This window comes from Gigantopelta aegis, chromosome 2 (assembly GCF_016097555.1).
Source record: "Gigantopelta aegis isolate Gae_Host chromosome 2, Gae_host_genome, whole genome shotgun sequence".
Classification (NCBI taxonomy): domain Eukaryota; kingdom Metazoa; phylum Mollusca; class Gastropoda; order Neomphalida; family Peltospiridae; genus Gigantopelta; species Gigantopelta aegis.
Window position 1 is genome coordinate 43,531,860 of NC_054700.1, and position 109,102 is coordinate 43,640,961.

The 109,102-nt window shown below is 36.5% G+C and overlaps 3 protein-coding genes and 1 long non-coding RNA gene across 6 annotated transcripts; 2 read left to right on the plus strand and 2 right to left on the minus strand.

Moving 5' to 3' along the window:
* The first annotated feature begins 5,379 nt into the window (after positions 1–5,379).
* LOC121378488 (U3 small nucleolar ribonucleoprotein protein MPP10-like) lies at positions 5,380–22,150 on the plus strand. The gene is made up of 11 exons (XM_041506683.1): positions 5,380–5,462; positions 9,399–10,161; positions 11,844–11,980; positions 12,451–12,583; positions 14,272–14,413; positions 16,256–16,323; positions 17,380–17,517; positions 17,990–18,100; positions 20,551–20,658; positions 21,304–21,534; positions 21,924–22,150. Exons 1-11 carry the CDS (start codon positions 5,380–5,382, stop codon positions 22,068–22,070), a joined length of 2,061 nt encoding a protein of 686 aa, XP_041362617.1. The 3' UTR covers positions 22,071–22,150.
* Positions 22,151–29,199: 7,049 nt separating this feature from the next.
* On the minus strand, positions 29,200–83,916 carry LOC121386026. Of its 3 annotated transcripts, XM_041516826.1 has the most exons (17): positions 83,836–83,916; positions 82,692–82,883; positions 75,274–75,297; positions 74,113–74,328; positions 70,745–70,800; positions 69,832–69,925; positions 69,353–69,424; positions 68,084–68,163; positions 65,014–65,080; positions 62,603–62,748; positions 60,818–60,923; positions 56,766–57,000; positions 50,318–50,401; positions 48,775–48,892; positions 35,824–35,936; positions 31,747–31,775; positions 29,200–31,232 (listed from the first exon to the last, which is right to left on the minus strand). In XM_041516826.1, exons 2-17 carry the CDS (start codon positions 82,783–82,785, stop codon positions 31,213–31,215), a joined length of 1,554 nt encoding a protein of 517 aa, XP_041372760.1. In that variant the 5' UTR covers positions 82,786–82,883; positions 83,836–83,916; the 3' UTR covers positions 29,200–31,212. The 3 variants fall into 3 exon arrangements, with proteins under 3 accessions (XP_041372760.1, XP_041372772.1, XP_041372766.1); XM_041516838.1 differs by lacking the exons at positions 29,200–31,232; positions 31,747–31,775 and having other exon boundaries at positions 35,825–35,953; XM_041516832.1 differs by lacking the exons at positions 29,200–31,232; positions 31,747–31,775; positions 35,824–35,936 and adding an exon at positions 46,965–47,054.
* Positions 83,917–83,969: 53 nt separating this feature from the next.
* Positions 83,970–96,878, plus strand: LOC121386047. Its single transcript, XM_041516849.1, has 6 exons — positions 83,970–84,098; positions 86,498–86,602; positions 88,431–88,532; positions 91,023–91,148; positions 91,993–92,457; positions 93,916–96,878. Exons 2-6 carry the CDS (start codon positions 86,515–86,517, stop codon positions 94,017–94,019), a joined length of 885 nt encoding a protein of 294 aa, XP_041372783.1. The 5' UTR covers positions 83,970–84,098; positions 86,498–86,514; the 3' UTR covers positions 94,020–96,878.
* A 2,727-nt stretch (positions 96,879–99,605) lies between these two features.
* Positions 99,606–105,867, minus strand: LOC121378497. The gene is made up of 3 exons (XR_005958737.1): positions 105,711–105,867; positions 103,081–103,226; positions 99,606–99,758 (listed from the first exon to the last, which is right to left on the minus strand). It is a non-coding gene; the product is annotated as an uncharacterized LOC121378497 (long non-coding RNA).
* Positions 105,868–109,102: the final 3,235 nt, after the last annotated feature.

Below are 109,102 nucleotides of genomic sequence, written 5' to 3' on the forward strand. Positions count from 1 at the left end.
ATATATTTTAACCTTTTTACTTTTCGACAGCCAGAGTTTACTTGATTATTGCTGAATATTTTGACATTTTTCAGTATGCACATTTTATTTGTTTTTTATTCTGGGTTGCTTTGAAAAAATTACCCATAATCCCCCAGATGTTATTTTGAGATTGGTTGTGGCTGTATAGTGTTCATGCTGCATGCTTATATAATCTAAGTCATCCCAAATAGTAGGTTTCAAATGCTAATAATATCATGAGCCACTTTTGAGGTTTTCGCTTTCTTTTTAATATATTTTTTTTCTTCTCAGGAGCTTGTGACTGTGCCAAGACAACAGATTTGTCTTGCAGTAAAGTTCTTTTGGTGTAGCATAAATCATCATCATTCCAGGGGGTGGGGGAGGTGGGTGTTCAAACCTGTGTATGGATAATAGATCGCAGTTACTGGCACAAACGGGCTGTTCAACAGTTATGTAACACTAGGGAAGGGCAGTGTCGTGGGATGTTTTACAAAATATTATGAAGGAGGGTAGAGAGTGTTTGTAAACAGTTACCGTACATAACTAGTGATGGGTACTGCCAAACATTTTCATATTGCAATATATTGCGAAACAGGAACCTGAATTGCTGTATGTATCACAATATATCATGAAGACCAATTCTCAATTATTAGAATTTATAAAGTACTATAATTCCATGTACATTTTGTATAATTTAATAAAATGATACACCAGTGAAGTCAAGATTTGTTCCGAACAAATGATTCTTTTCTTAAACTGGTAATTTTTGTTTGAAAATATAATGCATGTGTTTAACACACGTACAATATATATATATATACGGTACATGTAAGCACAATAAACTGATACGCCAGAAAAATATTGCGATACATTTTGTTCAAAATTTATATTGCAGTATACCGCACATCTCCATACATAACATTTTCAAAATAATCTTTCTTTTTTTAAATTCATTAAGTACATAAAGCCAGTCATGACCAATTTGTCTTATAACAGATAATACCAAAGAAACAAGAAAACAACAACAACTACAAACAGATAACTAATAATCTCGATCAAGATATAATAATATCTGTGAGAAAATGGGTATGACATAATGACAGTTGCATCACTTGAGAGGGGGATGGGAATGGTCTTACTGTTACTAAACATCATAAGATGAGATATTTGGTTCAAAATTATTGGACCAGATGTATGTGTTACATAATTCTGGAACAACATTATACCTACATTGAAGATGTATATACTTCACTAGTACAATACAAGTATTCAATTTACATCATACCTAGGTGGAATAATATTACATACATCAGACAAAATATGACCTGCTTATACACTAGGCCGCTGATTTTGTACTTTATATTTAGGGTCAAACTAAGTGGTCAGCTTATCCAAGGAGTCGGCTAATACACAGCAATATATGGTACTTATATTGAAGATACATATGCAACGATAGCAGTATTCGATATACATCATACCAAGGTGGGTCGTCTTGGTAAATCTGACAAATTCTGATTTAATTGGTGTTTGACAAATGTTGAGAAGGAATGAAAGTCACTAGCCCTTACAGAAGCCTTGGCTATAGTAACCTATGTATTATAGTAATTCGCTTGATAATATTTACTAACCCACACCAAAAATATAGTAGCCAGTTCCAAGGGCTAATTGCATTTGTTGAAAGCTGATTTAATGTATGCACTCTTCATGAAATTCAGGTTAGAGATATTCATAAAACCATAATACAGTGAAACCTCTCAAGACCAGATCCTCTGTAAACTGGAATTCCCTCAAAACCGGATGTTTTACAGAGTCCCGTTTTAAAAACCAGTACAGAACTTAACCTCTCTAAACCGGATCCCTCTTAATACCAGACATTTGTATGGGTCAAAGGGTGTCCGGTTTAGAGGGGTTTCACTGTACCATAGAAACCACACATGCAGTGCAGTTTGATTGGCTGTAATAACCAGGCTTATGAGCTAAAGTTTGGAATGGAAAATATTTTTGGTATAATCCCTGGCCATTTCTTTACGTTGTTTATAAATTGTACATTTATTTCCATCCATTTGGTGGTGACCAGGATTTTTTTACACTTTATCTGTGCTTGTGATAAATAATGCTGAAGAAATACAATAATGTTTTTAAAAGCTACTTTAATTTTGCTTTTTCGTTCTTTTTTCTATTTTGTGCTTGGTGAATATATTAAAAAAATTCAGTGCTATCTTATTAATTAATATGAAGCCATTATTGAATGTGTGGATTAAAAAATGTCTGTCTTATCATGTAATGATATGAAGAATATATTTCAGATGAAAAATTACATGAATGTTTGTTTTCTTTTGTTTATCATTTCCGTGGAGAAAAGATACAAACAGGTTTTATTGTACAAACATTAAGTGTTTTGTTTTGGGGCAGGGCCTAGCCTAGTGGTAAAGCATCCACCTGATGTGCTATCACTCTGGGATCAATCCCTGTCGGTGGGCCCATTAGGCTGTATCTCATTCCAAACAGTGCACCATAACTGGTATATCAAAGACAAAAGTATGTGCTATCATGTCTCTGGGATTGTGCATATAAAGTATCCCTTGCTGCTTATGGAAAAATGTAGCATGTTGCCTTTCAAAGACTATATTTTAAAATTAACATGTTTGACATACAATAACCGTTTATTAATAATTCAATGTGCTCCAGTGGTGTCGTTAAACAAAACGAACTTTTAACCTTGTTTTGTTTGTTTTTAGCTTCTGTTTGGTAACAGATTCAAAAGTAAAAAAATTTAAGAAATATTACACCAGCACACGATGTACAGTGTGCGATTTTGGTTTAAAACGTTTAAATGTCATCAGGTCTCCCTGTTTGGAAATCTTTAGAGCCCGCCACAAACCTAGCGAGCTCTGCCGTGCGTCTCCAGTAGAGCCATGGAAAAGATCGCTATTCAAGACTAGTTTCCCAGGATTTTTAGATATATGCTGACTGTGTCATTTTGAAGATGCAACGTAATTTGTACAAATAATTTTTATGATCCATGCGGGCTCGTATGCTAGCCAATCTAGTCATCTATGATTTTTGCGAGCCTCGGGGGCTTCCGGACTCTCCTCAAAGTCGCACACCATATAAGTGGCATATAATATAATGTTGATTTTTAAAATCCTACTCTACCTCCGTCTATCCCGGGATGTAGGCCTACATCTAATAGGAAAGGGGCAACATCTTTATTTGTTTGTTCATGGATATCCTTCATACTCAATCCGGCTTTAAATGTGTGTGTGGGGGGGGGGGGGGGGGGGGGGGGGGGGGGGGGGGGGGGTTGGGGTGGACGTGTTAGTGTGTGTATGTGTGTGTGTGTTATAAAGGAATGTGAATGGAAATCATAAAGCTACACATTAGTGGTTAAAACCGACCAAAAACTACGTCATGTGTAGCTTTTTTCTTCTTGTTTGTTGCTATTGTTGGTAGTATTGCTTTTGCTAAACGAAAAAAGTGTGTGTGTTGGGGGGGGGGGGGGGGGGGCATTTATATAGATTGTCCCCCGGTGTTGAAAAGTGAGGGGGACACGTCCCCCGTCTCCCACCGATCGACGCCCATGATAATCGTACGAGAAGGGGGGGGGGGGGGGGGGGGTGCAACTGATGTGTTGGGCAAAAATGACAAATGTGCTAACCTGAGACCTTTTTACCATGTATTTCCATCATCCAGATTCAGGCATTTTTCTTTAATTCGGGCAGAAACCAGCCTGCCCCCTCCCCCCCCCCTCTCAAAAAAATGGGAGCCCGTACGCCTATGTTGATACTGATTAATGGATGTCAAGTTTTTTTTAGTTTTTTATTTAATGACACCACTAGAACACATTAATTTACCAATCATCAGCTACTGGATGTCAAATACACTGTTTGATCATTCTGATAGTCTTCTGAGGAAATCTGCACTTGCCACGGACTGTCATGGACACTGGTTGGGACTGGCGGAGGGGGGGGGGGGGGGTAAAATTGGGGCTATACAACAAGCATTCTAAGAGTACTGGTAAAACAATACATGCACCATACCAGGCCCAACACATGTCCGTGTCTCTCAACTTCAAGGGCCATAACTCTGTGAAAAATGGGTAAATCGCCACTAGTATGTTCAAGTATTATAATTACTCTGTACGAAATGGGTAAATTGCTACAAAAGTCAAACTTGATGTGTAATAGAACATGATAAAGCTATATACACATTTTAGTTCAGTAGGCCCTATCTCAGGCATTGCAATTATTTTTTTCATCTCTTAAGTTTAAGGGCAACAACTCTGTAAAAAATGGGTAAATCGACATGAAAGTCAAACTTGATCTGTAACTACATGGTAAAGCTATACACAAAATTCCATCTCTATATCTCAAGGCATTGTGAAAAAACCCCACCCCAAAACATCCGGATAACTATGTGGGACAGACACAAGGACAGACCGACAGAAGGACTAAGACGAAAAACTATGAGACTACATATATACTAGTCACAACAAGTAATGGGCCACATAAACACTGCATGTCCGACCACGGTCCAGTATGCTATGTAGCTTACATCTTGTTGGCATTATATTTATTATATTATTTTATAGAAATGTATTAACCCCCACCCCCCACCCCAACAAAAAAAAGCAAAGCAAAGAAAAAGAAGCAAGAAACAAAGCAGTATTACTTGAGTGACGTCTGATTCGGTGTAGAAGAACATGCTTTATTGTTCTTATTATTTCAAAACCTAAGATGTAGATGACTAATTTTGGAAAAGGAAACAAAAAAAACGTGTCCACACGAATATAGTGTACAAAGCATGGCATTTGTTAATACGTTTACTTGAAATAATTAATATACAAAGCCACGTGCAGTCCATCAAAAGAAAAGCACACGACAGTAGCTGGTTTATCATACAATTTAATAGAACATATATATATATATATATATATATATATATATATATATATATATATATATATATATATATATATATATATCCATTATTTAATCCTGCATTCTTTCAGTGTTGCTCCACAAGGCTCAATGGGTAGGTGTAAACCACTTGCACCGACCAGTGATCCATAACTGGTTCAACAAAGGCCATGGTTTGTGCTATCCTGCCTGTGGGAAGCGCAAATAAAAGATCCTTTGCTGCTAATCGGAAAGAGTAGCCCATGTAGTGGCGACAGCGGGTTTCCTCTCAAAATCTGTGTGGTCCTTAACCATATGTCTGACGCCATATAACCGTAAATAAAATGTGTTGAGTGCGTCGTTAAATAAAACATTTCTTTCTGTCTTTCGGTGTTGTTATTTGTTTTGATCTTTACGATTTTCGCTGATTTTGTTAGTGTGTCAGATAGAGAGTAGGAAATAAAAAAAAGAAAGAAAGAAGATGGCAGCCTCCATGGAAAAACTCGTGACCAAAGCAATTGACCAATATTTAAAGTTATACCAAAACCCAGAGGATTTTTTCAGGTACAAACGGTTTAGTGCTAATGTTGATGGTTTCTATATTTCACAGTTACGTCAATGTGGCTAGTCTTGTTTATGGGTTGAACAAATACAGCGTAGTAGTTACAAAGATTGGCCCTCGTATCGGCTCGAGTGCAAGCGCTTACGCTTCGACTCGTTTTTAATATCGATTAAGAAAGCAGCGTGGTAGGACGTAGCCGGCATAGGCCCGGGGCCAGGGCAGTGGTAGGAACGGCAGCTTAACTTGTTGAAAATCAGACTCGCTTCAGTGTCTGGTCAACTCATCCCATCTTTGTTGTCAATTTCAATTTGTCCCGACCTCGCGTATCTGGCTTGCGGTGAACTCGTATGGAAAACTTACTCGTATGGGGGAAAATGCAGTGAACTCGTATGGAAATCCACAAGTGAACTCGTATGGAAGACCAACTCGTATGGGGGAAAATGCAGTGAACTCGTATGGAAATTACAAACTCATATATCCAATACTCATTATACTGTATAGCAACTTGTGTGTTGTTTTTATGCAGAGTTCGACAAATCCGCTACCCCAACGTCCGTGGCCAGTGGTTTTTAAGTTCGGGCTAGTGAGAAACGCAAAACATGCATGCATTGTTTACGGTTTCTGTTGCAGGAAATAAGTCTAATGACATGCATGTTTTAATTATAGGTGACTGCTGTTGACGCACAAACTGCGGTTAACACGCAAATAGTTGACTGATGGGGACATGAAGCATGTATACAAAACAAGTGTCAAAATACACATTTAAGAGAAATATCAAAGCATATCTGCATATCCATACATCCCCATACGAGTTCACCATTATTTTTTCCATACGAGTTCACGCATCCCGCGTATCTCTCCTGAGTTACCATGATACCCCCAAGTGGAATTCTCCCAAGTCCACCCTTTAGACCTGGAAAATATTTTGTTGACTTGCTTGCTTAAAGGGACATTCCTGAGTGTCACGTACTAGCAACTATGAAGAACAACATAATTCAGGATATAAACAATAATTGTAATTTACAATAATCTCATAAATATTCACAAATATAACACACCATACCCTTTCATACCACCCATCGATTTCATATTTAACACAATCATTCATTCCCGCATACCATTCACACCAAATTCACAACAATAGTTTACAATATTATGTCGTCACATAATATTGCATAATAGTCCACCAACAAACTATCAATGAATCACACAAGTTGCAAAGTCATGTTATTACACAAGTAACCAGTTCTCAGTCCACGGAGCACCTAGTATCTACTTAGATACACCAAACACCGAATTCACCACCTCTCTCAGCTCTCCATCCAGTTTTCCATTGCATCATCTCTTACGAACTAAGAGACCCCTCAACATCACGAAAGACAGCCCTGACCCCGTGACGCAACTCTTGTTATAACTTCCACCGCACCTGGGGCACATCTCACGTAGCATAAAAACTACAACAAAAGATTATTGAAATTACCACATTGTACCACATCCATATTTAACCACATACCCGGTACTAGTTCACATACATACATACATGTATTACACGCTCATAAACTAGTTCAGTTATTAATACATTCAATTAATAATCCATTCCTTTCTTCGTTTACACAAACTCATAATATGCATACAATGTTTAAATACATAAAGATCCACAAACCAACATTTATCTCATACCACATATTTTACAAGCTTTAACATTTAAGCTTAATGTAAAACATATACACATGATTCTACTCACGCTCTTATACCAGCTTTTAATGTACACCCACATATCTCGTTCCAATATATTTTTTCCAAACGTCTCTACCAAAGAATGTGTTACCAGTGACCAGTACACTACACCACACTGCTTTTATTCACCAAAACTACTCACACCCAAGCTCCCAAAGCATGCACCACACAGTATTTCATACCCACACTCTACAGTCATTCTCAACAACTACAAGCCAAGCTACAGCTCTATTGATCTATTGCATTAATAGTAACGCACAAGGCTGTCAATAATTATACACCAAGCTATTTCTGACTTCTAATGCTACATTGCCTCAGCTACATAAAACATACTGACAAAGTGAACAGTGACAATGTAGCTCAATACAAAAAATAATAATAATAATTTACAAAATACATTTGACTTGTGACACTGAGTTTGTAAGATGTTTCCGACTAATAAAATATTTATACAATTAAACTTATATATTAAATATATCTTCTTCTTTAGAATAGAATATCAGTGTCTGTATATTCAATGTGTTTCTGGTCGTATTAATATTTGTAAGAAGCCGAAACTGGATTCTGTCTTCAAATAATTTCGTACGTACGAAAAAACACCATATTTTAGGAAATAAAATGAAATTTAACCTAGCACACATATTAGAACGATCAGAAACACGTTTAGTATATAGCCACTAATATTTTATGCAGAAAAATATTTTTGATATGTAATTACAATCGTTAAAACGTCAATAACATCTTAAAATTTACAGCAAACTCAGGATTGTCCCTTTAATACCTTTCAGTTTTGTGAAGGAACAGCCACTCCCCCCCCCCCCCCCCCCCCCCCCCCCCACCCACCCCCCCACACCCCCCCCCCCCCCCCCCCCCCCCCCCCCCCCCCCCCCCCCCCCCCACCCCCCCCCAACCCCCAACCCACCCCCCCCCCCTCCCCCCCCCCCCCCCCCCCCCCCCCCCCCCCCCCCCCCCCCCCCCCAAAAAAAAACCCCTCAATAACAAAACTGCATTAGTACCATTACTGTTATGCCCACCTTGGTTAAATGGCTAAAATCAAATTCTACTGTGATCAAATATGGCAAACAAAATATATATATATAAAAAAGATTATATAAATAAGAAACAGTCAACCCAAGCCTCAGGATTTTAAATTTTATATTGGAAATATTTCTTTGGTTATGTGTCCTTTGATTGTTGAAACCCATCACAGGCATTGAAATAAGCATTGTGTCTAGTAACCCATTTACAGGTTACCACAAAATATAGTCTGGTAACCTATAGGTTACCACAACTATATGAAAGTTAGAATTTAATTCCTGTTAGTAGTGTTACTACTACTTTTAACGCGGACGTTCTGAAATTGTATCGGTGCACGCGAACATTGGTACGAGTAACGAAATCCGGAAGTAAATGAAAACGCGGATTGCCGGAATTGCTTTGCACGAACACCGGTGTAATTTTGTACGAGAAAACGAAATGCAGAAGTAAATTCGTCTAGTGAACACTGCTTAAATGCCGAATGACTATAATTGCTTGCAATTGCACAAGTACGCGAGAACATCGATGCAATTCCTTACGAGAAAATGAAACGCCGAAGTCTGGAATGAATTGCCTGGTTTACGTTTGGAAACGAAACTACAGTTCGTTGAACTTTTTGTCGAGAACGAAAGACCGTTCTCGACTTTTCTTACATGTGGTAACCTCTCGGTAACCTGAATGACCGTTCTCGACTTATTTCGATGCCTGCATCAGAAACTGTTTTTCCGTAAACTTGCGTGATCGTTGCACTATTTTGTAACTGGTTAGGTGAGCAGTGTTGTACATGCCTACAGTTAGTTTGCCTTGCGATTTTTGTGGGATAGTATATTCTCTGAAGGAATGGTGTTTCTGAAAATTCACTATTCTGTTGGAATACTGGTAAAAAAAACCCCTAAATTTTGACCCCTGAAATCCTGAATCTTGTAACTGCTGTATTTTTTAAAATACTGGTATTATTCATTTGTCAAAACATTTATTTCAAGAACCGTCACAGTGGACATGAATATATTTACTTCTAAAGTAGCTAATTCAATTGTTTGTACACCTTTTTGTATTTGTGCTGTTTTAGCTTACATTTTGGCACAATACCATGTTTGCCCAATGCCTTTATCAAGTTTATGACTGTCTTGATAATTTTATTTGTTATAATTTTTTTTTAACAGCATAAACAAGAAATTGGTAACTAACTTGAAAAGCACAACCAAATCCATATATGAAATTACCAGACATCAAATTTCAATACAAAATGCTGGTTTACCAGAACTGATAATTAAAGACTTTGATGATGAACAAATATGGCAGCAGTTAGAACTAAGAAACGACTCAAGCGTTCAAAATTTGCTGAGTGATGTTGCCAGATTGGTGGCATCCAAGGACTCGTTAGCATTTCAGCCACGTGGTCCTGATAGACATGACAAAACAACAAAGACATCAGGAGCCAGTGATGATGCGGAGAGTTCTGCTGATGCTCCAAGTTCAGAAGAAAATGATTCAGATTCAGACACAGACACGGAGCTGTCCAGAATCAAAGCACGTCTGTCTGCCATTGAAAACAACCCAGCTCTTGCCACGGGGTCAGACAGTGATTTAGATTTCGACTTCGATGTTGGTAATGATGATGATGCAGATGATGATGTTGAAGGTGATAAAATGGACGATGGTGAAGGACTTGGAGGTGGTGAATCAGACTCTGAAGAACAGAACAGCAGGAGGAAGAAGCCGTCTTACAAGAGTGAGGTAGATGATCGCTTTTTCAAAATGGCTGATTTGGAGGAATTTCTCAGTGTTGAGGATGCAAAGGAAGAAAGAAGACGGAGGAGGGAGATGCAAGGAACAAAGCCGGACGATGAAAATGATGACGATTCAGAGGAAGATGATGACGTGGACATGTTTCAGAATATATCATCATCGGACGAAGATGAAGAGGTACATCTGCATTTAATCTATTTGATGGTTGTTAAAGAGAATTCGCTGTAACCATAACACTACTAACAGCCAATTTAGCCCTTGGTCATGTGTTAGGCATACATGTACATATATAATTTTGTCATTTTGTAATGTAAGAGGGTGTAGAATAAATGTTTTTGGCATATATACAGATAGATGGTAAGAGAAATTTAGTTTTTGCCAATCCAACCAGTGCTTCATTAACAATGATATCTTTCTAGACAATACTTCACAATACTAGAATTGCACTAAAACTGACCATTCTTATTGACAAATATTTGTTGCTTCTTTAAACACTAAAATTGTTGATTTAATTGTTTTACTTACAACTGAATAAAAAAGATGGTTCCTATCTTAATATTATTGAGAACATGTATTATATTATATTATAATATATTATATATTATAATATTAGTCCCCTGTCGGGCCAACAGTTTTGGCTCTGTCAGTTAGGTACAGGATGTAGCCCAGTGGTAAAGCGCTCACTTGATGCATGGTTGGTCTGAGATCAAACCCCTTCAGTAGACCCATTGGGCTATTTCTCGCTTCCAGCCAGTGCACCATAACTGGTACATCAAAAGCCATGGTATGTGCTATCCTGCCTGTGGGTTGGTGCATAAAAAAGATCTCTTGCTATTAATGGAAAATTGTAGCAGGTTTCCTCGCTAAGACTATCAGTATGTCAGAATTAACAAACGTTTGACATCCAATAGCCGATGATTAATAAATCAGTTGGGCTCTAGTGGTGTCGTTAAACAAAACAAAACTATCTGTCATTTGGTCCATCCATCTGTGTGTGCTACATATACTTTTCAGGATTTTAGTTTTCACAATGCCTAAAGATATTTCAGACAAAGTTTGACTTCGATGGAAATTGACCCATTTTTAACAGAGTTATGGCCCTTGTACTTAGAAGATACCAAAATTTTATTGACCCATTTTTGACAAGAGTTATGGTCTTGAACTTAGAAGATACGAAAATTTGTTGGGCCATATATACTCCTCAAAAAAAGTAGGAGAACCTGAAATATTAATGTTAATATCAACTATTAGACCGAACATATGTTTTTGACCACAGACATCCTAGTAAAGAATGTTCAGGTCTGTTTATCAACACACCAAAACACATTCCATAGTTTGCACATGCATCACGCAGTTGCCCCGTACACGTGCGTGGGGTGTCATTCTCGATTTTGACAATTTCCAGGAAGGTCCATTAATCACTGTGGAACATTATTTCTTTCAATCTTTTTCATTCTGTTGATCATACAGTTGTTATTGTTTTGTTTTTAGTCATTTTTATTGTTTGAATTTGCGATTTACTGATAAAAAAACGTCAACTTTCAAATTTCACTTCTGACCCCAATCGTCCTTCAAGATCTTTGGTGGTTATACAACCTACTGTAATACAGAACTATCGATTGTGATGTTTGCCCAATTAATTCACTATTATCATATAACTATTCTCCACAGCTAATATACCTTACAATTTTGGCAATTGTAAATTCTTATTAGAGTTCCCCTACTTTTTTTAAAGAGTATATATTGCTTTAGCTGTTCTCTCAGAATGCTTGTTAAGTCACTGTTGTCTGTTTTTGCTTTTGTTCTATTAATTATTCTTTGACATTATTGGGTTGTACATGTATGTATATTATTTCCAGGCTAGAAACTTGAAGTACACTGATTTCTTTGAACCTCCTGATGAGGAGACGGAAAACACAAGGGAGTTGAAGGAGAAGACATCTGGAAAAGAAGCAGGTCGATTATCCAAGAAGAAAGTCTCATTCAGCGAGGAAAAGTATCTATTTTTTTCTTATTTTTTTTTCTTCATCTCTTTGTTGTTTTTCCTTTTTTTTTTTCTTCTTCATCTCTTTTTTTTCTTTTTCTTCTTCATCTCTTTGTTGTTGTTTTTTGATTCATCTCTTTGTTGTTGTTGTTTTTTGATGCGTAGTCAGTTTATGATCAATTTCTAACGGTATGTGCTGTCCTGTCTGTTGGAAAGTTCCTATAAAAGATCCTTTGTTGATTCTTCAGTAGCAGTAACCTAATTATGTAGTAGGAACAGATTTCGTTTTCTACATTCTGTGTGGTACTTAACCATATGTCTGATGCCATATAACCATAATTAAAATGTGTTGAATGCGTCCTTAAATAAAACACTTCTTTCTTTTTATTATGTAGTAGGAACAGATTTCGTTTACTACATATATGATGAAATCTCTATTGTCTGTTTGTTTATTGCACACATAAATGTTTCTACGTTTCAAGGAAATCTGGTGTGAAGAGGAAGAAAGATGGCAGCCTGCTGCCAGACTCTGACAGTGAGGGTGAGGAGATCGTGGATGTTATCGGAGGCAAGACCGAGGAGAACCTGTCAACGTACGAGAAACGACAGAAAAAGGTCATTTCAATTTGCTATTTTCATCATAGACTTGAAAGAAGATTAATGTTTCATCCTACACAGAGATGTACAGGTTTCCTTTTTCGGGAGGGTAGGGTAGGCCGATTTTTGTCTGAATTAAATAAAAATGGCAAAACTGGATAACAACATTTATTCATATTACAGGGCTAGCTCTGGGTGAGCAAAATGTTTCGCCAAATTGTCTATTAAACTTCAAAAATTGCAGAAATCACCAGTTACATTCTAAAAAATTAAATTATTTTGCCAAATTAAAATAAAATTCACCGACTACTTTCAAAATTCGCAATTGGCGAATTTGACAAGTTCCAGAGCCCTGATGTTATCATTACTACCAAACAGCTATATAGGGTTGTAAATGAATCACTTTGCATTTAATATTGTCTTTCCGACCAGCTCATTTTGCCTGAATGTCTCCATCATTTTTGCCTGCATACAAAGACACTTTTGTGTTTGGCTCTTGAGCGAATTTAATTTTTCTTTGCATACATTTAGCAGTGGAATTTGGGCCATGGATGTTTGTTAAAAACAACAATTTAGAAGCAAATAAAATTGATTTAATATTATAGTAATTACAAAACCTATACTTATTATATATGTTTAATAAAACTAGATTATGTAAAACATTTAATTGTGTAATTCTTGTTTAAAGTTGTCAGACATATTTTATGGTCTTGCTCAAGCCAGTGCATCATGACTGATATATCAATGGTCGTAGTATGTGCTATCCTGTCTGGGATGGTGCATATATATAAAAAAAAAAGTTTGTTTTGTTTAACGAAACCACTGGAGCACATTAATGTTAATTAATCATCGGCTATTGGATGTCAAACATTTGGTAATTCTGACTCGTAGTCATTAGAGGAAACCCGCTACATTTTTCCTAATGCAGCAAGGTATCTTTTATATGCACTTTCCCACAGACAGGATAGCACATACAACGACCTTTGACCAGTTGTGGTACACTGGTTGGAATGAAAAAAAACCCCAATCATCTGAATGGATCCACTGAGATGGTTCGATCCCATGATGCAAGCACCTCAAGTGAGCACTCAACCGACCCTGGTGCATATAAAAGATCCCTTGCTACTAATGGAAAAAATGTAATGGGTTACCTCTCTTAGACTATATGTCAGAATGACCAGATGTTTGACATCCAATAGCCGATGATTAATAAATCAATGTGCTCCAGTGGTGTTGTTAAACAAAACAAACTTTAACTTTTATTTTATTTTATAAGTGTTCTAACTAAACCACAAGGACATCCTATTATCAGTATAAGAATACGCTAACCAGGCTCAAACCTGCCTTGATCATGAACAGTGGTACAGCGCTCACTCGATGCGTGGTTGGTGTGGGATCGATCCCCCATCGGTGGGCCTATTGGGCTATTTCTCATTCTAGCCAGTGCATCATGACTGGTATATCAAAGGCTGTGGTATGTACTACCCTGTCTGTGGGATGGTGCATATAAAAGATCCCTTGCTGCTAATCGAAAAGAGTAGCCCATGAAGTGGTGACAGCGGGTTTCCTCCCTCAATATCTGTGTGGTCCGTAACCGTATGTCTGACGCCATATAACCGTAAATATAATGTATTGAGTGTGTCGTTAAATAAACCATTTCTTTCCTTCTTTCTTTGATCATGCACACCGAGTTGTTTGTGTTACAGCTGAAGACGAAGATAGCGGAAATGGAGGATGCCAGTCTAGTGGAAAAGCCGTGGCAGCTGTCTGGAGAGATCACGGCACAGGCTAGACCGGAAAACAGTCTACTGGAGGAGTACGTGCAGTTTGAACACACAACAAGACAAGGTGCATTTAGTAGCCCAGTGGTAAAGCAACAATCTAATTAAATAAAATTAGCTCCACTAGTTAATTACTACTACTACCTGTGGATCTAACAGCATCCCATTGGAGCTCATGTCCAGTTGACCTTTCGTTCGACCAATCATGCCAGTGATTTGAAAAGAATTTGAAAACATTCTCCCAAATAATGTTATAAAAGGTGAAGTGTGATTGGTCGATATTTAAATTATTATTTATAGATGAAATGTCACCTGGACATGGGAGTCCACGCAATGCTGTTATATCTACTGGTAGACCAGTATAGCTAATTTTAATTGGATTGGTCAAGCAAGGGCTCGCTGGATGTGCAGTTGGTATAGGATCAATCCCTGTCGTTGGGCCCATTGGGCTATTTCACGGTCTAGCCAGTGCATCACGACTAGTATATCAAAGGCCGTGGTATGTGCTATCCTGCCTGTGGGATGGTGCATATAAAAATCCCTTGCTATTAATGGAAAAATGTAGCGGGTTTCCTCTCTAAGATTGTATGTCAAAATTACCAAATGTTTGACATCCAGTAGCCTATGATTAATAAATCAATGTGCGTTTATGACACAATGATACGTTTTAATATTTTATACTCCGTTAACTGGTCTGTTCTCTTTGTTAGATGTTGACGTCCAATAGCCGATGATAAGATAAAAAATCAATGTGCTCTAGTGGCGTCGTTAAATAAAACAAACTTTACTTTGTTAGATGCACTGGCGTCCCACATAGGCTACTACCATCAAACAGCAGCAAAGGATTTTTTTATATGACAGAGGAGTATGCATAGTCACTGATTGGACAGTATACTGAAATGTTACATCAAAAAAATATCCTCATTATTCTCATAATTATCACTATTTTAGCCATTTAGCAGAATATTGATGATCTTAAGTATCAGGTTTGAGAATTGAAAATTCTTTAACTCATTTATGGGCTTCACAAAAGATTTTCAGTTTTCAGTTTTCAGACCCTAGTTTCAATCAGTGTAAAATGGACACTAAATGTGGTTAATCTGGCAAACTTGTAACACATTTGGATACGTTTGCAACAGAGTGAAACAAGAGTCTGTGACCTTAACACCAGGATATCTCCTTAAAAATAAGACTAGAGCTCGTTTCCTTAACCATTACTTCTCAGATGCACATGTGTCTTAAAGAATATGACAAATGCATTTTGAGGTATTAGGAACACAGGGATGACCAGAAACACTTCGAACATACGGAAATGGATAATTTAAACAATAAAAATTTATGTAATATTTGATTTTACAGGGCTTCTTGAATTTTTATAAAATCCACTAGCCATGGGATCAATGATTAAAAATTCACTAGCCCTACTTTAGTTTTAAGTTAATACAATTTTACTAAATAATAGTAATAATCAGATATGTCACCTAAAGAGGGAGATCCAGCTTAAAAACACTATCACTGAGGGAGCAGGATATTCATATTTACAAAATAGACTTAACTGCAATAGTTGACCAAATTTGTTTCTAGTCGTCGGACATGGCAATAATAGTTAGTTACTAGCTCAACATTGAATATCACTAGCCATGGGAGTGGGGCAACCATAATCACTGGATTTTAGTCATCAAAAACTGCTCTTTGTCTACTAGTCAATAATACGCCATCGTGTTTAAAAATGTGGGTCTGTCATTTTAATTTTGTGTAACCTGTTATGATCATGGCAATCCTGTTCTAAATTTAATGCACAAATGAAAATAGGTTACGTGAAACAAGACTTGCGTGAGCTACATGTGGAAGAACTCTTTTTCACACAATTTTCAGAGGACTGAGAATGATAAATTGTTGTTTTTAACAGCACCAGTGATAACAGAGGAAACCACCAAGACACTTGAAGATATCATTAGACAAAGAATCAAAGACCAGGTACATTTTTTGTTTGTAAAATTTTAATGCAAGTCTAGATTTGTGTAGTAGAACTAGAAGCATATATTTGTTTAGACGTCTAACCAGAGCATAATTCCATAGGTTCATCACTTGAGATTATTACACAGTATATATTTGTATAATAGAAGCTTACATTTGTATACATGTCTAACCAGAGAGAAATTCCATAGGTTCATCACTTGAGATTATTACACAGTATATATTTGTATAATAGAAGCTTACATTTGTATACATGTCTAACCAGAGAGAAATTCCATAGGTTCATCACTTGAGATTATTACACAGTATATATTTGTATAATAGAAGCTTACATTTGTATACATGTCTAACCAGAGAGAAATTCCATAGGTTCATCACTTGAGATTATTACACAGTATATATTTGTATAATAGAAGCTTACATTTGTATACATGTCTAACCAGAGAGAAATTCCATAGGTCCATCTCTTGGGATTACTATGAAGTCTAGATTTGTATAATAGAAGCTTAGATTTGTATAAATGTGTAACCAGAGAATAATTCCATACGTCAGTCTCTTGGGATTATTATGAAGTCTAGAATTGTTAGGTAAAAGCTTAGATTTGTATAAATGTCTAACCAGAAAATAATTCCATACGTCAGTCTCTTGGGATTATTATGAAGTTTAGAATTGTATGGTAGAAGCTTAGATTTGTGTAAACCAGAGAGAAATTCCATAGGTCTTTATTTAGGGATTGTTATAAAGTCTAGATTTGTATAGTAGTAGCTTAGATTTGTATAAAGAGGAATTCCATAGGATTATTATAAAATTTGGTTAATAATTGCTAACGTTTTTGTTGATTAATTATATTGGCTTTCAACAACAATATGTAGTTTTATATAACCTTCACTGATATGGTATGACAAACCAGTTTAGTTAGTAAAAAAAAAAGCTCTTATAATTATTGTTTAACAGTTCACCAACTGTTTATGCTTCTTTCAGTCGTGTGATGATGTAGAACGAAAAGCTCTTACGATTATTGTTGAATAATTCACCAACTGTTTATGCTTCTTTCAGTCATGGGATGATGTAGAAAGGAAAGAAAAACGAAAAGAGGAGCCGTTTGAGTACAAGAAACGGATAGCTCTAGATATGGAGCAGAGCAAACTGTCGCTCGGGGAGGTGTATGAGCAGGAGTTTCTCAAACAACAGCAGGTTAAAGTTTATATTGGACCTGTATCTGTTGGGGTGGGGTGCACACATGCACCTTACCAGCACACATGTACGTTACCAGGGTGGGTTTTAGGGCTTGAACTTAACATTAGCAGCAATCTCTGAATGCTTGTTATGTTAAGCAAGAAATTAGGTTTTAGACAAAAAGCCCATACAGTATTGTAAGATGATTAAAGACCTTTAATAGATAAATGGCTCGAACTTAACAATTGCCGCAATAGTAGGAATCACAAAATGCTTGTTAAGTTAACAAGAAATTTGGTTTGAAACAAAAAGTCCATACAGTATTGTAAGATGATTAAGGACCGTTAATAGATAAATGGCCAAATTTTGAATAAAAAGATTAAAATGTCTTTTGACTTAGGGATATGTTTAGCGTGTGCATATTTGGTATACAAATTCAGGTATGCTTGGTACTATTATATTAATACTTTTGTTGTGGGTTTTTTTTCAGAAAGAGGAGGAGGAAAAAGAAGATCCACAGCATGAAGACATCAGGAAAATGATGACGTCTTTATTCTTGAAGCTCGACGCCCTGTGTAACTTCCACTACACACCCAAACAGGTGCAGTACACATCAAATTAACGGCCATTTTCCATTCATTGGTTTAAAAATGTTATCAGCCAGTAATAGAAGTGGCAACTATTTTGCCAGTATTTACAGATATTCAAGGGTTCGTACGGAGTCTGGAAAGTATGGAATTTTGAAAATCCATTTTCCAGACCTGGAAAAAGTATGGAAAAATACCTTTTCTGCGAGTTGGTTTGGAAAAAGTATGGAAATTCGTCTGGAATCTGACGATGTTTTCCGATCTCGGCACTAACGTACATTTGGGAAATCAAGACTAACAATTGCCAATATTTACCGAAGATTTGAAGTATCCGCTTGTGCAATGCATATGACAAAAAGATAGTCCATTTTGTCAAATTTTCAAAAAATATGGGGAGATGTATTTACTCTCAGTCTTGGACTGGGTTACTTTTGATCCAAGTTCCAACAAAAGGGCACGATGTATTTTATTTCAGGTAATTTTATATGCTGATTATTGAGTAATGTGAGATAGTCTGGATTTTTTTTGTTTCCAAGGTGTATGAACCCTGATATTCAGTTAGAAACTACCATAATAAATGCATTACCACTTTGAGGCAAACAAAATATCAATTTGAAAGGACACATAGTCTGCTACCAATCCAACAGATGGGGATTATAGGTCTGTCCCACATATTTTCTGGGTGTTTTTTTCACAATGCCATGAGATATTGAGCTGAAATTTTGTATACTATTACAGATTTTATGGTGATTTAACATTTTTGACAAAGTTGAACTTGGGAGATACGTAAATTTGTTTTTCAGACCTTTTTGGTAATGCCTTGAGATATTGAGCTGAAATTTTGTGTATAACTTTATCATGTACCGTTACAGATAATGTGTAACTTTCATGGCGATTTACCCAGAGTTAGGAGATACTAAAATTGGTTGGGCCCAGTAGGGGACATGTATTGCTTTAGCGGTACTCTATTTTCTTTTATATTTGTTTTTCACCCCAACCAATTCTCTGTGAAGTTCACAAGATTATAGTTTTAAGTAGTGATGTTCCAATGCAGGGCCTGTGTTAAATACTGACAGATGATGTTCACACACATTTATACATTTTGCCATCGGTGAGAAGCTTTACCGACGGCAGTAATTTTTATCTGGTGGCACAAAAGTGCCATTGGTGATGCCCTCAACCGATGGCAGTCTATCTCAACGACGGCAATTGCCGCTGTTAAGTTCGAGCCCTGCAATGATCAGTTACAATGGTTAATTTATAGATTGGACTCTACAGATCTGATTATTGATTATAAATATCAATGATTGATTGTCGAGGAAAATGATAACTGTGATTGTTTCTACAGTTTAGATGATGAATTGATGTAAATGAGGGGCGGGATGTAACCCAGTGGTATAGCATCCGCCTGATGCGCAGTTGGTCTAGGATCGACCTCTGTCGGTGGGCATATTTCTCATTCCAGCCAGTGCACCATGACTGGTATATTAAATACCATGGTATGTGCTATCCTGTCTGTGGGATGGTGCATATAAAAGATCCCTTCCTACCAATAGAAAAATGTAGTGCGATTCCTCTGTAAGACTTATATTTGTCCAAAGTACCAAATGTTTGACATCCAATAGCTGATGATTAATAAATCAGTGTGCTCTAGTTGTGTCATTAAACAAAACAAGTTTTAACTTTGATGTAGATATTTAATAGGTTTTGAAGGTAAAAATAGCAATCCATAGGGTGAACATGACAATAGGTGCAAACCTTTTTTAATCCATATACAATTCTTTACCGATTGAGTAATCAAAAGTTGATTAGTTGGTGCAAACCGATTATGACCTGAAATCGATGGTGAAATTCCAGCCGATTCCCTACACCCGCTTTAAAGGTGTAGACCCCTAGTTTCAGCCCGTGAAAATGGACACTAAGTTTAGTTAAATCTTCAAACCTGCAACACACATTTGGATAATGTTATAACAGAGAGAAGCTAACGTCTGTTATATTTAAACAGGGAAATACAGTCTTTAAATAAGTAGAGCTTGTCTTGATGACGTACTTTTAATTTAAATGATCAAAAACGGCTTTAATAGTGAAAAATATGTCGTAGTGTTTAAAAACTAGGGTCTGTCACTTTGAGTTCCTCATTGTCATCAGAAACTTTTTTTAAACCTGCTCTAGTGGTGTCGTTAAACAAAAGTAACTTTAATTAGTACCTAGTCACCATTCACAGGTGCACTGGCGGATCCAGAAAATCCATTTTGACATGAGGTGGAATGCCAAGGGAACTTTGGGGGAGATTTAGAGGGGGATCGTAAAAAAAAAATTAATATATAATAAAATTATAACTATCGCAAAATTGGGGGGGGGGGCTGGGGTCCCCCCTAGATCTGCCTCTGAGGTGCCTCCATCTTCTGACAGCTATGTTGTTTAAGATTCTATTTTCGTGAAATGTTTTTGTTTTGTGTTTCAGATCCTGCCGGAAGTGAAGATCGTCTCTAACGTTCCATCCATTGTGATGGAGGAAGTGGCTCCCGTCAGTGTCAGCGACGCCAAACTCCTCGCACCACACGAAATTCAGGTGACCTCTTCGTTAATGGCAAAATTTGTTTTCTTACACATCTGTTTGCGAGAATTTCAATTGTTATTTTTGTTTACTCATAGTCATGTAATAACAATTTAAAGACAAATGACTGGATGCTCCTAGTATAGAATTTCACACCTTCAGTGGACCTATTCTCCGATTGTTCCCCCTCCCCCCTAATTCCAACCAGTTCCCCATGACTGGTATATCAAAGACCATGGTATGTGCTGTTCTGTCTGTGGGAAGGTGGACAAATGATCTCTTGCTCCTAATGGGGGGGGAAAAAGTGATTGTACTGGTGTTTATAGTAAACCAAAATGCTAAATTTTATGCAATACGAAAAAGGTCAGTGTTCGAAATTAGCACTTGTCTGTTTATTCAGACAAACAAAATGTACCTTGGTGGTTGTCCAGTGGACAAGTAAAAATGTTCAGTATAGTTTCATTTTGAGCAGTCAAAAACATCATCATGGTACTTGAATGAAACAAATCATTGATTTGGATAAGTGAAACTCTTGGTGGACGAGTAGATTTCTAGATGTATTTGTCCGGTGGACTAATAAAAAGTTATGTTTATTTCTATCACTGAAGGTACGTCTATAATCTCTAGAACCAGCCAATGATTTTAAGTTTTTAATTTTAGGAAAAGGAGAAGGGAGAACTGAAAGGCAAGCAGGAAAAGTCGGTTGCCGATCGGAAGAGAGAGAGAAGAAATAAGAAGGCCATGAAGAGACAGCGCAGACTTGATAAGGAAAAGCGTGAGAAAGTCGTCAGCAGAATGAATCCTGGACTCGGTAACAAATACAGCAAGGAGAAGGCCATGAAGGATTTGGAGAAACAGTCGAAACTCGCCAAGAATGTCACAGTCATTAAGGTAATTGTTAGATTTTTAAACTTCAGACTACGGGGCAGGTCGTTGCCCAGTAGTAAAGCATTCGCTTGATGCATCATCAATCTGGGATTGATCCCTGTCGGTGGGCCCATTTGGCTATTTCTCGTTCCAGCCAGTGCACCACGACTGGTATATCAAAGGCCGTGGTATGTGTTATCCTGTCTGTGGGATGGTGCATATAAAAGATCCCTTGCTGCTAATCAAAAAGAGTAGCCCATGAAGTGGCGACAGCGGGTTTCCTCCCTCAATATCTGTGTGGTCCTTAACCATATGTCCGACGGCATATAACCGTAAATAAAATGTGTTGAGTGCATCGTTAAATAAAACATTTCCTTCCTTAACCAGTTATTCTCTATTTATTTTTGTAACAGGACAGTGCAAGTAGGAAAGCAGTTGGTTCATCAACTGCGTTTTTCACACAGTTGCAGGAGGAAGTGACATCACACATTCAGAAGTCGAAGGAGAAGAAGGTGGCTAAAAAGACAGACAGATCTTCAGCATTAAAACTAAAGTTGTAAAATGTTGCAATATCCAGTCTGTGGCTGCGTATTCATCATCAATAAAATAATGAAATTGTGTAATACAATATTTCATTTTATTTGAGTGTTGGTTATCTGTTTAGGTTTTTTTTCATCTTGGGGACTATAGTAAAAACACTAAGATAACACTAAGTTTTTATTATTATTTTAATTATTACATTAAAAAACCCTTAATTTGTTTAGGGTTTTTTCTGTAAGAAAATAATGTTCATGAAAACGGAGAAATGTTGAAAAATGACCTTTGTTTAAGTATGTTATATACAGGGATGTGAGAGCTACGCAGAAATGCGTAAATACACTTTTCCATTCCATGTAAAAGAACAAAAACATGATGTTCAATACTGTTGACTACACACGGTTCACTTGTATGTTTACACAGTTTCAAGTTTATGATGTGTGCCTTATGTTATAAGTTTAGAACCAGTTTAGATTTGTTAGCATTGAATGCAATTTTTGGCAGTTTCAGGGGTTGCAAACAACAATTTTCCTTCATGGTCGCAGAAATTGGAAATTAAATTACATGACGAATTAAAAAAATGAACTAATTTTATAATTATTGCATGTTTTTATAAAGGAAGTCCTTAGTCTGGGGGGCCCCTCTGACAGGGGGACCCGGGGCAATTGCCTCCTTATAAATCCGGCACTGGCTAGGATTTATCGGTCGGTGGACCCATTGGGCTATTTCTCGTTCCAGCCAGTGCACCACAACTGGTATATCAAAGGCTGTGGGTTGGCCCATCCTGTCTGATATGGTGCATATAAAAGATCCCTCTCCAAAACTATATGACTAAATGTCTGACATCCAATAGCCAATGATTTATTGAACCAATGTGCTCTAGTGGTGGTAAACAATACAAACTTTAAATTTAATTTTCAATGAACTCTAGGGCTTTCTCCCCACCCTCCCATTCTTGACTGGTGCCTCACCAGGCCATCTTGTCTGTGGGAAAGCACATATTAGCGATGCCTTGCTGCTTTATTGTTAGGAGTAGCCTATATGGCAGCAGCGGGTTTCTTCTCTTTCCATCAACTTTTTGTCAAAATGTCTGTGTTAGACACCAAATGGCCATATTTTAAAACTGCCAAGATGTCAAACAAACGGGGCCCGAATTTACAAAGCCGGTTTTTCTTAAACGCGGGTGTTAAGCATTGTAAATGTACGCAGTTACACACGTGTAAGACAAACATGCTCTGTAAATTTAATCCATATTCTTTGCTTTTGGTAATGAGGGGGCGGGATGTGGCCCAGTGGTAAAGTGCTCGCTCGCTTCATGCGTGATTGGTTTGCAATCGATCCCTGTCAGTGGCCCCATTGGGCTATTTCTCATTCCAGCCAGTGCTCCACAACTGGTGTAACAAAGGCTGTGGTATGTACTATCCTGTCTGTGGGATGGTGCATGTAAAAGATCCCTTGCTGCCAGTTGAAAAGAGTAGTCCATCAAATGGCGACAGCAGATTTCCTCTCAATACCTGTGTGGTCCTTAACCACACTAAAATGTGTTGAGTGTGTCATTAAAATAAAACATTTCCTTCCTTCGGTAATAAATGAAAAAGCTGTACAGTATTTATCCTAAAGTGACTACAATTTCGTTGGGGTCTATTACAATAGTATCTTAAGCTATGTGAGGTCCACATATTCTTATAAATGTGTATGCATCATTGCATGGAGGTGTAGGAAGTGACATACATAATGTGTACATGTGTTTCGTGCTAGTCATAAAAATCCTGGGAGTATGGAATCGGCAAATGTCACATTGAAGGGCAGGGGCGGAACGTAGCCAAGTGGTAAAGCGTTTGCCTGATGCATGGTTACCGGCCTTGGTGGCATCGTGATTAGGCCATCAGTCTACAGGCTGGTAGGTACTGGGTTCGGATCCCAGTCGAGGCATGGGATTTTTAATCCAGATACCGACTCCAAACCCTGAGTGAGTGCTCCGCAAGGCTCAATGGGTAGGTGTAAACCACTTGCACCGACCAGTGATCCATAACTGGTTCAACAAAGGCCATGGTTTGTGCTATCCTGCCTGTGGGAAGTGCAAATAAAAGATCCCTTGCTGCCTGTCATAAAAGAGTAGCCTTTGTGGCAACAGCGGGTTTCCTCTGAAAAACTGTCAGAATGACCATATGTTTGACGTCCAATAGCCGATGATAAGATAAAAAATCAATGTGCTCTTGTGGCGTCGTTAAATAAAACAAACTTTACTGATGCATGGTTGGTCTAGGGTCTATCCCTGTCAGTGGGCCCATTGGGCTATTTCTCATTCCAGCCAGTGCACCACGACGGGTATATCAACGGCTGTGGTATGTGCTATCCTGTCTGTGGGATGGTGCATATAGATCTCTTGCTACTAATGGAAAAATGTAGTGGGTTTTGTCAAAGACTATGTCAAAATTACCAAATGTGCTCTAAAGGTGTCATTAAACAAAACACAGAAGGAAAGAAAGAAACAGAAATATTCAAGTGCAGAAAAGTCATGGAATTTTAGTTTGGGTCAGGGATATCTAAAAAAAATAGTTGATATTTATGGACAAATCTTGTCCAAATTTAATTTTATTAGACTATTGATCATTGCTCAGTGGATTGGTACACAATGACCTGTTCATGCAGCCACATTTCTGTCTTACACCAAAACATCTTAACAACAAAAACAACAACAGTAGTCTTATTTAATGAAGGTGACACATTCAGTACAAACAGTCTCCCATATGGCCATCTCTAAGCTATATCAAAAAACATAATATACATTCACAGGCATTGAATTTGAGGAACTTATTTTTTTTAACAATTCCCCTGGAATCATAAACATGTAATATCAGGGGTGGAAATTGGTGAACTGTGAAAAAGAGGAAATCTAGAGGGTCCCGGAAATTCTTGAAATCTAGGTTAAAATCTGTGCCATCTGACACATTTTGGAGAAAAAGACGATTAAATTGTGAGGAAACTCAGTGTTCCATGAGAAGAAAACAGCTGATCCGAGGAGAATTCCCATAATTTTATGCTTCTGGCTCAAAATTGATGCATGGAACACTGCTAGATTCATAGCCTGATTTGTAAACAAAATCCACCCAAACCCAAATAACATACTAGTCACAAGAAGTTAAGGGCCACATGCACACTGCGTCTGAGAAGGGTAGCCCATTCGCTGTGCCAGTGGCAGACTTTCTTTTTTGACGGGCGCGAGCGCTATCATGCCTGTGAACCCCCGTCAACTCAATCTAACAGGTGCAAAATAACGCGCCCCTAAACTGAACAAATCACGGTTTAATTTTTTTTTAATCTGCCATTTTAATTGTTTATTGAATCCAATCCACAACGCCACAAACCATTCCATTCTGTTCATAATGAAAGTCCTAGGATACTTTTTATAAATTGAAACATGATTGGCTGGTTATCTTTACACTGAGCCAATCAGCTAGGAGTTCACTTATTATTAAGATCTTGTTGGTTTTGGTTTGTTTAATTTCGTACAATGCAAGTAATGTTCACAAAATTTATTTTACACTGTCGTCGTTTTGATCACGTAAAAAAATAATAATAGGTGCGTTGTCCAATAATTCTATGTGTATAATGTTTATACATGTTGATATCACAGTAAACTCGTACAACAACAAAAAACTAATTTAGTAAAGCAGGTTTTGTTTTTGTTAATAGCAATGCGACGTATTCGCACATTTCTACTTTCTGTTTCACGATACTGCCAAGTGATTTAAAGCCAAGGACATTCATTGACCTTGGTAGAGTCAGATTTCTAGTACATGTGATCAGTTGATGGGCACCTGAAACAAACATACACCGATTTAATTTCAACTCAGTAATTTGAATTTACCTAGTGTAAAGCATGTATATTTTAAAATTAATTTTACATTAGAGTTGTTTTGTTGTTTTTGGGGGGGGGGGGGGTTTGATGGGTTGCTGTGATTCGAGTTAGTAGTATAATAAATGACGTTAACTAGTACACCAATAATGAAAGTTAATACTGCTTGTAAAAAATATATATTTATAAATATTGCAGTAAGATATATTTGGGTAGAAAACAATAGATGTTGACATTTTCTGTTATGACATTATTCTTTTTTTAAAACAGAGAATTTGCAGGTACATAAAATGTATATTATGATATCATGATAAATGTGATAACCCTATGCTATGTGGTTGATACACTTTTAATTTCTTTTTAGTTTAAATGATTTACAAATAGGCCTACTGACATTACTTTTTGTAAGAGTTTTATTAGACATTTTACAGTTAGAATTCTTAATAACAATACCAAAGTTGTTATAATGTCAATTCACATTCAATTCACAGGTTGGTGTCCATAGAGAAATCATATCATTCTGCGATGAAGACTAAAATTATTGTACTTAAAAACAGAATAAGCACAAACAAATCAATTTCAATGCTTTATTCATAAATAGTCAACAGGTTATCATGATTCAGAATTTTAATGCAACATGATATGCACATAATAAATAAGAAATCAATAAATGTTGTGTTCATGGTGTTTCTTTTTCTTGTGTAAGACTGAAATGGCCCATTCCTTCATCTTTGAAAACAACCATCATATTAGTTATTAAAATTAGGATATTTATTTTGAAAACACAAAACATTAACTCTTAAGATATTTAATTTAGAAATCATTACTCCTCAAATTTAATCATGTTCATGGATGCAATTCCTCTCGGTCTCTTGCCTCTAATTCTGATTATTTTGAGGAGTGTGATTTCCACCACCCTCGTAAGCATTTTGAGGAGTGCGATTTTTAGCACTCCTGGGTTTTTTAAAAATGAAAGTCTGAGTGGTATGGAAACACTCTTACAGTTAATGGATGATGGAATGGCTCACTTACAGGCATCTAGCTACTTGTCTCATGGATATGCTATCATTCAGACATGGCAGGGCTCGACCAGAGTCCAGAATGGTAATTTTACGTTTTGGTGGCATGGTTATCCGAAGCCAGATTGCAAAGAAATTTATACTCTCCCAAACCTAATCAAACATGAAAAATGTTATCACAGAAAAGGAGTTTCACATGCACCATACAGTTTTCAGAAAAATAAGTTTTAAAAAGTAAAAATCTAGATTTTTATGCATTTGCCATATGCTTTCTACTGAAACCAAACAAGCTGCGAGTAAAAGGCTCATGAACATGCAATCTGAAATGCTTTATTCAAGTCTGTAACCTACTTTTCATTACCTATCACCACCCTTTATTTATTTTTTATTTTTGAAAAAGTAAGGTAAAATTTGATACTGGCCTGTAACTTGTAACTAATATAGTTACATACATTGCAAACTGGGGTGGTCTCTCATGTTACATTTTGTAAGTTAAACAATAATCAATACCAAAATGTTACATTTCGGTTATAAACTTAACTTTAGAATTTTTGGTACATGCTCTTTAACAATCTCAATTTCATAATACAGCCCTGATTGTTGGTTAAAGATATAACAAGAATGGAATAAATATATACCATTTTATTTTTTTAAATTTAACATTTTGAAAAATAAATAATGATATTTCTTTACATACATGTTTCACATGTGTACAGAGAATAAATATATAATTACATGTACATTATATAGGCCTACACAAAAACTTTTGTTCTCCATTCCATAACATTTATTAATACTGAAGTGTTACACACCTTGCCAACAGAAGAATGGTGTCACCGAATAAAGCTTAAACTGGATCAACTATCCAAAATTCTTAAATATTAAAAATATACTTAAGATTCCATCTTTAACCATTATATTTATTAATGATCATAATAAATTAACAAATGTACTGTACTCCAAACATAGTATCCAATTCATATTTGTTTCAACACACTTAAAAAAAAAAAAACCAGAACCCAAATAACCAATCAATACTGGTTTATGGTATATGTATTATTTATTTGTCGCTTAAAAATTTCACTTCCAAGTTAGCCTTCTCTATTTTATACCTTACTGGCTTGTATGGCTACCAGTTTGTTTGTTTATTCTCCTGTGGATGTTTGTTTTGACACTGATGAAACGTCAAGTATTTTAAATATTTTTTATATGTATTTAATTTTAAGGTGGTTTCAGTGGAAACAGTTTTTTAATAGCTTTATCACTTAAAAATTAAAGTCACTTCATGACAAAAATAAACTTCTTTTTTTTTAAAGTGTAATTTAAAGCACCCCAAAATATTAATGCTAAGGTTAAAGATACAACACAAGAAACAAAAATCGGCACCATACTATTTAAAAATTGGAAATTTTAACTTAAAAAAACACAACATATTTCTTTGGGGCTGTTCACAATTTTCAACATAAGTGTACAAATCATTGACCCATTTTTTAAATATCTATTCCCACCCCTAACCCCCTAAAGTGTACATTAAAAAAAAAAAAAGTTTTTAATTTATTAACCTTTTTGGTTGGTTAAAAAGTGTACTTTGGTGTTATCTTCCCGCAGCCAATAATTAACCTAGTGTTGCTAATTGTGTACAGCCCCTTATTAAATCTACAAATCTCACCTCTTGCTGTGGTCCCTAACGATATGTCTGACATCACACAACCGCAAGTAAAGTGTACCAAGCGCATGATTAAATCAAACATTCCTTTCTTTTTCACTTCTTCACCTTGTAACATCTTTCAAAAACGTGCATTCTCAAAGCTGCAAGTGTCATATTTAACTATTTTTAGACACATTTGTGATAAATATATCATGCTTGCATAATTAAATAAATAATATTAACATTGTAATGAGTTGCCACTACAAATAAACAGTGGTTTCCTCAAGAATCGTTGGCAAAAATATTAGTTAGACAGAAAATACTGTGTTCATAATATGATCGTCAATATGGATGTGCAAATCAAATTCACACTGTTAGGTCACATGTAACTTGTTGGTCATTCTTATCCTATTTTGCAATTATAATATATTAAATTCATAAAACATGTACTGTAGTAAATGAACTTATGTGGATGTAATTCAAGGTATAACTTTTATATTTGACAAGAAAAAATGAATAAATATTTTTAGTTAATATGTTTTTCGTCTGTTTTGGCATGAGGTACATATGTCCTTTCACTATTTCTGTTGACATTAATAAAACTTGTTAAATCGAAAATTGGGGGGGGGGGGGGGGGGGGGGGGGGGAATAACCAGATAAATGCTTGTGTCATGTTACATGCACAATGATTATTCTAAAATGGATTATATCCCGTACGTATGAAGTTACAATTGTTTCAAACATAAATTAATTTTTTTTTGTCCCTTTGATATCTTGTGGGCAACTTGATGAGTTTTGTTGTAAAAACACTTTTCAGTTGTTTGTATTGTTTATTACCACAGCTTGGGTGAATGATACACACCAAATTTTCATTTTGTTTAGCAATTTAAAGGGAACTGTAAATTTAAATCCCCAATTAACATCATTTGCAAACAATATATGCAATGAAAAAAAAAAAAAAAAAAAAAATTCATTGTAAAAGCCAGCTACTCTAAAATGCCAAATTCCAGATTGATCCTACATTGAAATATCAGAACCTAATGTGAAATATCAGATCCTAATGTGAAATATCAGATTCTAATGTGAAATATCAGATCCTAATGTGAAATATCAGATTCTACTTTGAAATCCTAATCTTTAGTACCATGGAACCAGCTCTGTAAGTCTTATACATACAAGCTATGAAATTATAGTTACAGAGTTATACAAATTCTGGAGTCGTGGAATTTTGATTTGAGTTGTGATAAATTATTCACAATGAAACCTGGTTGGTAATTTGTTTTTCTCATTTACAACAACATGAAGAGATGTGCATTCATGTTAAAATAATGTAATTTATTAACTTACATTGGTGATCCATGAAAAATCCTTGAAAATTCTAGAAAAAAAGGGCATCAGAAATGTCTTTAAAAATTCACTGCATATGCCTGATAAGAAAGTGCATGAATCTTGTAGTTATAATTAGTTTTAAATATATTAATTCTGTGAGAAATAAAAACTGATCCAAATTATGATTAGTTGAAAAAAACTGGCATAATTATCTCATTGTGGCTTACATGTACATGTACGTACACATATTTCTGTCGATATATCACATCATGAAAATATCTGTTTCATAATTATAATTAAACCACCCAAATATAACACTACTTGCAGTCATTATAGGAGTGAAGTATTGCAGAAATTTGCTTGAATGAACATGTTATCCATCTGAAAATATATAAAACTAAAATGATGTGATTCTTTAAAAAAAATACCCGTAATAATAATAAAAGGGAGGTAGGGTATGTTGCATGCCACTGTAAAGAGGTTGGGGAGGTAAAGTTGGTGGGATGCAATTGGCAATGCTGTGGAGATTGCTGCGGAGTGTTTTCTCAGCAGCAAATTGTTTGCCAGGAACTAGCTATATTAAAAAAATTTTATAAGCCATGTTTTTTGGTTGTTTGCTGATTTGTTTTCAGATTAGTAGGATAGAGGTTAAAGTTACTAATTACTAAAAAATACTTTAAATCTATACTTGTATACTTTAAATGCAAAAAAAATATATCATACATTTGATTTTATATGAAACATGATTGCTCATTACAAATGGAATTCAGATTACACATCTGGCAGTGACCTTTTTTTTAAGAAGGGGTTCAGTTGAAGTCATTTATAATAAACAGAATACTTTAGTTAAATAGCTATTAATTATACTTGTCTACTTGAATATTAAATTTTAAAAAGTATCATAGATTTGATTTTATATGAAACATCATGATTGCTTATTATAAATGGAATTCAGATTACTCATTTTGCAGTGACATTTTTATTTATTATTATTATTTTATTATTTTTTCAGTCGAAATTAAAAATATGCCTTGTGTTTAAAAACTAGGGTCTGTCACTTTAGGCACAAAATGAATGAATTCTTGCAGCAATGAATTGAGAAAAGATGACCTGTCTACACAACAATGGTCAGTCTCCATTATAAATGCACCAGCTGCGCTCATCCCTGGTTCACACCTGCTAACCAGTGTTAGACACCACATACCCACAGTTTACACTGTTCTGAGGTGCCGTTAAACAAACATTCCTTTCTTTTCCTCATCTGCTGTTACATTCACACTTGAAGAACCACAACTATCTGCTTGGAACCGCTATCTGTTGGTGTCTCGAGCTGAAAATTAAGATTTCTTTTTTTTTTTTACCTTCAGTAAACATTATTGAAATCATACAAAAACTGTCTCATCCAAAATCTATCCCCCCCAACCCCCCAAAAATCATAACTGTTTGGGAACTGGAAATGATTTAACATGTACGTTCAGAGCAAGCTATTGTAGTAGTGTATGCCTGTCTTGGGTGCAGGAAGTTAAAAAAAAGGACATGCACACATGCGTACAAGATGGGGGGATGGGGGGGGGGGGAGAAAGAGTCCTGGAGAAAATCCTCAAATTCGGGGGGAAACAATAGAGAAATTTGGACAAAATTAGCTGGCCTGAACACTTTTCACCATGTATTTCCATCATTTTACTCACATGTAAAAATGTGTGGCAATTCATTTACAGCCACACTATTTCACCCATACCACCAACTGGCTGCAATAGCGGTGTGATCCACAAATGGTCCGTGCTTTATATATTTCATACAATATGAGTAAACGTAATAATATTTTTATCAAAAACATATCGAACCTGCTTGGTCCATAGCAGCAACGTCAATACTGAAAAGAAAAGATGACACTTAAAAATAAATCCGATTCTTACGGTAATAAAGGCCTAAAAAAAAAAAAATCTGAATAAGTTTATTTGAAAATCATTATAGAACAACCCTGACAACTGACTATGGCATTCAGCAATACTGTGAACTTTTCAATTATATGTCACTTTTCTTAATTAATTATTGGGGCAGGATTTAGCTCAGTCGATTGAGTGCTTGATTGAGATGCTTGCGTCACAGGATCAAACCACCTCGGTAGATCCATTCAGCTGACTGGTTTTTTTCTCATTCCAACCAGTGCACCACAACTGGACAAAGACCGTGGTATGTGCTTTCCTGTCTGTGCTTTCCAACCAGTGCACCGCTGTAGGGTCCGCTAGTGTTCACCTGTCCACTAGTGTAACAACGAACACTAGCGGTTGCAATGTTGACCGCTAGTGTAACAATATGAACACTAACGGTCGACAATGCAACCGTTAGTGTTCACAACGTTAACACTAACGGTTGCAATGTTGACCACTAGTGTAACAACGTGAACATTAACGGTTAACTATGTACAATGTCGACCGTTAGTGTTCACATAACTGGTTTTGATGTTGGACATTATTTTGATTTAGTCAATTTATATCAATGAAATGAGAAAGAAACATCACATCGTATTCAATATCGTACTGCAACAAATAATAAAAAAAAAAAATTCATTATCAAAACCTAATGTTGTACAAGAGAGAATTTAAGGGTGTTTTAGTCAATAGCCGATGATAAGATAAAAATCAATGTGCTCTAGTGGCGTCATTAAATAAAACAAACTTTACTTTTTCAAGGGTGTTTAATAGTAGTCCTCTACCAGCCTAACCGGAGGGGACTATAGGTTTTGTCTCCAACATCTGTCAGTCTGTCCGTCAGCCTTTTCCTAGACTTTTCTTTGCAATGCGTCAAGATATTGAGCTGGAAGTTTGTATATATCATGTGGAGTTACAGACACAGTTTGAGTTTCATGACAGAATTATGGTCCTTGAAGATACAAGATATTAGAATATTAGAATATTTGTGAAAAGGACACCCCAGCGTACTGTTTTTCCAGAGGCTGTTATGTGTCAAACATATAAGGCAAATCCCCAAAAATTCTGTACGAAAGTAATAATATAGACACAGTGCACCGGACTATAACAGCCTTGACATTTAAAGATGGCATGGTAACACTGTTTTAATTTATTCACATACTATATGAATTTTAGTTCTAACAAATGCGCATATTCTTTTGTATATCTGCAACTGGCAAGTGGTATGCGCTGTCCTATCTATGGGAAAACACATGTAACAGACCCTTGGTACTATTAAAAAACGAATAGACTATATTATGGTGGCAATGGTTTCTTCTAATGTCGCAAAAATATGCTATATTTGACACCTATTAGCTGCTGAATAAACAGCAACAAAACTCTTTGGATTCAGATAATATTAAAATATACCTGAGTAAATAAGTACATTTCAGAAATTTACAGGTATTATTTAAGAATTGAATGGTATATTGTTGATGTTATGTGGGTAAAACGGTTTTGATGTTCATCAGCGTATGAACTTCAAAAACATAACATTCAATTTTAATAATTCAACATACATTAATATTTCAGCAATACAACAATATTTTGAACACTATTCCACAATTATTTGCAATAATACTCTAATATTGGGGATACCCTTATGTATTTCATTGTTTATGATCATGGAGGTATGGATGTCATTTGTTTTTTACATCACGTAATGGCAATGTGTTCAAACCAAACATTTGTAACAAATAGTAATTTCAAAATGAAGCTCCGTTTTGTTTAATAATGTATTATTTTTTTTTGCAAAATAATTTACTTGTAGTTGTTTGTTTTTTAATTTATGTACCATGAACATTATTCTTTCTTTTGGAAAAAAAAACAACAACAAAAAAACAATTTGCTGGAGTGTCGTTTAAAGCATTCCTTTCCTTTTAATTCCAAGTAGGATAGGCTACATCTGAAACAATCGACATCAAAGTGTTCCAGTACCACACATCAAAGACATCAGAAGAAATCAATGCCGCCAATATAGCTTGGATTTTTTTAGGGATGGGGAATAGCGGCAATAAAAAAACATAGGGGTTGGGGAGTGGGTACTACCCCAAATGGCTACACCTGGGGCATGTGAACTAATTAATTAATATTTGCATTAAAGACGATCCCAGTACAAGATATACATTACAACGTGTCAACAAATTCTTCAGTGCTATAGTAAATGAAACTGAAACCCCAAGAATATATATATCCAGTTCAACATTACCTAGTGTTCCAACACCTATTAGCTTGCAGAGGAAGCGGTGTAGTTTTATGTTTACGGGAAATTATTAGAAACACACGATGGAACAGAGCATGGCTGTTTCTTAGAGAAGAACAAAACAGATGGTTCAGTATTGAAAATATTTGTTGGTCTCGTCGACAGTATTAACTTGAAACCTGTCGCTGTAATGATTATGCTAATAAAGGTGTAAAATTTTTTTTAGTTAATTCATTTTATAAATTAATATAAATATATCAAACCTGATGATGATTATGAAACCGTCTCTGGGATGGTTTGAAATCTGTACTAGTTACCATCTTTGAACACGGTCATCTAACCACTAAGCTATCAAGATGGCTCTTGCAATATGGTTGGGTTCGAACCAAGTACCTATCAGCTATGAACATGATGATCTACCCACTAAGCTACTTAGATAGAGCTGGTGATTAAGACACCAACATAGCCTCTGGTTGGGTTCGAACTCAGTACCTATCAGCTATGAACATGATGATCTACCCACTAAGCTACTTAGATAGAGCTGGTGATTAAGACACCAACATAGCCTCTGGTTTGGTTCGAACACAGTACCTATCAGTTATGAACATGATGATCAACCCACTAAGTTATTTAAATGGCGCTGGTAATTAAAACACCCTCTTCCGCCCTGGATACACCCTCCGACTTTGGGACTCGTCCTTTGAAGATAGAGTCTGTACCCATGGGGGGCATGCTTGAACCTTTGGTGGACATAAGCATGGTAAAATATTGTCCTGTCCTGTCCTAAAACACCCAGACAGCCTATCGCTGGGTACGAACCAAGTATCTACTGGTTTTGAATCCAGTTATCTATCCAATACACGGACAAGAATATTCAATAATTAAATTAATTAATTGCTGTTCTAATCGTTGGCGTTGTTACACTAACGGTCGATGTAGTAAAATTAGTTGACTGTGTTGACTGTTACTGTAACATTTTAAATTATTACACTAGCGGTCAACATTGCAACCGCTAGTGTTCATTGTTACACTAGTGGACAGGTGAACACTAGCGGACCCTACACACCACTTATGTTTTACAATAACTAGTAGCTGCATTTCATGCATGCGTTTTAGTCTATTTTAAAAGGTATTTCAACGTCGCATCCCGGTACCGGCTCCCACCCAGAGCGAGTTTTAACAACTCAGTGGGTAAGACCACTACACCCACTTCTCTTTCACTAACAACTAACAACTGACCCACTGTCCTGGACAGACAGCCCAGATAGCTGAGGTGTGTGCCCAGGAAAGCGTGCTTGAACCTAAATTGGATATAAGCACGGAAATAAGTTGAAATGAAATGACAGGAGCTGACATCATTGACCTTCCAAGCTAATGCACCAGATGCAAAAAAAAAGAAACAAAATGTCTGCTCCCAGTTAGCAGGCATAACCATGGGTTTTTTTCTCTCAATTAATTCTAAAATTACTTGTTTTTCATTTCTTAAACTATCAGTATGTGTCTGTAGTCTGGGTGTGCATCTTTCCAACACTGCCCCTTTAAAAAAATGCATAAAATCAGTTTATCTTTGTTCACATCACATGGGTTCCCTTTTTAAAAATTGCACTCCTCTTACACTTATCCACATAAAGTTATAGCAATCAGTATTTGCCAGTTATTCTTTGAATTCATAGTAATCTAAATTCTGAAAATTAACAGTGAAAGAAAACTGGGTTAAAACCCAAACAGGTTGTGAGGACTCTACTTACACTTTGTGGAGTGGTTTGATGACGACGTCACTGATCTGTTGGCTTAATGCTGGCCAATCTTCATGTACTTTTTCGTAATACTGGACAGTAGCCGGTGGGCCAGATGACAGGTCCTTCAAGTAAAAGAGAACTGAGACCAGTTGAATATTAGTATACATTTGCTTGACATATTAAATGTACTTCATTCCATGTAGAGGCAGGATTTTGCTCGGTCAGTAAAGATGTAGACTGAGGTGCTTGGGATCAAACCCCCTTGGTGGAGTGCTCACCTGAGCTCCTTGAGTCACAGGATTAAACCATCTCGGTGAACCTATTCTCGGATTGGGTGCCCCCCCCCCTCCAACCCGTCTCATCCAGTGCCCCATGACTGGTATATCAAAGGCTATGGTATGTGCTGTCCTGTCTGTAGGAAAGTTGATATAAAAGATCCCTTGTTGCAAATTAAAAAAGGCAGCAGGTTTCCTATGAAGACTACATGTCAGAATTACCAAATGTACAATTCGTTTGCAGATAACGATGGCAACGTTCTGATTATAGATGTTACAATTAAAGACTTTCGGTTTACTCTTGTAAACTTATATGGACCTAACACAGATGAACCTTATTTTCATTCTATCATTACAGATAAAATTAAAACTTTTGGGAATAAGTATTACATAATTGTTGGAGATTTCAATCTTATTTTACAAAATTCACTTGACGCCTCTAACTATCAAACTATAAACAACCCTTGGGCCAGAGAACAAGTTTTACAAATGATGGGTGAGCTAGATCTAATTGATATATGGCGAGATCATAATCCACAAGTTCAGCAATATACATGGAGAAGAAAAAATCCTATTAAGCAAGTCAGACTTGATTTTTTTCTGATCTCACAAAATTTATATTCTATTACTAGTGACTCAAATATAATTTCTGGTTATAGATCAGACCACTCTTTGATAAGCTTAAACTCAACTTGATAAACCAACAAAAACCAAATACATATTGGAAATTTAACAACTCCCTTTTGGGTGATGAGGAATATGTTAAAGCTGTAAAAGAAATAATTTTTAAGGTTGTCCAACAATACTCTGCTAAAGGTTTTGATCCAATATCACCAGAAGATATATATCATGAAATAAACTTTACGTTAATGATCAGCTTTTTATGGATACTCTTCTTATGGAGATCCTGGGTAAAATAATTTTGTATGCCTCATTTAAGAATAAAGAAAGCAAGAAACTAGCAGAAATTTTAAATAGGGAAATAAATGACTTAGAAAATAACATAGACAATATTGATTTTGATTGCTTAGAAGCAAAGAAACTGGAACTAGAAAATATAAGAAGAAAAAAGATGGAAGGCATTCCTATTCACTCTAGAGCTAAACGGATTGATGAGGGAGAAAACAAAACTAAATAGTCCTGGTTCTGATTGATTTACGTACAAGTTTTACAAATTTTTCTGGAAAGATATTGGAATTTATGTATTAAGATCAATAAACGAAGGCTTTAAAAAAGGAGAACTTTCTGTTGCCCAAAAGCAAGGAATTATAACATGTTTCCCTAAAGGTGACAAGCCCAAACAATTTTTGAAAAACTGGCACCCGATCTCACTTTTAAATTGCTCCTTAAAACTGTTGTCATTGGTAATTGCCGAAAGACTGAAAAAGGTCCTTCCAAAACTTATTAATGATCAAACTGGTTTTATGGCAAACCGATATATTGGTGACAACATCTGTTTATTATATGACTCTATAGTGAGTGCTGAAACATTAACTATTCCTGGGATGTTATTTTTGATAGACTTTGAAAATGCCTTTGACTCTGTATCTTGGTCCTTCATTGATAATACCCTTTCATTTTTTGGTTTTGGTAATGACATAAGAAGATGGGTTCAAATATTCCATAAAAATATTAAATCTTGTTTAATAATTAATGGCACTTTATTGCGGTCGAGGTTGTAAACAAGGCAACCCTATTTCTCCCTATATATTTTTATTATGCACAGAATTTTAGCTCTTATGGTTAAAAACAATCCAAATATCAAAGTCTTTCCATCAATAATGAACATCTCCTTGTGACACAATATGCAGATGACACTGTGTTCATTCTTGATGGGAGTAAAAAATCTTTTGAAAATACAGTTACAGTATTGAACGCATTTGCTGATACATGTATGTCTGGATTAAATATTAACTTTGACAAATGTCAAGTGATTTGGATTGGAAGTAAGAAAAATAGTAAAGACATATATCTACCACACTTAAAACTAGAATGGAACCCCAAAATATTCAAAATTCTTGAATTACATTCACAATAATTGAGTCATATTAAGTTAAAAAATAAACTGTTCGAAATCAAACAAATTATTAATAGATGGATGAAACATATTATTACACCTCTCGGCAAAATTGCAATTATTAAATCTTTAGTTATTTCTAAACTTAATTACTTGTTCTTGACCCTTCCAAATCCACCTAGAGACTTTCTTGAAGAATTCAACAATATTCTATTTAGATTCCTCTGGAATACGAAACCTTATAGAATCAAAAGAACAATAGCTTGTCGTCCTGTTAGTGAAGGTGGTCTCGGTATGATAGATATATATGCGTATGTAAAAGCCCTTAAACTTATATGGATGAGAAAGATTATGGATGTAACAAAGTATTATAAATGGAAGAACCTACTTTTATCAACTTTAACAAAATAGCTTGTTTTGAAAATTCCTATCCAAAAGTCTTGGCAGGCAAAGTAAATAATATATTTTGGAAAGATTGCTTGAATGCCTACAATGCTTTTGCACATAACATTTTGCCATCAACTTTCGATGAATTTTTGACAGAACCAATATTTTATAACTCTAATATTTGTATTGTTAAAAAGCCTTTTTATAACTCAAATTGGCATCAAAAAGGTATTTCTCAGGTTAAAGATGTTTTTAACACACGTGGTAAAATTCATTCATTGTTAGAAATTCAAGATAACTTCGATACTGAACTGTCCTTTATAACTTATTATGGCATTGTTCAAGCAATTAAAAAATACCTTAGACGACTAAAGACTGTTCAACTTGAGTCATTCTCCTTTCTGAATGATACCATTGTTATGAGAAAACTATTTTCAGTAAAAAAAGGCTCTCAAACCTATTACTATATTTTAATAACTGCAGTTAACAAAATAAGGACAGAAGCAAAATGGGAAGAACTCTTTAATTCTGAAATCAGTTTGGCAACAATATATTCCAAACCTTTTAAGACAACCCAAGATACTAAGTTAAGGTGGTTCCAATGCAGATTATTGCATAGAATTATTACAACTAAACATTTTTTACAAAAAAATAACAAAGCTGAAATTAATCTTTGTACAATTTGTAAAAGCACTCCAGAAACCATATTACATCTTTTTTGGGACTGCTTACTAGTCAAAACCTTTTTGAATTCTTTTTTACAATTCTTACTTGATAAATGTCCTCATATTCAATATCTATCTTTTGATGCTAAACTAATTCTACTAGGAGAAAATAATATTACAACAACTGAAGAATTTGTGATCGGTTTCTATTACTTGCCATATTCTTTATCTATAAATATAAAGTAACAGATATCTTACCAAATATTAAACATTTTAAACATATTCTGAAATCTAGATATCTAACAGAAAGTAGTATTTATCATAGTAAAAGTTTACACAACAAATTTCAAACTAAATGGGCTATGTATTATAATCTATTTAAGACATAGTCAGGCAAATACTGCTGAACAGCAGTTTGTAATTATTATTTACTTTGGTGTTATATACAGTCATAGTCAAATAATTCATATGTTTTATATAAGAATAATACTTCATTTGTGAAGTCTTATGATGTCTGCACTTCATGAATCACTTATGTGCGTGTCGTTGTGCGTATGCATAGTTATATGTGTATATTTGAAGTTTGTTTATCGGTGGAATGGGGGGTGGTTGGTGGGTTTATGTGGGGATGAGTGTATAAATAGATACAATATAATAGAACATATCTCACAGACCCCATTTTGTATAGTCAATTTTTGTTTAATTAATTTACATGTCTAGTCCAAAATTATAAACTATGAGAACTTGGGCTAAATAATATAAAATCTTTTTTCTATCTGTATCATTAATATTCACACATACATGTATAACTTCGTGATAATAACAATTGTAAATACTGAATGAAAATTTCAATCTGTTTACCTAAATGATGTTTAATTTTGTATTGTAACTGTCACTTCATCCCTGTGGTTGGGACAGATGACAAATGTAAACAGGGGTTCTGTCAATTAAAAAAAAAAAGAAAAAAAAAGAATTACCAAATATTTGACATTTAATTAATCTGGTAGGATGTACTCTAGTGGTGGCGTTGTGGTTAAGCCATCAGACATAAGGCTGGTAGGTATAGGGTTCGCAGCCCGGTACTGGCTCCCACCCTGAGCAAGTTCTTAAGGGCTCAATGGGTAGGTGTAAGGCCACTACACCCTCTTCTTTCTCACTAACTACTAACCAACTAACAACTAACCCACTGTCCTGGACAGACAGACCAGGTAGCTGAGCTGTGTGCCCAGGACAGCGTGCTTGAACCTTAATTGGATATAACCACGAAAATAAGTTAAACTGAAATGAAGTAGTGGTGTTTTCAAAACAAACTTTTTAGTCCATATAGACATGTTGGTATGTTAGTGAAATATGATCACGACAGTGCACTTACATCGTTATCAGTTGTTTATAGTTCTATACATAAAGTATGCTAATGCTAGAATCACTCTACCTCATCCAACATGCATTCTCCCAACACAATAATGATATAGCTATATTATGAGAAACTTGTTTTGTTTTCGGAAAAATTCATGTTACAAAAAATACTAGTGAATATGTTAGTTGAATAAAATTATGATCATAATTAATAGCAGATGTTAGACTAAATCAGTTTAAAAAAATTAAAGAATATTATTATGATTTTAAATAATTTCTTGTTACTTGTTATGATACACTGTGTTAATTGTATTTAACCCCTCCACCACGCCCAAACCATTTAGTAGCAGCAATCCCATATTTAACAAGCAAATAATAAAACAAATAAGAATCCCATTGACATATACACATAAACACCACCTACCCCACCCAATAGCGTAGCCAGCATGAGGCAGACGAGGCGCTTGCCTTGTCTGGAATTCCCCCAGATTTATTTTATTTTTCCCATTACACTGATATTTATTTTACAGGTCTGGATTTGCCTTGGCATTTTTTCCTCTCTGGCAACGCCCCAACCACCCACCCACCTACAAACTCGACAGATACGTGTACATATACATGTACAATGTACATTATATTATTTCAGTTAAAAAATGTAAAACTTGTGTAATAAAAGGAATTGATTAAAAAGAAGAATGGGTGGGATGTAGCTTATAAAGCAGTCACTCAGGCCTATACAGAAATTAAAAGGAAATAAGTTTGAATATGACCTATATTGCAAACAGTTTTTAAATGAAATCAGTTTAAATATGACATATATTGCAAAAAGAATACAAACGTTGCAAACAGCATTTAAAGGAAATAAGTTTGAATATGATCTAATTGCAACCAGCATTTAAGGAAATCACTTTGAATACGGTATGACCTATATTGCAAACAGTATTTAAATGAAATCAGTTTGAATATAACTTATATAATTGTAAAGGACATTTAAAGGAAGTCAGTCTGAATATAACTTACCAGTATATCGCAAACAGCATTTACAGGAAATCACTTTGAATATAATTTATATAATTGTAAACGACATTTAAAGGAAGTCAGTCTGAATATAACTTACTGGTATATCGCAAACAGCATTTACAGGAAATCACTTTGAATATAACTTATATAATTGTAAACGACATTTAAAGGAAGTCAGTCTGAATATAACTTACTGGTATATCGCAAACAGCATTTACAGGAAATCACTTTGAATATAACTTATATAATTGTAAACGGCATTTAAAGGAAGTCAGTCTGAATATAACTTACTGGTATATCGCAAACAGCATTTACAGGAAATCACTTTGAATATAACTTATATAATTGTAAACGGCATTTAAAGGAAGTCAGTCTGAATATAACCTACCGGTATATCGCAAACAGCATTTACAGGAAATCACTTTGAATATAACTTATATAATTGTAAACGGCATTTAAAGGAAGTCAGTCTGAATATAACCTACCGGTATATCGCAAACGGCATTTAAAGGAAGTCATTTGACAGGATATCGCACTTTGAAGGAAATCACTTTGAATATAACTTATATAATTGTAAAAGGTATTTAAAGGAAGTCAGTCTGAATATAACCTACTGGTATATCGCAAACAGCATTTACAGGAAATCAAAGGATGATGCATCAGAATAAAGAAAACAAAAGACGATGGTCTATTCTAAATGTTTAAATATTAAATATATATCTGAGTTTCAGCCTTAAATTATATCTGTCTTGCAAGCAATGCTAACATGTCAGGGATCAGCTAGCACAAACAACATCTACCATTGAAACTTAAAAAATCTTAAATCATGGCTTTTGATCTCACTGATTTATGCACAACAAGCTTTTTGTCTGTTCTGAGCACACTGAGGCAAGCCCAAATTAAGTACAAACATGATAACCTCAAATCATTTCACTTCAAAATCAATGGAATGTTAAGCTTAAAAGATTAAAATATCTTGAAATGCATTTCTGAATATATACAACTCTTTATTATTAATATTACTGCACTAAAAGATAACTATTTTTTTCTTTCTGCAACTTATTTTCGTGCTTATATCCAATTAAGGTTCAAGCACACTGTCCTGGGCACACATATCAGCTATCTGGGCTGTCTGTCCAGGACAGTTGGTTAGTGGTTATTGGAGAGAAGAGGGTGTATAGTGGCCTTATACCTACCCATTTAGCCCTTAAGAACTCGCTCTGAGGCTGGTGCTTAACTATTAAAAAAAATAATAATAAAAAATAAAAACAAAAAACAACAACAAAAGAAATCATCAACAATTAAACAAGCAAGGCAGATGAACTATAAACATCAGAATATTAGTCTCCATAAGGATGAGAGTGAAAACAACATCCAAAATTCTAAACACCAATAACAAAAACAAAACAAAACAAAACCCTCAAATGACCAAATAATCCCCATGCAACTACAATTAAATGACCAAGGTGGATACATTACAATGCATGCCAGAATATCCTTTAAAGTAATCTTTTGCTTCAAAGGATTTAGATGGACTCACAATTTTAGAATAGGCCTACATAAAGATCAGTTAGTTTATACAAGAAATGTGTAAATGTGCGAGTAACAGTCAATACTTCAGTGCTTTGTGATAACTAAACACTTAAACAATTACTTTTGATGTAAGTTTCAACATTAACAGTTGTTAATTAGTGGCATTTAAATAAATGTATAAAAATAAGACCACTACCTTATTTAATCAAATGTGCATTTGTCACAAATGTATTACTGAGCACACAAAACAAATACATCACCCTCATGCATACTAGTATTTAAAGGATCTGAAATATATCATATATGTATGCAGATTAGTACTGTAAACTGACTACTAATTAAAAATATATCTAGCATGTAAATTTAAATACATTTAAACCATATGCAAATATACCAGTAGGTAAGCCAAACTGAACTTACAGAATGCAAATTAAAACTATAGGATGCAAAAATTAAATCAAAGCTAGCCCAAATGCATTCTTTTATTGCATTGTTTGACATGCAATAGCTGAGGTACTTTTGTGCTGGGGTGTCATTAAACATTCATTCATTCATTCATTCATTCTTCTTACACTGCAATATATAACCCCTTCCCCACCCCCCTCCCACCCGAAACCCTTCAAATTAGCACACACCTAACCACATTTTCCACTCCCAAAATTGAAAAAGAAAAACCCACTCCCCCTCCCCCAAAAGTAAGTAGGCCTATATTTAAATGTAAATTAAAACCTGTTTTAATGCCTTTTATACAGGTATGATCTTGTTACCATTTAATAATTTGGCCAGAAGGGAACTATTTCCACAAAAGAATGTTCCTAGTTATTGCGCAAGGGGACATGGGGTTGTGAGGTGAAAAGCCCCTAAGGTGCATTAATCCCACTGGTACCATTCTGTGTTCATTTACAATCTGCTGGTCTCCTGTTTTGTTTATCATTGGTCTTACAAGCTTGCTCTTTTTAGGATCCTGTATAATTAACAGTCATTTCATATTGTTTGCCTCGTCTTATGCAAGCATAATATACATTTGTAGGTATGGAATTTAAGCTTTACCCATTCATGTACATAGACTTTGGAAGACTACAGGGAATTGGGGGGTGGGGGGTGGGGGCGTGTTCAGCTATACTAGTAGGTATAATTTACAGGGGTGGGATATGGGGGAAAATGCATTAATTTTAGAACTGAGGATGGTGCTTCTGATATCTATGAAATACCAGGGCTGTAACTAACAGGGATGTGTGTGTGTGTGTGTGTGTGCGTGTGAGTGTACGTGCGCGTGCATGTGTGTGTGTGTTATTGATATTAACATTTTAAGTATGTAACCGCCCTGAAATGGCTGCAAAATAGTATTTTAGAGCCTCTAGATTTCAAAATTTCCCCGGTCCCCCATGTGTTTTATGCCTTCCCTGCTCGTCCATTCCAAGAATTCATCTGCCCTCCTACACACAAAATCCTAGCTACAGCCCTGAGTACTAGTATTAAAATTTTGTGATACATTTTCTTAATAACCAAGCATAAAATACAAGTCAGTGTCACAACAATCAGCAGATAAAACTACATGCTTTTCTTTAAATTTTTACCTGGAGTGCGTTCTAAATCGAAACAATGAAAACTAACACTTTGTCCTGCTGGTAAGAAGTATAGTTTGGAAAAAGAACAAGAATTGTGCAACATTAAATATCATAAACTGATTTATTACCCATATGGTTACAAATATCTTGGTACATATCAAAGTGATACGTCCCACTGGAATGCCAAGTGGGACGTAACACTTTTGACATCACACGATGACGTCATCAATGGGCGTCTTAGCTCAGAACAGGAGAGATAATAAAACAGGTGGCGCGTCACTCGTCAGGGTCCAACAAACTCGGACAATAGCTGTATGTTTTTTCACTGCTTTGTTATACCACGATCATAACGGACCAAAACCTTATCAGCTCTGTACATGACGTTCCTATACAGCACGGTTCTGCACAGGACGGTCTATAGTATACGCTGCAGTGAACGGTTACCAGTCGTTACCAGTTGACGTTTGTCTACACGTGTACTGAGATAGGGGGGGGGGGGGACGACAGTAAAATCAGTAATAATAAAGAAAATATATGTATATATGTATATTGTGGATAATAGTATTAAAAAATATATATAGTGATGACGGCCCTGTACAAGACGTTCCTACACAGGGCGGTCTAGTATTTTATATACTAAGATATGGTGGTAAACACATTAACGGTAAAGGGAATAAATATATATTTTGTATATAAAGAAAATATATGTATATTTTGAATAATACTCGTGTGCGTATTAAAAAATATATATAGTGATGACGGCTCTGTACAGGACGTTCCTACACAGTACGGTTCTGCACAGGACGTTCTGTAGTATACACTGCAGTGAATGGTTACCAATTGTTACCAGTTGACGTTTGTCTACATGTGTACTGAGATATGAGGGTGGAAGTCAGTAATAATAAAGAAAATATATGTATATTGTGAATAATAATAAATAAAATATATATGTGCATGTATCGTCAACGTCCCTAACTGCGTTATGCTTCAAATTCCGTTCACTTTATTTTCTCGTGCACGGTTCGCGCAATCGATTTGTTGTCATCGGCATGTCGTTCATTTATGAGGTTTTTCTTCACAGTTCAGGAACATTTTTATAAACAATAAAGTTGAGAAAAGTAAGTATCTAAATACAAAACTTTACAAACCCGTAAAACCATTAATTTTACTAAGTCGTTTTTGTTTATTCCTTAAAATTACCGATATCGGATCCACATGACTCGTAGAAATTGACTTAAGATGGAGAAAGACGAATTAACTTTCGGTGCGTGTCACATGACCTCACACGTGCCAGATCAACGAGGCCAAAGAATTTAATTTTTATGATTTTTAGGCCCCCTGATGTTAGAATTTGTTTTCAATTATTATATTCAATCTGCAAAAGGTATGCTACATTTTTGTGCCTCTATTGTAGTGAATAGTATTCATAATACATTCATAACAGTTGTAAATAATTTTGAGTATATAAATTTTGTTAATTTAGAATCAATTCATTAAAAAAATTATATTTTACAAACTATGCGCAGGTATGGACGTAATGCCTATCAGTATTGACATCAAGTGTGAGCGATGTGTGTTGATAAAACGCGGACCGGACCAGAACGCTTGACAAATTGAATCTTTCCTTTAAAAAAATTTGAATAAATTAAGTGTTCGGCAACTGTGCATAATTAAAAAACATATATTTGTTCATGTAGTTGTCTTAAAAATGGAAAATGATGAACTGCACATGCGCATTACGATACTTTTTGCAAACGCATGCGCCTGAATGCAATTAGAAACGTCGCACTTTTTCCTATTTACTTTAGGGTGTTTCACTTTTGTTTACTAGAATGGATTTGTTTTACATCCAAATTGTTGATATTTTACGTTAAATGATTAAAATCTATTTTGTTTCACGTATCGTAGCTGAAAAATGTAGAATAATATTTCCGTAAATATCGTATTCGCGTTTTTGTTGTTAGGTGAACGCACTTTGGGACGTCGATGGTATAACGTGTGCGTGTGTAGTATTAAAAAAAAAATATATATATATATATAGTGATGACGGCTCTATACAGGACGTTCCTACACAGGGCGGTCTAGTATTTTATATACTTAGATATCGTGGAAAAGACATTAACAGTAAAAGTAATAAATATATATTTTGTATAATACTCAATGCGTTCGTGTTGACACTGTATAAAAACGTGTGCATGGGTACACTTTGCCGCATAAAAACTCAACTTTGCCACCCAATTTTTTTTTATGTACTTTTCCCAATTAGATAGACATTAAGAAAAATGCAACAAAACACATTCTGATATTTAAAATATTACTTTACTGTTAAAACAAACTCAATCACTCAGTTGGTCGCTTATAACCTGAAGCCAGTCAGAGACAAACCAGGTTTCTGGGACCCTGTCGATCGTCGCGCCATCTGGAATAGAGTTATCTCCACCTGTTTCAGCTAAGACGCTCATTGGTGCACTACAACCTTACAGGAACGTCAACGAAACGAGATGAGTGATATAAATTAAGATCGATTATGGGTAATAAATAGGATATTAAACTCGCTACCATTTCGTATCATGTTTATGTCCCTCGTGAAATAATTTGAAAATTATTTCACTTGGGACAAAACATGATACGAAATGGAAGCTCGTTTAATATCCTATAATAAAGAAATAATTTGTCATGTAACAAACCAAAACAATCCCCCAAAATTAGATCATTGAGATCTAGAACTTTTAGTTTGGTCAGAAATGGGCTTATCCATTAGATACCATTTAATTTACGACTCATTTAAAAACATATCCATTTCGATTTGGGTCATTAGATACATTTCAAAACCAACTCATTGTAAGATACACATGGTATCTAATGGCCACTCATGTAGTATTCTCAATTTCTCTCATCCTTAGGTATATAGGATAGAGCTATACCATGACAGAAAGCTATTAGAAAAATGTCTATCTTTCATATGCTATGACATCATGTGGTAATATATGCCGTCATAATGAGGGGAACTTTTACTATTGCATGCAGTGCCATTATATTGAGCAGCGGTAGACTCGTTAACTAGCAGAACAACGGTGGCGAGACGTCACTGAGTATAGGTTTAGCGCTGAAACATACACAGTGATGTTACAAAATACCGTTCGTCTATATAGGCTATAGCCATAATCTGCTTTTAGTTTTCAAAACATGTTTTTCATATATAATTTTTGTTTGTGTCCACATAGGGGAAAAAAGAAAACACTTTTGGCAAAAAGAGAAAAAAATGTCCATGATGTGAAATTAACTAGAATTCTATAAAAACTTGTATGATTAAAGGAAACTGATGTGCTTCCATGTTAGTCTTAAAATGGACAGCAATCATGGGACTGTCATTTTGGTTTCGTATTCAATAAAATACCAAATATCTTAGTATAACTAGTTTAACAGGCAGGTAATTTTATAACATTAATATCAGTACGTACAGATATGTCGGAATAATGACCCCCCCCCCCCCCCTTCGAAATCCTCCAGCCTGAACCCAGCCGCACCCACACCCACAATGAAAGTTTTGATGGAAAATAATGTTATTTGTACTGTTTGTGTTGTTAACATAGCTGATCACTGCACAGAAGCTGTTTTTATATTAAAAAAAGTGCTCAATTGATTGATGTTGGCATTTTTATGAATTTTTATCTACATGTATGTATGGGTATTTATTTCAAGATCTCTTCTCTATATTAGTATGTATATATATCTAAATATTTTGACCTCACCTCTTTATCAATGTGTATATATATCTAAAGATTTTGACCTCACCTCTTTATCAATAAGATTTTGACCTCACCTCTTTATCAATATGTATATATATATCTAAAGATTTTGACCTCACCTCTTTATCAATATGTATATATTTCTAAAGATTTTGACCTCACACTTTATTAATAAGATTTTGACCTCACCTCTTTATCAATATGTACATTGTATATATATCTAAAGATTTTGACCTCACCTCTTTATCAATATGTATCTGAGTTACCTTTGTTTCCAGTACTTTCTTTAAACAGATACAAAATAGCAGAGCCCCATACCCTTTAGTTTTCAAATGATAAATGGAAGATAATATTCTAGTAATTGAGACAACATAAAGATTTTGACCTCACCTCTTTGTCAATATGTATCTGAGTTACTCTTTTTTCCAGTGCTTCGTTTAAACAGATACAGAATAACAGATCGCCAGCTGAACCCACTTCAATACCGAGTTGACAATTCTGGTATAATCTGAAAAAGAAACAACCAGAAACAATTTATTTTTAAAATATACATTGTATTAGTTTGTAATTATTGTCACATGCACTGTGATGAACACCCATAGGTGCAACTACAGTGAAAACCAGACCCTCTGTAAACCGGAAATCCCTCAAAACCGGACATTTTTCATGGTCTCCTTTTTAAATATCTGTACAGAAAAGAACCTCTCTAAAACAGATACCTCTAAAAACCAGACTTTTTACTTGGTCCCGATGGTGTCTGGTTTAGAGGAGTTTTACAAATACTATAAACCAAGTTTCACTGACCTATCATGACTTATAGTTTGTGAGAAACTCATGTAAATGAGAAACTTTAACGTAAAAGTTGCCGCAGTCAGCACAGCCATCGTCAGAAAAATAATACCTATATCTCACCTTTTTTTACTTCGTAATGACGAGACAAAAAACATGGAATGAATGAATTACATGTAATGTTTAATGACACCCCAACATACATTTTGTATTGACTCGAGTATTATCCCACAAAGGTAAATTATACAAAAACTTCTAAAGATCTCGATTAAACAGTGTTTGATGAGTTACTTGCATGTTCACTAATGTGTACCAACATAAAAGACAATATGTTTTTAAATTTCAACACCACTCACCCTTCATACATCTCCCAAAACCAAGAACCTGAATGTGGGCTGTGGTAAACAAACCATTGCTAATCTACGCACACACACACACACACACACACACCCTCACAAACAACACACTCACACCCACACACACACACACACACTCATACACACACACCCTCACACACACACACACACACACACACACACACCCTCACACACACACACACACACTCATACACACACCCTTATACACACAACACACACACTCATACACACAACACACTCATAGACACAACACACACACCACACACACACGCACACACACACCCTCACAAACAACACACACAACACACACTCACACACAACACTCACACACACACCCTTATACACACAACACACACACACCCTCACTCATACACACACCCTTATACACACAACACACACACTCATACACACAACACACACTCATAGACACAACACACACACACCACACACACACACACGCACGCAACACGCACACACACACATACAATAACAACACAAATTTAAACCATCAAAACAAATTATCACAACTGAAACATTTTACAAACTGAAAACAAATACTGGTGTACCTGAACTGGTACCGTACTTGAAAACATCACAGATACAAGTATTAATCTTTTTTTTTTTTTAAAAGGAGATGTTTCGATAATTAAGGAATCAGTGTGTTCTAGTGGTGTCATTAAACAAAAGAAACTTAACTTTTAAAAATTTTAAACAGTGTAGAATCAGTGGACTCGATTGTCCAGGTTCAAACTAATATTTTAACTTACTTTATGGCAAAGTGTTCACAGCGCAAAGGTTCAAAACACTTGTATAGTGCATGGTACAATTGGATGATGTCACTTTTGGCAAATCTGAAATAGAAATGGAAATGAAATGATTTATTTAACAATGCACTCAACACATTTTATTTACGGTTATATGGCGTCGGATATATGGTTAAGGACCACACAGATATTAAAGGAGGAAACCCGCTGTTGCCACTTCATGGGCTACTCTCTTCAATTGGCAGCAAGGGATCTTTTATATGCACCATCCCATAGGCAGGATAGCACATACCATGGCCTTTGATGTACCAGTCGTGGTGCACTGGCTGCAGCAAGATATAGCCCAATGGGTCCACCAATGTCTTGTTACATTAGCCTACCGTAAAACCGTTAACAATGATGAGTAATGTACTTAATAGAGTACATTGCATATGTGTAGAAGAAACATAAATATATGGAACGTGCGTATTGTTACATAATGGGTACATGTCATACACCTACATGTACCTGTGCTCGACTATGGGCCAGGTATGACTGAACAGTGTCGCACTCGTAACATAGAGCGATCATACTCCAATTTATCCCGCAATCACTGTATTCATTGTCAAGATATGTCTAGATAAATCTCTATATTTTTGGTCAGTGACCAAAAATATAGGTCACCTGACATAAGCCTGACTCGACTCGAGTATTTCAGACTAGATTTTCAATAAACATACTCTTTAAATCATTTGTTTTAGTACAGTAAATGCAAATAAATTTTAGTTTTGCGATAACAATACAAAACGTGTATATTTGTTTATGAATTGGAGTTTAGAAACGCTTTTTGAATGTGACAGAATGTAGCTAGCCTCTTACAAAGAATGACGTCATATATCTTGTATGACGTCATATGGCAAAAGCCTTGCTAGGTTGACATACTTGATTTGCATACACGTATAAATAATGATTTTTTTTACTATTCCTGTAGGATTGCAGGATAAAAGAAATAACTGGTTACTGTCTTAAGATATCGCTTTATCCTGCTCAGGTCGAATGGCGAATGCAGCTCAACAGAGCCTTGCTGCATTCGCCATTATAACCTTCACCGATATCTTAAAATATTTCTCTAAATATGCATTATAAATGGAAATTACATTCATTTGGAATACCAAACCTACTTATTGTATGATCCAAAATATTTTAATTGAACTACGATCGAGGGAATTCCATGACACGATTCAGTTTTAAAATTTGGAACTCTTCTTTAAATGAGACATTTAAAATATGGAAAAACAGACTCGTAGTGATGAGGCTATATATATACGACAACTGTATAATGTATTTTTAGATTTTATATAAACGATCGCTGTGTATAGAGACTTGGGAAATGAGGGCCGGCTATATACATTGCAAATAATAAAAAAAATATTATTTTATGACAAAAATAACTGCGAATATGCTGAAATAAAATAATAAACAGTCGGAACATGAACTCACCATTTACTATTATTGTTATTATCAGGAGCGTATGCAAATTATTTTGACTGGTTCGCAAAGTGGTATTTCGGTTTTAATGTATAGCGTAAAAAAACCCAGTGTACTGTTGCATGTTTTGTCGTCCAAAGGTTTGGCTAATTATTACTTCACCCAGTTGAATCTAGTTCTACGTGCAGGGACAAGTTCAGTCTGCCGTTTGTGTGTGTGTGTGCACGCACGTTAATATTGCATTTTTATAGCCAAAACTCCTCCAGATAAAACACCGCCCCTCCACCCAAAAAAGGTAGTAGTACTAAGGCTCATAATAATAGTAATAGTAGTAGTAGTAGTAGTAGTAATAGTAATAATAGTAATAATAGTAATAATAATTGTGTATTATTATTATTATTATTATTATTATTACATGTTATTATAATGTTGGTAAAATCACGTCGCGGTGGGGTGGGTGGGGGCGTTTGTTACAGAAACATTACATAAATTTAGAGGGGGACCCGGGAGTGGTCTCAGCTTTACTAGTAACCTATAAAAAAATATTTTGAGTTTTATTGCCCCTTACAATTTTGAGCATTTGAAATGTGACTAAATACAGCAAAATAACCTTTTAGTCATATTTATTTGCAGTAAAATTAACTCTTTTTTTTATATTTCGTAAGCAGCCTCAAAATTGCACTCAGTGAAAAATTATTAAGTTCAAACCCTGTTGTTAGTTTGTGTACTGTCCGTAGTTAGTTTATCTTTCAGTAAATCTATCTCAGCAGCTGATAATTTGTAATAGTTTTTATTTATTTATTTATTCATTATTATTATTATTATTATTATTATTAATTATATTATTATTATTATTATTATTATTAATTATATTATTATTATTATTTACTTATTTATTTATTATTATTATTTTTTTGTTAGTACTGTTGGGACAATATGACGCTATTCATATATCTATGGAAAACGTACACAAAAGGGTCCACTAAATTCATATACTTCCCCACTCCCTCCCCTGTTCAGAAAATGCACTGTTCGTACAGTACTTAGTATGTATTCCTCCTGTTCCAGATGGTTTGGTAATATGGATCAATCAAATACATGTACTTACTTACCGCCTATATACAGTTTTGCTGTGAATATAGCCAGCCCTCGTTAATGGAGGCTATATACACGGCCTTCGTATATATATAGTCACATTGTATATAAACACTGTCTAGTTCAGAGTATTCTTTAAAAATGTAACAATTCCTAGCTCAAGTCAGCTGTTATGGCATATTTTGCATAATAATGTATTTGACAAGGTGGAAAATGAAGATGTTCATGATCCAGATGTTTAGAGTTTTTCACATACGACTAACGATAAATTTACCTATAGATGCAAAGGCCTAACTAGTCGGGATTGTTGACTTTTAACATGCTTCTGTTACTAAAAAAAATTAATGTATAAGCTTATTATCATTCAGTACATGTTTTTACTATTTTTTAATAACTTATTTTCATTGTTGTTGTTTTTCTATTTACCCTAAGTCGCAGAGGACGGTCAAGCGTTCTCGTTACACGAGCTTGGTAAATCATTTTGACACTGCGATTATTCAAGGAATGCCCGTCACGTGACTCAAAATAATACGTCACACCTCTGCACTCCAAAATAGCCACTATTTTTCTCAGAATTATGGACCGTACCCTTAATTCAATTATTTTTATAAAATATCAATAATAAGTGTGATATGGTGGTTATGTAGATGGTTCAATAAAGTACTGTTAAGTAAGGTACAAATCAAATGTATATATTGTCATATAATACCTTGTTGGGTCAATAATTAGGTCAACTATCTATGAGAGAGCGCGTTTAATACTCGTTAATTGTAATCCATGTAAAATGCTTAGTGGTTCATTTGCAACCTATTATAGCTGTTTGGGAGTGCTTAATACAAATATGAATAAACGTTATCGAGATTTGGGCATTTGTTTTTAAACTCAGCCTGCCCACCCTCCTGAAAAATTGGAACCCGTACGCCTGTGAGGGGCTGTATGATGAGTATAATGTTATCATTAACAGACATGGATTCATAGTTTGCGAAAACAGGAATCTAGAAAAATAACAAATGAATCACTAAACACGCGCATTGGAAAAACAACCCATCAATGTGTTTAAATTTTGGTATTGGGCATACATGTAACTTTCTTTTTCTATTTGGTGTATTGACGGCATTGGAATCGCTTTCGTGAATAATATTTAAGTCTGTTGCTCCCCTTAATTGTTAGTTCGACAAGGGTATTGCAATCGAAGTTCCACCAATGACTTTATTCGAGACGGAATGAAATGTAAGACATGTTAAACATATTTACGGTACCGGTACCAATCGCATGCCAGACACGGTTTGATATTTCGTAAAAATATTATTTTATTGACCAGTTATATTATACCTTGTTTCTTTTTCTAAGAAAAGCGTCCATCGTTTGGCTGCTCTTGGCTGCAGTGGGCGGGATGTAGCCCAGTGGTAAAGCATTCGCTTGATGCGCGGTCGGTCTAGGATCAATCCCCTTTGGTGGACCCATTTGGCTATTTCTCGTTCCAGCTAGTGCTCCACAACTGGTGTAACAAAGGCTGTGGTATGTACTGTCTTATCTGTGGGATGGTGCATAGAAAATATCCCTTGCTTCTAATAGAAAAGAGTAGCTCATGAAGTGGCGACAGCAGGTTTCCTCTCTCAATATCTGCATGGTCCTTAACCATATGTATGACGCCATATAACCGTAAATAAAATGAGTTGAGTGTGTCGTTAAATAAAACATTTCCTTCCTTCCTCTTTGCTCAGGTCGTCCCATGATAGTCGTAGTTTGTCAGTCAACAAAATAGCCCGCCACAATAATTGCTTACATGATAGGCTGGTTCTCCATTGAATATACCCATAATGACGCCTTGTAATATCATTCGTGTAACACATGTACCATGTTAGGCCAAAAATATTTACGGAAATTTCCGAATGATGAAATTAATATTGAGCTTCTACAGAGACGCGCCAAATAATATCAGAGGGCGGGCTTCCAATAATAGTTTCGAATAAACTAGCATTTAATACAGCCATCTGTTAGGGTAAATGTTAAAATACTTATAATAGGAAATAAAAAACATTATACATTTTTGGGCGGAACTCCAATTCGTGCGGGGTATGTGTGCGTTCGCACCCATTGCACCCCTCCCTGGCTACGGGCCTGGAGGTCCTAATTTTTCACACACTATCCCAAACCTACCATAAATCCTTGAATAGAAACCTGCCTTGATTACAGGCTGGGTCTCAGAGTGTTGCAAAATAAATAGAAGCCTGTCTTGATTGATTCATTCATTTCAACTTATTTTCGTGCTTATATCCAATTAAGGTTCAAGCACGCTGTCCTGGGCACATATCTCAGCTATCTGGGCTATCTGTCCAGGACAGTGTGTTAGTTGGTTAGTGGTTAGTAAGAGAGAAGTGGTCTTACACCTACCTACTGAGCCCTTAAAAACTCGCTCTGGGTTGGAGCCTGTACCGGGCTGCGAACCCTGTACCTACCAGCCTGTAGTCCGATGGCTTAACCACTGCGCCACTGAGGCTGGTGCCTGCCTTGAATAGAAGCCTGCCTAGTTCTGCTATTCTAGCTTTGTCACGTGAAATTACCGCATTATACTCATGATCACTTCCATTGCATGACATCACATTTTTAACCACATGGCGAGAACAGCAGGACCGGAAAATTATTTTTAAAAACATAGAAGCCTGCCTTGAATAGAGGCCAGGTCTCAGAGCGTTGCGAAAAAAATAGAATCTTAGGCTACCATTCAAGGAATTACGGTACCCATCACCCAGGCCCATAGCCAATATTCGTTAATGCTTTGCGCCCTCATGTGAGGCAGTGCATGCCTCACCATAAGCCTAAACGACCCCCACTCTCAAAATCCTGGCTATGGGCCTGTCACCCCGTATTGTCTTATTTCCAGCAGCCCATATTTATTTCTTAACAGGACATGTTTCTTTTGGCCTGTTATTTAAAAAAAATATAACAGCAGCTAGGCCATATTTTATTTCCCATTTCAAGCCCTGCTGAGTGCACATTTTAACTGGTATACCATCATCTTCTATGACATTACATTTATCAAATGTTAAGTGCAAAAACCAGTCTACCAAGCAACCACAAATCACTCGCACTCTTGAACATGTATCAGTAATAACTGACATATCAATTGACTGGCACTGTCCATCAGGAAAATTAAATAGTAGACAAGTATCATTTTATCCTCCATTGGCAATTGCCCACCATATAATGATTTAAGAATGAAATTTATTTTAAAATATTACCATTAGACATCCAAGGGTTTTCAAACTTACCCAGCTATTTGCATCTGACAATAGTAAAGAACTTAATAATCTTGGAAAATAATTATTTAGAGCAAATACCATTAGTGATCAGCTATTAGAGCTAATTGGTTAACATTAACATTACTTCTATTTATTCAACATACACAAATGTAGTACTACTGATTTACATGTATATTAAACCAACAATACATGTATCTAGGGGTATACTTAATAATAACCTGTATGTATTAAATAGTGTAAATAAATAGAATCTTGAAGGCATATAGTCACAGACCACTGACCTATTTAATGGTCTAACAAAGTATGACCTGAAGAAAAATACTTTGATTTGTCCCTAAATGTACTTTATTCAAGCATCTTCATAACCACCATACTCCATTTATTAATGACATTTTGTAAAAATAATTGAATTATGGCAATGGTCCATAATTCAAAAACTAAAATTGCCAAGAGGGGTGACATGGATTTCACTCCATCATGCTTCAGTTAAGGTGATGCGATAGCTAGATTTGGTTTCCAACAATTAATGTAATTTTTATATATCATCCATTTTTAGAGAAATAAGTTCCTTAGATTTCATCACATTTAGCTAATGAACTAATTAAGACATTTAAATGCCCACTTGCCTCTCAAACTGAATAGTTTTCGGCCATGACATCTGCTTTATGCTCAAAAGATTCAGAGAGGTGAACATCATCTTGTCTCCCATTTTGAGTGAGAAATCATTACAAACGGGTGGTTGCCGAGGAGATGAAGGCTGAAGAACTAACAAAACTACAAGGTCCGTTTCATATTTTACATCATGGTTGATAATCAGTAGCATCTTTTCTTCATCACGGTAGACGGGGAGGTCAACCAAGTCTACAACAAAATAATAACATACAAAAACACAGTAAAAAGTTTGTTAAAATTTGTTTTGTTTAACGACACCACTAGAGCACATTGATTAATTAATCATCGGCTATTGGATGTCAAACATTTGGTAATTTTTACATATAATCTTCAAGAGTAAACACGCTACATTTTTCCATAAGTAGCAAGAGATATTTTATATGCACCACCCCAGATAGGATAGCACATACCACAACCTTTGTTATACCAGTTGTCATGCACTGGCTGAAACAAGATATAGCCCAATGGGCCCAACGATGGGGATCGATCCCAAACTGACTGTGTATCAAGCGAGCGCTTTACCACTGGGCTACGTCCCGCCCCAGGATAAGATGATTGGACAATAACATTTTTCAAAATCTTCATACACGAGTACATTTAAGTCAGCCCAATCTTTAACTAAATACAGCAATTTAAACGAATACAAAGAGTTATTACATACCCATTCAGGGCATAAAATTTAATTTTTCAGACAAACGATATGTCGTTCGTGTGGTTTTAGTGTTTACACAAACGATTTTCTCCAGTGGTTCAGATACAAATGATAAGGTTAACCGGCAACGGTAATGAAATGAGAATCTAAGATGGGCGATTTTCATAGCTTTTCTCCAAATTCTTATCATAAATACTAAATTATTATTATTATTTGGTATGCAGGGACTAACTTGAAAGCTGCCATTTACATTTCAGCACACTATCCCATCGGTTCTGTTACAGGGGAGTACTTGTTGGCGCCAAACAATAGTCTGAACGAAACGGGTCTGAACGGAAAGACCCGAAGTTCTGCGAATCCTTGATCGATCCAATCGATGCTGCAACTCAATGTTTCATCATGTTCTAATTTCCACTTCGTTATTTTAAAGTCCCTTATTAAACGTACTATTTTCTTCGCTGTGTATGTCATATTTTAATAAATTGATTTAGCAAGGGTTGTACTTGTTTTCATTACAATACATGTTTCAGAATTAATGCATATATTTCAACGTAACCACACAGGTGTCAAAAAGTAAATAAATATACAGAACTTCACATACGTTTTTTTCGCTTCCTATTTATTGCACGAGTTTATTGTGTGCAAGAATATTGACCACAAGACCGCGTAGCAGTCAAGAGGTATGTTCTTGTTCACAATAAACGTGTAATTTTTGACATTGTCCAAAGCTGACCCTTTCATTTGTCTTAACCTAGCTTCACTACGGATAGCCACAAAATTGTCCGTACATACGTTGCATATAACTTTACATACGTCGCCATTCTCGTTTGTATTAACTGCGAAATCGTCTGAAAACCACCATTTTTTTAAAGTGTTTTTCACTGACGGTGTCCTTTTTGCGTTTTTTTTGCATTAGGTCCTGACATTTAACAACTCTATAACTAAATGCCGGGCTAAGGTGATGTCACGTTTAATAAATACTCATAAACCGCTTTAATTTCCAAACCGTGTATTGATTTCCGCACGTAGTGAAATGATCAAAGGGAACGTGCGACTATGTTACTAAATGTTATTGACACTTCTGACAGTGCCGACTTTGTAATTGACTGCGATGTCAAACGGATACATTGTTTTTTTCTCACACCTGCAATGCTAGGCCCGTTCTCTTATTATTTTATTACAAAAATAGTTATATTAGCCAAAACACATCAGTTTACATTTTCTGACGAGTGATTATAGTTTTTGCACGAATGATCCGTCGTTCGTGTCGATATTGGTTTTGCATAACCGATAGACAAACGACAAAATCGTTCGTGCCAAATTTTACGCCCTGCCCATTAAATCTTACTATATAAATACAGTCCTGAATACAAAAATGAAATACACTTTTCCGTATTCAACTCAAATGCCGGAACTATACCGTATTCAACGGTACTATTTATAGCACATGGTTACCGGGAATGCCCTTCACGATATGTAAACAAGTTGGTGCTTGGTTTGTTTAAAATGCTATTTTGTGGAAATTTTGAACTGAAAACAGACGAAAACGGTGACAAATATTTACAATTTAATATATGATACCAAAACTTGAGACGGGAACACTACTAACCAACAAGCTTTTAATCCACGATAGTTAAGGTGACTGTCGACCCTTGTTTTGGCTTCGTACATAATTCTTATTCTTATTCAATAAATAAATCATCTCCAATCATAATTTTGTGATATGATATATTTGACAAAAGGTACCTTTTATTTCTTTCATCTTTTAAAACTTCAAATTAATATTTTGTCCAGAATTATGAAAAAAAAAAAAATACCGACCTGTACACAGCGTTGTCTGCTTGTTATAGGAATTTGACAGGGGTCAAGGTTAGTAGACTAATTTTTATTTTAATGTGGCGCAGCATTGTAATAATACAGCTAATTTTGAATTTAAATGACGTCAGTATTCCAATGACGTCACTTTGCATCTCCTTACAATAACCATAAACTGGGTACATGACGTTTCCTTTTTGGAAAAATTCCAATGTAAAATTGCTATTGAATGTTTTTTTTTTTAACATTACTAATGCACCTGGATGTGTTAAAATATGGATTTCTAGTGAAATTACGGGAAGATATGCTATATTTATTGTGTTCGAAGCCAAAACAAGGGTGCGAAAAGTGACTGTCGTCGACTTTAGCAACAATGTAGAAAACTTGGATGAAATGTCAACAGGTTTATGGAGGCACATTTAATATAAACTTAAACTTTTCAGCAACGAATAATTCCATGAACATCAATGAAAGAAAACACACCGATGACGACATAGAGACTGAGAGAACAATTCTTGAAATTTTTCTTCGTTGATAAAACTGGCACGCTGAAGGTTTTGTGACGTATTACGAGCAAATTAAATATTATATTGTTTGTGAATTTTAGCAATTACATTGTCTTTAAAAGGCATTTCAAACAATCTCATTAAAATTATAGGTAACTTTTCACCCGTTCTTTTTTATTTCTGTTTATTGTTTAAATAGAACTATATTCCTATGTGTAATAATTGGTGGTTCATCGGTCCGCGTAGTAACATAGCTGACCTAGTTGTGTAAATTTAGAAATCCCCATCATTAGCTAGCAATGTTACAATTTTTGAACTATTATTTGGAAAAAAAATTCCAATTTAGGGTATGTAATAAATACAAAACTACATACATGTGGTTTTCTGATTTCTGTATTCCACGAGTGTATTTCCTGCAGGAAACCCCGAAATCAGAAAACCACATATATGTACTTTTGTCTATATATACTACATAATTAAACATATAGGTGTCAGAAGATTCAAGCAAGTGGGAGGATTAATAATATTCAACTTTTGCAAGGGATATTTGAAAAAATAGACAGGTAAGCACATACCACACACAGCCTTTGACCAGTTGTGGTGCACTGGTTGAGCAAACCCCAATCAGTTGAATGGATCCACCGAGGTGGTTCAATCCTGCAACGCAAGCACATCAGGAGAGCATTCAACCAACTAAGCTAAATCCCCCCCCCCCCCCCCCCCCCCCACACCTCCATTATCATCAAAGGATCTTTTATATGCACCGTCCCATAGACAGGACAACATTTACCATGGCCCTTGATGTATCAATTATGGGGCACTGGTTTGGACAGGAAAACCCCTCAAACAACTCTAATGACTGAGCTAGATTCCTCAATATAGGAAGGAAATGTTTTATTTAACGACGCACTCAACCCATTTTATTTACGGTTATATGGCGTAGATTCCACATTAGATGCCAAATAGTTCAAATAATGTACTGGGGTGTTGTTAAACACCAATTTCTTTGTTTTGCCTTGATTTATGTTTTCACCTTCAGTAAGATTGTCATCCAGAGGGTGGTGATCATTTTGAGGAATTCGATTTGGTCCTCCTACCAGTGCAAAGTCAATGAAATTCAGTGTAATTCCAGAAGTAATCTATAACATTAAAACAACAGTACATCATGACATGACATATAAAAGTAAACAGCAGTAACCTACAGCAATAACTTTCAAGCTCAGCACATGTTGGAAATATAACAGTTGGTCAAACATTTAATGTAAGCACATGTGTTTTAATATGTTTTGGGACTACATTTTTTAATTGTAAGTGATATGAATTTTAAAATCTTTTCTTTCATAATGGTGGTTGTCTTCACAAACCTCATAATCATGAAAAATAGAGGTTATTACCAGAGTGTTTTTCAGGATCATCAGTATCATATATTAGGAATGAAAATTGTATTATGTGAGCCTCTGGAAGGTATGGAAAGAAAGAAAGAAGATGGAAGGAAATGTTTTATTTAACGACGCACTCAACACATTTTATTTACGATTATATGGCATCAGACATATGGTTAAGGACCACACAGATATTGAAAGAGGAAACCCGCTGTCGCCACTTCATGGGCTACTCGGAAAGAAAGAAAGAGTGACAATTAATTTGACAGAGGGTATATATGAGACACACACAGAGAGGCAGTGAGAGTGAGGGGTGAGAGAGAGACAGATACTGAAAGAAATACAGAAGTAGACAGAGAGACAGGAAGGAAATGTTTTATTTAACGACACAATCAACACATTTTATTTACGGTTATATGGCATCAGACATATGGTCCAGGACCACACAGATATTGAGAGAGGAAACCCGCTGTTGCCACTTCATGGGCTACTCTTTTTGATTAGCAGCAAAGGATCTTTTATATGCACCATCCCACAGACAGGATAGCACATACCACAGCCTTTGATATACCAGTCGTGGTGCACTGGCTGTGACGAGAAATAGCCCAATGGGCCCACCGACGGGGATCGATCCCAGACCGACCACACATCAAGCGAGCGCTGTACCACTGAGCTACGTCCCGTCCCAAGAGAGAGAGACAGAGAGAGACAGAGTACATTGGTGGATACAGTGTGCCCTTTTTAATGACTTTTTTTAAAATTCATCATCCACAATATACCTTAACCATATGTCCGACACCATATAACTGTAAATAAAATGTGTTGAGTGTGTCGTTAAATAAACAATTTCCTTCCACAATATACAACACTGAAAGTGTGTCTCTAATAAAGTAATTTTGTTTTACAATTTTCTAAGAATCATGCATGCTTTATGACCACCCCCAAGATATTGCTGCCTTCAGCAAATTCAAACTAGACCTTTTTAGAATATTCTGCCTCCCCCACCTTACAAAATCCTTTATATGGCCCTGAGAGAGGACAATGACAGAGTGAGACCACAAAGAGACAGGGAGAGACAGAAAGGTGTCACTGTAGTGAGATGGGATTTCAGTTTTATTTGTAAAGTTAAAGTTTGTTTAACAACACCACTAGAGCACATTGATTTATTAATCATCAGCTATTGGATGTCAAACATTTGGTAATTTTTTAGTCTTAGAGAAGAAATCCGCTACATTTTTCCATTAGTAGCAAGGGATCTTTTATATGCAGACAGGACAGCACGTATCATATCATTTGGTATACCAGTCGTGGTGCACCGGCCTCCAATGAGAAATAGCCCACCGATGGGGATCGATCATGGACCTACCACGCATCGAGTGAGCCACTTACCACTGGGCTACGTCCCGTCCTGTTTTGTTTGTATTTAAATGTCTCACCTGTGTCCAGTTCGCTGAAACAAAATTCCACAAGATGACCACGCCACTGAAGACAATAGCGGCATAAAGCGTGAGTTCAGCCATACCGCGGCATGTTTTTGTGACCTCCACTGATGCAGTGCAAATAAGGAACATAACTATTTCAGCTGTAAAAGAAAATTGTTAAACTTAATATCCTTTAAAAACAAATATGGCAAATATGCAGTGTAAAATAACTATCAAGGCAGTAAAAGAAAGAAAGAAAGAAAAAAAGAAAGGAAGAAAGAAAGAAAGGAAGAAAGAAAAAAAAACCGATTGAGGGCACAGTAACAAAGGATCATCCCCAGCTCTCTAACAAGGCACTTGAAACAAAAAAACACACAAAAAACCACCTTTTCATATGTTTCTAACCCCTTGTCCAGACATGAGTAGAATGAAGCAGCTCATTTTGGCCTTAGGTCCTTGACCTAATTTCAAAATTTTTATTCCAAATTCTGCCCACCTCAAACTCACCTTCCTCATCCTGGCCCGGACTTAGTCACTGGCGATGTCAGAGGTTAAGCCCATGACTAGCATGTTCGAAACCTTCGTGGTATATGGACACGTATAAAAGGTATTCTCGCTCTCTCTAACCCCCTCTTCCCAGGTTTGGACCTGACATGGTACAGACACACCACAACCATTTTTATCAAAATATGAAAATGCCAGATTAATTTATTTTTGTTATTATTATTAATTGCTCATGATGTAATGATGTAACGAATGAATGTTTCACAACACCCCAGCACAAAACTACACATGAGCTATTGGGTGTCAAAAAGGTAAGCAGTGTTCGAGATTAACGGTATCCCAGTATCCCGGGGATACCAGAATTTAATTTTGGATACCAGACTTCAAGAACCATATAAGGTTCTTGGTTTTATTAATACTGCATTTTTGTTTTTTCTGAAACAGTGAAAGTCGTCATTTACTAGTGAAGTTAAGTAACAGTATTTTTGAGCTCTTACTCAGTCTAATGCCATGCCATAACAATATCTCCCCCAACTCGTACCCAGTCTAATGCTGGGAACCGCTAAGTCGCTATTGTTTTTGTTGGATGTTTCCTCCCTTCAAATTTTATTTGAGATAGTGATCGATTCCACATCTGCAGAAAATTTATACAGGTAGGTTTATCGCTAGTAATGTCAGAAACGCTTATTGATTACTGCTAAATATTAATTTATGTCAATATTACGCAAAAATAGATGCAGCAAATATTTTTGCCAATTCCGTTTGATTGCGAATTCTGCGATTTTGATTGCGGTGTAGCAATAGATTGGGAACGAGAACGTCCAAATTTGTTATGATGTTATTTATGAATTTCATTTAAGTGGGATACTAAATTCTCAGGTGGGATACCAGATTTTGAATTGTTAGTAGCCAACTGGGATACTGCCTAAAACTTTTAATCTCGAACACTGGTAAGTATATGAAAATTAATTGATAACTTGACATGTCACTATATTTCTGATATCAGTCTTGAAACATGCACACTTGTATCAACACAAAAAAAAATTCAAATGAACTTTTCTCATTTAAGGTAATTTAACTAAAACATTACATTTACACATTTTTGTTCAAATACAAAACAACCAAGACTGAATATTTCTACTGTTTCTATATAGGCTACATATGATATTAATTATGTGTAATAAATAATACCCTAAGCTTAATGCATATTTGTCTTATGGCCCCTAGTTCCTCTTAACCGCTATCGGAACCGAATAGTAAACCAGTCTAAGCATAGTTTTATTTAACGTTATATTAAGCAATTGTTGATTGGCTTATGTTTAGATACGTCATGCTCCAGATCAGCAACCCGGGGGAGGGGTTGGGTTGTGTGTGTGTGTGTGTGTGTGTGTGTGTGTGTGTGTGTGTGTTAATACTATTGTATACATACTAAATAGTATATATAACCATAGCTCTACCCCAGAAGTTGCTTCTGAGTACCTGTGTTCCAGAAGTATGCAGATCATCGAATGAATGAATGTTTAACGACACCCCATCGTTGAAGACTAAATTGAAAACATATATCTGCTTTTTCAGGTTTCCCATCTATTAGTATTAGAAGGGCGTATGGAAGAATTTTTTTCTGGTTTTATTTTTGTTTCTCGTTTTGTTTTGTTTTTCAGTTAAAAAAAAAAATTAACATGGAATTTTCAACATTCATTATCTGAAACAATTGGTTCGTCATCAAAATATTCACAAACATAATGAGCATAAATTTTATTTCAATGTTTCATTTTATTACCTAGACGAACAATACATCATTATTGTAATATAGACTTTATATCGCGATACTTATTGTAGCATGAGGTGGATATCGTGATACCTATCCTATTGTCACCATATTGTATCATTACACCCCTATGATGATTAGAATACTACAATACCAAGACCAATTCCACAGAGAAACCGCTTCCGTATAAGTTGTCCAAATATATTGGGGCATTTTGAGATCTGAAACAAAGTAAAAACAAACTAAAAATAAAGTAAAAACAGTACGTGCAAAATACAGGTTCAACGTGACCAGGAATTAGCGTTGATTCTACCACAACCAGCTGACCATTAATTCAACCATTCAGATCTGCTTTTATGTGATTACAGGACTTTAGATCTCACTACTTTGGGCACACCAATTACTTTTGTCTTTTCTGAGTGCAGGAATGTCATTTGTTTTGTTCAGTACTGTCATTAAATGTGCTCAGTCATGGATGGTTGACCTAATTAATGACCCAACAAAGTAGTATCTGAAAATATATACATTTGATTTGTACCTAAAAGTACTTTATTGAACCATCTACATAACCACTATATTACACTTATTACTGATATTCAGTGTTCGAGATTAAACATTTTGGGCATTATCCGAGTTGGATACTAATATTTCAAAATCTGGTATCCCACCTAAGAATTTAATATCCCACTTAAATGAAATTTATAAATAACATCGTAACAAACTTGGACGACATTGTTCTCATTCCCAGTCTATTGCTACGCTGCAATCGAAATCGCGAATTCATGAAATTTGCAATCAAATGGAATCGGCAAAAAGATTTGCTGCATCTATTTTTGAGTAATACTAACATAAATTAATATTTAGCAGTAATCTGCAGTGTTTCTGACATTACTAATGATAAACGTACATGTATCAATTTTCTGCAGATGTGGAATTAATATCTCAAATAAAATTTTAATGCAGGAAACATCCAACAAAAACAATAGCGACTTAGCCGTTCCCAGTCCATTGCTACGCTGCTATTGTTCCAGTGTAGCATTAGACTGGGTACGAATTGGGGGAGATACTGTTATGGCATAGCATTAGACTGGGTACGAGCTCAAAATACTGTTACTTAACTTCACCAGCAAAATATAAAAACGCAGAATTAAAATAACCCAACAACATTATATGGTATCCCAGTGGGATACTGGATTATTGAAGTCTGGTATCCAAAATTAAATTCTGGTATCCCCGGGATATCGGGATACCGTTAATCTCGAACACTGATATTTAATAAAAATAATTGAATTATGTCGATGGTCCATAATTCAGAGAAAAATAACAGCTATTTGGAGAGCAGAAGTGTGATGTATTATTTTTTAATCACGTGATGGACATCCCCCGAATAACCGCAGTGTCAAAACGATTTACCAAGCTCGTGTAACGAGAACACTTGACCGTCCTCTGCAAGATTAACGTGCGTGCACACACACACAAACGGCAGGCTGAACTTGCCCCTGCATGCAGAAATGGATTCAACTGGGTTAAGTTATAATTACGCCAACCTTTGGACGGCAAAACATGCGACAGTACACTTTTTGTTTTTTACGCTATACATTAAACAGAATGACCACTTTGCGAATGTTGCAAATGTTTAGCGAAAATGGCTGGCTGGTCGTATTACGCTGAAAAACATGTTACCCATTTTGGAACCGAGCACTATAGAGTTGTAACTAGACTCCTGCCCCTTCTAAATTCCATGCACATGCGCCTGAACAGATACTGTGTAGTGTGTACGGTAGCTCCGTTAAAAACAAAAAACAAAAACCCAAAAGACACAAATTATTATTAATTTTTAATAATAATAATAATAATAATAATAATAATAATAATAATAAATGTGTGAGTTCGTGTTCCAACTATTTATTATTTTATTTTAGTGTATTCGCCGTTATATTGTCATGAAATCATATATTTTAAAATTATTTGCCATGAATATAGCCGGCCCTCATTTGCCAAGTCTATATACAGGGCAGTCACATATATAAAATTCAAGACTACATTATATGACTGTCGTATATATAGCCTCATCACTACGAGTTTGTTTTGCCGTACTTTTATGACTTTTCACAAGAAGAGTTCCAAATTTTAAAAATGAAGTGTGTCATAGAATTCCCTCGATCGTGGTTCAATTAAAATGTTTTGGATGATACAAGTAACGAAGTTTGGTATTCCAAATGAATGTAATTTCCATTTATAATCCATATTTAGAGGAGTAAGGCCCACTAAATCCGTGACTGTGTGCCTTTAATAGCTGCCAGAGATTTGTAAATATTCAGAAATGCATTTCAAGTTCTTTTAACCTAATTAAACTTAACATTTCGGTGGTTTTGAGGTGAAATATTTTGAGGTCATCATGTTTGTACTTAATTTGGGCATCATTATCTTGGGCCTAACGTTTATCGCCTTGACTTGGGTGAAATCTAAAGCCCTGGATTACGGAATTTGAAAACACTCTTTTTTGTACATGTATATGTGCTCTTTTTGTTTGTGCTGTATTTAAAAAAAAAAAGTATTTTCCTCAAAATCTTCAAAATGGACTCAGTGGTGTAGTGGTTATATGCCATTGGACTTGAGGCTGGTAGGTACTGGGTTCATATCCCACCTAAGGCATTGGTGGATTTTTCATGCCAGTAAATGACTCCAACCCAGAGTGAGTGCACCGCTAGGCTCAATGGGACGATGTAAGGCGATGGGTGCGATTATGGGTGTGTCTCCCGAATGTATGACCCCATATGGGGGATGATTACCCAGCATACACCACAGGTTCCGTCCATGTACTCCGGACTCGGGTGATACCGAGATAGCTCAACTGACAGCAAGCGTGGAGCACAGACCTGTCAAGTAGTCCCATACCGAAATGGAAATACAGCGGCTTCACCATTCATCTCATCACCATCCATGTCTTTGTCTCTGTGTTAAATGTGTGTTTTTTTATTTTTTTATATTAATATATATATTTTTGTAATAAATAAAAATTTCTTGTAGGTATTTCTTTAGGTAATATAATTATGTAATATACATGTATATAGATAGAACTGGTAAGTACCAGTATTCACAAATATTATATTTTTTACTATAATATAGTTTCAAAACATTTAAAGTAATAAATCCAAAATTTAAGAAATAGATTTGAGATTTTAGTTATTAACTGAAGAAAGTTATTATGTTCTGTAGCTTACCGAACTGCAGAACATCAGGATTGACAAGACAAATTTGGAAACAGTCATCACTTCTGTTAGCACAGCACATGGGTTGAATTCTGAAACAGTTCAAAAGTTTTTAATCTTTAAAAAGCGATGTGATGTCCAGCCTATTTATAAACGCTGCACCCAGCACGTGCAGATCTAAAGGGTGGGTACTGTACACATGCTTGTATATATACATACACACACACACACACACACACACACACACACACACACAGAGAGAGAGGGACACACACACAGAGATGCACACACACACAGACACACACACACACAGAGACACACACAGACACATACACACACACACACACACACACACACACACAGACAGACAGAGACAGAGACACACACACACCACAGGGAGAGAGAGACACACACACACACACACACAGAGAGAGAGAGAGAGAGAGACAAAGACACACACACACACTCACAAGCCTACACCTCCCCCCACACACACACTTACAAGCCCACACCTCCCCCAAACATATACACTCACAAGCCCACACCTCCCCCACCCCCACCCACACACACACTCACAAGCCCACACCTCCCTCAAACACATACACACATACACTCACAAGCCCACACTTCCCCACCCACCCACACTCTCTCACACCAGGGGTCGAACTTGACGACTGCAATTGCCATAGTTATAATATGATTTGCCGTAGTTATAATATGATTTGCCGTTGGTCAGGGACTTCACCGATTGTGTTTTTTTGCAGACGGATAAAAATTATTTCCATCGGTTTTATATTTGTTACCAATTTAAAATTGCCATGTAGGCATGTACACATACCAGCTGTTTTGACATGTTATTTATTACATGAGTTTATAGTTGACAAACTTTATACCACTTGATATAATATTCTTGCGCACTATAAACTTGTGCAATAAATAACATGGCAAAACAACTGGTATGTGGTTCTGTCTATATAAGGGGTGGGATGTAGCTCAGTGGTAAAGTGTTTGCTTGATGTGCGGTCGGTTTGGGATTGATCCCCGTCGGTGGGCTATTTCTCACTCCAGCCAGTGCACCATGACTGGTATATCAAAGGCTGTGGTATGTGTTATCCTTGCTGCTAATCGAAAAGAATAGGCCATGAAGTGGCGACAGCGGGTTTCCTCTCTCAGTGTCTGTGTGGTCCTTATAACTGTAAATAAAATGTGTTGAGTTTGTCGTTAAATAAAACATTTCCTTCCTTGCTGTCAATATATTAAACTGATTTAATCAATACCTACTTTGCCAAGGAAGAAGTATCACTGTATCTGATGACTTGATACGCATCCATGAAATGATCATACAAATGATGCCTGAAAAAGAAATACAACTTCAGAGAGAGTGAGAGTGAAAGTGAGAGTGAGAGAGAGAGAGAGAGAGAGAGAGAGAGAGAGAGAGAGAGAGAGAGAGAGAGAGAGAGAGAGAGAGAGAGAGAGAGAGAGAGAGAGAGAGAGACAGACAGACAGACAGAGAGAGAGAGAGGGGAGAGACAGAGAGAGAGAGAGAGAGAGAGAGTGAGAGAGACAGTGAGACTAGGGGACCTGTCACATCCCTAAAAAAAGTTCAAGTGCCTTTTTTAAAACAAAACTTTTATTGATGAGCCCTTTTAAAGAGTTGGTTTAAATTATGTGCCCTTTTGCTCCCCTCTCTAAAATATTTCCTGGGTCTTCCCTGTCTTTAATTGTCTATACAGAAGCAAATAAAGTTAAAATAAAGATACCTGACAACACAATCCCACCCATGAGAAACTTCCTAACTGTCATGATAAGTGGGTAAATCCAGGTTCTTCTCAGATAAGGTTGTCGATAAGCAATCTAGGAAGACATACATGTAGGGTAACTGAGATTCATTGTTTAAAATTAAAAAGCCCCCCCCCCACTTTAAAAATTTACCCAAGAACAAATATCACACACATGCATGCAAGCATGCACACACGCACATACACATATGCACACACACACACAAATGCATAATATGCAACCCCAAAAACCCCAGCATTTCGTTTAGTTAGTTTATTTTGATATGACTATAAGAGGCCTATTGGCCTGTAGAGCTCTTCAATATAATTTTCAAATTTGTTAATACATGTAGTAGATAATTAATTAATTAATTAATTAATTTGTAAAGACTGCCCCAATGAATCATAGTACCAACTATCTGATCAAACCTCTAGAAGATGACTTTTAAAATATTTTAAAATTCAAAAATATCTCTTTATTAGTTTCAGAATTATTTGATCAAAACTCTAGGAGAAATTAGACTTAACTTTTGAATGTTTAAAATTTAATAACAATTCTAAAATTCTGAATTTGAAAAATTTCTCTCTATTACTTTGTTAAGGCTACCCTGAGAATAATTATACTAAATTTCAGAACTAATTGACAAAATGGATACATTTAACTTTTTATATACTTTATATAATTTACGGCCCTGATAAATTGATAATTTAGACATATATTGCTCAAAATGAATAAATTAATAAGTTAACAAACAAATGAATGAATGAATGAACATACAAATGAATGAATGAACAAACAAATGAATGAACGAACGAACGAACAAACAAACAAACGAACAAACAACTGAACAAACAAACAAACAAACAAATGAATGGATGGATGAATGAAACTTACCAATCGACGGTCTGCTTGATTGGTCAACGTGATTATCAATAAAGCTACCCAACAATCTGAAACATAATTTTATCATTGTCTAGTCTGATACATCTGCCCTCAATTGAATTTTAGGGTGGGACGTAACCCAGTGGTAAAGTGTTTGCTTGATGCACTGTCGGTCTAGGATCGATCCCCATCGGTGGACCCATTGGGCTATTTCTCGTTCCAGTCAGTGCAGCACGACTGGTATATCAAAGGCCGTGGTATGTGCTATCCTGTCTGTGGGATGGTGCATATAAAAGATCCCTTGCTGCCAATTGAAAAGAGTAGCCCATGAAGTGGCAACAGCGGGTTTCCTCTCTCAATATGTCTGATGCCATATAACCGTAAATTAAATGTTTTGTGTGCATCATTAAATAAAAACATTTCCTTCCTTCCTTAAACTGAATTTATTAAATTCATTGGACTGCAGATGTATCAGGCTATACATCATGATTATCATTCTTATTAAAGATACACACATCATATTTCAAGTCAACAAAATCAACTGAAATGGGCCCTTTAATATACTACTCAAAAGAATTTAAGGGTCAGACGATATTTTCGACATTATTTTCTGAATGTCAATTATATTAGCTAGACCATAATGTCACGCATGGTATTGTTCCATTTTGACGAAAGTGGGTCTAAGCAACCCATAAATGAATTAAAATCCACTGTCATTGACACTGTCGACTAGTTCTAATGGCGAAAACATGCTTACATTTGCATGTAAATTAGGGCGAAAGCGAAAGGTCTGCTAAGTGCCCACAACTTGCTTTTTCACATAGCGCTTCATTTGCACGCTTTGCACGTGTATTCCATGTTCCCAATGCTGAATTTCCGTATAATTGGAGCTTGTGTTCGTGTACGGTGCACACTCCAAATTCGACAATGGTACGACTTCAACTGACTATCGAAGATCGAGGAAGGGCTATTGCTTGGCTTCAGGATGGCAATACGCAAAAAAATGTTGCTCTGAGACTTGGTGTCAGTCAGAGTGTCGTTGGCCGACTGTGACAACGGTACCAAGCAACGAATTCTGTTCGAAATCGTCCACGTTCGGGAAGACCCCGAAGCACTACAAATAGAGAGGACCACTACATCACCAATATGGCTCTACGTCAACGCACAACCACTGCACGCCGATTACGTGACAATCTGCGGACTGCGACTGGAACTCGAGTGTCTGATCAAACCATACACAATCGTCTGAGAGCCAATAATCTACGCTGCCGTCGCCAGGCTGTTCGACCACCACTCCTACCACGTCACAGAACGGCCAGACATCACTGATGCACGCTTCATCTGCGGTGGCAACGTGTTCAGTGGGGTTGAATGATGTTCACTGATGAGTCCAGGTTTAGTCTCCAGTTCAACGACGGTCGGGTTCGTGTCTACAGACGTCCTGGGGAGCGCTTCGCTGACGTTAACGTTAGACAACGTCACCGGTTCGGTGGTGGCAGCGTCATGGTGTGGGGCGGCATCTCTATCCACCACAGGACCCCCCTCTATGTGGTGGATGGCAATCTGAATGGAATCCGCTATCTGAATGAGATTATCCGGCCGTTGGTTCTCCCAGGCCTTCAGCAGATTGGCGGCGGGGCAGTTCTGCAGGATGACAATGCCAGACCCCACCGCGCCAGGGTGGTAACGGACTTTCTCAGACAACAAGGTATCGCCAGGATGGATTGGCCAGCATATTCGCCTGACTTGGCCCCAATAGAGAACGCCTGGGACAAATTAGGCAGGAGAGTTCGGGATAATCATGCCCCTCCGGCCAACCTTCATGATCTGGGTCAACTTCTTATGGCAGAGTGGCAGGCCATTCCCCAAGAGTTCTTCAGACGTCTGATCAACAGCATGAGGCAACAATGTGTCGAGTGTATTCGCGCCAGGGGTGGATTCACACACTATTAAACGAATGTTCTAATGTGTAAAATCCATGTTTGACAACCTTCAACTTTGACAGCATGTCATGTGACTTTCTTATATACAGTGACGTTTATTTGTGGTTTTTTGTAAATATGGAACAATAAATAAAAAGTTTGGTGTAGTTTACATCATCAATCTAATACACTCTGAAACTTATTTGGTTATAAATTTTCGACCCTTAAATTCTTTTGAGTAGTATACAAATAAGATAGGGGTGTAGGATCTAGCTCGGTCGGTAAAGTGTTCAGGTTGAATGGTCAAATCCCCTCAGTGAACTCATTCTCAAATTGATTTTTTCCCCCCATCCCACTACTAGTATATCAAAGGCCATGGTATGTGCTGTTATACCACATTCATTTAATGTTAGGCTCAACTTCAGTCTATGAAGTGACTAGAGCTGGGCAGTATTGAAATTTGGGATTCGGTATCGATGTCAGCATTTTTGGGGTGATTTACCTCGGTATCGGTACAGTATTCAGTATTGACACAATACCAATACCGATATAAAGTAGTATTTCTGGTGTACCCAGCTTTAAATGCATGCTTGAGTTAAGTCTCACTCGCTAATTTCATCTAAATAAAATTAAATTGTTAGTGCTTTACTAAATGGCGGGAAACATTTTTTAATACCAAAATTTTTGTATTTTGAAATTTGCTCGGTACGATAAATCTGTATTGACATGATACCGACAGCAAATGGTATATATGGTATTCCGCCCAGCTCTAGATGTGACCCTCCTTATAAAGCAAATATAAAGCAGAATATCTGAAAAGTGTGGGGGGGGGCCCACATGCCCTCTTGCACCCCCACCCCCACCCCGCTTCCTACGCCAGTGACATATGTGCCTCACAATCAAGGCAGCTAAGACAATTGATCCTTTGACTCTCACACCTCAAGCAAACAACACTCGATCTACCACCTTTTTCATTATAATTATCATATAATTAATATATTTAAAAAAAGCTATGTGAGCAAACCCCCCCCCCAAAAAAATAAATAAAAACCCAACCAAAAATAATAACAACCCCCCCTAAAAACTCAATAAAAAAAAAAAAAAACTCCCAAATTTCACATAACCCTCCCCAAAGAAACAAACAAAACCAAAAACCCCCAACAAAAAAACAAAACAAAACATGTTACATACTAGCCTCGGTGATGTCGAGGTTAAGCCATCGGATATAAGGCTGGTAGATACTGGATTCACAGACCGGTACCGGCTCCCACCTAGAGTGAGTTTTAACGACTTAATGGATAGGTGTAAGACCACTACACTGTCTTCTCTCTCCCTAACCCACTGTCCTGAACAGACAGCCCAGATAGCTGAGGTGTGTGCCCAGCTAGGACAGCATGCCTGAACCTTTTACAATGGCTGTAAACTCAACCCACCCCTTTAATAAAAATGTATACTTACTGAACTCCACTGCTAGATAGTCTTCTTGAGACAAGAAGTGGTGATACACATCAAGGTCTGTTGATGTAGCCGTTATTCCACTGAACGTTTTGTTAGCAGTCGCAAGGACACCCGAGTTATGTGGTACAGGGGTATACGTATTCGGTTTGACCCAGTCATGTGTGATATTCACTACAGGTAGAAACACCCGACAGACGAATTCAGTAAACAACACTCCTGAAACGGAAAAGGAATTATAGGATATTAAACAAGCTTCCATTTTGTATCATGTTTATGACCCTCGTGAAATAATTTTCAGGTGTCATGAGCTTTAGCAAGTGACAATGAAAATTATTTCACAAGGGACAGAAACATGATATGAAATGGTAGCGAGCTTAATATCCTATTTAGTACCCACAATCGATTTTAATTTATATCACTAAATTTGTTTGGTTGACGTTCCTGTAAAGTTGTAGTGGGCCAATCGATGACATCATCATGTGACGTCGAAGTGTTACGTCCCACTTGGCGTTCTAGTGGAACGTATCACTTTGATATGTACCAAGATATTTTTAACCATATGGATAATAAGGGAAAATATGTTTAATGAAACCTTGAGCAACATTATTCTAAATTATGGCTATTTGGTGTTGAAGATAATTTAATGGTTATATAATGTCAATTGAGTCAAATATTAACCTGTTTGCATATCAATTTAAAAAAACAACCCCCCCCCCCCAAAAAAAAACCCCACCCAACCCAACCCCACCAAAACTTTAAAAAAAAAAAACACCACCAACATATTTAAACAGTATTTAATTTTTTTTAATGTCTCACAAAATTTTATAAAAATGTCCCAAATGCATTATTTGAGGTCAAATGTGTGTCTGTGTCTGTGTCTGTGTGTGCATGTGCATGTGTGCAAATACATGTGTGTGCATGTGTTTATGTGTTTGTACATGTGTGTGTGTGTTTGACAGTGTGTGCATGTGCATGTGTGTGAAAATTCATATATATGTATGCGTAAGTGAATTTGTGCATGTGTGTTTATGTGTATGCGACATGTGGTTGTGTGTGTGTGTGTGTGCTTGAGTTTGTGTGCACCACCCCCCCATAAAACCCCCAACAAAAACCCCCATTAAAAACCAAGACAAACACAGGTATACATCAGATTTTACTTACCTCTTATTAAGGCGACCTTTTCCCCTAAAAAAACAACCAAAAACACAATATAATTAGACACAGGTATACAGTATCACCATACACACACACTCTGTGACGGAACATGCTCTTAAATTTGTTTCGCCTGTGGCGATTTTAATTGTGTTAGAGGGCCGTGTGCAGTTTATTGCACGTAGCCCAGGTGGGCAACTTGTTACGTAATACTTCGCGCGATCGGGCATTCCAATATGCACTTAGTCCAGCTGTGGAGGCCATGTGGCGAGTAGTTACGTAATACCTCTGCGAGTGCGGTTTTTACAACCGTGATTTGGCGACGATGGCGTCAGTAAGTCTGACGATCAGAGAGAAATAATACCGCTTGGTCGCGGTGGAAATATCAGATGATAGGGGGAGGTACCGCCTTGTACCCCCAGGCGAATTCTGATTTTATAATAAATAGCTAGTTTTTAGAGATATCGAGGAGAACAAAAAGGAACACTTCCCGGGAACGTTGTCCGTTTGGACTGGTAAATATTTTATTTCTGCTCTGTGTATAACCTTTATGTGATTGATGTGACTTTAAATATTTTAATACTGTATTATACCAATATTCTTTAGACAGTGTCTTCGGTCATCTGACGAAGTAAATCGTAGACTTTTTGTTCTAACATTATACGAGTATTTGGTAATATAAAGCTTAGCCAGTCATCCTAGAAGACCTAGGTAAACTGTAGGTTATTGTCTTTATTGTGATAGGTACCAGTATTAATTCTGTGTTACAAGGTTACTGAATGAGTAGTTAGGGTTAATTAAAAATTAACCCGTTAGGAATAGAGCTGTAATTCCTTTATTAATTAAGTTCCCCAAGAAGCGTTTCTCAATTATCACACGTGTGGGTGTTGTGTCACGGTGAAGTGATTCGCATATTGTGTAACTAGACACCTAGAGATTAACTAATTAAGTGATCAGTTCTGGGTTGTTATTATTGTTGTTATTAATTAACTACTATGGCTGTACATTTGTCAGCGTAGGTTAATACAGATTCCAAAGTGTATTGTGTTTTGTTGTGTTTCTAAGGAGCTAAACGTGCTATAATAATATATACTTTATATAAGATCGTATCTCTGATCATACCTAGACGAGCCATACTAGGGTTTAACCGCCTGTTACAGAGAGATCTAATAGATATACAGTTAGGAGAGATATTTTGATAATCGTGTTTTATTCAGTTACGGGAATTATAGAATCCCCGTGACACACACACACAACACAAAAAAACCCACCACTAAATACTACTATGTATTGTTGCCAAGTGTACAAACTGCTATTTTGTTTTAAAACCTGGGTTTTTTTTCAAGTCTTGTTTTTTTACATATTGAAACATATATAGATAAAATATTTCTGTCATTCCTGGGTGGGGGGAGGGAGGGGGGAAGCTCCTCCCACTAAACACAAAGATGTAAAAATGTTTTGCTAATTAAAGTTAGTTTTGATTAACGACACCACTAGAGCACATGGATTTCTTAATTATCAGCTATTGAATGTCAAACATTTTGTAATTTTTACATACATGTAGTCTTAGGGATAGTGCAAGGCGCACATTAAGTGAATATTGATTATATTCCACACACTTCCTATGCCTTACTCTCACTATTAGAGAGGAAACATGCTACATTTTTCCATTAGCAGCATGGGATCTTTTAGTCTGAACGGATGTTGAACTTAATGTGCGCCCTGTACTGCACTAGTATGGATCTTTTATATCATATATGCACCATCCCACTGGCAGTATAGCACATTTGATATATACTGGGGTACCACGATATCGTGGTACATAACTATTTGGAAGAAATAAAGAAATGTACTAACATACTAATTGTACTAATAATAAACGTGCTAACAGGGGGCGTTGCGCGTGCTAAACCGCAAAAATGTAAATGCCAATATATCGTGGAATCCGCGATATCGTGAGCAAGGAGTACATCAATTATGGTGCACGGACTGGCACGAGAAATAGCCCAATAGGCCCACTGACGGGGATCGAACCTAGACCCACCGCGCATCATACACGCGCTTTACCACTTGGCTAAATCCCGCTACCTAAATAAAGAAAAATATGGCTGGTGTCCTCTCCCCCCCCCCCACCCCATATACACTATTTAGATACTAATAACGAGTTACGAGGATTTACGAATTATCTGTCAGCACTTGCGAGGTCAGGTCAAGTCATAGGGCTTTACGTGCACATTCAGAGCAAGCTGTTGTAACGCACGCCTGTCCTGGGCACAAGATCCGACCTCGGTCGGCTTTTCTGTCCAGGACAGCACTTTCGATCATAAGTTACATTTATGTACATGTATATGAATGAAAGGGAAGTTCCGGTCGTGGAGAACAACCAACCAAACGTCGTTATTTTTAAGGCAACCAATCGGTGGCTGCAGAAGCACTAATATTATACCCTGTTTCTTGGAGCCTATATGGTATTATAGGTGAACCAGTCTCGGTGACCATAAGCATTCGGTTCTAAAGCATATCAATATTTATAAACAGACAGTTGTTATTCAAATAGCTACCTTTGTATTAATATTTCTACGCTTCAAATGAGCACTAAACTGGCCGCACGTGCGTCAAAAACTGTAGCATGCATCGGCAGTAAATATATTGTTAACTACGTAACCTGTTTCGGTGAGTGAAACGTTTAGTGGTATAATTTACAGCAAAAACTTTCCAAAACAAAACTTTCCAATGTTTTATCAAAATATGTATGTTGTTCAACAAAATATGATTGTACTTATAATAATAATAAAAAAAAATTTTAATATTTTAAGGCAAATTGCAAAATGGAGTGGGGCTAGTGGGGGGACTTAGTCCACCCCTTTTTTCGCCAGTTATTATTTCGGGACTTTAAAATGTCTTATAATGCTAATACGGAAACCTGACGATAGAACAACCATAAAAATTATCCCCCGCACTTTGAAAATCCGTCCTACGGGCCTGCAAAACATAGTCATTCTAATGTTTTCAGTACAATCACTATACAGCAAATCAAACAAATTATGTCATTATTCAAGAAATAAATCATACCAACTACTTCATTATTCAAAAGAGTTAACTCTTAATCCTTTTTAATGCAGGATTTTCAATAGGTCTATTTTTAAAAATAAAATTTAAATAGCCTTTATTGGAAATGAAAACATACGTAGGTGACGTAGGTCTAATGTAATTTTCCAATATTTGACTACAACTTGGTAATAGATTTTTGGTATGATTTTAACTTTTCTTTATGATAAAGTTAACCTTTAACACTTAAAAAGGAAAGGTTAGTATATAGTTTCTAATTACTGCGTTCAGTATTTGGAAAAAACAACATTTCCACGCATGCGCGGTTCGACATTTTCAATTTTTAAAACAACTACATGATAAAATATATGTAGCTGAACTATGCACAGTGGACGAACATTTTGTTTAATAGATTGTAAAATATCAATTTTAATCATTTCCTCCATTTTAAGTCAATTTGTACGAGTCAAGTGGGCCCGGTATCGGTAATTTTAAGAAATACACAAAAATGACTCATAGTCGGTCCCACAGGGAACGCCTTTTTTCATACTATGAAATTTACTACATGTTATTTATTTCTGGGCCGATTGTTTTGTAAATTGGACACAAAAATAGTATTTATTTTGGATTTCCAAAACACTTTTACGATAGAACAACGTACGTCAAACCAAACTGAAATTATTAACAAAAACACTTGTAGAATGAGACGGACTATAGTAAACTTAATGGTTTTAGGGGTTTGTAAAGTTTTGTATTTAGATACTTACTTGTTTGAACTTTATTGTTAATGGAAATGTTCACTAACTGTGAAAAAACCCTCACAAATGAAGGAAGGAAGGAAATGTTTTATTTAACGACGCACTCAACACATTTTATTTACGGTTATATGGCGTCGGACATATAGTTAAGGACCACACAGATATTGAGGGAGGAGACCAGCTGTCGCCACTTCATGGGCTACTCTTTTCGATTAACAGCAAGGGATCTGTTGTATGCCCCATCCCATTGACAGGATAGCACGTACCACGGCCTTTGATGTACCATTTGTGGTGTCACAAATGAACGACAAGCAGACGACAACAAATCGGATAACCAAGCATAACGCAGTTAGGAACGTTGACGATATACTCTTTACATTCCAACAAAAACATTTATTTTACCCAAAGTGCCATTATGCAACTATAATGCTGCACAAGTCCCTTTAATTTTCAAATCGTCTCAAAAATATGCAAAGCGAGGAAAACGGCATCTTATTAAAACGCATTGTCATTGGTGTTACTAATGGTCATTTGTGTTACTGTGTACCTGGTAACACCAATGGCAGGTAACACCAATGGCAAATAAGTAAATAATTAATTCATGCTCTCTAAAGAAACAGTTGAGAAAACTGAAGAAGTGCATGTTGTAGCAGACATATGATGTCTATAATAACATACAAAAAGTTTCTTATAATTATTAACCATTACATAAAGACGAATAACACCAATGGCTGTGAATAAACATACTTTTATATTTTGACAACTCATTCATGACATTTAAAGATAATTATTCACATTTATTCATATGTCTGTTGTTTTTGACAAATAAGTTTGATGGCCGATATCTACCGGTGGAATGTTTCATCCAGAGAGCATTTAGTTTCTTTTGTTTTCTCATAAGTATATACAGTAACACCAATGACATAAAAATTCAGGGACAAGCTTATATTGACCACCATCTTTTGAATACGGAAAATATTTTCAAGATTCCTTCTTCAGTGAGTAAGTCAGCCATCAGTACGTATTACATTAAAGTTAGTTAGTGTTATGTCTTCTATTATATATTTTAACAGTGCATGTTATATATAGTGTTATGCTAGGGACAGGTAACACCAATGACATTTTACACTAATTTCGAATAAAATCTCTATCAAAGCTGATTACCAGAGACAAAAAAATGCTATGACATGATGATATTATTAATAAGGTATAGTTAAAGACAACAAATTTAGTTTTCTATATATAAATAAAAAAAGAAATTGTGCAGGGACATAAAAGTGACACTTTATGTAGAATGACCCTTTAACGTTATTTTTATGAAAATGTCTGTGATTGTGACAGACATTTATTACTTTCCCCAGGTAAAAGTCAACGACGTCAGAAATCTTCAAATGTACATAATGTTGTGCACAAATGTATAGTCTGTATATAACGGTCACTCAAGGGACCTAGCAAAAATGACCGTTATGGACAGGTGGCTGTTATATACAGGTAAAGAAAAACACATATACAATAGTTTACTATAAAAAACCCGACTACTAAACAGGAATATATAAAGTATCAACAATATAAAGTTAGAGAAAAACATAATTTTTATTACGGTACATAAAAAATATTATTCAAAGCATAAATTTGATACGTTTTTTTGAAAGTCACTCTATTATACACCTTTTGAACAATTCATTTATCTTTGATTGCTTTCCACTGTATTCTGTTACCTATTAAACTAATGCACGACACGCAAAAGGTTGCAGGTAAGAAATCATTATACATTAATTAAAGGGCCAGTTTGCCAATGTGTCATGGTTAAACAAACATCGTGGCATACTGTCGGAACCGGTCTCGGTGGCGCAGTGGTTAAGCTACAGGCTGGTAGGTACAGGGTTCGCAGCCCGGCCGGTACCGGCTCAAACCCAGAGAAAGTTCTTAAGGGCTCAGTGGTAGGTGTAAGGCCACCACACCCTCTTCTCTCTCACTAACCAACTAACAACTAACCCACTGTCCTGGACAGACAACCCAGATAGCTGAGGTGTGTGCCCAGGACAGCGTGCTTAAACCTTAATTGAATATAAGCACGAAAATAAGTTGGAACTGCTTGTCTGATTAGCAGCAAACACACACCTTGGAATACTCTTAAAGGGACATTCCGGAGTTTGCTTCAATTTTTAAGATGTTATCGACTAACAAAGACTTTTTAACGATTGTAATTACATATCAAATATGTTTTTCTGCATAACATAACGTGTTTCTGATCGTTCTAATATTTGGTTAAATTTCATTTTATTTCCTAATATATATTTTTTTCCGTACGTACGAAATTATTTGAAGACAAAATCTAGTTTGGGCTTCTTACAAATATTAAGAGGACCAAAAACTCATTGAATATACAGACACTGATATTCTAAACAAGAAAATATATTTAATATGTAAGTTTAATCATAGAAATATTTTATTAGTCGGAAACATCTTACAAAATGTAGCAAACTCAGGAATGTCCCTTTAATTAGTGTTTCACTATAGGCTTTCACTAAGGCAATTTTCGCATATACTACACGTTCAAAGGCCATAACTCAAAATGACAAAATGGGTAAATCGCCCGAAAGAATCCTTGGCCTGTAAACATGATAAAGCTATATATACAAAATTTTATCTAAAAAAAAAAAAAAAGTCCGGAAAACTACATTTGTGTCAGACGAACAAACGGATAGACAGAAGGACGGGGGTGAAACCTATATAGTCCCCTCCGGTTGGATCGGTAGGGGACTAATAAGTAAGTAAGTAAGTAAGTAGGTACCGTAGGTAAGTAAGTAAGTAAGTAAGTAAGTAAGTAACCAACCAACTAAATACATTTGGGAGGGGGAGAGGTACTGGGACTTTATTTTAGTTGCTTAGTTCATTGATGACGTAGGTCTATTTTTAATGCAGTCAGCTTTTATTTTCCGAGGAAAGGAAATTCCTCGGGAACCGAAGTCACGAGTTTGGAAACAATAGCCAATAAGTTTCCGGGAAAGGACGATTCCTCGGGAACCGAAGTCACGTGTCTGGAAACAAGCAGTATAGCCAATAATAAGTTACAACTGCTAACTGCGAAGTTAAATATATAATCATTTAGAATAGATCATCAGTACAGTGTACGGTAGATTGAAATTCATATTGCTATTGACACCCCCCACCCCTCCCCCAAATCACATATTTTCCAACCACCTTTTATATTGTTCAATCCTGTTGAAAGTTTCAAATAGAAAGGATTGGAACATGCAAGTACACAGATCATTTTGTTCAACAATCAAATCAATAAAAGTAATAATAATAATAATAATAATAATAATAATAATAATATTATTATTATTATTATTATTATTATTATTATTATTATTATTATTATTATTATTATTACTAGTAGTAGTAGTAGTATTTGTGGTGGTGGTGGTAGTAGTTGTAGTAGTAATAGTAACTAGTAGTAGTAGTATTTGTGGTGGTGGTGATGGTGGTGGTGGTAGTAGTAGTAGTAGTAATAGTAGGCCTAGTAGCAGCAGTAGTAGTAGTAAGAAGAAGAAAGAAGAAAAAAAAGAAAGAAAAACAAGTAGAAACTTTGAATAAATTTTTAAAAAGTCAACTTACGATTTGTGATATAACTCCCTATTTCAATCGAAACACAATTAATTATAATTGTGCTAAGATAGAAAATCAAATCCATGGTTTTTCTGGTAAACATGATAGCTGAATGTCAGTGAATGACAACAACGTGCGCCACTAGCCAGACTGAGACATGTACACGTACATTTGGATATACATGTACTTGTTGGTCAAATCCTGAAATGAAGAATCACAAGTTATTCAACAAAAGTAAACCGAGGCACGTTCAGGAGACCGAGCGTTTAGATAAATGTGATGTGATAGAAGATGATGGTACCAGTCAAATAGTTCGCGAACGCTCGGCCTCCTGAACGCGCGTCAATTTACCTATAGGCCTAGTGTTACTATAAAAGAATGGTATTCCCATTTTTTATAAATAACATTTAAGTGGCATCTCATTGGCCGTTAACAATCGACCTCGTTAGACCCCGGCAAGTCCATGCCCGTACCTGACGGTAGTACCAGAGGGTGGGGTGGGGGTAGGAGGGGGCGGAGAGGGGTATGGTTTGTCAGTTTCATCCCCAGAAGAAAAGAAAAAAGAAGAAAAAAAAGTGCCTTTTAGGTTCAAAAATTATATGTTTGTCTACCGACCTGGAGATGGCCTAGCTTCTATTACTGTGCCCCGATTCTTTTTGTACTGCCCTCCCCCTTCCCCACATATTTTAGGCTAGGTACGGCCTGAATTAATGGCATTTCGTTTGAAGCGACTGCTGAGGAAATATTGTTATATCTGATTAAACTTCGGTGTTTTAGTATTAAACCGCAAGAAATAAAATAGTTGTTTTATTTTATTATATATATATGTTTGACTAAGAAATGTAACAATTAAGTTTTATAAAGAAAAGAAGGAGAAAAATAGCACATTGATTAATTAATCATCGGCTACTGGATGTCAAACATTTGGTAATTGTGACTCGTTGTCAACAGAGGAAACCCGCTAGGCTACATTTTTTCTAATTCAGCCAGAAATACAGAAAAGGACATACCACGGCCTTTGACGTTTTAAAAAGAAGATAGGCTCGAGTTTGCGGGTGCACGTATTGGTTTTCGGTTAAGGTGGTTTTTTGCCCCCTCCCCCCATATAACATCATGACAACAACAACAACCACAACAACAACAGCATGCTTACCGTTATTTTCCAGCAAGGCCTTCTACAAAAACGTTTTAAATTTTAAAGAAAACGTTTGTACAGAGTATAGAACGTTCAATCAAGTATGCGTTGGCGCTATAAATAGCTGTATGGGAATTTTGATTTCCCCGAGAAATGGGATTTTTCGCTTACTGCTGGCGTTAAACATAGCTAACTGAAATAAATTTCCGGATTTTCCGGGCGCCATTTTTCTTTCACGAAAGACGTTACATTATTGCGCTGTTTGAAAAACAGGATTGCCAGTAAGTATTTTTATGATTAAAAGCGTTGATTCTTTTCATTTTAATTTGATTTGTGTGTTTATTTTACTATACGCAGACCCACTGAGCCATTAAAAATCGATGTTGGGAGAGGGGCACAGTCTCTTGAGGGTGGTGGTGGTGGGGGGGACGCACAAGCCAAATTTTAAAATCTTTATGTACATTTTATGTACGGTTATATGGCGTCGGACATATTATGGTTAAGGACCACACATACAGAGAGAGTTATCTTTTATTTGCACCACCCCACAGACAGGATAGCACATACCACGGCCTTTGATATACCAGTTGTGCTGCACTGGATGAACAATAAATAGCCCAATGGGCCCACCGACGGGGATCGATCCTAGACCGACCGCGCATCAAGCGAGCGCTTTACCACTGGGCTACGTCCCGCCCCCTTATAATAGGACACAAACAACTGAGGGACCCCCCACCCCCCCACCCCACCCCCCAACACACACACACACGGTGTCTACGGGCCTACCACACACTTTTGCAAATATAGACTGAGATGGAATTTTAATAGTCAAACATAGCTGTCCATTGCATCCTCCTCCCTGTCGAAAATTAAATTTAATATATACAACCCCCCTCGTTAATAGTATCTTCTCTCAGTACTTTAACTTTATATTTAGCCCTGTGTTTAGGATTGTAACGTGCAAAATTTTCGTCCAACTAGCAGGAAAATAAGGTGGGTTTTTTTTACGGTGTACTATTTAAATGAATTTATGTGAAATGGAAGGAAGGAAGGAAATGTTTTATTTAACGACGCACTCGACACATTTTATTTACGGTTATATGGCGTCGGACATATGGTTAAGGACCACACGGATATTGAGGGAGGAAACCTGCTGTCGCCACTTATGGGCTACTCTTTTCGATTAGCAGTAAGGGATCTTTTATATGCACCATCCCATAGACAGGATAGCACATACCACGGCCTTTGATGTACCAGTCGTGGTGTTATGTGAAATGATGCAAAATAGGATTAATTGTACCGGAAGTTCAGCATTCTCATTTCTAAATAACTTTTATCTAAAACAAAGATGAATCTGAGAAAAAAAGAAGAAATTAGTTCATTAAGCTCAAACTTCAGAAATGGAAAACAAGCCAAACTTAAAGCAAACAATAATGTATTTTAAAATACGTAATATATGCTTCCGATTATACACATAAGCTCATGCATTATTTCGATCAATAAATTAAACCAATAGCTGTAATGGATCTTACCATTGATAAATATCTCAGCGTGTATAATAATTTCGCTCGTTGTTTTCAAATAGATTAAAATTTATCTTCAGATTTAACATGCGATCTATTCTACAAACACACGAAACCAATCTAGTTATGTACAGCTGTCACGTGATTGGTTGTTACTTATGTGGCACTATAAAAAGCATGAGACGTTGACTCTATAAATACACGGTTTTCCCATATATTGTTACTATAAAAAGTTTATTGTTTATATTTTGTAATTTGATTCATTTTCTTAAAACGGACACACGGAAAGAGAAAAGCTTTTTAATCGTTCCGACAAAAAGTGAGTAATCAAATACATGTATTAGCAGTTTAGGAAGGATAGGAGACAATAAAAACGTTAGTTTTGTTTAACGACACCACTAGAGCACATTGATTTATAAATCATCGGCTATTGGATGTCAAACATATTGTCATTTTGACACAGTCATAGAGAGGAAACCCGCTACATTTTTCCATTAGTAGTAAGGGATCTTTTATATTCACCTTCCCACAGACAAGATAGAACATACCGCGGCCTTTGATATACCATTCGTGGTGCACTGGCTGAAACGAGAAATAGCCTAATGGGCCCACAGACGGGGATCGACCCCAAAACGACCGCGCATCAAGCTAGCGCTTTACCACTGGGCTACGTCCCATCCCAGTAGGTCCTGAGGAGACAAAGACAGAAAGAAAAGAGAATTATACACCTTAAGATTGTGTGTGTGTGTGTGTGTGTGTGTCTGTCTGTGTGTGTGTGTGTGTGTCTGTGTGTGTGTGTGTGTGTGTGCGTGTGTGTCTGTGTGTGTGTGTGTGTGTGTGTGTGCATGTGTGTACGCGAGTCTATTTCTCTCTGTGTGTGTGTGTGTGCGAGCGCGCGCGCGTTTCTTTATGTATACACACGCACATATATGTGTATGCCGGTGTGTGCGTACTGTGTGTGTGTGTGTGTGTGTGTGTGTGTGTGTGTGCGCGCACGCGCGCGCGCATGTCTGTTAGTGAAGTACATAATATTGGCACTAATATTAATGCATGGAAAATCGAATGATGAACTTTCAGTATGCGGGGGTGGGGAGGGGAAAGAGGAGGATATGAAAACTGGGTGGAAAAAATCCATTACCTATTTTCTTCCGTTTCAGATAGACGTTATCAAGTCATGTTTCGACATGGAGTGTGCAGTTTGATTGTACTGTTGGCAATTCCTACTTCAGAATGTGCGACGCCTAGCAAGAACACGCGGTCAGGTAAACGTACTGGAGATCATTCATTATGTTTAGTTAATTTTCCTGCTAAAACCAAACAAAAATTCAAGCAAGATGTCCACGCACACACTTCATCTGTGTGACCTAAAGTTCTGTCCAGATCTGCCGGTAATGCTTAACGGTGTGTGTGTGTGTGTGTGTGTGTGTGTGTGTGTGTGTGTGTGCGTATGATAGAGAGAGTGTGTGTGAGAGAGGGGGGAGAGGTGAGAAAGAGGAGGGAGAGGATACAGAAATGAAGAGCATTTCAGACACAAATTAATGAATGAATGAATGTTTAATGACACCCCAGCACGAAAAATACATCGGCTATTGGGTGTCAAACTATGGTAAATGCAACAAAAAAATGTAATGATCAACATCAATATAAAAATTCAACAGTTCAATTAAAACACAGTGTAAAGAACTGTGCAATAAATACAAATATCACAGATATATAAAATTAAAATTTAGAATAAAAGTCCGTATCACGTAAAAATTGTAAAACGTAGAACCGAAATGATTCCATCACATTTCTCTCACCAAAAATATATTTTCCAGTTTCTTTGAGATGAGGACACTCCACCAAAATGTGGCGTACAGTCAGAGTACACTGACAGCGCTCACACTGAGGTGGAGGATCCTTCTTCAAAATAAATGAATGGGTCAAATAGGTATGACCGATGCGGGCACGACACAAGACTACCTCATCCTTCCTGCACTGTCTATAGGAGGACTGCCACTCTCCCAAGACTGGCTTGATAGCATGAAGTTTGTTCGCAACCGCACCGTCCCAATCATGTTGCCAAGTCGAAAAGATAAATTTGTTGATACATTATTTAAAATCAGTATAAGGTACACCAACCCCGGCATGAGGCAAATCCAAAGCAGACTTGGCAGCTAAATCTGCCTTTGCATTACCCTTGATGCCAATATGGCTGGGTACTCAACAAAATACAATGTCTTTATTGGCAATAAATAAAAAGAATGAATGAATGAATGAATGAATGAATGTTTAATGACACCCCAGCACGAAAAATACATCGGCTATTGGGTGTCAAACTATGGTAAATGGAGAAAAAAAAAAATTGATGATCAACATCAATATAAAAATTCATGATTTAAATAAAAAGTGTAAAGAACTGTGCAAAAATACAAATATCACAGATAGATACTGACTTTTACTCAAAATTTCAATTTGTGCTGTATTGGCCATTCTCATTTTCCATATGCGGCAAGGGATCTGTTATACGCACCATCCCACAGACAGGATAGCACATATCACAGTCTTTGGTATACCAGTCGTGGTGCACTGCTTGGGACGAGAAAAACCAAATCAGAAAATAGATCCACTGAGATGATTCGATCCTACGACGCAAGCAAGCAGCTCAGGCGAGAGCTCTATCGACTAAGCTAGGTCGCGCCATTAAAAGAAAGATACTTGTTTGTCTTTGTGTGGAGTCAGGGCGGGACGTAGCCCAGTGGTAAAGCGCTCGCTTGATGCGCGGTCGGTTTGGGATCGATCCCCGTCGGTGGGCCCATTGGGCTATTTCTCGTTCCAGCCAGTGCACCACGACTGGTATATTAAAGACCGTGGTATGCACTATCCTGTCTGTGAGATGGTACATATAAAAGATCCCTTGCTACTAATGGAAAAAATATAGCGGGTTTCCTCTCTACGACTGTGTCAAAATGACCATATGTTTGAAATTAAATAGCCGATGATTAATAAATCAATGTGCTCTAATGGTGTCGTTAAACAAAAAAAAAAAAAAAAAAATGGAACCAGTCGAGAATATTCTTTAAGAGTTTCATTATTATTGTTATTTTTCAGATGATGCTACAATGCAACTTTTTCTCACCAACTTATTTGGTGAAATGTGGGGATACTACTTGAGCGGGATTTTCACAGCACCGGGCCCCGTTGTTCTACACGGTAAGTGAAGGTGTTTTCTTCAAAATGAGATGGATGTACCGACCTACAGCCTAAATAACCATCAACATGCCATCGACTAGTATCCTAGATAGATATTCATCATTACTGACTTCTTCAAACAATAAAACGTTTGCAGACGTCCCATGAAACGTAGGCATTGGCGGACCCAGAGGGGGATCATAGGGGTCATACACCCCCTCCCGCCCCGCCCGATTAAAGTGGCCTTTTTATTAGCTTAAAAAATTCATCATACACAATATACAACACTAAATTGTCCGGAAAATGTGTATCTGAACATCTTTACTTCAAAATATTACGGGGAGGATACCCCCTCCCCCTCCCACACATCCCTACCCTCAACAGATATCGCTCCCTTTGGGTACTCGACTTCTTTGCCTTCGACATATTCAATTTTCCCTTTTTAAAATTTTGGGACCCCGCTTTGCAAAATCCTTGATCCGCCTCAGGTAGACATCTTAATGTAAGACCACCACTGTGTTATGAAAAACAAACAAACAAATTAAACAAACAAACAAACAAACAAACAAACAAACACAACAAAACTAGATGCAAACAGAACTTCTCGTCCCACAGAGACATTATTCGGAGAGACTGCCATTCTAAGATGTTTTTGACTAAGAGTCATATTAACGGCTATGATTATATAGTAAACTCATTTTGTTGTTATTTTTTAAAAGTTTTAAACAAAATTAGTTACAATTTATACAAAATGCCCATGAAACAACAATTTGATATAGCAAAGTTCAATATTTGCATTAGCAAAACAGTAATATGTAATTTTAGCCGTTATAATGTTGAAAACTTAAAAAATAAAATAATAATAAATTTCTTTTCTTGCTCACACCAGATACTAAATACAATTATACAATAAAAGGTACCAAAATATTAAAACAAAAATATATATTAAAAAGTTTGAATCCCATTATTTGTTGTATATGTTGAATCCCATTATTTGTTATTAATGTTAGTCTTTATCATAAACAATTTAAAGTATATAAATATTCATTGTGACGGAACATGCTCTTATGTTTTTTTCGCCTGTGGCGATATTAATTGTTTTAGAGGGCCGTGTGCAGTCCCAATATGCACTTAGACTAGGTGGGCACTTTGTTACGTAATACCTCCGCGCGACCGTACCCTCTATTACACACCCAGACCAGGTGTTGGGGGCCATGTGGCCAGTAGTTACGTAATACCTCCGCGAGTTCTGTTTTACGACCTTGTTTTCCGAGCGGGTGGCGTCAGCTAGTCTGACCATCTAAGAAACAATGTCGTCTTGGTCTCTGTGGAAAATTCACATGATAGGGGGAGGACCGCGATGTGCCCCCAGGCGATATTCGGTTTTGTAATAAATAGCTAGGATTTAGATTTATCGGGGAGAAACATATTGGAAGGCTTCCAGGGAACGTTAGTCCGTTTGGACTGGTAAATATATTATTTCTGCTCTGTTGTATAACCGTGATGTGATTGATGTGACTTTAAATATTTTAATACTGTATTATACCAATATTATTTAGACAGTGTTTCCGGTAACTGACGAAGTAAAATTGTAGGCTTCACTGTTCTAAAAATATAAAGCTTAGCCGGTCATCCTAGAGGACCTAGGTAAACTGTATGTTAGTGTCTTTATTGTGATAGGTACCAGTATTAATTCTGTATTACAAGGTTACTGAATGAGTAGTTAAAGGTTAATTAAAAATTAACCAGTTAGGAATAGAGTTGTAATTCCTTTATTAATTAAGTTCCCCTGGAAGCGTTTCTCAATTATCACACGTGTGTATGTTGTATCACCATGAAGTGATTAGAATATTGTGTAAACTAGACACCTAGTGATTAACTAATTAAGAGATTAGTTCCGGGTTGTTATTATTATTGTTGTTGTAAGTAATTAACTGCGGCAAAAATATTTGTCAGCGTAAGGTTAATACAGATTCCAAAGTGTATTGTGTTTTGTTGTGTTTTCTAGTGAACTAACGTGCTACATTATATATACTTTATATAAGATCGTATCTCTGATATACCTAGAGCCCAGCCACTCGGGTATTGGACTGCCCGATACAGAGAGATCTAATACATATACAGTTAGGAGAGATATTTGGATAATCGTGTTTTATTCAGTTACGGGTATTATAGGATCCCCGTGAAATTCATATTTCTTTTGTATATTTCAATATGTTTATTGAAAAAAGCATTAGAAAAAGCCCTTATATATTAGCGTGTATTTATGTAGGCTTAAATAAATACCTTACATTTCATTTAGAGTTTTAGACTGAATAAAACTTCAAACCAACTAAAGCTAATGTTGTATTTAAAGGGAATTATTTGTGTTTCATACAGCTAAAGAACCGTGTAAATTGTGGAATTATTTGTGTTTCATACAGCTAAAGAACCGTGTAAATTCGGGAATTATTTGTGTTTCATACAGCTAAAGAACCGTGTAAATTCGGGAATTATTTGTGTTTCATATAGCTAAAGAACCGTGTAAATTCGGGCCGCGGCTGCCTGTCCAATGTCCTGCACGTCACGTGGAAACAAGACAAACACACGAGACGACCAAATCTTCAGAAGAAATCAGTTTTACGAAACTAATTTCAAGTATGTCTGAGGACTGTCAGTCAGTCAGTCCGTCCGTCAATCTGTCAGTCTGTCCCCCCGTCTGTCTATCTATCTATCTATCTATCTATCTATCTATCTATCTATCTATCTATCTGTTTCTGTCTCTCTCCCCCACTCTCTCATTATATATATCTGTCACTGTCTGTGTGTGTGTGTCTCTCTGTCTCTCTCTCGTTATATATATCTGTCACTTTGTCTGTCTGTCTGTCTGTCTGTCTGTCTGTATCTCTCTCTCTCTCTCTCTCTCTCTCTCTCTCTCTCTCTCTCTCTCTCTCTCTCTCTCTCTATATATATATATATATATATATATATATACACACATACATGTATCTATCTATCTATCTATCTATCTATCTATCTATCTATCTATCTATATATATATATATATATATATATATATATATATATATATATATATATCTATCTATCTATCTATCTATCTATATCTATCTATCTATCTATCTATCTATCTATCTATATATATATATATATATATATATATATGTGTGTGTGTGTGTGTGTGTGTGTGTGTGTGTGTGTGTATATATCTATCTATATATATATATATATATATATATATATATATATATATCTATATCTATATCTATATATCTATATCTATATCTATCTATCTATCTATCTATCTATCTATCTATCTATCTATCTATCTATCTATATATATATATATATATATTAGTCTGTCTGTCCGTCTGTTTATCTGACCAGATATATGTCTGTCTGTCTGTCTGTGTCTGTCTGTTTATCTATCTATAATACTCGTTACATAAATTGAAAGCTATTTTAACAATTACGTTCATTGCAGTGATATTATGCTTCGGAATGTTTGGACTGATGGTGTCACTTCCCGAACTGGTAGGAATTCACAAAAAGGAACTTTGTGATTCTGACACAGACATTCCAGAAATATGTAAACATGTGGAAAACTCTCCCAAAAAACGTTCAAACGATACACTTCTATCTGCTTTAATTTGCCCAAATGGTGTACCCTCAAATTGCCCAAATAGTGTACCTGTATGCTCTTCGGAAAATCAGCTTGGTATTCCAGAGTTGGAATATATAAAGTCAGACTCAGTTTTATGCAATGGAAACACTGCGATCTATGAAATCCTACTTCAGAATGACTCCGGCCAAACACTAGTTAATCACAGCGGCTCCAGCGACGTACCTCAGAAAACGACCCCCAAAAAGCCCAACAACAGAACTTTCTACGTAATTGAATGGACCGCCAACACAAAAGATAGACCAAGGAAAAAATGTGTGTTTAAAGGTTTGTATTTTCTTTCATAAACCTTATAATGGTTATTAAAAACAAAAAAACAAAATAATTATGGGGGGGGGGGGGGCGGCCCCCCTGGCCACCCCCCCTGCTACGGGCCTGAATATATTAAATAAATTAATTAGGTGCCCCTTTTGATGTTGCATCCTCTTCTTAGAATAATCATGTAGCCATCTGTGACGGAACATGCTCTTAATTTTGTTTTCGCCTGTGGCGATATTAATTGTTTTAGAGGGCCGTGTGCAGTTCTCAATACACACCCTGATCAGGTGCGGAGGCCATGTGGCCAGTAGTTACGTAATACCTCCGCGAGTGCGGTTTTTACGACCGACTAGGCGACAGTGAGTCTGGCCATCTAAGAGAAAATTGCCGTCATGGTCGCTGTGGAAATATTACTTGATAGGGGGAGGGCCGCGATGTACCCCCAGGCGATATTCGGATTTTTATGATAAATAGCTAGGGTTTTAGAGATATCAGGGAGAAACATAGGAAGGCTCCCAGGGATCGCTGTCCGTCCGGACTGGTAAATATTTTATTTCTGCTCTGTGTATAACCTTGATGTGATTGATGTGACTTTAAATATTTTAATACTGTATTATACCAATATTATTTAGACGGTGCTGCCGGTCATCTGACGCAGTAAACTGTAGGCTCACTGTTCTATATATATAAAGCTTAACCAGTCATCCTAGAGGGCCTAGGTAAACTGTAGGTTAGTGTCTTTATTGTGATAGGTACCAGTATTAATTCTGTGTTACAAGGTTACTGAATGAGTAGTTAAGGGTTAATTAAAAATTAACCAGTTAGGAATAGAGTTGTCATTCCTTTATTAATTAAGTTCCCTGGAAGCGTTTCTCAATTATCACACGTGTGCGTGTTGTATCACGGTGAAGTGATTAGAATATTGTGTAAACTAGACACCTAGTGATTAACTAATTAAGTGATCAGTTCTGGGTTGTTATTATTTGTTGTTGTTAATTAACTACTGCGGCAGTACATTTGTCAGCGTAGGTTAATACAGATTCCAAAGTGTATTGTGTTTTTGTTGTGTTTTCTAGTGAACTAAACGTGCTATATTACATATACTTTATATAAGATCTTATCTCTGATCATACCTAGACGAGCCACACGCGGGTTGAACTGCCCGTTACAGAGAGATCTAATAGATATACAGTTGGGAGAGATATTTGGATAATCGTGTTTCATTCAGTTACGGGTATTATAGGATCCCCGTGACACCATCCATGAACAATCAATTAGAAAATAATTGTTTTTAAAGTGTTTTCTTGATTTCTCGTCATCATAAAAATTACATAATAAGTTATTTCAGACAATATACATTGACACATTAGTCCAATTATACAAGTTTTTAAATTATTGGTTTGTGATAAATTACAATGTATGTTTTTAATTGTACATTAAAAACATTTTTCTCTCTGTCCTTTTCAGTTGATGTATCTAATAAGTTTTTACGTCTTGGCAAAAGACAGCTGAGAAATCATCGAAGCGAACTGTTTTGTATCGTGCAACCAAAGTTAATTCGAATGGAATAACACGTGACAACCCCTTCATCGGAGGTTGATGTATACGATTAATTAAAGTAAAATATATACTTATATTTGTGTCACGCTTTTTACGTGCATCAGAATCGGAATGTATTGAATGTATTTAGATTGCTTACTATAACTATACGTTATAACAAACATTGCGGCAATGTATCACTAGTTTAGTAGATCAGAAAAAGACAATACATTTTATCATAATAGCTGAATTTATTAATTGTTTATTCTATCACTGGAACCAGACCATGAGAATGTTATTTTTTTCTGATTCATAACGATGTGTTTACTTTATGAATATACTATAGAATAAAAGACTGTTCCAAAACATGTTTTGTTTTAGCGTATTATAGTTTTAGTTAAGTAATCTTAGATAACGGCCATCTTGAATTTTAGCATGATCGTGATGTTTAAATATATGTAGTCATCGTCCGACATATTTATTATGTGGGACAAAACATCAACAAAGTAGACACTTTAACTGTTTTAAAATGTATGGCAGTTTTCATATTTCACTCTATACAGTGGCAGCTATCTTGAATTTAGTTCACTTGGCCCTGATTTACGAAGTGATGTTAGCGCTAAGATCACCGTAAGTACATACTGAAGTTATGCATTTAAGGTGATCTTAGCGCAAAGATCGCTTCATAAAACGGTGCCCTAGACTTTTACGAACATTTTCGCCAGGTACAGAATATATAGAAGCTATTTATTTTGTAACAAAATTAATTTGAAGTCAATAAGATAAAAGTAGTTATTCCTTAGGGAGACGTGGTAAACATTTTATGCATCCAGGAAGAATAGCTAAGGAATCTGCCTTCCCCCCATTTCAGATTATATCAGGTTTTCCGCAAACAAACACAATCCCAATAACCCTACTGGATATGGAATTGTATATTTGTATTGAAAAAAATATGGCGACTGTAACTTTGATATTTCACACCCATTACTATGTGGATATTTTCCACCTTTGGTGAAACATTCAGGCTCATAGGTCAAATATATGGTTAAAACAACAAAAGATTAAAAATTGTAAGTAAAAACAATGCAACGCTCATTGCACTTATTGTTCTCCTGTCTGAGAGAGAGAGCTGACTGAGAGCGCAAAGCAAAGTTTCAAGATGGCTGGGGTGAGGGTGGGGGTGTGGGTATGCTGAAATGCAATTTCCTGCAATCTACATGCAAAATTCATTTCTGTCTTAATTTAAGATTTACTACCAATAATATTTTTGATTCAGAATTATTGGGGGGGGGGGGGAGAGGAAATAGAGCCCCCTCTAGCCCCCCTGTTCCGCCGTGCCTGAATACACTAAAATAATATAATATAGAATGTTTAAAGTAACAGAAGCCGTAACATATTCATAGCCATTACGAATCTTCCATGATTAGCATATTCAATACCAAATCTCTGCACAAGACTAATTCTAAAATATATTATAACAGCCGTTAGGCTAGGCAGCCATGACAGGAAGAAACCCGTCAACACCTACGTATTTAACCGGAACATAATTGAAATGGGGTGCTGTCAGGTTTCATCTTGTAGTGTGTGTATTAGTGGTTACTATGCGAAATGTTGTTATCTGCGAACTGGTAAACGATCAATGTAAAACGTATGATTATTGTCGTAATAGACTGGGAATCGTAGCCATCATTCCATGTTTTCGCTATATAGTTAGCTCTGGCTGAGAGAGCGATCTGATCATCATAACCGTCTAACTCTAGAACGGCAGAGTACTCAGGTCTACTTGACCACGATGTATGGTTCCACTTCGTATGTTGGAGATGTAGGCCTACAGACGTCAAAAACCTAACTTAAATACAACTGCCATAAACAATGAGATGCCTAAATGCAAATACGGAGTTAGAACAATATTTTAAGTAACCAATTTTAAGTGTTTTATAGAAATATTTCTCTAATTATTTTGAAGCGAATTTTAAAGGAACGTCGGTAGTTATGTTACTCTTGAGTACAAATAGCTTATTATCGTTTAGTTTGGTCTATATTTAATAAACAGGAAATTAAGTTATTCACTTCCGGGTATGTTAAACTGCGCACCAAGGTGAAATAGTTTGACATGAGAAAATACGGCAGACAACGTGTGCCAGTGAAAAATCTCATAGTAGCTGTTGTCGTTGGTCTTGCGTGTGGTGCGTATGTGTGGAAGCCAATCTTTGAAAACCTGCAAAAGAAGGCAGCAGAGAGCGAAACGTCTTCAAACCCAGGCCTTGCAGTAGCGGACAAGTGACATCGTGTAATACGGCTGCAAAAAGTCTACACATAAAATGATACCTGTGTAATACACCAGATTGAAAAAGTCTGCAAAGACTCTACTTCCAGTATCTGAAACATTGTCAATCTTGGAGAAAGTATAAGAAAGATCCTGAAAGATTTATCAAACGAATATTTTCGTCTTTTTGATACTGTTTCATATTTAAACTTATTTAGGTATAAAGTAAAACAATTGCAATACAGCATTTTATTATGTCAAGTAATGCCACTAAATCGGCATTATGGCGAAGAGGTGCGGCAACCGTTTTGGGCGCATTGACTGCCTTCGGATGTTATTTCATCATTTATAGACCATACAAATATCGCAGAGACATGCAAGCCTTTGAGGCTGAAGCCAGATATTTGTTCAACAAACAACAGCAAGACCAAGGAAATATTGATCGCTCTAAAGTGATGGATGGTGGTGGTGTGTCTTGACAAACAATATACATTTTATATTTACTTTGTCACTTAGTTTAGGTAGCCTACCTGTGTCTGTGGTGTTCATTTCAGTTGACAAGTTTTGTTTACCATGGAATGTATTTTCTTATATCAATGGTATTAAATGTAGTGTTCATTTGTCATTTGGTGGTGTGTTTTTTTGCTTTTAAACCTAAATGTGCAAGATCAGTAAAGAGCATTTAGATGTGTTGACAGCAAACGTCGCATCAAATACATGTAGCTCGAGTGTCCTCTAGCCCTGCCGTTGGTTTAGGGCTAGAGGGCAGTCTAGTATAGATGTTACAGGATGGAGAAAAGTGGACAACCAAATGCTTGCCAGCTACTGTGTATTAAAGAATCTACCCCTGCAATTATGAAAATGTCGACAGCAAAAAACAACATGCCATTGAAACAAAAAAGAATATAGTCCCAAGGCAAAAAAGTACATAGAGAATTAACATCCCATTTTTTCCTAAATCTAATGCCACAGACCTTTAGCTGGATTATTCTCAGGTTTAATCATATTAAACTTCCATGTTGGTCTTTGCATGAGCAAAATCAAGGCGAGCTGTATATCGCTCTCCTGAAATGGTGCTAGGCAAGAATCGCATGTTTCAAATAAAATGTTAGTTTTGTTTTGTTTAATGACACCACTTGAGCACATTGATTTATTGATCATCGACTATTGGATGTCACAAACATTTGATAATTCTGACACGTAGTAGTACATCAGAGGAAACCTACTACACTTTTCATTAGCAGAAAGGATCTTCTATATGCATTTTCCCACAGACCAGAAAGCACATACCACAGCATTTTACCAGTTGGTACGATAAAAAACCCAATCAACTGAATGGATCCACCAAAGTGGTTCGACACAAGCACCTAGAGTGAGCACTCGACCAACTGAGCTAAATCCCACCCATACACAAAAACCCAGGACACCTGCACATGCGTGAAACTGCATTACATGTATAATACTCTTCTGCTGGGCTAGCAGAAAGCGTGTAGAAGGAAGGAAATGTTTTATTATTTAACAACGCACTCGACACATTTTATTTACGGTTATATGGTTAAGGACCACAGAGATATTGAGGTAGGAAACCCGCTGTCGCCAGTTCATGGGCTACTGTTTTCGATTAGCAGCAAGGAATCTTATATGCACCATCTCAGACAGGATAGCACATACCACGACCTTTGAGTTACCAATTGTGGTGCACTGGAGCAAGAAATGGCCCAATGGGCCCACTGACTGGGATTGATCCTAGACCAACCGCACATCAAGCGAATGCTTTACCACTGGGCTACGTCCTGTCCCCCCAAAAAACATGTGGACATGCGACAGATAATTAAATAACACAAGTATGTACAAGTAATGGATGTTGTTCAGTGCAGAATTGATGGAGCGATTCTTCCCATCCCAACCACCATCAAAAGGCCATGGTATGTACTGTTCTATGGAAAAGTGCATATAAAAGATCTCTTGCATTTTTGTTAAAGAGTAGCCTGTGCGGTGGCAATTTGTTTCGTTAGTTTTTCACTCGACCAAATGTCCAAGTAACAAACTATGTGATACCATATAGCTACAGTTCTAACTTTATATCCAAATCTGATCTTCTCAATACACATTTTTCAATATTGAATGATTTTGTCTTGGAATTGGATGGTACAAGTTACTAATATATCCCCATTAGCAATATCTTTTGAAGGCTGTTCAATATGCTAAGAAACTACCGGGTATATGCTGATGAACTGCAAAAAATTAAGAATAAGTAAAGAAAACCTTTTTATGACTATACATTTGGTCATTGTGATGTAGTCAGAGGAAACATGATAGCTACATTTTTCCATCAAAAGTTTTTGTTTTGTTTAACAATACCACTAGAGCACATTGATTAATTAATCATCAGCTATTAGATGTCAAACATTTGGTAATTCAGACATGTAGTCAGCAGAGGAAACATGATACATTTTTCGTAATGCAGCAAGGGATCTTTTATATACGTTCTCACAGACAGGACAGCACATACCACAGCCTTTGACCAGTTGTGGTGCCTCCCATAGACATGACTGCACCTACCACAACCTGTCATATACAAATTGCAGGAAGTGGTTGGAATTGGACAAACAACTACATGTACATTGGAGAATAGATCCACCATGGGGATTTCATCCTTTGACCAGAGCTCCTCAGGGGAGCATTCTATTGGCTGCTAGACCCACACTTTAACATAAAAATGCTTATACAAATTGTCCTTGAAATATTTCTGTCCAGTTTTAAGACCAAATTTAAGACAGGGTAGATTGTAGCAAAACACCCTCTTCATAGACATACGAAAATATTGACAGTTGTTAACAGCCGTAATACAATACTTAACAGTGTTGCCCACTTGAACCAGCATTGCCCATATGAGAAAAAAGAAGTTTGTTTTGTTTAACGACACCACTAGAGCACATTGATTTATTGATCATCGGCTATTGGATGTCAAATTTTTTGTAATTTTTAGTGTATAGTCTTAAGAGAGGAAACCTGCTACATTTTTTCCATTTGTAGCAAGGAATATTTTATTTTATATGCACCATCCTACAGACAGAACAGCACATACCACAGCCTTTGATACATCAGTTGTGGTGCACTGACTGAAACAAGATATAGCTCAATAGGCCCACAAACTGGGATCAATCCTAACCCGACCACATATTAGGCAAGTGCTTTACCACTGGGCTACATCCAGCCCCCTTTTAAGATACGAACCCAGTACCTACCCCCCCCCCCCCCCCCAATAAAATGTTTATATTACATTTTCTGACACTTGGAGGTCTAATATATAAGTTAACATAATGGTATAGACAAAATGACTCGAAGGAAATGAGTTTTGGGGGTTTATTTACCAGCACAAAGATTTATACAATTTTCCTATTCAAGCACACAAAATGTTTCAGTCCATTGATTTGTTTGTGGTACTGTGATAACACTGTCCTAGTCACAGATTCTGCCTCTCCATGTACAACATGAAATGTATCTGAAAAACAAAAACAAAATAAACTGAGTAAAATCTGGCTATCTAATTATTGGTCTTGCAAAAGTAAAAGGTGAACAATGACCCCTACCCACCCCAAAAAAAAAGTGATATGTAAAGTTCATATTTGAAATGACATACCCATAAACAATAACAACAAAATAATTTAATTTAATATTTATTAATTTATATTATTGGTCTTGTAAAACGTATCTGAAAAAACAAAGTAAACAGGATGAAATCTGGCCATCTGGTCTTGCAAAAGTAAAAGGTGAATAATGTCCCCTCAGACGCCCCCTTAAAAACTTGTTAAATGTAAAGTTTAACTTAAAGTTACATACACACCTACAACCAAATAATTAAATTTTCTACTTGTATATTTATATTAATTAATGGAACATCTAAAAAAAGTGGAAGTTTGTTTTTGTTTTTGTTTGACAACACCATTAGAACATTGATTTATTAATCATCAGCTAGTGGATGTCAAACATTGGTAATTGTTAAAGTTTACATATATTGTCGTAGAGAAAACCTGCTATATTTTTTCATTAGCAGCAAGGGATCTTTTATATACATTAAAGTTTTTCCCAGACAAGACAAAACCTACCACAGCCTTATATATACATATATATTATTCCTCATAAAAACATATATGTATATATATGTACTAGTCGTGGGGCACTGGTTGGGATGTGAAAAAAAATCCCAATCTGAGAATGTGTCCACTACGTGATTTGATCCTATGATGCAAGCACGTCAGGCGAATGCTCTACCAACTAAGCTAGATTGCTCCCCTTGAAAATCTAAAAAGGCTGACTGACAGGTTAAGGTATGATGTTGCAATGCTACTTTGAATCACATATCCATATCGATAAATGTCTGACTGCTATTTAGATGAAAACATTTTCTATGTAACAGTATGCGTTACAATATTCTCACTCCGAAACCACTGTTTATGTACACATTCACAACATGTTACAATTTTGATATTTCCAAGTTAATTATAATATGAAAATACATGTATAGTATCATAAATCAATATAAAAAATAGTGAAATATGACACTTGAAACTTTCAGAATGCAACTTTAATGCACAGTATATAATACATTAAACTATAGTTTGTTGATTGGTACAAAGTGGCTGATCAGCAATTACACCATGTAAAAAAAAAAACCTGGTATGTTACACCCTTCCACCCCTTCGTATTACAGACTGATCCCATGTAGTAAAATAACACTTGCCGATGCATCATGTAAGGGGGTTCTAGAGAGTAGTGAGTAAAGTTTCTAGAGGAACAGGGTGGAATATATAGTTTTAAAAATTAATTTAAGTGCAGGTGGGGGTGGGTGCATATCTGTCAATCACAGTTTTAACCAATAACTGGGGACCATACAAGAAACATATAAGAATTGTTTCTAATTTTTTAGGAATTTATCGATGTATAAAAGTCACAAATGGTATAAAATCGCATAGCGTAGCAAAGCGATTTTATACTACATTTGTGACTTTTATACATCGATAAATTCCTAAAAAATTAGAAACAATTCTTATAATTACAAACAGTACAAGAAGTGTACCTTAAAACACTCAAAAATAATTTCTTTCGTTCTTACCGTCAGCCATGTTCTGTAAATAAGCGTAGGAATATATGTATACATACTATTGGATGTTTTGGGGTGTTTTTTTAACAGAATAAAAACAAATAAAAAATATATTGTAATTTTTTAAAATTTATAACATGAATATCTCATCCAGTTTCCCTTATTTTTTTAATCGAGAAAACAGGTCACTTCCTTGTTCTATTTTTAAAACGATCACCGAACTGGGTCATTGGGCTTCTCGCCCATCCAGCTAAAAATAGTTCCAATCGATCTTGGTCTTCCGTGATGACGTATTTTTATGAGGCTTATGGAAGGATAACGCTTGGTTTTTTGGTGACGTCAGCCAATCAGAATACAGTAAATCGTATAAATTCGGAAAGTTTGTAATTATACAGTTACAAGCTTTAGTGACAAATGTAAATTATTTTATGAGCGAAATAAATTTGATAATAACAGGCACCTAGTTTATAATTCTACATGTATTTATTTATTTATTAACTCCTCTATAATTCCTATTTAAAAAGATTTTTATTTTTGATATCCATATAGTACAGCACAGTACATATAAATATAGAAACAATGTAAACTCCTTTACACAAACAGGGCCGTACCCTGATCAAGATACTTTCTATAAACAAATGAAACACTATACAAATTAAACCCTGAGATGTGTATGCCATCTTCTGGAGTAAAAAAAAGAAGTGAGATTCTCAGTTCCGAATACATAACTTTGTGGGGTTTTCATGTTCACAGATACACGTAATTTTCAGAAACAAAGTTCTTTGTATTTATTTTGTTAAAAAAAAAAATCTATAATATTGTAGTATTTAAAATAACTTTTTATTAAGAAATTTAACAATGAATTTAACACAGAGGCGTAAATGCAAAGTCTTTAAAATATGGGACATCTTTTTGTGTGATTATCAAATGATGGCGAGTCATTTCAGAGGTAACTCTGCCATTCACCAAATTCACCAACTGCGAATTTTAAAAACAATTGGCGAATTATATTTTAATTTGGCAAACAAATTTTGTGTAATAATTGATATTTTGTTAGAAAACAGCTATAGATTTAGTTTTGATATAATTTGGCGAAATTTTCTGAAACACCCAGAGCTAGACCTGCCCTGCATTTACTTTGTAAATATTGTTTTTAAGTGTCAAATCGTCCAATAGCATTGTACCTTACATCAATGCATGATCCTTTTTCGGTGAGAAATAGATGTTTATTTCCCTGGTTATGAGTGCCCAATGAGGTGATAAATGATACATATGAAAGGAAATGATTTATTTAATGACGCACTCGACACATTTTATTTACGGTTATATGACGTCAGACATATGGTTAAGGACCACACAGATATTGAGAGAGGAAACCCGCTGTTGCCACTTCATGGGCGACTCTTTTCGATTAGCAGCAAGGGATCTTTTATATGCACCATCCCATAGACAGGATAACACATACCACGGCCTCTGATGTACCAGTTGTGCACTGGTTGGAGCGAGAAATAGCGCAATGGGCCCACTGACGGGGGTCGATCCTAAACCGACCGCGCATCAAGCGAGTGCTGTACCACTGGGCTATGCCTCCCCCCCCCCCCCCCGATACATATGATTTTTAATTCATTATACATAGATACATGTATACTGTATGATTCAGAGATCACAAAATTACTTTGTATCAATATTTTTTCTTTTGAAATATATACATGTATACAAATACCTCAATGGATTGTTGACTGTTATTTGGTTTCTTCTGATTTAAACTTGGTGTTGTAATATGGCATGTATTGTAAAACCAGCTTCCAGTCTGTAAAGTACAATAGCGTTCCTACCCAGGTCGCTCCAAAGATCCCAAGCGAAGGAATCCTATAAACAGATAAACAACATTAGCACATGTACACGTAGTGTGAAAAGTAAACTACGTTTGTTCCTCATAAAGACAACTTTACCAAGCCATGGTCCGATACAGGTCGAGCTGGGCGGTATTGAAATTTCAGGTTCAGTACTGCAGGGCTTCTAGAATTTTATAAAAATCCACTAGCCATGGGATCAGTGATTTTAAAAATGTACTAGCCACGATTAAAAATTCACTAGCCCTACTTTAAATAAATACAATTTTACTAATAGTAATAATCAGATGTCAAAATAAACAATGAAGACAAATTGAGAATTTTCAATGCCTGTTTCTTTTGGGAGGGGGACCTTTTTGGATACCAGAGAATGTCTGGATAGATCCCTGAGATATAGGCCTATATGTAGTTATATTATAGAATATTATAGACTTGTACTGTAAGTAATGACTTCAGGGCCCCCAACCCTGACATTACCAAATGGTTTCTGGGGTAATAAAAATTATAAAAAAAAAAAAATCAGATGTCACCTAGAGAGGGAGATAGAACTTAAAAATCCTTAGATTGGGGGTGGAAAGAGGGGGCAGGATATTCATATTTATAAAATATGTAACTGCAACATTTGACAAGGGTTTTTTTCCACTAACCGTCGGGCTAGTTATAGTAGTTATTTACTAGCCGAACACTGAATATCACTAGCCATGGGAGTGGGGCTACCATAATCTAGAAGCCCTGATACTGGTATCTTGGGGGAGATTTACCTTGGTATCGGTACAGTATACAGTACTAATACAATACCAATACCAATATTTTCAGTATACTCGGCTTTACATGCATGCCCGAGTTAAGTCTCATCCGCTAATCTCATGTAATAAAATTCCATACACAAGGCCCTCATCACTCTCTACTATTTGGCTATTTCACATTCTTCAGATATATTGTTAGTGCTTTACTAAATGGCTGATTACATTTTTCAATACCAATTTTTTTTTTTTTTGATACCGATGCTGAGCGGTATGTACAGTATACCACCCAGCTCTAAATATTATGAAGGTGTTAAAAGTTAAAGTTTGTTTTGTTTAACGACACAACTAGAACATATAATTTATTAATCACTGGCTATTGGATGTCAAACATTTGATAATTTAGACTTGTAGTCTCAAGAGGAAATCAACTACATTTTTCCATTAAGAGGCAAGAGATTTTTTTCACTTTTTATGCACTTTTCCATAGACTGGAAAACATAAACCATGGACTTTGATATAGAACAGCTGCGGGGCACTGGTTGGGATGGGAGAAAAACCCAATCAGAGAATGGGCCCACTGAAGAGTTTCGATCACCTCAGGCGAGCACTCTACCGACTGAGCTAGATTCTGCCATAATGTAGAGTCATAATGAGCTTATTAAACGGGGCAGGATGTACAGTTCAGTGTCACAACTAACATGAGATGCGATGTGTTATAGTACAATATGATTCACTGCATGTGCCTCGATTGACATGGATTTTTTTCCAACCATGAATCCCAAATTAAGTACAAACATGTAAGCCTCAAAATATTTGACCTCAAAATCAACAGAATGTTAAGCTGTAATAAGATTAAAATAACTTGAAATGCATTTCTGAATATGTACAAATCTTTACCAGCTATTATTAACATTACTACACTAAAATGACCGTGATGTGCTCAGAACAGACAAAAAGGCTGTTGTGCCCAAATTAGTGATATCTAACGTCCTGGCATACATTATTTATGAGGTCAGGACGAGTTATGCAAAATAAAATGTTTGGTTTTTGTTTAATGACACCACTAGAGCACATTGATTAATAAATCATCGGCTATTGGATGTCAAACATTTGGTAATTTTGACATAGTCTTAGAGAGGAAACCAGCCACGTTTCCATTAGTTGCAAGGGATCTTTTATATGCACCATCCCACAGACAGGATAGCACATACTACGGCTTTTGATATACCAGTTGTGGTGCAGTGGCTGGAACGAAAAATATATAGTTACCTGTAGTGCAATTGTTTCTGCATGGAGTGGGATTTAGCTCAGTCGGACGAGTGCTCGCCTGAGGTGTTTGCATCACAGAATCAAATCATTCTCTGATTAGGTTTTCCTCCCCATCCCAAACAGTGCACTACAACTAATATATCAAGTGGTGTCATTAAACAAAACAAACTTTAAACTTCGATGAACTGTTACCGTGATTCGTACATGCAAATAGTAACAATTAAATATTATATATCATAATATAAAACATGAGGACTGGATGGCAGAGTGTTAAACTATTTGCTACATTTTAAAAAACTTTTTAAATGAAGATAAACTTGTCCGATCCGGCAACGGCTCGACGGGGCCAGAATGAATAGTGGCAACACAAATGACCTTCAAAGCTCCGACGGTACACGTTCAATAGCTATTATTAAAACTAAAGGCCAGTTCATTTACTAATTGACTAATACATTTATGCAGAAGAAATGAAACCCTTATTTTACCAATTCCTGGCCATTTCATAATGTCTTGGACCCAAAAATCGACTTAATGCACCTCCGCTCGGCATTTTGGCAAAAGCAATAATACACCAATACCACACAACGTTGGCGTAACGTCAAACAAAACCAGTTTGGTTTCAACATGTAAAAAGATCAAACCAAATGATAACAAGAATCGTGTCCTGGACAGAGGGAACCGGCCAAGGCCGGTCCCTGTGGCCAGGATAGGCGTGTGCTACAACAGCTTGCTCTGAATGTGCACGTAAATCTCTTTGTCTTGTCTTGTCATAACAAGAATCTGTGCCCAAGACAGGCGTGCGCTACAACAGCTTGCTCTGAATGGGAATGGGAACTGTATTTACGTGCCCATATCCAACTTAGGTTCAGGCACGTCTACCCCGGACTAAACCTCTGACTTCGCCAGTGACCAATTCCGGGGCAGGAGGGGGAGGGTAAGTTTGAGGTGGGCGGAATTTGGAAAAATTTAGCAGAGTTGAGAATAACCATGTCCGGTTAAAATTAAGGCCAAACAAAAAATTTGACTGCTCATCCAAAGTTGAAGGTGATTGGAGCAATTTAGACGGACTGCCAAAAATAAAGGGTGCCAGACTCTTTACAAAATAATAAACATTTTTTTTGAAATGGCGGCCAAAAAAGGTTTAAAGTCTGACTAAGTCCTACTCACGGAGGCAAAGGAGGTTGGTGGTGAGGATGTCGTCACGGAGACCCGATGAAGTTCGTGGCGTCCAGTTGCGGGAGGTACTGCCGGTATGTGGAGGTTGCTAACAGCTTGGCTATTGGACGGTAATCCTTCCCGGTAATGGTCTTGATGACACGATGGATGGTCGGGTTGTCCATTTCGTGGATGAGCAGACCTTGATGGTATAGTCCCTTCCGGCGGATGGTGAGGCAGAGTCCATGTCCCTCCCGCAACGTGACCTTGTGAATGGCGTAGTCTCCTTCTGCAGGGCTTGCTGGCAACGGTTGGTAGGCCTCGTGCTTTGGTTGCGTAATGAGCTGCCGAACATTCTCGAGGTTAACCTTCACTATCTGAGCGTATCGCTGATGTAGTTTCCCGGCCTGAAGTGACCACTGCTCAGATAGTTCCATGTCCGGTTTCGGTGGTTGCTTGGACGGTTGGCTTGGCTTTACTGGTTGGCCGCTCGGGGGAGCTGTCGCCTTCCGTTTGGGAACAGCAGCTTTCCGGGCCTGCGTCTCGACGGGTGTCGCCTACGGGGTGTCACATATTGCAGTGTCTAACTCGTTCGGTCCCGTCGTGGTCGTTGAGGTGAGATCCGATGGGGCAGGTGCCTCTTCATTCTTCAGCTTCTTCGACCATCCATCGTGACACGGTGTACGAGACTCGGTATTCAAGCAGCGAGCCGTATGTAGCAATTAATCCCCCCAGGTTGCGGGGGGGGGGGGGGGGGGGGGGGGTTAATTGCACAGAGCAGTCGACAACGTCTATCTCGTTCGGCGTCATAGCTGAGGGCTCTGAATGTGCACATTAACTCCTCGGTTACGGTTACGGTTATAACAAGAAATCCTGTCCTGGACGGAGGAACCGGCCGAGACCGGTACTTGTGCCCAGGACAGGCGTGCGCTACAACAGCTTGCTCTGAATGTGCACGTTAACCTTTTTGGAATTAAATTTGGAATAACAAGAAATACGAGCTACTGTCGGCAAACTCATACGTAGCTCCCTACCTTTTATTTTTAGAACGACCATAAAAATTTCGCCAAACTTCCATCTTTAAAATGCGCACCATTTCTCTTTGGCTTAATCCTACGGGACATTCCAAATTATATATAGCACCATACCACCTCCCGCCTGTTACCAACTACGGTTGGACTGCTGGTGCTCCCTTGCACCTGCCAGTGCAGGCGGTCCCTCCATTCACCCTCCCCAACCCTTTCCTGTCCTGGACGGAGGAAGCGGCTGAGGCCGGTACATGTGCCCAGGACAGGCGTATGCTACAACAGCTTGCTCTGAATGTGCGCGTTAAACAATTTCCCAATTCCCAATTACAAGAAACGGACTTTGGTGGACAAGATTTTTAATGGGGTGGAGGGTGGCGGTGTGCAGGCGGAGGTGGGGGGGGGTACGGTAGGGGTGTGTGTGGTGGCGAATTCCTCGTGATGAGACCAACAACGCAATTTTTTTTTTATATATTTGGCTATGTAACGTTATTTAAATTTGATAGGGTGTGTGTGTGTGTGTGTGGGGGGGGGGGGGGGTGCATATACGTGGCCAGCCACTCCCGAAGAAATTCTTTATTGAATATTCCATCCCTCTTGCACCGCCTCAAAGAGGACTGCCACACCGATACCAATTTACTAAATCGAAACTAGCACAGGACAGAGCTTATTGGAATAAGTACAGCTGTGGTGACAGTCCTCATGGATCACTGCTATCAAATCCATCTCTTCATCTAAAGCGTTGAAAAACAAAGTTTCACTAAAGAGATGAAAAACTATGTACAAGTTTAAAAACTGGATTAGCATCAACCATCATTTTGTTAGGTGGTGCATCGTATTTAGTAGATATAGATTCCAAATGTCTACCATAAAATAAAGAAGTTTGTTTTGTATAACGACATCACTAGAACACATTGATTAATTAATCATCGGTTATTGAATGTTAAACATTTGGTAATTCTGACACGTTGTCATCAGAGGAAACCGGCTACATTTTTCTTAATGCAGCAAGGGATCTTTTACATGCACTTTCCCACATACAGGAAAACACATACCCACGGCCTTTGACCAGTTGTGGTGCACTGGCTGGAACGAGAAAAAACCAATCGGTTTAATGAATCCACCGAGGTGGTTCGATTCTGCGAGGCAAGCACCCCAAGCAAGCACTCGACCGACTGAGCTAAATACCGCCCCATGTCTACCATAAAATCACGCAATCCAAGTTAAAATGAATAGATGAATAAATGAATAGATGAATAAATGAATAGATGAATAGGTGAGTATAAGCAAACGTACGTACATATGATTAATTTCAGTAATAAAAACGAAAATGACATTTTACGTAAATTTGTTTTGTAAGTTCACTTTAGTTTTCAATGAAGTTTTAACATTTATTGTCTTGATCTTCCAGGGGAGAATTATTATTGATATTTGAAAGTAAGGGTGCATGTGCAAAATGTAAACGTTAGTAAAACAACCCCCAGTAAAACAACCCCCAGTAAAACAACCCCATAAAACTGTCAAACAAGCAAGTGGTGCTGCTTCCCTCTGTATCCGACCATGCCTTCAAAATTACATATCCTAAATTTTTTAATAATAATAATAAAAAAGATTTTTCTCTCTATACCATGCATACCTAGCGCAGTGATAAAAAAAGTAAAAGGTTTTTTTTTTGTTGTTTAACGACACCACGAGAG

Bases quoted from the DNA above. Each gene is read 5' to 3' on its own strand.
- LOC121378488 (XM_041506683.1), top strand. From the start codon at position 5,380: ATGGCAGCCTCCATGGAAAAACTCGTGACCAAAGCAATTGACCAATAT. The intron at 16,324-17,379 runs GTACATTTTTTG...TGCTTCTTTCAG, and splicing joins GACAAAGAATCAAAGACCAG to TCATGGGATGATGTAGAAAG. The intron at 20,659-21,303 runs GTGACCTCTTCG...TTTTAATTTTAG, and splicing joins TCGCACCACACGAAATTCAG to GAAAAGGAGAAGGGAGAACT.
- LOC121386047 (XM_041516849.1), top strand. From the start codon at position 86,515: ATGTTTCGACATGGAGTGTGCAGTTTGATTGTACTGTTGGCAATTCCT. The intron at 86,603-88,430 runs GTAAACGTACTG...GTTATTTTTCAG, and splicing joins TAGCAAGAACACGCGGTCAG to ATGATGCTACAATGCAACTT. The intron at 92,458-93,915 runs GTTTGTATTTTC...TGTCCTTTTCAG, and splicing joins GAAAAAATGTGTGTTTAAAG to TTGATGTATCTAATAAGTTT.
- LOC121386026 (XM_041516826.1), bottom strand. From the start codon at position 82,785: ATGTTTACCAGAAAAACCATGGATTTGATTTTCTATCTTAGCACAATT. The intron at 69,425-69,831 runs GTATCTTTATTT...TTTCTTTTTCAG, and splicing joins GGGTGGGATTGTGTTGTCAG to GCATCATTTGTATGATCATT. The intron at 62,749-65,013 runs GTATTGTAGTAT...TTTCTTTTACAG, and splicing joins TCTCTGTGGAATTGGTCTTG to CTGAAATAGTTATGTTCCTT.